The sequence below is a fragment of the Panthera uncia genome, chromosome D1, assembly GCF_023721935.1.
Source record: "Panthera uncia isolate 11264 chromosome D1, Puncia_PCG_1.0, whole genome shotgun sequence".
NCBI classification, from domain to species: domain Eukaryota; kingdom Metazoa; phylum Chordata; class Mammalia; order Carnivora; family Felidae; genus Panthera; species Panthera uncia.
Genome location: NC_064808.1, coordinates 99,782,486 through 99,926,664, shown reverse-complemented (window position 1 = coordinate 99,926,664; position 144,179 = coordinate 99,782,486). Strand labels below are relative to the sequence as shown.

At 44.9% G+C, this 144,179-nt stretch overlaps 4 protein-coding genes and 1 non-coding gene across 10 annotated transcripts in view; 1 reads left to right on the top strand and 4 right to left on the bottom strand.

Annotated features, from left to right (window-relative positions):
• Positions 1-52,106: 52,106 nt before the first annotated feature.
• TMPRSS5 (transmembrane serine protease 5) lies at positions 52,107-67,471 on the bottom strand. Its single transcript, XM_049641202.1, has 16 exons — positions 67,418-67,471; positions 65,956-66,139; positions 65,530-65,628; positions 64,914-65,036; positions 64,421-64,550; positions 63,956-64,069; positions 63,197-63,240; positions 62,332-62,494; positions 60,973-61,151; positions 59,116-59,214; positions 58,535-58,677; positions 58,108-58,260; positions 57,051-57,170; positions 54,825-54,987; positions 52,675-52,737; positions 52,107-52,402 (listed from the first exon to the last, which is right to left on the bottom strand). Exons 1-16 carry the CDS (start codon positions 67,469-67,471, stop codon positions 52,107-52,109), a joined length of 2,127 nt encoding a protein of 708 aa, XP_049497159.1.
• Positions 67,472-85,524: 18,053 nt separating this feature from the next.
• Positions 85,525-120,690, bottom strand: ZW10 (zw10 kinetochore protein). Its single transcript, XM_049613028.1, has 16 exons — positions 120,474-120,690; positions 116,917-117,051; positions 112,638-112,739; positions 112,366-112,443; positions 112,053-112,212; positions 110,335-110,487; positions 109,670-109,861; positions 99,281-99,444; positions 98,524-98,706; positions 94,033-94,271; positions 91,979-92,050; positions 91,224-91,393; positions 90,244-90,374; positions 89,409-89,540; positions 88,406-88,608; positions 85,525-86,131 (listed from the first exon to the last, which is right to left on the bottom strand). Exons 1-16 carry the CDS (start codon positions 120,576-120,578, stop codon positions 86,011-86,013), a joined length of 2,340 nt encoding a protein of 779 aa, XP_049468985.1. The 5' UTR covers positions 120,579-120,690; the 3' UTR covers positions 85,525-86,010.
• A 4,676-nt stretch (positions 120,691-125,366) lies between these two features.
• On the top strand, positions 125,367-126,156 carry CLDN25 (claudin 25). The gene has a single exon (XM_049613092.1). The coding sequence runs from the start codon at positions 125,367-125,369 to the stop codon at positions 126,051-126,053; it is 687 nt and encodes a 228-aa protein (XP_049469049.1). The 3' UTR covers positions 126,054-126,156.
• A 10,466-nt stretch (positions 126,157-136,622) lies between these two features.
• On the bottom strand, positions 136,623-136,726 carry LOC125917276 (U6 spliceosomal RNA). Its single transcript, XR_007456134.1, has one exon. It is a non-coding gene; the product is annotated as a U6 spliceosomal RNA (small nuclear RNA).
• Positions 136,727-140,023: 3,297 nt separating this feature from the next.
• Positions 140,024-144,179, bottom strand: part of USP28 (ubiquitin specific peptidase 28) — a 64,452-nt gene continuing 60,296 nt past the window's right edge. For all 6 annotated transcript variants that reach the window (XM_049613014.1, XM_049612971.1, XM_049613006.1 and 3 more), the window contains 2 exons: positions 142,874-143,069; positions 140,024-141,262 (listed from right to left, as the gene is read on the bottom strand). In XM_049613014.1, coding sequence (XP_049468971.1) covers positions 141,087-141,262; positions 142,874-143,069 — 372 coding nt within the window. In that variant the 3' untranslated portion in view covers positions 140,024-141,086. The remainder of the gene's footprint in view (positions 141,263-142,873; positions 143,070-144,179) is intronic.

Below are 144,179 nucleotides of genomic sequence, written 5' to 3'. Positions count from 1 at the left end.
TATGGTGTAGTATTGGTTTCAGGAGTAAAATTTAGTTATTAATCACTTACATATGACACCCAGTGCTCTAAGGAGCTAAGGTTTTAACTCAAGAATTTAGGGAATGAACAATAGAACAAATATAAAAAAAAAGAAGAAGAAGAAAGAGAAAAAGTAAGGGCAGAATTCAATAAACAACTGGACCAAAGCAGCAGCAACTACAAAGTAAGTAAAAACCAAGCCAGAATCTGGACTTTTGGAAAGATTGCTAAGATGTACTAACCTCCATCAAGAACCGATAAACGTGAAAAAAGATGCAGATATACAAAATTCAGAATCAAAAAAGGGAAAATACTTATAGACACCAAAGAGATCAAAATAATCATATAAAAGAGCATTCCAGATAGCTATTCACTAGTAAAATAAAAGCAAAGATAAAATATATTTAAAACATTAAAATATTTAAAATTTATAGAAAAAGTATAAAATATAAAACTGACCCAAGAAAAATTAGGAAATTTGAACAAATTGGCAACCAATAAAGAAATTGAAATGATTGGGGCGCCTGGGTGGCTCAGTCAGTTAGGTGTCTTCGGCTCAGGTCATGATCTCACAGCTTGTGAGTTCAAGCCCCGCATCAGGCTCTGTGCTGACAGCTCAGAGCCTGGGGCCTGCTTCGGATTGTGTGTCTCCCTCTCTCTCTCTGCCCCACCCCTGCTTGCTCTCTGTCTTTTAAATCTGAATAAACATTAAAAAAAAAAAAAAAAGAAAAGAAAAGAAACTGAAATGATTAATAACAACAAAAAAGGGACACATACCCCTATCACAAGGGGGAAACATGGCCTCAGGCAGTTGGTTTTACAGATGAGAGCTCAAAAAACATCTGGAACAATTTGCTTCAGAAAGTAGAGAAAAAGAAAAAGCTACCCAGCTCGTTCTATGAGACTAGTATTAGATTAATTCCAAACCCTAATAAAAAAGGAAGAAATAAAGAGAATGGCTCTTTTTCACTTACAGATCCCCCAGATCTTAAATAAAATATAAGCCAACCAAAGTCAACAAAATATAAAAAAGTAATAAGTCATCATTAAATTAGGTTTATCCCAATAATGTAAAGATCATTTGACACCAGAAATCACTGGATATGATCCATATCCTAGACTAAAGGAAAAACACTAAATGATTTCAAAATTTTTAATTTTATTAGAATTCCACATATACTTATGATAGAAACCCTCAGAATAAATAAAAGGGAATTCCCTTAACTTAATAAAGGACTTATGCCCCAAATATACAGCACATATCATACTGAATAGAGAAGATTAGATTAGACATGGTGTTCATTATCACCATTTCTGGATATCCTGGCCAAGACTTGTCATACTAATAACAACAGCACAACAACAAGAAGTTGTAAGAATTCAGGGGTGCCTGAGTGACTCAGTCGGTTACGTGTCTGACTTTGGCTCAGGTCATGATCTCACAGTTTGTGAGTTCGAGAGCTGCATCAGGCTCTGTGCTAACAGCTCAAAGACTGGAGCCTGCTTCGGATTCTGTGTCTCCCTCCCTCTCTGTCTCTCTCCCTCTCTCAAAAATAAATAAACATGAAAATTTTTTTAATTAAAAAAAAGAAGTTGTAAGAACCCAATGGGAAGTGATGAAACTGCTATCATTTGCAAATTATATGCTCATCTATGAGGAATGCCAAACTGTAAAATTCAGCAAGGAGGCTGGATACAAAAACAGTCTCCAAAGATCAGAAGCATTTCTGCGGATCTATAATAACTATCTAGAAATAGAAACAAAAAAAGACATGATTCACAACAGTGACAAAATCGATAACATAATCAGGAAATAAGCTAATAAAGAATGCACATTCTTCTAAAGGCATAAATTTAAAATATTATTAGTGTTTAAAGCTTGTTTAAAAGATATAAAGAAGACAACTAAATGGAGAGCTCTTTTTTCCCCCAAATTAATCTATAAAATCAATGCAATCCAATTAGAATGTAAGCTGAATTTTTGGAGGAACTTGACAAATACTTCTACAATTTATTTGGAAAAATAAGGATGTCAACTAGCAAAAATCAACTTAAAAATACAGTACTCCAAACCACTGGTCATTAGGGGAGAGCAAACAAAACCACAAAGAGATGTCACTTGTCACCTACTAGGATGTCTATCATAAAAACACCAGAAAACAAGGTGTGTGGGCAGGAATGTGGAGAACTGGAGCCCTGATGCATTGCTGTTGGAAATGTAAAATGGTGCAGCCACTGTGGAAAACATTTTGGCACTTCTTCAAAAAGTAAAATATAGTATTACCATCTGATCCAACCATTCCACTTCTAGGTATTTACCCAAGAGAACTGAGCGAACAGATACTTGTACACCCATGTTTACTGCAGAATTATTCACAACAGTCAAGAGGTAGAAACAATCACATGTTCCTGGGTGGTTCAGTCGGTCGAGTGTCTGACTCTTGATTTTGGCTCAAGTCATGATCTCACAGTCGCGGCTTCGAGCCCTGCATTGGGATCTTTACTGACAGTGCAGAGCCTGCTTAGGATTCTCCCTCTCTCCCTCTCCCTCTGCCCCTCCCCTGCTTATGTTCTCTTTCTATCTCAAAATAAATAAATAAGCTTTAAAAAAAAAAAAAAGGTAGAAACAACCCAAACATATATCACAAACGATTAAATCAATATGATACATACATACAATGGAATATTGCTCAGTCATAAAATGGAAGGAAATCCTGAAACATGCTACAGCATGGATGAATCCTGAAGGCATTATGCTTAAATGAAATAAGTCAGTCACAAAACGACAAATACTGTACGATTCCACTCATAGGAGGTTCCTGAAATAGGCAAACAGAGAGAGAAAGTAGACTAGAGGTTACCAGGGGTGAGGGGGAGGAGGGGTTGGGGAATTACTGTTTAACGGGTACACAGTGCCTGTTTGGGATGATGAAAAGTTTCTGGAAATGGACAGTGGCGATGATTACACAGCCTTACGAATGGACTTCACACCACCGAATTGTACACTTAAAAATTGTTAAAATGGTAAATTTTACATTATGTATATTTTACTACCATAAAAAATACAGCAGAAAAAATAACCAGTACACAACAGTAAAAGAAAATATAAAATCCCTAGGATTAGACAAATAAAAATTCAGCTGGTCTACATGATGATAAGTGTACAACATGGCTGGAAGATGTTAAAGAAGACCATACCATTTTCCTGAATGTGGAAGTTCGCTATGGCAAATATGTCCATTTTTGCCAAGTAAATCTATAAATTTATCGAAGTTCAAAAATTGTGCTGTTTCTCGAGAAGCACTCATATATACCTGTACTTACACATCACATGCACCTTTGAATCTAGGTGTGCACCGAAACTCTAGAGAACAAAGGGAAAAGATACTCTGGCTCAGTCTGTCATTTTTTAAATTTTTTATAATGTTTATTTTTGAGAGAGAGAGTCAGAGCATGAGCATGAGCAGGGAGGGGCAGAAAGAGACGGAGACACAGAATCTGGAGCAGGCTCCTGCTTCAGAGCTGTCAGCACAGAGTCCAACCCGGGGCTCAAACTCAAGGACCGTGAGCTCATGACCTGAGTTGAAGTCGGACGCTTAACCAACTGAGCCACCCAGGCTCCCCTCTATCATCTTAATCCAATCTGTCAAAAGCCTCTTCTGGTTTGGGGGGAAGGAGTTAAAAAAGAAACAAACAAAAGGCTAACTAGATGAATAGAAACCATTTCACCATGCATCTCTTCTCTGGAGAAAGAAGCCTCTTTCTTTTACCCAAAAGAAATGTTCTCGAGATACCAAAGTGGGCAGATCCTTCTTTGGTTCCACAGATACCCGCTGAGTCTGTAGACAGACAGATGCTCTCAGAACAGACTGAAGTGGTAAGAAATGGAACAGAGACTTTGCTAAGCTTATTGGAAAGGCAAGAGGGACCTCTTTCCAGATGTCTGTATGGTGGAGGGTCCATTCTCAAACCTGAAGGGACCCAGTCTCCCCTGCCACCCTGATAAACAGAATCTTGGGGAAAGAGAAGCCCTGTACTGAGAGGAACCACTCTGTGCTGAATGACGGCTCCAGCCTGAGCAAAATTAGGAAGAGGAGGAAACTCAACTGTGTTATATCTCCCAGTACCCTTTTTCCTTCTTGCCCTTTTTGGTCTTTCCTTGCTGTGCCCTTTCCTCACTCATTCACTCACACAACAAATACTTCTTGAGCTCTTCCTACGTGCCAGGCACAATGTCTGGCATCCAGGACTCTGAGGAAAGCAAGGATTTAGGCACCAACCCAAAGACCTGGAGATGTAAAATGCTCCTTCTGCCAACTTCTCTCATGAGGATTTGTGTCTTAAGAGCCCTCAGAGAGAAGGCAATGCTTAACCCAAAGGTTATCACTTCTCTAATAGAGGGTTTTAAGATATTGCTATCTATTGGGGAAGAGAAAATACTTTGGCCAGCAAAAACGTTTCCATTATTCCTCATAATGCCAACAATAGCTGGCATTACAGCTCAAAACAAAGTCTCCCTAGAACATTTCCTCATTCCACTATGTAGTGACTTTCCCCATGCAGCTGTGATTTCCACCATGGGATATGCCAGAAGATCTATGAAGTATGAGAAAAGAATACGAGACCTTCTCATTCTTCACAACTTTCTCAGCCTATAAATTTCCCATAGGCTTTATAACATATACATTAGTGCAAATGTACAGGTAGAGAACTTATGAATAAATACATAAGCAAAAACTGGAGTGTGTGCTCAAAGGAAAACATGATCAAAAATTGTGGATCCCTGATGTAACAAGAAGTGTGATCTATTAGACTTAAAACCAGTCTTGGTAGGAACAGTCTTGGCAGGTGCCTGGGATTTTAAGGTGTGTGTCCCCACACTAAGGTGCAGCTCAGTTAACTCTGGGTCATTTCATCCCAGTCCCACAGACAGAAGGAAATTCTAGTAAAACAATAAGGGAAATGAGGGAGTCAGAAACATAGACTGGAGGGAGAATTGGCTCTTCCAGGTCACTGGCTCATTCATGGGCAACATCCCAGGATCTAAAAATAGAAGAACCATCTGCAGTTTGCCTCCTGGAGCTGGGGCTTGGATGAGCCCCAGGATAGACCCTTACAGACTGGTGGCCGTGATGACAGCACTGGCCTCTCAGGTGACCTCAGCAGATCATGGCCAGGAGCCAAAGCAAGATGCTTCCAAAGCCAGGATCCTCACAGTAAAATTAGAGTAGCAGGAATAAACAGAGACATTAGGTCTATACCAGAAAGCTGGCTCTTGTTTCTTAGTCCAGAAACTGGCAACAGTGTAGGGAAAGGAAAGAAGTCTAGAAAAGAAGTTCAAAAATCAGATGGAGTCTCCATTCTCAAGGTTACATACTGTGTGATTCCAACTATATGACGTTCTGGAAAAGACAAAACTATGGATATGGTTAAAAAAAAAACAAAACACTGGTACCCAGAAGTTGGGATGGGGACAGAGTGCAGAAGACTTTTCAGGGCAGTGAAAATGCTCCACGTGATACTATAATAATGGATATATGTCATCATACATTTGTCCACATCCACAGAAGGTACAACACCAATTTTGATATATCACTGTAGGTTAATCAACTATAACAAAGTGACTCTCTGGTCAGGGATATTGATAATGGGGGAGGCTATGCATGTGTGGGGTAAGTGGTATATGGGAAATCTCTACACCTTGCCCTCAATTTTGCTGTGAACCTAAAACTGCTCTAAAAAAACAAAACAAAACAAAACAAAAACAACGAAGTCTTAAAAAGATTAAAACTCCTGCAGTCCTGAATTTGCACTGGAAGTATCAATATTAACTAATGATATGTTTTTTTTTATATGTATTTTCTAGCTTTGACCATTGAAAAGACCAAAAGCAATGGCTAAACCTAGAGCAATGAGCAAATCCTAGCACTAGACTATGACCTTTATAGTCATTTCCCCCTAAAATGAACCAGGGCTCTAAGGAGAAATGGCTGATTCTAGGTCTTAGACAGGAAATTTTCAATAGGAGCTTAGAAGATCTTATCTTACCAGAGACCTATCAAAGACAACCAGGGCCATGTCTAGGATATGCAGGAGCCAACTTGAAGAGGCTCCTATGGGCGAAAGAGGGAACACTTTGAGCATCAGTAAGAATAAATACAATTATTTAAACACATCAAATATGTTTAAATCCATGAGTTTGTAATGTTACATTTTTTAAAAAACTTCATTGGACGGTTATCTTTGGAGAATTCTAGGGAACCATTACCTGAAAACTGGCAAATAACAACAACAAAAAAATCAAGATCTATCTTGCCCCTTTTTTTGTGAACTATCTCAAGAAAAGCAAATAATTGATGAGAGTAACTTTCTTTTTCAGCTGTCTGGCAGCTAAAAAATGAAGGCAGCATGCTAGAATTAGAATTATCATGAATATGCATCCTCCAGTGGAGAACGGATCCAGCCCATAGTAGTTCTGTCCAGTAGGGTAGCCAGTAGCCACATGTGGCTACCGAGCACTTGAAATGTGGCAAGTTCGAATTGAGATGTGCTTTAAGTGTAAGATCCACACTGAATTTCAAAGACTTCATTTTAAAAAAAGAATGTAAAATAATCCATTAGTAATGTTTCTATTGATTTCATGTTGAAATGATAATATTTGAAACATATTAGACTAAATATAATATATTATTAAGATTAATATTACCTGTTTCTTTTTACTTTTTCTAAATATAACTACTAGAAAATTTTAAATTACTTATATGGCTTGAATTATGCTTCTATTTTGTAGGACAGATTGAAGCAATACCCACCAATACAATAAGCACTAACAATACAACAGCTAACCAATGTTATATGCCTCTCGATAAAAGTATACAACATTGCCTAGGATGGATTTTTTTCTTAAAATATCAACACTGGGGGCACATGGCTGGCTCAGTCAGTAGATCATGGGACTCTTGATCTCAGGGTCATGAGTTCAAGCCCCACAGTGGGTGTGGAACCTACTTTAAAATATGTGTGTGTGTGTGTGTGTGTGTGTGTGTGTATACATATATATAATCTGATACTTTATTTTTTTTAACGTTTATTTATTTTTGAGACAGAGAGAGACAGAGCATGAACAGGGGAGGGGCAGAGAGAGAGGGAGACACAGAATCCGAAACAGGCTCCAGGCTCTGAGCAGTCAGCACAGAGCCCTATGCGGGGCTCGAAATCACATACCACGAGATCGTGACCGGAGCCGAAGTCGGACGCCCAACCGACTGAGCCACCCAGGCGCCCCTATAATCTGATACTTTATATTTAGCTACTAAATTCAGTAGATACAGGTGGAAGAGATGAGGTAAATGATACCATGAGCACACAATGAGCAAAATCTTGAAAATAGGAAACTAATTCCACAAACAAATCACCCTGTTAGTACAACAGATAAATTGCAAAGAAGGGACAAACAGGAAGAAGAAAGCTAGCAATGAAGAGAGATTTAAAAACATCAACTAGTTGTGAGGTATGGACCTTATTTGGATCTTGATTTGAAAGAACCATAAAAATAAATAAATAAATTAGGATACAATAGGATTGATTTGAACACTAACTGGATACCTGGTCATATTAAGGAATTATTCATAATTTAGGTAATGGTATTACAGCTATTTTTATAGGTCGCTCATCATTTAAAGATGCAAACAGAATATTTATGAATAACATGGTAGGATCTCTAGGATTTGCCTGGAAACAACGTAAGGATGGAGAGATAAGAGTGGGGATGGTATGAAACGAGATGGGCTGTAAGTAAATTGTTGGTAAAGCAGGATGATGAGGACGTGGCTACGTGTTACACTCTTGCACTTTTGTACGTGTTTGAAATTTCCCATAGTAAATGTAAATGGAATGCGTTATATGTAATAGTATTCATTATTAAAAGTGGAAAATCACAGGGGCACCTGGGTGGCTCAGTTAGTTAAGTGTCCGACTCTTGATTTCAGCTCAGGTCACGATCTCACAGTTCATGAGAACGAGCTCTGCGTTGGCTTCTATGCTGACAGAGTGGAGCCTACTTGGGATTCTCTCTCTCCCCCCTCTCTCTCTACCCTTCTCCTGCTCATGCTCTCTCTAAAAATAAATAAGTAAACTAAAAAAAATTAAATAGGGGCACCTGGACAGCTCAATTGGTTAAGTGTCCGACTTCAACTCAGGTCATGGTGTTGTGGTTTGTGGGCTGGAGCCCCAGGTCAGGCTCTGTGCTGACAGCTCGGAGCCTGGAGCCTGCTTCAGATTCTGTGTCTCCCTCTCTCTCTGCCCCTCCCCTGCTCACACTCTGTCTCTGTCTCAAAAATAAACACTAAAAAAATATTTCAATAAAAAATGAAATAAATAAAAATTTTAAAATGACTTTTTAAAAAGTTGGACAAGTAGATTATAAACCCACAGGGTTAGCATGTGGAATCTGGCAAACAAAGCAGTAAGCTTATTTCATGTGGTCCCAGAGACTGGGGACTCCAGTGACTGTGCCCAGAGACACAGAGGTCAGTCAAGTACAGTGCATGAAAGATAAATGTGACTCCCAGACTGAAAGAGACAAAGCACAAAGGTTCTGGATGCTTCAACTGAAATCAGTCCCAGAACTCAAGACAGAATCCTGGGTTCTGGTGATGGGAGAAGTCGAGTCAGTTGCCTAAGTCTGAAAGGACCAGGCCACACCGGGCTCGGCAACGTAATGGGTTTTTATTTTTTAATCTAGGGCCAGGACCAGAAATTCTTCTGCAAGCCAGCCACATGATTCCTTCGCTGATACCAAAAGGGAGGGGAGAGTAATAACCTCCTCTCATTCACTGCCAGCTCTGTGCCAGAGACTCACCCAAGACTTCCTTTAAACCTCGCATCACTGGATGCAGGTATTGTTCACGGCTCTTCATAGAGGAGGAATCAAAGACTTGGAGCCTTCAATCATTCACTCAAGTTCACAAAGCCAACAGATGACAGTGGCAGGATTCGCACCCATGTCTTACTAACTCCAGAGCACTTATTTTCATATGTTAGGTTATGTTGTATCTGTTAGCACACACATACGGACTAATATTGAACATGACACAAAAGTGAGTCGGGATAATGCCCTGTTTTATGTGCTACTTCGGTGCCTCACTGCTCAGGGTTCCCCTCAGACCAGCACCATGGGCACGACCTAGAAGCTTGCTAAAAACACAGGATCTCAACCTGACTAAATTGGGATCCACACTTGGACAAGGTACACAGGTAAGTCTTACGCACACTGAAGTTGGAGAACAGCTTCAGTGCGTTTAAACCTGAAGAGATCAAAATGACATAACTGATTCAGTCAACTGTAAACAACTAAATGGAAATTTATTAATTGATCCAAGCCTCTTAGCATAAATGTTTGCCCTACGGTTCTTCCCATTCTTCCTGTTCATGAGTTTTGCATTAGGTAATTAAAATGTTTTTAAGTTTGCAAAAACCTACAGGTAGACCTCATCTGGGACCATGGGCTGCAGACCAAGAGAGGCAATTCAGGGTTCCTGACTCCTATTTGAATCTCCAGGGAGTTCTATATTCTAATGAAGACTCAGAAAGTGAAACCTTCCCACCCTAGTTCCCAAGACATCCAGATTCTATGAGGGTGAATGTAGCAGCCCCATTTTTATTTTTTTCACATTTTTAAAAATTTAAATCCAAGTTAACATATAGTGTGATAATGATTTCAGGAATAGAATTTAGTGATTCATCACTTAAATATAACACCCAGTGCTCATCCCAACAAGCGTCCTCCTTAATGCCCATCACCCATTTAGCCCAACCCATAACCCCTCCAGCAGCCTCTGTATTTAACAGTCTCTTATGGTTTGTCTCCCTGTTTTCATCTTATTTTTGCTTCCCTTCCCCTATGCTCATCTGTTTTGTATCTTAAGTTCCACATATGAGTGAAATCATGTGATATTTGTCTTTCTCCGATAAGAGAATGGCAAGGTTTCTTTCTTTTTAATTGCTGAGTAATATTCCACTGTATATATGTACCACATCTTCTTTATCATCAGTTGATGGACACTTGGGTTCTTTCCATACTTTAGCTACTGTTGATAGTGTGTGGCAGCCCCATTTTAGAAGCTGGTGGACCTCACCCAAATCTGTGTGTGCCTCACCACTTCCCAGACCCCTTGTCATAGACTGGCCAAGTGATGGAGTTCTGGTCAATAGGGTGCGGGAGAAAGTGATGTGTGCCACTTCCAGGCCCCCAGCAAATCCCACACCAAATTCCATCGGAGAGCCTGGCAGAACCACAAAAGAGAAGGAGCCTGGCTGGGCCCCTGAGTCACCACTTGGAAGGAGACATCCGACAGCATAACCCAACCCCATCAGCATAAAATTTTATGTTGATGGGCCACTGATATTTGAGGGTTGATATAATGGCTAGCGTTACTTACGGTGGCTAGAGAGTGCTACTAACCTATCACGCCATCTGGGATCCAGCCCAAGAAGCCAAAAAGGCGAGATTTTCCGAACGTCTGAGACAAGAGTAAGTAAAAGTAATTGCTTATATATTAGTCAGGGTTACTCTAACACACAGAATGGCCTTTTGCCAGAAAATAATATTTAAAGTTGTACTGTGTGTATAAACTAGTGTCACTACTGGCAAATTAAAGTTCTGAATTATAGTGGAGATGAAAATCACATCTAAATTTACAGAATTGTCAATGTAACACAAGTTATTATTTGCGACGGTTGGGGGGAGGGTAGTAATATTCTTCCTGAAACAGCCAAAGATTCTTTTTTTCCTAAAAGCTGATTATACATTTGTTGCTAGAATTAATGGGCCTATTTTATATACTTAACTGGAGATGATTGTGCTAAGTTAGAAATCTTATCTCAAGTGGAATATAAAGTAAAAAGCAACCATTTTCGAAATTGCAGAAAGCGCATATAAAAGGATACTTTTGAGAGTTGGATATTGAACATTACAAAAATCATAATTATGTAGAAAGAAATTTATTTCTAAGAAAGGAAACTAAATAAATATTAGAAATGTTCATTTTATATGAAATTAGAGCAAGTGTTTGTGTCCAAATTCACTTGATTTTTATCAACACTGACATTATGTTGAAGGCAATCTGTTAATGTTTCAGTAAGAGTAAAATTAAGTGGATGTCAAAATTGTGTAGCTGTTTGTACAATAATTAAAAAAATTTTTTTTAATGTTTATTTAGTTTTGAGAGGGGGAGAGAGAGAGCACGAGCAGGGGAGGGTCAGAGAGAGAGGGAGTCACAGAATCTGAAGCAGGCTCCAGGCTCCAAGCTGCCAGCACAGAGCCTGATGCGGGGCTCAAACTCACGGACCACTGGATCATGACCTGAGCCGAAGTCAGACGCTTAACCAACTGAGCCGCCCAGGCGCCCCTGTTTGTACAGTAATTGTAAAACAAAAACAGGTTTGTTATCATTTGTGATTTTTTAATAAACGTGCAGACTCAGTCGAGCCCCCTTCACGAGGGCCTGGGATGAGCAGTTTGGGCTGGATGCATTTTAGGATCAGGAGTCATCCAGCAGCCTCCCAGAGCCACCTCATTACAGCAAAAGATGTTCCTATTTCTCTTATCACATAGGAATTTACATGGTTTGGGGGGCTCTATATCAGGAACCAGAGGCAGAGATGAACATGTATATTTTCTATGATCTTACAGTAGATAGCATGGAAAAGAAACTAGAGGTGTCACTAAAGCCACTTTCAGAGATGTACAAGGTTTCAGACAGCATGAGAACAAGTACAATAGCTGTGGAATTAAAGAAAGACAGGCAAGAAATATGTTGGAAGAAAGAGACAGGAAGTGATAGCTGGAGAGAGGTAAACAAGGAGACAAAATATTAAAGTCTCAAACCTGGGTTCCAGGGAGAAGGACAGAGTATTGCAAGGGGCCGCAGAAGAGGAAGGAAGGTGTCGATGGTGAGATGCTTTGTTCATAAAGGGTAGGGCAGCAGAGAGGTCGTTTTGGGTTGGGAAGCTACGTTTCCACTGGTGGAGAAGCGGGAACGTGAGGGGCTTGTCTGTTAGACGAGTGCCTAGGCCAGGCTGAGAGAAGCTTCCTGAAGACAACTGGAAAGTGTTCAGGAAAGAGCCCAGCACCTGGCATCAGGCAGATCGGCCTCTGAATCCTAGCTCAGCCCTTGTGAGCTGTGTGAGCTTAGGCAATTTACTTAACCTTTCTAGACTTGAGTTTCCTCCTCCATAAAATGAGATAAACAATAGGTGGCTAAACAGAAGCCATTCTTTTTCCTTGACCTGTAAGACTACTTCCCAAACTCATCTCAGATATAGCAATTCCTGGGATCACAGGGGAAATCGTTTCTTCATCCCCTGTCCATTGGCCCAGGGAAAATATTGTTTACAACTGTGGTTCTTGAATGCTGTGTATGCACCAAAATCATCTATGGAATATTTTTAAAATACAGATTCCTGAGCTCTCATCCAAGAGCTTCCGTCTCAGTACTTCTAGGCTGGGATCCATCAATATCTTTCTGCTCAAGAACCACTAATCCATAATAAAAGCTGCAGTGGCAATTGAGCAGAATGATGGTTACCAACCCCACGCAGCCCAGGTCCTGGAATCCAGTGTTTGCTTAAAAAGTGGCTCTGGTTGTGATGGTGAGATGGTGATGTAGGTGGGAGGGGAGTGGGGGTGGGGGGGTGATGGGTGATGGTGAGAGAGAGTGGGTGGTGGCCCTGGAAGAGGGGAGTGATGGCAGTGGCTGGTGAGTGGTGGGAGCCAGGTCCTTGGAGGTCCCTAATTCAGCAAGAAGATTCAGATGATCTCAGGTAGAGCCTGAGGAGGCAGAAAATGGGAAGCTTCCATTGGGAACATGTATCCCTTCTAGCATCAGGGATCTCCTCCTGGACTGAATCAAAGAAGTAGCAGCTCTTAAGAAATCATATTCTCCTGTCTTCAGAGGGCAAAAATAAAACTGAATCCATGAATAGCAAAACTGTACTAGAATTTGCAAAAGAGATCAATTGTATGAAACCACGCTTTGCTATACAACCTAAGATCAAAATAATGTAACACCAGCTCCTACACACCCATGGGCTCCATGATGAAAATGATTTAACAGTAATTCCATATGAACTCAGGTTCTAGAGACAAGACCACTGACCATTCACCTGTTTGCAAATTCTGACCAATCCTTGTCCAGACCTCACTTACTAACTTCTCCCCTAAAACTACCCTATCACAAGAGCTCAGGAACTTCCCCCTTTTCAGCTACTACTGAGATGCTGCCAACATGATAATCCCCTTTCTCAGCATGTTGAATAAGCTCCATTTTGCAAAATCACTGCATTTCCCAGCGGTCGCTGTAAGGGGGCTTCGACAAGGAAGGTAGGGACCCGTGGGCCTTTGCTCTTAGGATGCCAGCTCGTTTTACTGAAACAGCCATCCAGCATCTGGACCCACTGAATATGGAAAACGGCTCAAACACTTTGAAGAATTCAGTGAGTCACTCCCTGTCAGAATCAAAATTTTGGCATGTTAAAATGAAACCTTAAAGTTAAATTTATTAGTCTTTTTACATTCATTTTGAAAAGGGATCTGGGGCCTGGAGGAGCCATCAACAGGTACTTACCTTCCCACACTCGGAGCTCTCTGAGCACTTCTTGGAGAGAAAAAGACCAGCGGAAAAGCAGAGGCAACTTAATTATACCCGCAAAGGCCATTTTTCCAACTAAGGTCAAACTCACAGGTTCCAGGGATTAGGACATGGATGTATTTGGTGGGAGGGGGGCACCATTCGACCGCCTAAGCCTCCTCACATACATTATGAAAATAAGAGATGCCCCTTCTGTCATCTGTATAAACCTAGCTCTAAATGTATCCCTTTGAGCCCATCTTGAGAAGTCATTTTATTCTTCCCTGCAAAGTTCCTTAACTTTCCACGTTACTACCAGCAGAAAGGCGTCTTTATCGTTTCTAGAGAACCTCAGAACTTAAGAAGCTCGGATATTGACAGGAAGCAACACACTTCCTCATCCTGAAAGCTTTACTCCCCTCCACCTGCCTGGCCGTTCTCCCCCAAACCCATGCTACTCTTTGAGGCTTCCTTGAAACCACCCCTCATCCACCCCTCTCACAACCAGGCAGAGATTCGGTCAGCTTCCTGTTGCCCTTCACTACATAGCTGCATGACTTCCTGCTTCTCACTTCCACTCTCCAGTCCCGTTTTCTCCTCGGTATGAAGGGGGCAAAGGCAGACAGTTTGATCTTGAAGGTCTCTACATTCGAACCACAGAGTTGAAGTTGTTCAGCCCAGAAACCACCGTCTCTCTTGCAAGACCCCCATTCGGCCTCACTGTCCTGCTCAGGGACATCTCAGCTTCTCCTCTCACCCCAAGCCCACTCGTCCTGTTCTCCTGCCCTGAAAGGACCCTCGAAAGGCTAGGCTTACGTCCACCCCTGAGTTCTCCTCTCCCCTCTGAAGGAATCAGAGCAGAATTCTCAACTCCTTAATCCAGCTCCTATTTCCTCACCAGTAAGTAACCTTCTGATCGTTTCACGAAGGCACACAGAATACTGCAGTATTCTTAGCAAAGCCCCACAAAAGCCTGCAAATGTTGTTATTTACCCATCACATCCCATTACCAGCCAGAAAGTGAGTATGATGAGAAAGAAATTTCTGTGGGTTTCTATGCCTTCCCTGTTAGAGGTGGCAGATGGTTCCCAACCAAAAATAAATACTTAATCATGCTTGATTAAAATATATATATATATATACGTACAGTGTGCACACCAAACCGAAAGGACAGAGACAGAGGGCAAATCAACAGCCTTCACTACTATAGCTTATATTTTTCATTCAAAGGCACTGGTTCGTGTGCATTCAAATCACATCATGCCACAATAAAATCCATAATGGATTTGAAAAAAACAAAAGAGAGACAGAGAGACAGAGAGAGAGAGACAGGGAGAGAGAGAGAGAGAGAGAGAGAGAGAGAGAGAAACCTGAGTGCGGTATTTTTTCCAGCAGACATCAAGCTCAAACACTAGACGGTTTAGTTCAAAACCAAGCACACGGTAATCCCACTGCCTGAAGGGACCTGGGGCCAAAACAGAGCCAGTGTGATACCCTCAAGAACAAGTCCAGGGGCAAGGCCAGCACTGTGGATTCCAGGGATCAATTGCTTTAAATAGCTGTCATCCTATGACTACCTTCCCTACCTCCCTCTTGGGCTGGCTTTGAAATTTTATCACCTTAGCCTTCACCAGAGCATCAACAGAGTTTTATCTTCCAGCCGTGCTCAGGGGAGTGGGTGACCCACCCCTTCTCATCCAGGCCTGTGAGCTGCAGAGGCAGCCCAGAGTCATCCTCCCTGCTCAAAACCCGGCCAAAAGGGCAACCCTGGGGAGGCCCCGGGCCACTCTACCGCAAGAGCTAGCAGCTAGAATTCAAAAGGTTTCACCAACTGTAGGAAGCAGAAAAATATCAAATAAGGGGGGGGGGGGAAATCCAGTGAGTTGTTCTGTGATAAGCCTGCCCTGAGGAGTCTCTACAAGCCATTATTCTGAAGCCTAGAGGCAATGCCTTCCCCAGGGGTGCCCTGCTCTCACAGATACTGAGAGGCCAGACAAAAACAGTTTCAGAGCTTCGAGGAACCCCTGATGAGGCTGGGGGCCCCCTGCAGCCGCATGGTGGTTCTGTGCATGAGGAGAGGTCTGAGGCCACTGGCAGAAGCAAGGGATGTGAAATGTAGGAACCACCCCAGGGGAAGGAGAGATGTCAGTAGACATCACTGTTTGTGTCTCTCAAAAACCCAGATAGCTCCAGACTGGACAGGTTGCCACTCATTCATTCGTTCATTCATTCATTCATTCATTCACTAAGGACCTAACAAGTGTTAGGGGTCACAGCAGTCCTTGTCCTACTAGAACTGTTTTCACGCGGGGCGCCCAGGTGGTACAGTCGGTTAAGCAGCAACTTCAGCTCAGATCATGATCTCGTGGTTTGTGAGTTCGGGCCCCGCGTCGGGCTTGCTGCTGTCAGCAAGTCAATGCAGAGCCCGCTTCAGATCCTCTGTCTCCCTCTCTCTGCCCTTCCCCCACTTGTGCTCGCCCAATAAATAAATATTTTTTAAAAATCTTTAAAAAAAAAAAAAGAACTGTTTCCATGGGAAGAGAAAATAGTATTTGCGATTATAAAACATCTAATCTGTTTTCTCGGAGGCATGCAAATTGAGGTGTTGAGGGGCACAGAGGAGGAAAGTCTAAAGCCCAAGGCAGGAGGGAGTCCTAGAGGAAGTCATGTCTAACCTGAGGACTTTACAAGGAGGAAGGGGAGACAAGTTGCTGCGGACAGAGAGAGCAGCCAAATCTTATGCCTTGAAAGATCAGTGTAGCTGGAGCAGAAAGGAAGGGGGAGGCTCGTTGGTGGGAGGGGAGCCTGGGTAGTGGATTATAGGCGCTTTAAGGACTCTGGACATTGTCCTAAGCGTATCTGGATAGTCTTAAGTGAGTAGGGGAGAGGGACAGCATGCAGATGGGGAGCAAATGACATAATTAGATCTGCAATTTAGAATCGTTTCTCTTAGAAGCAGCACCTTGACCTTGGGCTCTTTGTTATCTTTGACATGCTCAGCACTGGTGTCACAGCAATTGGTAAAAAAAAATAAAAGTTAAAAAAAAAAAGGCAGAAGATAGGAGACAGAAGATGGGAGGAGTCCCTTAATAATCCCCTTACAGAACCAGCATAAGCCTGCAAGGTCCAAGGCTCTCTTGAACCCACATCTGAAGGGAATGCCCCAGGTCCCTCCAATGCCCGGGACAGGACAGGCGCCCCAGCCTTCCCTGCACACAGACAGGGCCTTCGGTAAGCTCTCCATTGCCTTTTAGCCAACTGCGCCCCATCACATCAGGCTGAGTCTGTGTTTCCAAAAGATGCCCAGAGACCCCCTCCACACTCACACTCAGATGCTTCTGAGGCCATCACCACAACCCCAAGAGACCAGCCCCTCTCTCCTGCCCAAAGTCAGCACATTTCCGGAGTGAGGCTGCTGGGGGTGCTCTAGGACATCCCTGGGGAGCAAGTGGCCTGAACACTGAGTGGCTGTCAGCGCAGTGGATGCCTTTCCCGAGGGGCCTGCCTGCTGCTGGCTCTGCTAACCGGGGAAGGCAGAGTCCTGCCTCTGAGCCCAGAGGGGTTTCTACCCTGAGGCTGACTATAAGTGGACACTGTGAGAATGCCACTCCAGGACAGGACCTTCTGGGCAACCTGCACCAGCTCTCAGTTCTGGCAGGGTTTCCCACTCTCATGGAGAGAACCTGGAAGTGAGGGGTTTGGGATTGTGTAGACCGAAGGAGAGACAGAAGAGTTTGGAGGTGCATACGGTAATGAGGGAAGAGTAAACAGTGGATTAAAACTCTTCCAACGAAGGCAAATGGGTCCCTTACTTAGAAACAACCTGTTGTCAGGCGCCAAGGAGGATCCAGGAGCGACCAGAGATCCGTGACCCCATCAGGGCAACAGTGTTTTCTTGTGCAACTCAGAGATGCTAGCAGACGACAGCTTTAAGAGGTGCCTTATTTTAGGTGCAATGGATGCTCAGTACAGTCCCTGAGACACACGTATAGATGCAGTGAGAACTCACATTTGTAATAGAGCTTTAGAGTTTGCAAAATTCTACCACCATCATATTGGATCTTTCTCACAAATCAGATGAAGTAGAAAAGGAAGGTATATTCACCACTTGACAGATGAGGATGCTGCGAGGAGGTGAAGCGAAACAGGCGTGGCAGAAAGGACGTGAGCTCTGGGCCTGAAAAATCGGGAGCCAAGCCCTGCCTCTCCACCAACCAAAGCTGCAATAATAACTGTGTTTGTGGATTAACTCTTACAAAAATGGCTGCATTTCTCTTATTTCCATGTTCCTGGGGAGGGGACGGGCACCTCACTGCTGCCCCCATGCATGGCCAACACAGCTCACATTCTCTCCATGGCTCCCAACAGATTACTGCTCTCTCAGTTAATGTGCGCCAAGTGCTTTGAGGAGAGCCTGGTCTGCAGCAAGTCGTATAGGTATGTTAGCTGCTATCGTTTATCTCTCTGTCCCCAACTGCCAGCACAGGGTCTGACACGTGCCGAACACTCCATAAAGGCTGAGGGCATGAATGAAAGGCCTTCATCGTCCAGTGAAGGAGACAGACATATATACACACGATGGCAAATGCACTGATGAGTGCCATGGAAGGCATGATGAGCGTGTGGTGGCGGGGAGTGCGAGACAGAGCTGCTGGCTGTGGGCAGAAGGGTGAGGGATGGTGCCCTGAGGAGGTGACCCACGAGGTAGGGTTTCAAGGAAGAGGGAGAAGAACAAACAATTCGGTATGACTGGAAGGTAGAGTGTGAGGGAAATCATGGTAGAAGATGTTGGTAGAGCCAAGGATCAGAGCCAGACACGAAGAGCTTCGAATGCCAGGCTAAGGAATTTGGATCTTGTTGTCAAGCAATAATGGAGAGCCAGTGAAGGCTCCTCTTTGAAGCCAACAAGTGAATGTTTGTATTACAGAAAGGCTGCTCTAGGGATCGTAGGAAGGATGGACTTGAAAGGCATGAGACCAGAAGCAGAGGGGACTAGTCAGGAAAACTCCCTTCACACTCCAGGAAAAAGAGAAGAAGGGTCTCAACTAAGGTTGGATCCCAACATCAGGTTGGATCCCTTGGATGCACCAGGGAAGAAGAAGGAGGAGGCAGCGATGGTGGTGACGTTTCAAACTTGAGTGACTGAGTAAATCGAGGCACCACTCACTGAGTTAGAGGACACCGGCCTGAGAGCACAGGAGGGTTTCCCATCTAGATGCTCGCTCAGTGTGTACAGAGCTGTGCAGTGGGTGCCCAGAACCAGAAGAGTCTGTGAAGAGTCTGCAGGAAAGTCCACCCTGGAGCTGTAGGCTTGGGGTTGTCAGTGGACAGGCAACGGCTCAGCCATGGGAGAGGAGGTAACCTGCACTGGCCATGCCTGGGAGCCACGGCCACACGCTCGTTCTGCCTAAGAACTTGGAGATGAGGAAATACAGACACTCTTCTAAGAATGAAACAGTAATAAACAGCGGATGTGAGGAGCTAACGGTGGGAGTCAACCAAGATGTCTGTAGCCAAGGGCCCCATGAATTGAAAAGGGCTAAAACACCAATCAGAACAGCCTGGTGTAACCTCCTTTGCTTGGACCTCATTTATAGCTGTGAGGCCTGGGCTCAGTGCAGGGTACCAGCCTGAAGAAAGGTAGGTGTGCCAAGAGCATCTCAAAGAAAGCGAGCATGAGCCATGTTTGAACCATGCTCCACGCCTGGCCTTTATCAGTTACATGATCCAACCAATCTCTTTTACTGCTTTTGGCTTATTTGAATTGTGTTTCCTGATACTTTCGGTTAAAAGCATCCTAAGCTCAGGGCACCTGGGTGACTCAGTCAGTTAAGTGTCTGACTTCAGCTCAGGTCATGATTTCACAGTTCATGAGTTTGAGTACTGAGTCAGGCTCTCTGCGGTCTGCACAGAGCCTGCTTCAGATCCTCTGTCCCCACCTCTCTCTGCCCCTCCCCTGCCCTCTCTCTCTCTCTCTCTCTCTCTCTCTCTCAAAAATAAATTAAAAAAAAAAGCATCCCAAGCTGGTATCCCCAGTGAGCCTGGAAGCATGGCAAGAGGAGGTAATGAATGAGTCCCAGTAGGACACAGCTGTCTGGGAACCAGGGGACTCAAGTCTAAGGGACGGACCAGGCTTCCCAGGATCACTGCTTGCATGGGGTCTGGATCTTGGCTCCCTGTTTTCAGAACTCCAGAGTCATCAGGGATACAATTTCTGTGGCTCTTTCTTAAAACAAAATTTGTTTAACGCTTATTCATTTTTGAGACAGAGAGAGACAGAGCACAAGCGGGGGAGGGGAAGAGAGAGAGAGAGAGACACAGAATCCGAAGCAGGCTCCAGGCACCAAACGGTCGGCACAGAGCCTGATGCAGGGCTCAAACTCACAGACCGCAAGATCATGTCCTGAGCTGACGTCAGACGCTCAGCCGACTGAGCCACCCAGGCACCCCTCTGTGGCTCTTAAGAGTGAAGAATCATCTGGGAATGCAAGCTGGTGCAGCCACTCTGGAAAACAGTATGGAGGTTCCTCAAAAAACTAAAAATAGAACTACCCTACGACCCAGCAATTGCACTACTAGGCATTTATCCAAGGGATACAGGTGTGCTGTTTCGAAGGGACACGTGCACCCCCATGTTTATAGCAGCACTATCCACAATAGTCAAAGTATGGAAAGAGTCCAAATGTCCATCGATGGATGAATGGATAAAGAAGATGTGATATATAGATACAATGGAGTATTACTCAGCAATCAAAAAGAATGAAATCTTGCCATTTGCAACTACATGGATGGAACTACAGGGTATTATGCTAAGTAAAATTAGTCAGAGAAAGACAAATATCATATGACTTCACTCATGTGAGGACTTAAGAGACAAAACAGATGAACCTAAGGGAAGGGAAACAAAAATAATATAAAAACAGGGAGGAGGACAAAACAGAAGAGACTAATAAATATGGAGAACAAACAGAAGGTTACTAGAAGGGTTGTGGGAGGGGGGATGGCCTAAATGAGTGACGGGCACTAAGGAATCTACTCTTGAAATCATTGTTGCACTACATGCTTACTAATTTGGATATAAATTTTTAAAAATAAAAAAAAATTTTAAAAAAGAAAACTAGAACCTACTAGAAATTTAAAAAAGGAGTTTATATGGGTTTGCAGTGATGAAGCAAAAAAAAAGTTCACAACTTTAATTACCAATTTTAAATTGCCAATAGTTTCCTTTGTGATTTTTTGTATTTTGTCTAAAAACTACTTTTTACACCAAGGTAATAAAGTATTCTCTATATGGTTTTCTAATTAAAAAAAAAAAAAGAGTGAAGAAGGATCTTTCCAAACAGACCCCAGTAAACCTGGCCCCCCGCCTCACTGGACCAAGTGGGTCACAACCTTTCCTGAAAGAATCCTGAGGCCATGACTGATTCACAGCGGCCTGGATCCCTAATGCCAAGAAAATGTAGTTATTCTTAAGCCCAACAGGCCAAACCTTGGAGCTGAGGGTGGGGGCGGACAAGGGCAGGGGACCTGAACAAAACTGAGATAGGTGCCACAGGTAAGGGAAATGGGTTTCAGGGAGGGGCCTGAGACATCCGCTAGACTAACCAACTTCACCAACACTGAATACAAGCTGGCTTCCCATTCAGACCTACCTGAGGAGAGAATAAAAACACTGCCCGTGCAAATATCCGGGCCCAAGCTGTATTTCATATTAGTAAGGTTGTTTTCATTTTCAAGCCATTTCGCTTTCAACAGATAAACCCAGAGATCTCAATGTTTCCATATAGTAAAAGTTTCTCTTCCTTTTTAAAAAATTTTTTAATGTTTATTTATTTTTGAGAGACAGACAGAGCATGAACAGAGGAGGGGCAGAGAGAGAGGGAGACACAGAATCCAAAGCAGGCTCCAGGCTCTGAGCTGTCAGCACAGAGCCCGACATGAGGCTCAAACTCACAAATGGTGAGATCATGACCTGAGCTGAAGTCAGATGCTTAACTGACTGAGCTACCCAGGCATCCAAGTAAAAGTTTTTCTTGTCCAAACTCTAATTAGTGGCAACAATGATAGGAGTGCTCTGCTCTAGAGATGGCGGGGTCCCTGCCTCCTTCAAAGGGGCTTCGAAGGTAATCCTGGACATCAGCATTCAGCCAGAAAACGGTGGAAGAGAAGTAAAGGATCAAGAGGGAAGTTCTATGGGCCACGCCTGGAAGTGAGGTACCTTACCCCCATCCACGGTTACATGCCACACACACACAACATAACTTCAGGGAAGTCTGGGGAAGATGTTCCAACCACACGCCCCAGAGGGAGGGGAAATGCGTGTGTAAACAGTAGCCAGTCTGTGCCACAGAGGCTTCTTAGCATTCCCTGGCTACGTTCCCTGCTCCCATCCAACCTTCCCCCAGCTGCTCCCCTCACCCCATTGCAATTGCCAAAGAGACAGAAAGGAACAGAAGATGGGACAGAACACTGGAGGAAAAGAACATGTCATCTGTGAGCCAAGTAGAAAAAGAAGCAAATGAAGAAAACTAAGAATGGAAATCCAAGGACTGAAGACAAAAACCAGAAATGTGGACACACTGAGCTCAAAGAAAGGCATCCCAACAAGGGAAATGAGAACACTTAACCTGTCTTTTTTCCTCATCAGATGGTGTGGAGGGTTGAATGAGCTGGGGAAATGAAGTGCTTTGAAAATGGTGTGCTGTGCAGTCGGTTGAGCGGCCGGCTTCGGCTCAGGTCATGATCTCACGTCCGTGAGTTCGAGCCCCGCGTCGGGCTCTGTGCTGACAGCTCAGAGCCTGCAGCCTGTTTCAGATTCTGTGTCTCCCTCTCTCTGATCCTCCCCCATTCATGCTCTGTCTCTCTCTGTCTCAAAAATAAATAAACGTTAAAAAAAAATTAAAAAAAAAAAAAAGAAAATGGTGAGCTGTGGCAGCCATGGAAGATGTCACTTCGGATACCCTATCGGTTTCCTACCACCATCAGGAGCCCAGCCGGCCTGCAACATTCCCAGCAGTCCCAGCCTGCTCCCTGACTTTCTGCACTCCCAGCAGATGGAATAGCCAGGAAGGTTTGGACAACTACTCCCTACGACACCCCCAAAAAATGCCCGCATGATTCCAAAACCTCAGGTAGAGCTTCCAAAGTCAAGAGATGCCTCGAAACCCCCAAGAGGTCATGAGGGCTTACATCCCCAAGTTACAGTGTCCCTGGACCCTTTGTTCACACTAGACTGGACTGCGCTTGTACTAGAAGAAGAAAAAGAGAGAAAGAATAAATACAAGAAATCTCTTGTACAGGCGGCGGGATGGGAGGGTAGGAGGAGTGTTTCAAAAGCTTTTCTAAATTTAATTATATGTCATTTTCTAATTGTACTTCGTAATTGTGTGATTATCCCCAAGTATTTTTTCTTTAAGTAATAGAACTCATAATTACATGCTAATTGAAATCTGTAATCTCATCATTAGGATATGTAAATACATAATAGTGTGAAGATAGGTAATTAAAATTCCAGGGATGACTCTGCCATAAAAACCTGTACATGGTGCTGCTTCTTTCCCAGGAGTCTCTGTTGCAATGGGCTTTGAAATTCCACCTGGACGGGAGAGATAAGCCCCAGGACCCAGGAAACACGTAATGAGACAGTACATTTACCAACAAACATGGGCCATTGAGCAGTGAGGTTGCCTCCCTCCACACAATCATAAATACCCCAAATTCCTCTCTGGGATTTCCCATTTTCACACTCTTCCCCAGCGGGGAAGACTAGACTTTCAGAACATCTAAATATGCGCTCTCTGACAACTCTCCCTCCCCTGGCTGAATGCAGAGCTCAGAGAGGGCTAGATTGGCCATGATACTAGTCCCTAGAAATGCACAAAAGTTAGAATATATATCCCCCCTCCCCCATATTAGTCAGTGTTCTCCAGAGGAACAGTACCAGTAGAATCTACAGAGACATATTTAAGAGGAGGTTTATTCTAGGAATTAGTTAATGTGGTTACAGAGACCCTGAAGTCCCACAGTCTCCTACAAACTGGAGAAGCAGGAAAGCCAATGGTGTCATTCAGGGCAGATCTGAAGGCCTGTGCATCAGGAGCTGAAAGTTAAAGTCCTGGTCTGAGTCTGAAAGCCTGAGAACCAGGAGCCCTGATGTCCAAGGGCAGGAGAAGATTCATGTCTTAGTTCAAGTAAAGAGAGTGAATCTACCCTTCCTCCACCTTTTATGTTCTATTCGAGCCCTCAACAGATGGGATGATGTCCACCCACATGGGTGAGGGTAATTTTCCTCGCTCAGTCTACCAATTCAAATGCTAATCTCTCCGGTAGGCATCCTCACAGACACACCCAGAAAAAAATGTTTTACCAGCTGTCTGGGCATTCCTTAGCCCAGTCAAGTTGACATATAAAATGAATCATCACACATCCTCTAACCCCTGACCTCCTAACCCCTGTGATGCCCCAAACCAACCACAGATCAATTATGTGAGATTTCATTCATGGGTAGAAACTGCCCCTTTAGGGAGATCCACTAACCAGGATGACTCTGGGAGAGATTTCAGCCACCTGGACGGCCCCAAGAGGGAGGCAGAGAACCAGACTGAGCCACAGCCACCAGGGGCACAGACCATGAACAACCCAGCCAAGGCGAGAGGACACTCATGTCTTCCCCTATAGGGTGACAGGTGTCCTCATGGAGTAAATTCAAAAGCTAAAGAAGCACAGATAAGGAGCACCAACAGGCAATGGGGAGGATGTGAGAACAGGCTTCCTGGAGGAAATGACATCTCAGTTCAAGCCTGAAGGCTGAGTGGAAGATGAACCCGGTAGAGGAGTCAGAGTAGACAGGGTGTAATGTAGGGGAGACAACATGCACCACAGCTGGGAGGTGAGAGTGTGGCCATTTCAGCGGGGTGTAGAGCATGAAGGAGAGGGTCAAGAGAGAAAGGATGGAGAGGAGACAGGCTGGGCTGAAGAGCCTTGGAACCTTCATTAAAGTTTGGACCCTCCTGAAGATAATGTTTCTGACTAATTTGGCCGGAAGGATGAAAAGATGGACAAATGGATGGACGGATGGAGTGATGGCAGATGGGAAGATCTTGGATATCACAGCCAAGCCTAAAGCACAGCTGGGCTCCATCAAGGCTGAGGTGTTTCATTCTTCTTCTGGTTGCCTAATCCTACAAGGCCAGTGGCAAAGCAAAGGCTACACCATTAGGCCCAGTGCTCTCTCCCCTCTGTGTGCTCATCTTGACGACATAGAGAAGGTTGTGTCATCCATCCAATACTCCTCACCTGCTCTAGTCACTTCATGTAAACACACACACACACACACACACACACTCCAAGTGCCCCCACCCAACAGCACTAAAGTCCCTTGACCTCCAAGTCCCAGAGGAAGGACCCTTCCGAGCCGACATTCTTTTTTTTTTTTTTTAAATGTTTGTTTATTTTTGAGAGAGACAGAGACAGAATATGAATGGGTTAGGGGCAGAGAGAGAGGGAGACAGAGAATCCAAAGCAGGCTCCAGGCCCCGAGCTGTCAGCACAGAGCCTGGTGCGGGGCTCAAACTCACAAGCTGTGAGATGATGACCCGAGCCGAAGTCGGACGCTTGACCGACTGAGCCATCCAGGTGCCCCTGAGCCGACATTCTTAAACAGAGAACTTAATACCAGATACACAGATTGATTTTTTTTGTCATCATATTAAAAAAAATGAGAATTTCAAGCAAGTTGCTATGAGGTTCAGTGGATGATCCTCAGAAATCTCAGAGGTGCCTGGCTCTACAGCCAGATGGACAAGGCAGACACTTTCCTAGGAAGTGGATCACACACTCGTCTCCAGAGTGCAGGGCCTGTTGAAGTGTGGCTTGAGTGACAGAGAGGAGGAGGGAGGGTGGCTCTCTGCAGGGAACCTAGTGGAACCCCTTGGTGACAGCTTTGGTGTAGGAGGGAAGAGGAGGGGAGATTAATGTCAGAAACTGGAAAGAAGGTAAGTGGAGCCCCTACTTGTGTGTATTTTAAGCACTTTCTCCGTATACCAGTTAGATGAGGGTTGAATTGTGACTTGACTCAGTGTCCCCAGATGCCAGCAATCTGTTACAAGACCCACTCTAATCACTGAAACTGAAGAATACTTCTTAAAAGTCCTTTTTTTCTGTCTTCTGAGATGTCTTTTTATTAACATGAAGAATTCAGCCCATGGGCACACAGAAATCCCCAAGCTGATGTTGGTGGCCTTCTTCCACCATGCTGTGCTGAAAGGCTGGGGATAAAGCATGAGAACAGAGGGATCGCCCAGCACAGATTCCAGTGCTACTCTTGAGGGGATAATAAGGACCTTCTTCCTTACATTTTCTTGGAAGCCTGGAATCTCAACTACAGTGAGGCCTCAAATGCCAGTCCTAGACAGATGGCTTAAATCTCATCCCATTTGTTCAGAAAAGTAACAGTTGCCTTGGCTTAGACATATTCTTTATCAAAGTTTCTATAATTGGCTGCCTCAGAGACACACACAATGGGACTTACATTAGTAACAATACAGCAGTGTATTAAGTTAAATTACATTTTGAAAGCCATTATCTACTTCAGAAGTCTTTCCCAATAGGTCTGGAAGAGGAAGCTGGACAGCTCCCAGCTGAGTCATTACCCAGGGCCTCTCTGGTGAAATTGGCAGGGGGGGGGGGGGGAAAGGGGGGGGGTAGGAGCCGATGGGACAGAGGGAATCACAAGCAACCTGAAAACAGAGCTGAGATCCTTGGACATAGCTTGTGGCCTGAGACCCTGTCATCTAGTTGTGGTCCTCTGCCTTGGGTTATTCATCTCAGCACCCGTAACTCAGAGGCCATGGCTGTGGCAGATAGGGCTTGGACTCCCGAGTCACACAGATGTGTGTGAATTCAAGCCCTGGCTTTGCCACTGAAAGTAGAGGGACATAGAGAATTTAACTTTATCTCCCTGAAATTTAGTTTATTTCAATAAAATAAAAATAGATGCACAAAGCATAAGACTATTGGGAAGATTAAATCAGATAGTGTCTTTAAGTACCTGGCACAGAATAGTTATGCAATAATGGTCTTTCCTGGGGTCCCTGTGACATAAAATATAATATACCCTGCCCTCGGGGCTCCTTCCTTGCCCTAGAAATTATCTCTGTCTAGCTGGCTAGCTCATCTCCCTCCTACTCACACTAATAAGAAAATGGCTCGTATTTATTGAGCAATTACTAACAAAGAATCCATAAATGGTGAGTGATAAAACTGGAGGGATGGGGGGAGTGATCAGGGAATGATGTCCTAGAATCTCATAAATGAAGCCATTCATCATCTCATAGAGAATGAGATACAAGGGTTGAGTGATGGGGTGAGTGAGATTATGGAGTACAAGAGATCAAAGATTCCAAAAGCCATGCTATTTCATACCGCCTGTCTTTAAAAGTTTAGAGACAACTGGAGAAAGAAAACATGCAAATACAAACCAGGTGCAGCCACAAGATTATGAGGTTATTATCAGCTGGGGGACCATAGAGGACTGTGTGTAGCAAATACTAGTTCAGATGGGCAATATTTAGCAATGCAAAGACTGGAGGAAACAAGTTTGAGGAAAATATATGAGGACTCAGTTATTGCGAAGATCTTCTATCTTGGTTCTGGTTCTCCCAAGAAGCTTAAATTGGACTCAGAAATGTGGATTTTAAGCCCAGCTACTCTGCTTAAAAGTTGGTGACATTGGACACATCACAACCTTCCTGAACCGTAGTTTTCTCAACTGTAAAATATGGATAAGAATATTGGTTTGGGTTCTAAGATTAAAGGAAAAAGCGATTGGTAAACAGCATACAGGTCAATGATTCCCAGGCCTACCTGAGTACTAAAATTACCTACAATAAAGGCTAAAAATACAGTTTCTGGAGGGACACAGCTCTGACTAGCAAGGGCAGAGCAGGGAACATGTTTCTTGACAGGTTGGAGGTACTTCCAGGGCTCTTGTTGACTGAATCTTGCCAGAAGCTGGCCATCATGGAGGGTGGGTAAGGCAGCTTGTGGGAGTCTTTCTCCTAGCACATACAAACAAGGGTACAAACACAGAATAATTCACACTCTCCCCTTCTCAAAACCTTCAGTGGCTGCCTACTCCCTACTAAACTAAGCCTAATCTCCCTAACTGAACACGCCAGTCCCTTCATACCTACAGAAAGAGTCTGGAAAGACTCTTCTTCCACTCACCGCTCACATACTTGAGTCTGAAATGAAAATCAGCCAGCACCACTTGTTTTCTAGCCCATCTTCTCAAGCCAGTCCACCTGCTGGAATGTTCTGCCCAGCCCCGTTTTAGGAGATTCCACTCAGCCTTAATTTAGAGTGGGTCTTGAGCTCTGTCCCTTCCATCATGATATCTCTGATCACCTCCAGCTGAAAGGATTCTTCTTTCCTTCTATTACTACGAATTTCATTTGTGCCTTTTGTATGATTCAGCACATCCTACACCTACACCTGTCATCCATCCTCACTATTCCTTGTAGTGAAGTTATCTGTGTCTACCACTTCCCCTGTTTGATTAAAAGCTCCTGGAGGGGCGCCTGGGTGGCTCAGTCGGTTGGGCATCCGACTTCAGCTCAGGTCACGATCTCACGGTCCGTGAGTTCGAGCCCCGCGTCGGGCTCTGGGCTGATGGCTCAGAGCCTGGAGCCTGCTTCCGATTCTGTGTCTCCCTCTCTCTCTGCCCCTCCCCTGTTCATGCTCTGTCTCTCTCTGTCCCAAAAATAAATAAACGTTAAAAAAAAATTTAAAAAAAAAAAAAAGCTCCTGGAGGGTAGAAACCATATCTTGTATGCCTACATTCCCTCATTCTCAACATTATCCTGCTCAAGGTGTCTCTCCTTCCTTCCCCTAGCTCACAGGCTCCTATGCCTTCTTTAAGGTACCATTAAATGCTAATCCCACATATCCTCTGTGCACTGTATACTTGGCCCCCTACCCCACCTAGGGAGACAACACCATAGTTAGGAGCACACACTTTCAAATCTGAGTTCAAACCCCAAAACTCTATCAACTCAAAAACCGTGTAACACTGAGGAATTTATTTAACCTCTCTATGCCTGTTTCTTCACAGCACCTTTCATAGCAAATGAGTTAATATATGTAAAGCACTGATTTAGCACATTGCTGGACATATATATTCAGTGCTGAATAAATTTTAGCTTAATATCATTACTTCACTCTGAGCCCCTTGAACACAGGACTTGTGTCTTGATCTTTGTTTCCCTAGTGTCTATACAATGCCTGGTATATAGTGGGTGCTCAATATGTTTGTGAGCTGCATGAATGAATATGCCTTTATTATTCAATAAATACTGAATTAATTTATTGATTGCTTGTTGGTTGTTAGTTGGTGGGTTGGTTGGTTGGTTGGTTGGTTGGATGGATGGATGGATGGAGGGATGGGTGGTCAAAGAGTAGGCACTTTGTTACTGATTGGTTGCATGAGTAAGTAATTCAGTAGCTATTCAATACATGTTGGCTGGTTAGTTCACTGCTTAAAACAAATGAATGAACAAGGAAATGAATGAATAATAGGTATTTAATAAGAAGGTTGGCTGTTTGCATGGTTGAATTAACAAACAGATTTTCCACAAATAGCAGATGTTCCATAAATGTTGGCTGGTTGAGTGAATGAACAAATATCCCTAAAATATAACAACAGCCTCGAGCCAAAGCCAGAGAGGCCACAGCTAGAACATTGGAGGGGGAGAGGGGTGATAGAGGCTGCCCCCCACTAACTGCCTCAGAGATTGTTCCCTTGTGCCTGCCATCTCTGAAGCTCTCCCCCATCCCATAGCTACTTGTATATATTGCCTAGGGCTGCAGTGTGTTGCTATGGGAACCTGGGGCTGGGGAGATGACAAGAGATGGGCCACCCCAACCTTCTCCCCACTCAGCCCCAGAGGCCCCAGGGTTGGCCTCCCTGCCCCACCCCTAGTAAGGGGTGGGGGCTGCACCTTCAAGCACAGTAGAAGCAAATTCTCCATTACCTCAGTTCCCGAGGGCAGGGATGTCAGCTAATTAGTTCACACATCCTTGGCCCCATTCCTTGGCCCTGCTTTTCCCCTGAGGCAGCCCCAACAGCTCACATCTCTAGTTAATGAATTATTTTGCAACACATCTGGAGATGCATGAACTAGAAATCTTACACAAGTTGGAAGATTTTGCCATTTCCATTAAATATGCCATTCATTTGGTGGATAATTAAATGTGCAATAATGGGCTCTAATTTCCATCTTAAATGACGTCCTAGAAGCAGCAGAAAGGGAAATGCAGGGTGTAATTTTCTGGGAAAGCCTTCGCACCCCCACCCCTAAGGCTTCTTAGCACATAGAGGAAGGGGGAATTCAGTAAAATAAAGTTGGTTTTGATCCTGTTCCACAGGTGAGTCATCTGCAATTACCCACCTTGGGGAAAGATACAAGAGCCTACAACACAATAACAAACCCCCACCCCAAAGCCCCAGGGCAGCCTGGGGACAGCCTGAAGTGGGGCAGGTGTGGTGGGGAGGAAGCATCTCTGCAGACCCCAGACCTTCCTCCTCCTGTCCATGCTTCCTACAATGTACATGTATGCTGTACATGAGCACATACATACACACGCGCACACACAGCATAGGATTCACCTTCTAACCCTAGAAGCACCAGTCTGAGCCAGCTGCAGGAAGCTGCCAGGAAGCAGGAGGGAAACCATGGAGTCCACATTAGGAATGGAGCCAGGTGAGAAGCACCCAGGGATGAGCAGCATGGGCTTTGAAATCAGACACATCTGGGTTCAAATTCAAGCTCCACCACTTGCTGTGAGAATATAGTTGAATTATTTTACCTTCCTGAGCCTCAGCTTCCTCATCTGTAAGATGGGAGTAGTCAAACCCAACTCAGAAGATAATTGTAATAGTCAAAGGAACCATGTATGGAGGTCCCCGTTCAGCCCTGGACATGGTAGCAAGCTCTCAACAAATCACATTCCCTCTTGCCCTTCTCCCCTCAGTTGGCAATGAAGGCCAGGCCTGCGGGGTCAACTCACAATTATAGAGGTCCAGGAGGCACTCACCCTCTGAGAGGTGCCCTGATTCCTCACTGCTCTCCAGCTTGCACTGGGCCCATTCCTGCCCTTCCCATTGATGAGGGAGCATAGGGCAAGCTGATAGCCAGCAAATACAGCCCCCCTGCCTCCCACCAGGTGGGACTTGTGTGACATCCCTCAGGCACTCCTGTCGGAACAAGAACAAAGGAAAGGAAAGAAAACAAATGGTTAACTGATAGAGATCAAAGTCCTGCAGGACAGGAGTCTCTGTCAGTTTACAAATATCTTAGTAAATTATAAGAAAAAGGCAATCTTGGGGCCCCTGGGTGGCTCAGTCGGTTAAGCGGCTGACTTCGGCTCAGGTCATGATCTCGCGGTCCGTGAGTTCGAGCCCCGCATCGGGCTCTGTGCTGACCGCTCAGAGCCTGGAGCCTGTTTCACATTCTGTGTCTCCCTCTCTCTGACCCTCCCCCGTTCATGCTCTGTCTCTCTCTGCCTCAAAAATAAATAAACGTTAAAAAAAATTAAAAAAAAGAAAAAGAAAAAGGCAATCTTGTCCACAGCCTAATCTCCAGAAACCCATAGACTCAGTTTCCTGGAGCCCCAACATCATCCCTCAATAGTGATAAGGGAAACAAAGGCGAGAAGGAAATGGCAGGTAAAATTAAATTTCCTTATAACCTGCAGCCCATTGACAAATACTTGAGGCAAATACAGAGTATAACAGGTCTCCAGGAACCCCCTGCTGTCCTAATATTAATGCCTTACTAGAGGGAAAACAGCCTTAGCTTGACAATAGCAAGGCCCCTGGCATCTTATGAGTCCTCTTTAGCACATGAAAATCCTTCTGGAGGCCTCCCTTTTGCCTTTACCTCCCCCAACTCCACAGTACAGAACCAGTCACTCTTCACAACCCCAGTGCAGCTCTTTCTGCCCATGCATCCTATCGCTGTGCTTCAACAAAATCACCGTTTTGCTCCAAAGACATCTCAAGAATTCTTTCTTGGCCGACAGCTCTGGACCCCCACAATTCCAAAACCCATCACCATCTCTAGGACAGCCTCAGCATTTCAGGGGGAATGGGTCTTTCAGCCTTTCTTGAGGCAGGGCTGAGATTGCAGAGAGGCTGAGGAGGGTGGAAGAAACTGGGCTCCCGATGTGAACACAAAGGTAGCACAAGGCAGCCTTTCTTGAAGCAGGGCTGTGCAGACCAGGACCAGGCCCTCGATTTTCTAGCATGGTCTGTGGTGAGTTCACAGACTTCCTGATCAGCCCTCAGAGGCATGCCCCCCTCATTAAATCTTCAGAGGCTGATGCCTGGAGGCATCTAACCAGGCTTCTCCCTTCCTCATGAATTTGGAGGACTCAATGGCAGAGCTGTCCCTGGCTGGAGCCTCCCAGTTCCTGGGTCTCTCCTTAGCTTGGCAGAGCCTCTGAGTGTGGATGAGGGTGCCAGGTTGGGGCTGAGGGCAATAAATCAGGCTGTCCCCTGCTCCTCTGACTGGTCTCCACTCTGGGCATCTGGAAAGGAGATAAGTGAACAACTCTGAGGACACATCCCAGGGTATCTCAGAATCTGAGTCCAGAAAATGGATGCATAATAGCCTACCTGGAAGTAGGCTTGGGGAAGAGGTAGAGTGAAGACAAAACGAAACCAAAAAAACAAACAAAGAAACACAAAAAAACCCGATTGACTCAAAGCAGACGCTTCACTCAAAAAAGTAGATACGGGTGAATGTGTGCTGGGCATTTATGAGGTGAGAGCAGAGACTAGAATGGAAAGGACCCCAGAAGACAGTTCCCAACTACAGGATCTGGGGCCTATTCAGTGAGGTGAAGGAGGTGGCCTGTGACTCCCTGAAGCCCCTCAGGGACTACCCCAAAGTCTTTCCATTTATTTATTCTTTCAAGTTCTCACTCTTTGCTTACTCAATTACTCAACTAATATTTCTGGACTGTCAACTTTACACAGAGCAGACTATTCATATGATAAATGTCACAGGTTTTAGGGACAGACAGACCTCGGTTGAGTCCCTGTTCTGTCGTTACTGGCTTTAAGACACTGGTAAGTTACTGAAGTCCCTGGGCCTCAGTTCCTACATCTCTAGAACAGGATTGTTGTGAAGGTTAATGAGGCAGTACCCACAAAGTGCTTAACGTGACGGCAGGCACATAGTTTTGTGTGAACTTAAAAAATTAGTCATTGCTGTTATTATGAAGGCAATATGCTAACACCCTGAGATGTTCAACACATGATTATCTCCTTGGAAAATCAGTGCATAAAATACACTATATAAAATTACGTCCCTAAGGAAAAGAGTATTCTGTCCTTTTCATTGCCTACGGCATGCCTGATAAGGTTTTGCACATCATAGGAATTCAGAAGCTATTTGATAAATGGAGTTAAATTCCTTAATGACCAAGGATGAACCATTTCGCGGCTTGTCATAGAGAATATTATTACCTCATATAGGACCATTGGGCTGGAGAGGTGGCCATTTAAGTTGGGGCAATGACACAGACCCAAATTTAGACCAGTCATGAAATCTAGGCCTGAACAGTCTCCAGAGTTTGCCTTCATGATGTTTCATTTGAATTTTTCTTACAGAAATAGGACATAAAACATTACATATAGGCTGCCAGGAATTAGCATTACAACATTCATCTCTTATGTTTTGTGTAATATTTAACCCTTCCTCCCATCAGTGATGCTAATGTGCAAAGCAATTTTAGTTTGTGAAGAGGGAGAGAGAGGTTTGAGGGGGTCTAGGAAGAATTCATAAAATCATAGGGCATGACACAAATCTGGACACTCCTCCCATAATACAAGACCAAGAGGGCAGAAGGAACTTAAGAAATCACCCTCATTCTTCCTGCTCATCTGACAGATGGTCCCAGGTGGCTCCAAGAGTTGGCCAAGGCCACTGGCCAGCTAGTGACAGGCCTGGGACAAAGTGTAGTCTCCTGACTCCACTTCGATGATCTTCCCACTACACCTGTCTGTCATGTTCCCTGAACAAGAAATCATCAGAGACAAGCAGATGACTGCTTTCCTTCCCAAGCAGGCCAGAGGGACCACAAGAGCATCACTTAGCAAGAGAGCCAAACACAGTTCTTGATAAGAAAGAAGGCAATGTGGTGATGTAGCCATGTTCAAACGGATCCTGGTTCTTCTTTGCCCCCCAACCACCACCCTCTACCCTGCTTTTGAAGAGACGGATGTTGGTAAGCAAGTTTACATCTGCTACTAAGCCAGCTGTTCAGGGGACTTCATCCTAGACCCAATTAGAACGGACACCTGCTTTTAATAACGAAAACAATCTGAGGATATTTAAGTTAGTCACAGTTCAGTTGTCACATTTGGGGGGAGAAAAAGCAGGATGAGCCTGAGGGATGGCCCTAAGGAAGGGATAATGGCTGCTGGGCCAGGCTCTTCAAAGGCCCTCTTCCACATGAAACCAAACTCAGGAAAATCCGCGGAGACCCCATCTGCCCTCTCTTCCCAGCCCTGGTCCACCAGGAAGACACAGGAGAGCAATGTGCATCAGTGGAAGTGGACAGGCTGGGGGCCAGGGAGAAAAGGACATTGAAGGGCCTGGGAGCTACCTGTGGACCCAGCCCCTGCCTGCCCACCCACTCAGGGTCCCGTTCCCTCCCCCTGCCCTCACACACAGTCCACTCCTTCTTCACTCTGCCTCGTTCTCCCTGATAACCATTGCAAAGTCTCAAGTGACAAGTGAGGGACCCTCATCATTTTATATCCAGAGCCTGATACAGGTCCTGGTGTGCAGTAAGCACGTATTAAATAAGTGTTAAATAACCGATAACCTTCAAGCATCGGCATTCGTTTCCTTACAACATTATAGTTTAATTCTATCATATCCGTCCTTCACTTAGGTATTTATTACCTTTCAGATGTAGGTGGCTATGAGCACCATTTCACAGATGGAAAACTGGAGTTTGAGCCAGTGAGGAGGACCTGCCCAGGATTACCAGGTAGCCAGAGAAGCCGGGAAGCCAGTAGGCCTTATGCCCTGTACTCTTTCTGCCACGTGAGGAGCCTCGTCTGCCCAGAGTCGTTCCACAGGTATTAGCATTTAAAAGAGAACCCCCGCCCACAGCCCAGGACCTACCTTGGGGCCATGCACATTGTCAGAGCTCATTAGCTAAAACAAACCAAACTTGGAGGCTATTCTCCAAGCAGGAGCCTGCTTGGGGGGCCCGGGGGAGGTGACCTAAGCCTAGTGGTGGAGGTAGGCGCTGCCACATAGGTGGTGGTGATAGGAAGCGGCAAGAACACAGAATAATAAAGCAATCTCAGATAGTCACAAGAGCTGCAAAGATGGTCACAAATGGGGGATTTTAGGGGAAAAATACAGGACCAAATGCATCAGTGGACTCAAGGACTGGGCTGTATGAGTCACATGCTAAGTGCTCAGAGACTCAGGGAAGGGAGAAACTAGGGTAAACAGTGTCTGAGACGCTTCATGGAAGTGGAGGGCCTTAAGAAAGCTTAGAATCTGCTTAAGTGAAGGGTGCAGGAGCTGGGTCTTCCCAGTGTGAAATCCAGGACAGGGAAAGGAAAGCAAGGATGCATTTATGGAGCGATTGTTATGTGTCTGGCACCATGCCAGATGCTGTCACATCCATTAACAGCTCATTCCACAGAAGAGAGAGTAAGCACAACACGAGGGAACGAGGGAACGGGGATGGGAAGAGACCAGACTACAGCAGAGGGCCCAAGTAGGAGGGGAATGAATAAGGAATGAGAGGTGGGGGCAGAGGAGCTCAGGTTAAGGAGGACCTGGCATGCTGGGCTGGGAACACATCCCTGACTTCCCATGGCCTTGCTACAACACTGCGTCATGATTGTTCAGTAACGTCAGCTAAGCCATGAGCAGCTTAAGAGCAGAGAAGGTTTCATATCTCACTGCAGTGGTTCCCAGACTGTAGCATGCATCTGAGGCACCGGGAGGGGTTATGCAAACAAGTTCCCAGTCTCACAAATGGCCCTCCTGATGCTTGCTTCCTGGTCAATCCCCTGTGGGCTTTCCTCCCACACTGAGTAGATCTGACTTGTGGGACCAAGGGGCTATTGTGGGAGTGAAGGTGTGTGGCTTCTGAGATGAGATTACAAAAGAAATTGCAGCTTGTCGCTTTTTCTCTTAGGCTGCTCCAGCCACCATGTTGTGAGGACACTCGAGCAACCTGAGGAGAGGTGCACAGGGGTTGGAACTGAAGCCTCCAGCCAGCAACCAACACCAATGTGCCAGCGATGTGAATGGGCCACCTCGGAGGCAGGCCCTCCAGTCCTACTTCAGGCCTCCTGACTGCACTCCCAGCAGCTCCATGATAGATCCTAAGCCAGAAGCTCCAGAAACTAGGAGGGATAAGAGATGGTTATTATTGATTTAGGCCACTAAGTTTTGGAATCATTTGTTAGGCATCCATAGGTAACTAACACACCAGATGGTGCGGATGTGGCTGGCCCAGAGACCACACTTAAAGAATGGCTGTGCTATTTTAACCTTTGTACCTAGCATGTGCCTGGCACACAGGATGCACTTAATAAATGTGTTTTTTTTTTATGTTTATTTATTTTTGAGCAAGAGAGAGAATGCAAGTAGGATACAGGGTGGGGTGGGGTGGGGGGAACAGAGGATCTAAAGGGGCTCTGTGCCAACAGCAATGAGCCCAATGCAGGGCGCAAACTCACGAACTGTGAGATCATAACCTGAGCCAGTCCAATGCTCAACTGACTGATCCATCCAGGTGCCCCAATAAATATTTTTTAATTGATTAATTAATGAGTAAGTATCATATGAATGGATAAAGGTGAGAGACCTACAGCTATGAGTACTGGGGGGCCATACGGTTGGTGAATGTTAGGACATGGGAAATATTTGGGGATGTTTGCTGAGAAAGGTCTGTAGAACCGTGGTTTGCTGAAGGGCCCTGCTGGCAAAATTGCCATCTTAGTGTGCAATCTCCACTCTAGTTTCTAATGCCTCTGACCAGGGGCTTGGCAGGCAAGGGAGCCTAGGCCTGGAAACTGGTCTCTCTACTTCTCCTTCCAGCCAACAGAAGACCTGCCAATCCACCCCTGCATTTTTACCTCCATCAGGGATCTTCCAGCCCTCTCCCTGCTCTCCTTTGTCAGCCCTCATGCTCCCATTCTGCCAGCCCCCACCTTTTTTCTTCCAACAGCTTCACCTTCCTCTATAAGCCCACTGGGGAAATTCCAGCCTCCTCTGCTGCTGGCCCCATGATGACTGTTTTATCCCATTTACATTATTCCTACAAAGCAATTCACAGTACAATGCCCCAAGTATTTACCAAGCACCAGCTGTCTGTGCTGGCCAGCACTAGACTGAATATACAAAGACAAATAAAACCTATTTACAAGTGAAAGATTTCCATTAAAGATTTCGGAGCACCCAGGACCAGCATCTCTGTTTCAGCTAAAATCCCTCCATGCCAAACTCCAATCTCCCCACCCGCCTCCACATTCACCACAGCCACCTCTGTGGGACTAGTGTGGGTATGGGGGTTGTGACCACCAGCCTACGCTATGCATCACCTCCTTAGTGGCAGAAACATGTAGAAAAGTGCTAAACATGAGCATCTCTATCAGAGGGGACCTTTCACCACAACCCTAGCCCAGGACAAATCCTCTGCTCCTCCAGATATTTGATTACTGCATTTGTAACTAGCCTGGAGTCTCTGGAAGAAAACTGGCTTTGCTTTGATGTTTTTCCAGCTCTCTCCCTCTTGCTCCATTGGTTTCAGTCACTCCGCAAGGTCTTCAGACTTGTTTGTCTTCCCTTGCATTTTGGCTCAAAGTGTTTGTGCAGCAATACTCAGGATTCAGTTGGGATTTCTGGAAAACACAGTATCTGATATGCTATAGAAGACTGGGGCTGTCTAGCCCACTTCTAGGCAGAGCTTGAGATACTGAGCCATTTATTTTTAGCATTGTTATGGTCAGGGTTAAGTGGGCCCATCCAAACCCCCTTCTCCCCTTTGGGTCTCAGAGGTCGCTTCCCAGGATGCCTAGAGCCTTCAAGACAAGTGTAGTAAGCTTAAGGGGAGGGAGTTGAGCCCAGCCTCAAGTGCCACCCTCTCCTAAGCCTTTGCCATAGGAGCTCTACAGTTGTTCGATGATACAAGTAAACTTCTAGAGAAACTCTCAGTCCACGTGAGGAAGTGGGCCACATGCTCCCACAAAGGATACAGACCACCAGTGTCAACTCAGGCAATGTCCACCCCAGAGCCCTACCTATTGGGGCTCTCAGAGTCTGACTTCCAGCCCCTTCCCTGAGGCAGCTTTCTATAATGAAAGCACCTCATACCTAGCAAGCCGGAATCAGAATGTTTGATCTTCCCCTCTATCTGTACACATTCATTAATATCACCACCAGTATCAGAAAGTCTTGAAGAAGTGGGAAGCTATCCAGATCCTGGTGGGCACAAGCTTTCCAAAACCCTACTGTTCGCTTGAAACTTCAAATGCCATCGTTGTCAACCCATCAGTTGTTTTCCTTGAACTGGCAGATTCCCTCTGTTCATTTTTAAATGTCTGCAAAATATCAAATCTGAATAATCATAGTTTTTCTATCAATATATCTCACAAGTAAAATGACATTCTAGGGAAAAAGTGGCTAGTTCAGCTTGCAACTCGGTCATATGAGTGCTTTTCCTAAAGACATCCTCTGTATTTCAGTATGCAGCAGAAGGGCTGTAGGGGGGCTCCACGCAGACCTAAAAAAGACATACATGTCTTGTCTCAAAAGCCAAGATTTAATAAAACTAGTACTCTATTGCTTCATCAAATATACGCTTCAGTGAAACTGGATTTTTTAAAATGTCTGTGGTAGTGAAAAATATGGTGGAAAACCACTAGAACAGTTTGGTGGCATTGCCTTCATCTGTGCCAAGGCACCAGCAGTTTTGCCCACCATCATTTTCGCAGTGTCAACACTAAGGAAGGGGCAAATGAAATCTTAGTATTATCATGAAAAGAGTTTTAACCATACAGATAGCCTGAAGGAGTCTCAGACCCCAGGGGTCCTCAGACAATACCCTGAGTACTACTGGCCTAGAGCAAAACTGATCAGCTAGGGAATCAGATTCCCTCTCAGAAATTTTCTAAACCAAGAAACACTTAACCAACAAGGTGGCTCGTAGGGAAAAGTGAACTTGAGAAGGTAGCACCTTAGATCAGAACCAGCAGGGCCCCTGTCCTGGATTGGCCTCCCACCTCAGGGGAGGCTAGTACTTTCTCTCTGATGCCTAGTAGCATCAGACTAAGGAGACTATCAGTATCATCTAGAAGGGGCACCCCAAGCCTGGATGAGGACCTGCAAAGGCCCTGTTTTATTTCTTTCCTTTGGGGAGCTCACAGACCCTCTACCTCATATGTGGGATTAACCAGATTCCCTGAGAGCCCTGGGGCTCACAGCAATGTGGTTGTCACAGGCCCTCATAGGTGGGTCCTGATTCTAGGAGGGCAGCTTGGCAAGAGGATTGCTTCTGCTGGCCAATGCAAAGTATTTCTTTCAAGGGATTACACAAGGTCAGGAAACCAGGATGGTATTGTCACATTTCTTTTGGTGACACTCACTCATGTCAGACACAAGATGAATTCAGGACTTTGGGCTACCAAAGGTTCACTATCAATCTTTGGGCTCATGTATCAGGTGTTCATCCATGGTGCTCCCTTCAGTCTACAGCACCCAAGGACAGCGGAGACACCCATGCTCCCCCACCATCTGTAGTACTTCTGCTTTCTGTGGGCTCCATGTCACATGTCAGATGATCCTCTGGGGATGGTCAGACCATCTCCTCCAAGGGCTTTAGAGATCATGGTTCCACAATGCCAATAGGCCCTTATGATCAATGTCTTCTCTTGATTCTGATAGATGTGATGACATCATATTCTTCCAGGTTAGTCTTTTACTGTCTAAAACAAGGGACTTTCCTTCTTCCTCCACCTGTGTGTCCTTCATCTATCCTCCCTGCAGATGGAAGTGTATAGAGTACTACAGTGGAGTCAACATTGAAAGAAATCATATTCTAAAGTGTCCAAAAAAGTCAAAACAAGACTTAATTAGGAATGTCTTAAATTCACCTTCATTTTTTTTTTAAGGATACTTTTGCTGGATATAAACTTCTTGGTTGACAGTCTTTCTATCAGAACTTTGAACATGTAATCCCACTTCCTCCTGGCCTCCATGGGTTCTCATGAGAAGTCAGCTGTTAACCTCGTGGAGGATCCTTTGTATTTTTATTTATTTATTCTTTTTTTTATTGGAGGATCCTTTGTAAATGATGAGTTACTTCTCTCTTGCTGCTTTCAAAATTCTCTGCCTTTGGCTTTTGTTATTTTGACTATAATGTGTCTTGGAGTGAATCTCTTTGAGTTTGTCTTCCTTGGAGTTTGTCAGGCTTTTATATGTATAGATTAGTGTTTTTAATCAAAATTGTTAAGTTTTTAGCCATTATTCCTTCAGATTTTCTCTCTGTCCTTTTCTCTAACTCCTTTCCTTCTGGGACTCCCATTATTTATATGTTGGTAACTTGATGGTGTCCTACATGTCTGAGCTCTGAGTTGGGTTAAACAAAGGCAAGCCTTGAGAATGGCTCTCTTCTAGGGAGCATCCATACAACTCAAATAAAGCTCTTCTCTGAGTATAGGGTTTTTTGGAGAGTCCAAGCCCATTCTTCCCTTTTTGGCAGCTATTAAGCTGCTAATTTTCACATAAACCATAGTTGTGAGGCTGCTCGTTTCCAAGGTTGCTGTGGAGCAAGGGAGAGGGGAATGGGAATAGGGCAAGCTAAAATACTATGAAAACATGATGTTCTTGCTGACATTTGGCCATTTCTTGAGTGAATGATCCTCAAATTGTTGTATATTGTGGTCAAATTCCAGCATTCTAGGAAAGTTGATTTTGACTATTTTTGCCAGTGTTCTCATTGCTTTAATGAAGAAGATTTTTTGAGGACCCTCTTCCACCATTGTTATAAGTGCTTTAAATTGTTTACATACACAAGGGCCCTGAACACCCTCCCAGTAGCCCTATCTGAAAGATTGTCAATGAGGCAGAATTTGAGCCATGGCTCAAGCCAAAGTTATAAGGAAACAGAAACTACATAAGATGAGGAAGAGCAAGCAGAAGCTATAAACTGGATGGAAAAAAAAAACCAAAACATATTGGGGAAGCATATATTAGTTGGAAGAGAGCAGAGTTAAGAGCAGATGCCCAGAGTTGCTGAGTCACTTAGTGGCCAAACATTAGAGGAAATGCACACAAATTTCTGTGGCTGATATCCCTTCAGACACCTTGAAATCAGAACCACCCATCTGTTCCTACTCTTCCTGAGATCTGGTCTGCCTCTCTTGGGATCTTTAAAATAAAGTTCCTATAGAATGAAGTAATTCGAGAGAGTACCTGTTCCTTCGAACCAAAAGAGGCAAATAAAACAGGCAGACAGAGAGAAAGGAAGGAAATTCCGGGCTCAGAACTCAGCATATGTGATGGCACAGCCAAGTCATAAAACAGCCTGGAATGTTTGAAAAGATGAAAATGAGAGCCAGAAAAGAGGAAAAGGCTGAGAAGCAGGAGAAAAGAAACAGTCAGGAGGACAAGGATTGCATTTTGTGGTGGTTAAAGTTGATGCTAAAGGAACCTGGAAAATGTCTGCTACAGTTTCTATGAGGAGAGGGCAGTGCACAGCTTTATATCTTGGATTTCCAGGAGTATTCCAGGGTTTGGTTCTCCCTAAGTTGGGTTAACACCCAGAGAATCCAGACCAAAAAGGGCCTGTCCTTTCAAGCAGAAATTCTCAAAACGTGCTGCCAGGACCAGCAGCATCAGCACCACGCAGGAATTTTCTAGAAATACAAGTTCTCAAGCCCCACCCTAATCCTACAGAATCAGAAACTCTGGTGGTGGGGCCTAACAGTCTGCATTTAACAATCCCTCCAGGTGATTTGGATACATGCTAAAGAACTACAGGTCTGTGAGCTGAGAGAGGTCTATGGACCCAGGAAAGAGAAGCCCAAGTAAAATTAGAGAAACACATGTACACGGAACTCGATGAAGAGAAACATTCACGCTTCATGAGCCCTGTATGTGGCCAGGACTGAGGAGGCCTCACTTCTGGTCACAGGAATCTGCATCCCCATCACTGGTTTGGGGTGGAAATGTGGAGGAAGGAGATAGAGGGGAGTACTGCATGTGCTAAGGGCAGTAAACTTGAGCCACTTCAGTGACTGGAGGAATCCAGAATATCCTAGATCCAGACTTATCTTAGCATTATTTTAGGTTCCCACTTTAGTTTTCCAGCTGATTAGAGCTACATTGTGCTGACTTCAACATAAACTCAATATTGTAGAAGTAGAAGAGTGATCGTCCTCCCCCAGGTTATGTCTCTTATCCCCTTAATCTGGGACTAGAATGTTCAGGACTGACTTGGTCAATTCTGAGATGGTTCTACCTCTACTCCTACCTCAATGGTAGGCCTTGGTGCAAAGCCAGCTCATTCCTCAGCCTTCAGCAGCTTTGACCACAGGGTTTATTGATCCTCAACATTAGAATCAATAAGAGAACTTTCAAAAAAATTTTAAGTCTGACCCTGAGCCTGGGAGCAACTGAATCAGAATTTCTGGAATGGGTTGGTATTTTGAGGGTGATTGCCACGGCAACTCTAACACACATCCAGTGTGGAGAACCAGTGATGACTGCAGTTTCCTTGTGAATCCCATCCTCCTGCCCCATAGAAGGAGCACCCTGGGGTGCTGGGAATCTCAAAGGGTCAAGAGATGGAGTGAGGGAAGAAGGTGGACCTGCATTCTGCTAGAGGGTGTGTGTGCCCGACCCAGGGGTTCCGACACCATCCTGAGGATGCCGGACAGCTGCAGACAGACCTGAGATGGCACCGTGTACGTCTGGAAAAGTCACAGTGTGGTGGTGATGCAGTGGGAGGACCAGGTGTGGAGGACTGGAGCCGAAAGCCTGAGGGGAGATGCTGAGAGTGTGAAGGAAGGGGCCACGAAGGAGGAGGAAGAGGAAGATGATGTGAAGGAGGCCGGGTTCACGGAACTCTGCGGATTGATGAGGGAGGATCAGGGATAACCCCGGGTTTCTGGCTTAGGCGCTGGCTGCAGGATGATTCCATTCACTGAGCTGGGTATACGGGCTGCCCTAGCTGCCTGGCACCCAACCCAGGGGTGATTAGTGGCCCCCTGAGAGCCCAATAAAGCAGGTGGCCGGGAGTCTGGGCTCTGGATTGGTTGGTCTACATATGGAAGGTGCCCTTGCAGGGGAGTCCTTTACTCTCCATAAGAATTAGCGAGCCCTGGGAGGGCCAGTCCCTCCAGAGTCACTGAGGCCTAAGGCATCAAAGCATCAGAAAATAAAAAGGTATGATTAGCACAAGTGCCAATTCATGTAGCCCGCTCCCATGTGCCTGGCACACAGCAGATGTTCAGTGGATGCTCACAGAAGAGACAAAGAAGCAGCACAGGAGAAGCATTTCTGTCTCTGAAGGCACCCAAGGTGGGTGTGGGAGGGCCTGATCAGATGGTGTCCTATCCCTGACAGGCAGTGAGGAACAGGCCTGAGAGACAGGTGGCAGGAGAGGGATGTTCTAAGGATGCATGAGGGCTCTTCAGAGCAGGAAGTGTTTGAAGAGAGGGGCAATGTCAGCGGGGTCCTGCGAGGAGGACAGAAATGGGACAGCTGGGGAGCCAGGGCCCCAAAACCACCCGGCCTCCATTGCAGGGCTAAGCCGAGCCCCGCAGACCTTCCCGGAAGTGCCCTCTTGCATTTACCAGCACTGCCCTTCTGCTCCCACCCAAGTCTTAAAGACCTGAAGCGCCTGGGGTTCTGGCAGGAGCCACCATCCTCATCCCAGGTAACGACTCCGGGCCTGCCCTCCCCTCCGGCCTGGGCATCTTCCACCCTTCCCTGGACTTGGCTGGCTACCCAGGCCTCGAATCAAAAGATGACTTACTTCCTTTCTGGTGCCAGCACAAAAGAAAGTTTTACCTTTAGATGGATTTTCCCCCCATTCTGCCCCACAGTGACCAGACCCCGAGAGGAATTATAAATGACTTCTTGGCTGAACAGTGAGATCTTCATCCGTTCAAGCCCAGAATGTTTGGAGAACAGTGCTATGCCAGAGATCCCCAGGGGTACATAATGGGGAAGAGGAGAGTGAACTCACTGGATACTTCAGTGCTGATTGTTCTGTCACCAAATGTGTCCTTGACTGTGACGATGGCTTCTGCGTACTTGCTTTCATCTATCTCACAACCCTCCAAGGGGAAGGGGAGCATATTATTTCTGTCGTACCCGAGTTGGACACTGAGGCTCAAAAAAGTGAAATAACTTGCCCAAGGGCAAAAGCTGAGAGCCTGCGAGTCCCATGGGGAACATTTTGGCTCGAGCCCTGCCGGGAGACACCATGGCGGCCACTCCTGGGCGCCACTGAAAGCGGTGAGTTTCTTGTCTTTTGCTCAGGAGGCAGGGCTAGTGCAAAGACTACAGATTTTTGGAACCCAAAAAAATGTGTAGTTGAACCCCATCCCCACCTTCTCCAGGTGTGTGAACTTGTGTGTGTTAACATAGCTGAGCCTCAGTTTTGTTTACACAAAGAACAGGCTACCTCCTCGAAGCAGTTTTGTACAGATTCTGTGAACCAAGGTACTTAGCACGGCTCAGTACTTGATACAAAGGCAGTGTCCCACAAGCAACGGTTCCCTCCCTGCTCTTTTCAGCCAGGAGCAGTGGTTTGGCCACGTGGAAAGAGACCACACGCTCATTCTCAGAGCTGTGGTTGCGTTGGAACCAGCTCCCTGCTCACGGAGAGAACTGAGCTCGGTGTGATCCCCAGGAGTTGACACCCTGAGGTTTGTGGGCTGTGAGAAGGGCTGTGAGATCTCTGAGCACGGTGCTCAGACTAACCCGGGGGTGGGGACAGCCCACGGATACCTGAGCAGAGGCCCTCGAAGGTCAGGTGGCAATCATGGCTTGTGTTCACTTGGCTGCACGGTGCCACCAGGAGCCCGGGGAGGCTGAACTTCCCGGTGGCCATTCCACAAGGTCAAGCAGCTTCCCTGAACCTCTCTATACCCCTCCCCAGGCCTTCTGCTCTGCACACTCCAAGAACTCAATAAATCCTTCCTTGATGGTATATCCATTCCCTGGTGCTCACACCACAGATTACAAGCTCTCCCAACAGGAGATTCCTTTTGTTGATGCTGAAATAAACTCTTTCCAACTTCAACTTTGAGATCCGGCAAACAGGTCAGAGGCCACCCTGACCATGACCTGACTCTAGAGGGTGCTGCTCCTGCCCATCCGTGCAGCCCTGACTGATGTGCCTTCATTTATTCAGTCTGCTCAGCTCAGCATTTATTCTGGAGAAAAAGCCATCCTGGCCTCTTGGGACCTTCTCTTAATAGACTGGTTTTGCGATGGCTGATCCCACCCTGCTGTTTCCTATCAATTTAGCTGCTTTGCCAACTTACTCTCATTACAGTCTCCTCTTAAGCTTTTCAACCTCCTACATTCAGTGCAGGCTTAACTGGCTGCTTCTCTTCACTTGGAAGGACCAATGCCAGAAAAGGGTGGATCTGAGGCAGACCTGGGAGCCGGGAACACAGGTCACCCCAAGCCTCAGCTTCCCACCACCCTCTCTGTACTGGGTCTGTCCCACCCTCTTGGTACCTTGGATCCTGCAGTTGACAGAGAAACAGAGGCTGTGTGGCTCACAGACCCCCTAGGATTATTTCCTGACTTCATGATACCTGATGCTTCATAATAGCATCATGAATCCAGACCATGGAGGGCCCAAGCCCACCTCCAAAGAATACTTTTCCAAAAAGTTCACATGTGTGTGAAGTCCCTTTCACTGCCCATTGCACAATTTCCACTGAAAGCCCATCCTCAACATCAGCAGAAGAACCTACGTGCTATGACCAGCACTGAGGATATTCCTGGGGAAAATTAAGGGACAAATATAATGCTCATTCCAATGAAAAGATATGTGACCTCAGAGGTCTAATGTAAATTCTTACCTTGAAGAGGCACAAGACAGCATAGTGATTAGGTACACAGGCTCCAGACTATGGATTCAAATCCCAGCTCTGTCACTTCCTAGCTGTGTGATCTTGGGCAAGACGCTTAACCTCTTTGTGCCTCAATTTCCTCGTCTTTAAAATGGAGAAAATAAGAGCAATCATCTCATAGGACTGCTGCAAAGGTTAACAGTGTTGGGACATATAAACTGCATAAAACAGTGCGCAGCACATAGCAGGTGTTCAGTAAAAGGATTTGTTATCAGTTTCCTCTTGGAGGGTAGAGGGGGGTGCTTTTGTACTTGGTGAGTTCCCTGAGCATACACAGGTAGAAGTTTGCAAACGAATATAAGGTCTCTCGATATCCTGATGTTTGGCTTGGGTTCTCCCAACTCCCACAAATCATAGGTCACAAAGGTACCAAGATTATAGAAGTGCCACACGCTGTCTATAGGGAAGATGAACCCAATGTAGCTACCCCACTGCACTGCTCCTGCCAGTTTTGAGAGAAGTCCCCATCAACATCCAACTGAAGAAGCATGTATTAACGTAACCCTAACTGTCCAACTTCGGCCATGGCAGGACCAACACAAACAAACCACATAATACCCTTCACTCATGTCTTCACCTTCTGCAAGTGGCATGGGGTTCTCAAATATTTGATTTACATTTCATTTAAAACATATTTTAGCCATCTAGACCATTACGAAAATGTGTAACATGCCCAATTTTGGTACTTGGAGACCACCACCCCATTAACTTAGGATACGAGATTAACTCATTTTTATACAGACCTCTGAATGAAGTTTTCCTCTTTTAATTAAAGCATGCCCTGAGACTAAAAGTCAAGCTGTGCAAACCCCATTGCTATTAGCAACGACTTAACTGTGTTAAGTCAGGATTCCTTGGTGCAATGCAACTGAAACCAAAATCTGGAATTAAGCTGGGTCGTGAAATGAATATAACTCTGTAATTTGATGCATGGTTCCTGACTTCAACTGCTGATGCTCATCAAAATGGCATCACTGTTCACACTGACTGATTTTATCCTACATAGGTATTGGCAATGTGGAATTATAAAATGAATGCATGCTAATAAAACACTGCTTTGTCTCAAATATTTAAGGGCTCCAAAATAAAGATTTTATCTTTAAAAGGAGTTTGAGACCCTACACTAACAGTTATATTAGTATGCCGCAGTTTCCCTCAAAGCCCACCTGCATATCTCCTCCAGGGTAATCTCTCCATTATACATGACTGTGACTCTCTCCTGCTTTAACGGTCTCAGAAGCTCCCCCCACACTTCTCATTAGACAAAGGAGGACTTCTTGGCTTGGCTGCCACTTATTCACAGGTGTCAGACCCTGTTCTAGGTCCACAATCACAAAACTACTTGCTTCCCAGGAAATGTCAGGTGTTTCATGCTGTTCCCTTGGTCCCAAATGGCCTTGTTCCCTCTTCCCCTCCCGGCCATATCCACGCCCCTGCCCCAGCTCATTGCTGACATTCATCAGTCAAGGCCCAGCTCAAGCAGTCTCCTTACCCAGCCACATACCTTATTCACGCTCCGGAATGAAGCACCTTGCACCTGGCCCTTATTGAAATGATTGGTGCACATCTCTAATCTCCCCCACATGATTATGAGTTTCTGCTGAAATAGTGAGATACTTATCTCCACATTCTGGTACATGACAAGCATTCAATAAAAATGAAGGAAATGAGTATGGAGGGGAAAGGGAGGGAAGGAGGAAAGAGGAGACAGGAAAAGGGAGGACAGAGGGAGGGAGGAAGGGATGGTCAGACGTTAGCAGGACAGATTGGGGAGGACCCGATCCTCCACAGTGATCATCCTCACAGAACTAAACACGGCTTCTCATGCCACACTGCTCACCTCCTAGGAACATAAAAGACCTTCCAGATTAAGCTATGGCTGGACTACCTATGTGACTACTCTGTTACTTGCTCTTTCAAGATACTAGTACCTTTGGTGTAATTTCAGTTTCATGACAATAAAAGTAATGAGACAGAATCACTCCTCCTATACAGACAAGGAAACTGAGACCCAGACAGGTAAAGTGATAGGCCAGGGTTAGAACCCAGGATTCCACAGAGAGCCTGATCTGATCCCTCTAAGGGCCCCAGTTTACCTCCCATTGTGTGCTTGCACGTATGTGTACGGGAGCACAGACAATTTGGCAAGGCACTGTGGGGGCTGGGGGCTTAGTCTTTTCTACTAAAAACACGATTCAACTAAGGCTCGCCTTATTGTGAATCAGAGGCAGCATTTTGTTTTGGGCTTTTTATTCTGCACAAATACGTTGGTATGGAAACCACATTTCTGAGGTTACGATCGAAACACCATTTGCCTCCATTGGTTTTCTTAAAACCTTACATGCTGATAGTAGGTGGGAAATTTCTACATTTGCCACATCAGTTCTTTCTTGGCAACAAGCAACTATCTGTAAATGGTTGTACAGTAATTGTAGCAAACTCTTTCAAAATATTTCATATTTGTGCTCTTTCAGCAAATAATAACTATAGCCGTGTTTTAGTGTTTGCCTGCAACTAGCCCATGAACCCCTCGAAGACAGTGCTATTCTTCTATTCAGTTCTGGGTATTCCAGGCTCAAGATGGGGCATGATAGTCAGGAGACATTCAATAAATGGGGTTTGAGTGGATAAACGTGACAAGTGGCAGATGTACCAATACAGATTAGAAGCAATAACCTGTTACATTTGCCTAGCTCCACACAATCTCCAAGGCCTTCTGGTTATTTCATTTGACTTGGTCTCCCCATCTACTCTGTGAGTTATGTAGAACATATGTTATTAGTCCCATTACATAGAGGAGAAAATAGGAACTTCGCAAAGTCCAGAGACAGCTGGGCTCAATCACAAGGGATGAAGGCCAGTTCGGAACCCAAGCTCCAGGGGTCCTGGACCTGGCCTCCCCTAAATGCCTCCCATGCATCATGTGATGGAAACCCAAACCACGGTCTCCAGCATCGGTCTCCAACACCCTGGATGTCCTCTTCTATTTATTCTCCTGTTTTATAGGCATCTTCTACAGTGATTCTATTTTTTTAAGTTTGTTTATTTTGAGAGTGAGGGACAGCACACACGCACATGTGTGCAAGGACAGGAAGGGGCAGAGAGAGAGGGAGAGAGGGAGAGAGAGAGAACCCCAAGCAGGCTCCACACTGCTAGTGCAGAGCCCGTCTTGGGGCTTGATCTCACAATGAGATCGTGACCTGAGCCGAAATCAAGAGTCAGAGGCTTAACCGACTGAGCCACCCAGGCGTCCCTACAGTGATTTAATTTTATATTAATTGCCGTGGGCTGCCCTAACAGAATACTACAGACTGCATGGTTTAAAGAACAGAAATCTATTTCTCACAGTTCTGGAGCCTGGAAGTCCAAGATCAAGGTGCCATCACGGTCAGGTTCTCGTGAGAGCTCCCCTCTTGGTTTGCTGATGACCACCTTCTGACTGTGTCCTCCTATATAGCCTCTTCTCTGTGCTTGTGAGGAAAGAGAGAGAGTGCTGGTGTCTCTTCCTTTTCTTATAAGGACACCAGTGAAGACCTCATTCAACCTTAATTATCTCCCAAAGGTCCTATCTCCAGATACAATCACATTGGGGGTTGGGGTTTCGACACATGCATTTGGGGAAGACATAATTCTGTCCATAACAAGTTCAATCCAGATTTCTCCAAAATGCATACAGATTGTATCCTGGCTCCTCTCCCACAGACCTCCCCTGACCCTACACATCCATTTTTCTAATTAGCTTTGGCTTGCCTTCGTTTTAGCGAATTCTGTCTGTGAGAGAGTTCTGGAATATAGTTCGTTTGTTCACTAGAGTTTTGTTCCTGTGTTTATCTCAGTTAATTTCTGAGGGCCAGTGAGTGGGAATCATGAATCACTCTCTTTTTCCACTGAGCATGAGTCTGGGTACTGCCATGAGGGGCGGGGGAGGGAGGGTGGCTGATGTAAAGTGGAGCCCCCTGAAATGTAGCCAGGGGCACTTTACAGCATCTGGAGGAGTGGGCGGGGGTCTACTTTTGTCATCTCACCTCTGTCTCACATGATGGGCTACAGTAAATATCAGCCCCCACAGAGACCAGAAAGAGAAGCCAGCCTCGTTCTGGGCTGCTTACTTAATAAGACCCTGTCCAATAGGGCCAGGACCAGGATGAGGCAGGAGCCAGCCCACCCTGTGAGATCCTGAGAGCCATGCCTCACTTAACCTCACCCTAGGCCTGACCCTGCTGTCCTGGACCTTTTTGATCGTACCCTCCCTCAAAGGAGAAGCTCGCAGGGCTGAGGTCACATGCCCACCCAGAGCCCATGTGCCCCCTTCTACACCCTGGAATTCAAGTGGCCCTGAGGCTGCACTCGCCTCTTTCCCTGAGGGCAGACCCCACTGGTGGGCACAGCCCTAGGCAGGAGGAATGCCCTCCTGGCTGCCTACGAGTCCCTGTGCAGGAGGGCAGGGATCAGGAGCTGGGAAGAAAAGGTAGCCACACGCCAGTTCTCCCCATCCCGCCATGCCCCAGGAAAGAATCCAAGGATTCTAGGATTCTAAATTTGAACCTGGTATTCCACAGCTTTAAGGAGGTATATTTGTCATGGCAAGACATTTTCAATTGAATGATCTGCTAGTTTGATGTGTTACTTTTAACTCTTTAGACATATGGTATATTCCATCCATGCTCCTGCCCAAGCCCCACAAATGTTCAAGTGGACATGGGGGAAGCAGTCTTGAGAGGCTGACTTAAGATTCAGAAGCTCCCATGGGGACATGACCACACATACGTGCACACACACATGTATGCACACGTGCACATATGCATATATACAAACAAGCTAGTACCAGAGGTCTGTGTTTCTTATATGTGACCACTGTGATTCTTCCTAATTATTTATGATCACATCTGCCAGGGTAAAGTGTTGAGGTGGGGTGTGTGTGTGTGTGTGTGTGTGTGTGTGTGTGTGTGTCATGGGGAGGGAGAAGCTAAAGGTGGGGGGAGCCCTGTACATGGAAACTGGCCAGAGTTCGATCTGCCTCTTCAAGGTTAGGGGAGAAATTCTGTAGAGGCTTATCCCAGACTCCCTTTATGTCTCCTCTTCCCTCCAGACCTTCACGTTTCATAGAATATACATACCAGTATACACACAAATATACACACAGACATGTGCCCAAAAACACACAGAGACCACACACACACAGACACATACACACACACACACACACAGACATATGCAGACACAGACACACAAAGATACACATACACAGGCAGACACACAGATACATAGACACACACACAGTATGGATCCTATCACTTCCCAGAAGCCGCTACCAGTCCCTCAGACTCTCCTCTTTTCTGCTACCTCCCACCACCAGCTTTGACCCATCAGGATTGAGTGTACAAAAAGTGGTCCGTCTTTTGTTGGCCCCAGGACACTACGATGCTGTACTGTCTTGGACGTGCATGCAGAGGTGACACTAGACCCCGTCCAAGGTCACTCTCAGCTGAAAGGTTCCAGGTCCCAGCCCCAGGCCAGGCTAGGCCACGACTAATGTCACTTCTTGATTGTGCCCATTACCAGGGCCATGAATACAAATGAGCGCAGCCTGGGGCCCTATCTTTTGGGGTCCTCATTGGCAGTGCACCCTACCAGGCCCACCACATGCCCCTGGGTTTAAGAGGTTCTTGGACTCAAGCTGTTTGCTACTGGTTCATGTGAGGGACAGAGCAGAAGAGTGGAGGGGACGCTCTGGCCCCTGGGGGGTCACAGAGATGGCCTAAGTAGCTCCCTCACAGCCTCACCTTCCGCTCCGCCCCAGGGTCCCTTCGAAAAGACTGCCTGGAGTCTGGCTTTCTCCCTGAGTCCCAGCCTGGCCTCCACCTGCTCCAGCCCCTCCCAGCCAGGATCCGCTGTGCAAATACAGGGCCACCGCCAAGTGTGGGAACAGTAAATCTTCCCTCGCTCTTTTATTCATGCCCTCACCTCTGCAGACAGTGCCGAGGCAAAATAAACCCCACAAAATCCCTGTGGGCTCCAGCAGTCTGGCAGTCTCTTCTTTGCTCTTCTCTGCTCCCCTCTGGAGGGCAGAGGCTGGAGAAGAGACCCACCCGCCTCCCAGGAGGGCGATAGCCCCCTCTTATCCTCCTCCCAAGGGGGCTCAGTGAGCACCTCATGCCAAGCCCCAGACCAGGATCTGGGGACCAGACATGAGTGAGACCTGGGCAAAGTGGGAAAGCGATGTTCATGGCTTCCGGGAGCAGCGCTACATGTACATCACCTTCCTAGCCTCCCCCAAATTGCAGGAGGGCTTCTGGACCTGGGAGGATCAGGCTGTGTGCCCAGAACATTAGGTGAAGCGAGGTACGGCTGTCCTGGCTTCTGAGGGACCACCGTAGGGAAGAACGGACAGCCAGGTCTGTGGGAGACTTGCTCCGAGGGCCTCAGGGCCAAGGCACTATCTGCTAACCTTGCAGCCTTGACAAAACCATCCAGACCTCGAGAATTCCCGGGAACCTTCTCTTCCTCCAACTCTGGGTCACCAGGGAAGCTTTCTTTTAAGCCCGATTGGACTGGAGGAGAACAAGGGGCACTAGAGTTTACAGAAATGCCTTTTATACAGAAGGGAGGCAGCAGGCTTAGCGTGACCCACTGGTTTGCCCGGATGGTAGTTTCAGTGTTAAAACCAGGTCAATCCTAGGCAAATTGGGAAGATAGGTCACCCTGACTGAAGGGCCATGGGAAAGGATTCTCCCTCTGTGAGGCTGGTAACATGGCCAGGAACGGGGACATCTTGGACCAAAGCTGCCTGTTAATGGTTCTGGTAGTCAAAACTTTTCCTCACTACTCGTCCTCATGCACGGGGAGAGGCTGGGGAGCAGAGGGGGTCCTGTGGCCAGCTCAGGAGCTGTCAAGAGAAAATGGGTGAAAGGAAGGTGTCCGTGGATCTTTGAGGTAAGGAGGAAATTCCCTCAGTGTCTTTAGCAGTCTGCGGCCCATGAGGCCCCACACAGAGCCCAGGGTGTCGGGAAGGAGCTGAGGAGCAGCTGAAACAGTGCCAGTCACCGGGCTCAGCCTGTCCTGGAACCCTTCACCCCTATACAAACGCTGGACAGACGGACATGGGGAAAGACGGCTTTTCAAATTGCCTGGTGCTGTCTCTCCTCCTTCCCCCAGGACCCAGAGGGTGAGCCTCAAGGGAGAGCAGCTGTGAGTGCCTTCCTCTTATGGGCCTGAGGAGCCAGAACAGTCTTGGTCCTTTAGATCCATCCCAGGGAACAGGCAGCTGTCCGTTGTGTCCCAACTACAGGGTGTGGGGCAGATGTCTCCGGGGGTGACAGAGGTTTGGGTGAAAGCTGACAAGGCAGATCCCATGGAGACCACTTGGCCCAGACTCCCTATTTGACAGGTGAGAGCCCAAGTTTGAGGGAGGCTGGGTCGTTAGCTCAGGAAAGCAAACTCCCAAGTGGTTGGAGAACTAGATTGGGACTCTACACCCTCAGAGGCCACAGCCAAAGATTCCTGGGGAGGGAGGAGGCTCAGGAGATGAGCCCGGCCCTGTGAGCCCCCCTGCCTTCCTGCAGCCCTCACCCCACTCTGGGAGAGGCACACAAGGGCGAGACCGGCGCCTTCTGGAGCCAGGACTCCTCTTTCCGTTCCGTCTGAGTCCCCAGCTTGCTCTGCTCCAGCACCAACCCCAGGTATAAACCCTCCAGTGGCTTCCCCTGGGCTGCTCTGACCCAGGGCCTCCAGCGCACGAGAAGTGTGCCGGCCTGCCCCGCGTCTTCCTGTCCAGGTAATGGAATGTGTAAGAAAGATCAGCCTCGGGGCGCCTGAGTGGCTCAGTCGGTTGAGCGTGCGACTTCAGCTCGGGTCATGATCTCACGGTCTGTGAGTTCGAGCCCCGAGTTGGGCTCTGTGCTGACAGCTCAGAGCCTGGAGCCTGTTTCGGATTCTGTGTCTCCCCCTCTCTCTGCCCCTCCCCCACTCGCGCTCTGTCTCTCTCTGTCTCAAAAATAAATAAAAACATTAAAAAAAAAAGAAAGAAAGATCAGCCTCGTCCTCAGGAGTAGGAAGCTACTCCAGGCCTGCTACTAGGAACTCTTCTAGAGGCGATGGTATTCAAGACAGTTTAAACAGCCGTGAGCAATGGGCTCCAATGGGTCAGCAGGAGGCAGAGCCCCAAGGGTGAAGTGTACCCCAAGAGTGCATTCTGATGTGTCTGAGTAGAGGGGTGGGGGGATCCGGACCAGATATGCTGAGAGAGGCTGAATAGTGTAGCTGGGTTCTCTCTTCACTAGCCTGGAGGGTCCTAAGTGCATGGCCAGGAGAGGGCAGAGCACAGAAGGCAATAGAGAGACTGGGGAAAACCATCCCCTGACAGCTGCTGTACCAGCTTTTAGCATTTATAGCATTTCCAGTTTTGTCCTACTGTGGGTGAGCCCAGCACTTCCAAAAATAAAATGTAGGAAAGAGCTTGAGAAATGTTCCTCAGGAATGGCAGGCCTGCCCCCTCATTCACAGCAGCCCTTCTAGGAAAAGCAGGACCCCACGGAAGTTCTAACAAGTAGAGAGAGCCTGCATCCCACTATACCTTCCAGACCCCGAAAGCACAGAAAAGGAGAACGTTTCCACCCTGGGCATGGCAGCCAGGAGCAACCTGCTTACGAATTCTCCTGGGGCTCACAAGCTCTGCCCAGGCAGGTGGCAGAAGGGACAGACAAGTTTCCTGCACAGAAATGCCCTGACTTATTCCACGATAGTCCCCTAGAGCTCCCTTCGCAATTATTGCCTCACCACGCAGCTTTGTGCCTGGCTGGCCACTAATAATTTATTACAAATAAGTCAGTATTACAAATACTGACTCCAATAAGGCAGTCAGTTTCTCAACCTCTGAATTCCCTACAGAGCTTAACACAGCTGGGCACCCAGCTGGTCCTCATTAAAATCCTTCTGGACCTGAATTTTCCCACCCTTCCTTGCCCCCATCCCCACCACTGCACTCCAGCAGCTGGCCCAGGAGAAAGAGCCCAGGCACTCTTTCTCCTCGTTTTCCTAAGAGTTGGATTGGCGGGTGCCAGCCAACAAAGGAAGAGCAGGTGGGAGCCTCTGAGTCTGCAGATCTGACTGGTAGCTTGATGAAAGATCCTGGGATCTTCTGTAGGTAAACAGGGAATCACTTTTAGCAAATTCTCTAATTAGGGTTCTCTTTATCGTCCTCCTGTGGAAGATACTCATTTGTAATGTTTAAGTCAGGCCATCAATCTCACGGAGAACTGGAAATCTGTCAGAATATTGCCTAAGAAGGGTCTCTGGCAGGAGCCACTTAACTTCTTCCCAGGTTTTGGTTGCCTCACCTATAAAAAGCAGGGATGGCGATGCATTTGTATAGGCAGGTGACTCCACTAAGTGATAAAGAACCTTTCACGTCTACACTGCTGTGCAACACTGGACCATCTCGTTCATCCATGTGCCAAACGGTGATGTGGGTGTGGAATAAAAAGATCCAGGGTTCACTGGTGCTTACTAGTGGCTGGTCTTGGGGAGATGCTTCATCTTTCTGAACTAATTTTCTTGCCTATAAAGTGGGCACAATAATAATATCTTCACCGCATAGCTAGTGTGAGATCTCAATGAGGTACACGTGAGCTGTGTTGATAAACTGTAATAGCCCCATGTTACTGATTATTAACCGGCTACAATGACTATGATAAAGGAAAACCTCCCTTTAAATAAGCAAACACTCACAGGGACATGAGAAACACTGAAAAGATTATAGTTGATGGATTTGCAGGTAACTCTTTCCTGCCCAGGGGGATCAGCTGCCCTGAACCTGCCTCTTGAGATGGGGACTCACCAGAGTCAGGTGGTAAATGTTCGAGCTCAGGGAAGAGGCTGGAGATCTAAGAGCCGGGTGGTGGGGGCGGGGGGGTGGGGGGGAATGAGGCTGTCTGTCACCTGCCAGAGTCTCTCCCCCACCACTTCTGCAATGTGAGAGCCAACTCCCAGCAACCCCTCCCAGGTAATACAGCGACAGTAAATCGAGGTCCTTATTTTTTAGTGCACTTCTCCAAAAGTGAGCAGACCCTCCAGGAATGAATATTCATTTGTACTACCCCTCCAAAAAAATGCTGATAAATTCATGAAAAAGTTGTTATTGCTAAACGCTAATTGCATTTCCTTGGGTAAGCACCATAAAAAATTCATTGCACTTTTTAGAAACAAGATGCCAAGTGCATTTTAATTGCTAGAGAGAAGAGAGTCGGGGAGAAGCTTAACCAGGAAAATGCTAACTGGGCATAAACTCAGAAAGAAATCTCCCCGAGACAGAAGGCCCAGTGCTGGAACAGGAGCCAAGGAGACAGAGGTCTCATGAGGAAGCCAGAGCCTTCCAAGACAGCACTGACTTGGGGTGGGGGGAAGGTCCTCAAACCTGTGCATCAGCCCATCTGGACGGCGGGGGCTCTTTGCTGCAGGTTATGACACGTAGATTCAAGAAATGTAAAGAATTGAATAAGTGAATGCCCAGATTCTAGAGAGAGGAGCAGGAGTCAGATCCGGAGATTTAAGAAACATGTATGGGAGGAAAACTGTAATTCTATCCTTTTAGCGTGTATGTGTGTGTGAGAGAGAGAAAGAGAGACAGAGACAAAGAGTGTGTGTGTGAAAGAGAGACCGACAGAGACAGAGACACAGATAGAGAGTGTGTGTGTACGAGAGAAAGAGAGACACAGAGAGCAAGAGAAAATGAGGGACTGAGACCCTGTATCACTTCACTCCAAGACAGCAGTCCTTGAACCAGTTCACAGAACTGTCGTTATAAAAGCAAAGTCCTAACTGAAGGCCAACCAGAGCATTCTTAAATGTCCCCGACCCTGCCCGGTCGGGTCAGCCACAGCCACTTGAGAACATGCAGAGTGGGGAGGATCCTGACTGCATGGGCTTGCCCAGCCTTGACCCCATCTGCCCAGAAGCCTCGGGGCCAGGGGCTCCTCTAAGGAGGCACTTTCCTTGCCTGAGAGACATGGAGAAAGCGGTCCCAGGGCATCCCCGAGCATCCTCCCAAAAGATGCGTGCAGGGAAGGGCAGAGGGGGGGAAGGCAGGTGCCCAGCTGCCGCCAGCAGCATCTTCCTCACCCGCCCCTCCCCCCACTTTTCCAGCCCAGCCCCATCGGCTCTCCTGTTACTGAGGCTCCCTGGTGAGAAAGAGGGACTCAAAACCAGGGCCTGAGAGGAGAGGCCCGGACCCGGAGGCTGGCCTGCGGGCGATGACTGTCTTGTGCGAAAGGAGGTCCGTGCCTTCTGCACCTGGGTCTGCAGCTCCTCCTCCATCTGGCGGGCCTGCCAGAGACCCAGGAAGAAGTGTGAGGCTGCGTGTGGTGCGGTGGAGGAGGAACAGGGCTGGGAGAGGGGGGCCTGGGCTGACGGAGGAAGGAGCCAGACCCATGATGGCCCCAACACCTACCAGCCGAGAAATTTCCATTTGAGGAAACCACCGTTCAGAACCTTGGTTTCCACTTCTATCAAATGCAGCTAAAACTATTTCTCTAGGTTTTCTGTAAGGCTTGAGTGAGAACAGGGGTGTATGTGTCCCCTGAAACTCTAAAATGTACTACCGGCCACCTGCCCCTGTGCCCAACCCTGGGGAGAGATGCTTCTCATCATCACGCCCTGCATCTGTTAAGTACTTTACACAGAGGACCTGTCTTCATGCACATTATCCTCCTGGGCCCTCCCACTGAACGGATGAAGCCAAGTGGCTTGCCTGATGTCACACAAGAATTAATCCCCTGCTGAACCCACAATGCAAAATGCCGAGCTCTCTCCAAAGTGCAGGGAGTGCAGGCACTCACAACTGCCTTAGAAAGAAGGAACGAATGATGGTCAGAAATACGCCCACGAACAACATGAGGACCACCCACCACAAGCCTAGGGCTGCGCGGCTGTGTCGTGGTAATCTTACCTCACTACCTCGTCGCAGGAGCATTCGAGGTAGCCGTGAGCTACTACCAAGAAACTGGGGCTTGCCAAGGTTAGGAACGGGCCGAAGGTCACCCAGTAAATGGCAGATCTGGGCTACAAACTCAGGTCCACTCTTCCCTAGCTAATACTTAAATTGATAGAAATCCAATGCATTCAGTGCTATAAGCATCACTTCCTCCTCCCCATCTAGGGACCATTCTCCAGCCCCAAGCAGCACCCAGACCTAAGAGCTGAGCATCACCCAAGGGTTGGGTCCTTTATAAAGCTGCCCGCCCACCCCTGCCCCCACACTCACCCTCACAGTGTCATGGATCCAGTCCAGGAACTCGGCAACCTTGGCGTAGACGCCAGGGTGATTGGGCTCCGCGCAGCCGCGGCCCCAGCTGACCACCCCCACCAAGTGCCACGTGCCCCCGTCCAGGCACACCAGGGGGCCCCCGCTGTCACCCTGAGGGATCCAGACGTAGAGACACAGAGAAGCGGGCAGTTAGTCCTTCCCGGTGGAGGCACACCAGAACTCCCCAAAGCACGCCCTCTACACTAGGCCCCTTCTGCTTCCAGCACGGATCTCCGCTCACCTCGTCCCTCCATTAATCCTTAGCTGCACTACTTGACTCGCCTAGACACCCATCCTCCTAGAGAGGCTGCTCAGACCAGGGGTCAAGCCCCAGCAGGAAACCCCTCATCCCCGCCCCCGACCACGGTCCCGCTCACTGCTGCACCTGGCACGCGTCGGCCCTCCCGTCCACGTAGCCGGCACACAGCATGCGGGGGGTAAGGGCCCCGCTGTACATGCAGGAGCTGTTGCAGAGCCGGGTGCCCAGCAGGGGCACCACCGTGTCCTGCAGCGTGTCTGAGTTGTGGGCTGCGGGAGGCAGACATGGAGATGGAGGGATACAGAGCCGGGCCGTGGGGCACAAAGCAAGGCCAGGAAGACACAGCAGCTGGAGGGAAGGTGGTTAGAGGCCCCGGAGACACGAGACCCAAAGAGCAGAGTCCAAGGTGGGAGCTGTGGACTCCGGGAAGGAGGCAGGGGTCTGTCAGACTTAAGAGTGAAGAAGGCCAGAAAAAGGGCAGGGGTATAAAAGGCCTGGCTTCAGGGGAAACTCAGGGGGTGTTCTCCCAGGAAGACCCAGGCAGGGGAGACTGAGGCCAACGATGACACCAGAAAAAAAGGGGGTTGGCACTGCCATTTGGCCCGGGGGGGAGGTGGACATGGGAGGTAGAGGTGCGTCACCTGGGGGGAGGATGCTCCCCTACTCCCCCACCCCTTTTGTACCCAGGGCCCTGGGAGCTGACTCACTGTGGCTGGGGTCGGTGTGGCCCCAGCCAGACACCCAGCACTGTGAGCCCCTTGGGAAATCTTGCTTCTCAGCTGGCAGGCACACAGCACCCACGGTGTCTGTAGAGAAGCAGGTGGTTCTGGGCTCCACTCAGGCTCAGCTTCCCTTCCCTACCACCTCACCCTCAGCCTCGGGGAAGAACCAGGCCTGGCAGTTCCTCCTCACCCCCTTCTCAAACAACCCTGGTTCCCGGCCTCCACCAACCAGGCCTCCTGTAAGGTTGTGCAGGTCGTGCACCAGACCACATTGCAAGGGGGGCCACCATTTGCACAGAGGACAATGTATAAACTGCAGTGTGCAGGGTGCCTTCTAGGCTGGGCAGTGCACACCCCCAACCCGGGGACTGAGGGAGAACGAGAATTCCTTCCGAGCATCTGTACTCCTTTGGGACTTCACTTGGGGTGTTGGATCCCTCTTGCGGAATTGTTTCCAAAAGTGTGGCAAGTCCTATGGTTGGGGCCCACACTTGTCAGGTGGCACGTAGACATGCCATTAAATAATCGCTGATGCGTGAGGGGAGGAAGGGTTTTCTTCTGGGTTCTCCTTCAGTCCCTCGAACTACATCATGGAGAAAGATTCCATGGGGTGCCACTCTGTGGCTCTCCCAGTGCCTGTCAACTTCCCCCTAAATACAGAGACAGCAGGCCCAGACGCCAAATTCTGCAGACGACTTGAACCCTGGCTCGTTTTCGCTCTGTGTTTTCATGGTTGTTACCTATTTGCTACAAGTAATGTGGGCTCTCCAGTTAGGCAGTAGCTTGAAGTTCCCCTTTTAAAGGTACTTAAGTCAACTTAGGGGCACCTGGTGGCTCAGTCGATTAAGCATCCGACTTCGGCTCAGGTCATGATCTCACTGCTTGTGGGTTCGAGCCCCGTGTCGAGCTCCGTGCTGACAGCTCCTAGCCTGGAGCCTGCTTCAGATTCTGTGTGTCCCTCTCTCTCTGCCCCTCCCCTGCTCATGCTCTGTGTCTCTCTCCCCCTCTCTCTCAAAAATAAACATTAGGAAAAATAAATGTACTTAAGTCAATTTAGAAATATGAACTGTTGAGCAAAAGTTCAGAGTCACATAGGCCCAAGGGTATGTAGCAACACTGGGATTTGGGAAACCCAAGGCCATGGGTGGAGGTGGGAGAGAGGAGCACTGAGTGTATGTGAGTGTGTGCGTGTGTGTGAGAGAGCATGCACGTGGGTACTTGCGTGAGCACTGGGTGAGTGTGTGCGTGTGTTTCTGTGTGTGTGTGTGTGTGTGTGTGTGTGCGCTGGTGAGCACGCACATGCACATGCATGCTGGGGGGGCTTGCTCTTCGAGGGCAGGTGCTGTGGAGAAGCAGCCCTGGAGCCCGGACACCAGGTTCAGGAAGCATGTGCCGTGTGACCTTGTAGAGCATCCCTCTCCTCACTAAGTGTCACTGTCCTTGTCTGTATATACCTGTCTCATCTACCTGTCAGGGTTGTTATGAGAGTTGAAGGAAAGACATCTGGAAAACCATGTAGCATGTCACGCCGTGGCATGGGGACGGGGGAGGGGCGGTCTGTTGGTAGATAGAGCAGCCCGGAGCTCCGCTGGGGACTTGGAGGCAAGTCCCGCTTGCAGCCCAGCTGCGAAAAGCGCCAGAACCTTTGTCCCCAAAAGCGCCTGCGCAAGCCTGGGTGAAGCTGAGGTCCAGGAGATGGCAGAGCTCATCCGATGAACTGAGTGTGTTAAGGTTTACAGCGCTGGGCGGGAACTCAGAAGGGAGCTCACCTCTCAGGCGTCCCAGGGCCTGCCCCGCTCCCTCCACGGCCCGCAGCCTGTTCGTTCCTGGCCGGTGCCTCACCTGAGAAGTTGAGCGGTGTCCGGAGATGGAGGAGGGCGACGTCGTAGTCGTGATTCTGGGTGCTGTAGAGGGGGTGAGGGATGATCCTCTCCACCACAGCCCCCTGGTGCGGCCTGACGGCACTGTGGCTCACCAGCCCCGTGTACACCCGCCAGCTGGACAGCCGGGACAGCCTAAAACTACACACAGGAGCCGTGCTGAGCCCAGGGAAGGGAGGGGCAGAAGAGCCTGACATAAGCATGCCGGCGGATGGAGGAAGCTGGCCAGAGAAACCATTAATGGAAGCCCCCATCACCAGGCTGGCCACTCGCAGGACCCAGGGGCCAGGCCTCTTAGTATCGTCGCAGCAGCTGGCAAGATACTGGGCACACAGTAGGCGCTTAATAAATGCTGCAGAACGGCCAGAGACATGAGACACTGGGGGTCATCTGCAACCCCCCAGCCCCTCTGTCCTGAATGAGTCCCCTCCACATTTTGCAACGAACATCAAAGGGGCTTGTGTGACCTCCTAACTCTGAGTCAGAAAAAGTTCTGGGAGTCCTGCCTCTCCACTTACTACCTGTGAACATGGGGAAGACACCTCACCTCTCCCAGCCTCAGTTTCCTCATTGTGAAGTGAGGAGTGTGCTACTGCCCTGCCCGCCGCCAAAAGAAGAGGTCCAAAGAGCTCATTTGCTCATCATTCATCCCTTCCTTGCTCCAACCAGTATTTATTACGCACCTATTGTATTTCAGGACTGTTCTAGGCCATGGGGACATGGCCGTGGACAAATCAAGAAAGAGACCCAGGGGTAAACAAGACTGAGAGTCCCTGTTCCTGGGGAGCTTCCAGTCTAAAGGGGAGGAGAGACATTAAGCAAATAATTACCCGGAAGGTGATTTAATGACACTTGTGATAAACATTAAGAAGCACAGAGCGCTGTGAATACGAAAGTATTTTGAAAACTTCAAAACTGAGCCAGCACAGAGAACCAGTCTTTGTCTTACTGCTGCTACTCATGCAAATTGTTCTTGGCACTGAACAGGGAGAGCACTTCGCAATCCGTGCCCCTGAGGATGCACATGGGGAGGCAGACTGTTCGACGTGGACTTTTTTTTTTTAATTTTTATGTTTGTATTTATTTTTGAGAGAGAGAAAGACAGAGTGCGAGTGGGGAGGGGCAGAGAGAGAGGGAGACACAGAATCCGAAGCAGGCTCCGGGCTCCGAGCTGTCAGCACAGAGCCCGACGAGAGGCTCGAACCCAAGAACCGTGAGATCATGACCTGAGCCACCCAGGCGCCCTCGACATGGACATACCAACGGCCAAACGGAAAAGGCAACTGAGGCCGTGTCCTCCCCAGCAGCCCCCGAGACTTGCCTGTGCATGCAGTGTGCGGCCGTCATCACCCAGCGTGGGGCCAGCACAGAGCCCCCACACGTGTGCCGGGAGCCCAGGGCCACACTGGCCTGCCAGGGCCAGCGCCCGGGAGCCACGGTCTGACCGCCAACTATCCGAGAAGCCAGGGGCCTCGTCCCACACTCTGCAAACAGGAAAGCATGAGTGAGATGGTGACTAGGGAAGAGAGGTGGGTGATAGATTGGTCCTAAATCTCGGGGAGCACGGTCCAGTGTGGACGGCTCTGATTTATTTCTCCCGACCCTGAATTGGGGGTATGAGAAGGCAGAAATCAGTCTGCGAGCTCACGGAGGCCCACACTCAGGCCTGCATTGTGTGCAGAGCCCCGACACCTAACCAAATGCCTGTCCCACAGGAGGGGTCAGAATGTTGGTGTGTAGAGGGATGCATGCAACAGGAGAGGTGAAGACACAGACGGATGATTGGGGTCACACGCAAGGAGCTCTGCAGACTGTCTCCCATGCAGCCCCTGGTTTACCACCTTCCTTAGTCTCCTAAAGTTGCTAACCGGTTAACGGCCTATAGTAATCCCCCTAGGGGCTCTCCAGAGGAAAGCGGGAAGGAGCCTCAGAAGTGAAGACAGATAGTGCTAGGAAGAGAAGCAAGATCATCCAACCAGATCGGTGGCTGGTGGGGGACACGACAGAGGAGTGGACGGGGCTCTGTTGAGATGGAACTGTGTCTGCAAGAAGGTGACCGGCAGGCAGAGGGGAAGGTGGGCAAGGAACCCCATCCCACACCCACTCTGTGTGGCTCTCCACACTCAGGACAGTGGGGAGACCCTTTCCTCCCACTGCCACCTTCCTGGACTGGACACATGACTCACCAGAGCATCTGAGGGAAACGATTTGACCAGAAGCGCAGCTGTCCCTGCAAAATGGAGATGGCAGCAAGAAGCTGGACAGGGGCCCACCCGAGGGCATGGAGGCCAGGTGGAGACAGAGGAGGCCTCCGGTGCAGCCCCCCTCTGTTTCCCACCCCCGCCCCAAGCTCCAGGCCCCTCCTCATTCACAGGCCCCCAGGACAGCACTGCTACCCTGGCCCATTGCCCCACCCCGGGGTACCAGCGGAGGTCGTGGCCCTTGAGGGTTGTCCTAGACAGGGCCCCAAGTTACAGACAAGAAAGTCCAACTGTGCCCACTAAGAGCCCCCAAATGGACGTGTTTTCGGTGGATGAGCGGATAAGGGACTGAAGGAAGAACAGGGAGCTTTGTCCCATGCCCCTCCTGGGCTTACTCTCTCTTCTCTATCCCCCGCCCTTTGCTCTCCTCTCCCCCTCCTCCTTCTTAGCAAACCTCCATTCCTGATGGACCAAAGCCCTCTTCTCTCACCTGCTCTTACTGGCCCCAGCAGCCTAATGCCTCGATCGTTCTAGTGTCTCAAACCCACAGCATCCCGGCTCTCCTGGCAGAGTGAATCCCCACTCATGGGAACGGAGTTTGTGATTTCAGACTGGGAAATGTTCCTCTGTGTCCTATATCATACGGCCAATGTCTTTGCTACCAGCCTCCCATGACAGGAAGATTTCTGCCGGACTGTTCACCAGGAAGTAAGGGACCCCACTCAATCTCCTCAGAAGCCCTACCTGGGCTGCCACACCTCCTCCAGGAAGCCTCCCAGACCTGGAGAGAGCTGAGCAAACCCCTGGGAGCTGTTGAGCTGGATGTCAGACAGGTTCACTCCCTTGTAGTGAGTGAGTCTTGGCAGAAGAGGGGAACAGAACGGGAGGAAATCGGTTTACACTGTAGCACAGGAGATGGCAGTTAATCATGACCGGGATATACGTGATATACAATCCACCCAACAGTACCCTCACTGAGCAAGACTTTGACAATGACTTCTGGGATTTATATTTGTTAAAAAGCAGTATTGCTCAAAGGAGAGAAACAGGCTGGGGTACCATCGTGTCCAGAGGCCCGAAGATGGCCAAAGTGACCTCTTGCCAGTTCCTGAGCACTTTGATGGGGACGGGCAGATAGAGGTCTCCAACTCCCCCTTTCCTACCACCAGCCTGCAACCCTCCCCGGGCCCCTAGCCTGGCCCCAGTTACCTGAGATGTCCCAGGCTCTGGCAGATCCGCAGCCCCAGGGCAGAGCTCCAGCCCTCGTGGCAGACCAGGAGCCAGTCTGGCCTCACCTGTACTGCCAGCAAGAAGCCCTCAGGGTTGATTCTGAAAGATACTGAAGGCACAGCATAAAAGTCACATCCTACCTACTGAGGGGTAGAGGGGCAGAGTGGCCAGGGGGAGCTGGACCTGGCCGTGCGGGGACCCAAAGAGGCCTTAATGACCCCTGTCTGTGCCTCGGCTAGAGGTCAAAACAGTCCCCAGGGTGTGCTGGATGCTCCGAACCAGAGATCCACTTTTTGAGGCTGGACCATGCCACTCCCTTCCCACCAGAGGAGGAGACCCGGATGCAGGCAGTGGATTCATGGCCTTCCATTTTGGTCCTCTTTGCCCCTGGCCAGAAGTGGGGAGCCCAGAGCTCTGAAGGGGCTCAGGGCTGAGAAGAGGGCAGTCTTGCTGCCTTGGGGGTGTGGCCCACCTGTTCTGGGAAGCGAAGGGAGCAGGGCTTCCTCACCACTGGCCTCTGAGCAGCTCAAAGGCATCTCCTCATCCTGCAAGTTCCCGGGAGATGGCTGAGAGGCGGCTGGCCACAGATACAGCACTTCAGAGGACAAGGACAGGGAGAGGTCACAGAGAAGAGGCTAGGAGAAGGGAGGGATTCCCAAGGAGAGGGCCAAGGGGCAGAACAAGACCCCTGCAACAGAGGGAGACAAAAGCAGCTGCCTGGGGACTCATGTACCACCCAGCCTTAGGCGGGTCCCCCAACTAACACCCCGAGGAGAGCACACTCTGTCTGTCCCTGTCTCCGTCTCTCTTTGACTGGGAATGATTTCTAGAAAACGTCTGCCCTGGGCCTCCCCGGGTCATCCATTCAAGTACCTTACACTTCTCACTGTAGGACTAAAACATTCTTTACGCGGAGCCTAGATCCCTCCAGCTGCAAATCCATCCCTTCTCCCTCGCTGTCAGCTCTGGGTAGATCAGAAAGACGCTCTTCCTGACTGCCCTTTACACCCGCTTGTGTCTTGCAACAAGGATCCCCCAGATCCTGTTCTCCAGCCCTCCCCAGAGCACCGAAGGGCCCCAGCACTGACCGAGAAGCCATGAGCCGACGCTCACACCAGCCAGCAGCGCCAGGGCGCCCAGCCCCACGCAGCCGCACCGCCTTGAGCACCAGCGCCCCGCCCGAGAGGCTGTGGGAGAGGGCAGAGGAGTCTGGGTGCCCCGCTCCTGCCTGCCAGCCTCACTCTGCCCTGAGGCACCTCCACGGGGCACGGCAGCCACTGGGCTGTGGCGGGAGTTTGCTCCCACTGTCCCTGCCCACCTCCCCCTGCCCCATCACCACAGAGCCCACTCAGTCCCCAAACTGGGAAACGGCCAAAGCGGTTCCGGGAGGAGCAGTGAGGCTGCCTCTCGCCATCGGTAATTTGGGACTGGCCCATGAAGGGTCTGGGGAATGTGGATAGCTTATCCACTCACTGTCTCCACCCTATCATTCCCCATAGCCCAATCTCGCCTACTGGGCTGCTGCTGGGCCTCAGGCCTCCTCAGTGGGTCTCCTGGCTCTGCTCTGAAGATCCCACGTCCTGGACCCTCCTCTGCATACTGAGGCTCCATGTGGGCTTGGCCATCCGGCATCAGGCTCTGGGAAAATAACTGTCGGTCACTCAGGATCCCCACACCACGGTAAGAAGTCACAGCCCACTACGAGCCCCCACTCTCTAACCTCGGCTGTGCACTCACTGCCTTTTCTTCATCTTAGACACTCTCTCTGTCTTCCCACCGATGCCGATGCCCCTCCAGGCCTTCTCCGCTCCCCTGGATCCCCTAACCTCACCCACCTTATTCTTACAAGGCCAGTAAGCATCAGAGCAGGTATTCAAACCCAGACTGGGCTGACTCTGAAACCCAGACTCCTCACCACCCACTCCCCTTGCCTCCCACAGCTATCAAGGGCATCCACTGAGTCTCTCCACATCCCTCCTCAGGCCTCCAGACCCCAGCCTTCTTCTTCCCCTCCTGTGTCAGAGTAGGAAGTGCCCCTGCACAATGCACCATATTTAGCCCAAGTGGATAGGCCACAATGGGGGACACTGTAGGGAATTCAAAATAAACCAACATGGAACACTCCCCAGCTGCCCCCAAAGAATCTGCAGTGGAGTCCTGACAATAGGTCATGGAAAAAAAGCAGAACATGTTAAGTGACAGAAGGGAAGTTCAGTTTCACCACCATTGGCATTCAGAAGCAGAGCTTACTTCTCACCGGGGAGATCAAAAAAGGCTTCCCAGAAAAGGCAGCCTGAGACAGGCCCTCGGAGACGCACGGGGCCTACATGGACATATATGGGCATTGGGTGTTCTAGGCGACTGAAGAGGCAAAAGCATGGGGGTGGAAAAGCACAGAGCAGAGTAAGTTATATGTTTGCCTGAAGTTCATGTGCCGTGAAGAAGAGTAATGGAAAATAAGATCTTAGGGGAAATACTGGAACAGCAGTTCAAAGCTAGGTCTGCAGCCTAACACCTCTCCAAACTTCAGTTTTCTCATTTGTAAAATAAGAGTGATCACCATTACTACCCAACAAGTAATCTCCCTCCTCTAGTTCTTGTCTCCATTCATTCTCCATGTCAGAGCAATCCTAAAATTCAAACATGAGCAAGTTAATCTCATCTTTAAAGGACCCAATGAGAGGCGTCTGAGTGGCTCTGTTGGCTGAACGTCCGACTCTTGATTTCAGCTCAGGTCATGATTCCAGGTCATGGGATCGAGCCCTGCTCAATCATGGGCTCCTCCCTGAGTGTGGAGCCTGCTTAAGATTCTCTCTCTCTCCCTCTGCCCCTCTCCCCCCACCCTCTAAAATAATAATAATACTAATAATAATAATAATAATAATAATAAAGTACCAAATGAATCTCTGTAGTCTGATAAATCCAAAGTCCTAAGACATGGTTCACAAAATCCCCTGTGATCTCACCCTTCCTCACCTCTCCATCCCCAGCTGCCAGCATGACTCCCTCCTCAGTGGAATTCAGGATCATACTAACACACATGCCAGTCCTCCAGGCCTTCACGTGCTCTCACACCACAGAGACTTTGCACTTGCTGTCCTTTCTCCCATGTAGCTGACTCCTAGGACCCTTTAAGACATAGCTAGACATCACTGCTCTAAGAAGTTTCCTTCAACCCATAAGGCACCTGTTTTGGCCCTATATTGTGCTCATTTACCTCTCTCTCTCTGCCTTTCCTCACTGGTCTAGGCATCCCTAGATGCCCTGTGGGAGAGAGAGAGAGAGAGAGAGAGAGAGAGAGAGAGAGAGACACCAGGTCAGGGATAGCACAGATGTAGGTACAGCCTTACCATTTGGGTCAGTGGCACCAATGTAAAGCCTCAGGGTCTGCTAGTCAGGGTTCTGCTCCTGTTCTTGGATCAGCATTGATTAAATAGCCCAGCCAACTTGGTTGGAGGGTGAGGTTTCCCTAGTTCACATAGGGCCCCTCCCTTTATCCTCCCCCCACTACACACACACACACACACACACACACACACACACGTGCGCGCACGCGCGTGCCAAAGAGACAATAAATCTGCTCAGAAACCATGAATAGACCCCTTGTTGCAGGGAAAGGGGCCAAGGGCTGGGCTGGGCTGGGCAGCCTCAGGCCCTCCCATCTGCTAACTAGAAGCTTAGAAACAGAGAAAAAGGTTATAGGGAGGAGGGGAGGCCAGCTACTGTTGCTTAGCAACCAGGTCCCTTGTGCCAAACAGTGTGCCCCGTGCATGCTAGCACATTCCCCCTTCCTGCTGACAGGGCTGTATTGGAAAGACTGATATTAGCATTTGTTGAAATGTTTCTGAGCCCTCTGGATTACATCTCATCTCTGTGTGGGTTGGCTTTCCCAGCAGTGTGGGGCTGTCACCATGTTGGAATTGGGATGATAATGAGGAATCTTAGTCGTTTCTCTCCTCAGGGCTACACCTGTCGCCCCAATGCTGAGGAAATGGGGCCTCTCCCCCCAGCTGCCCTGGGGACCAGTTACTACAGGAGCCCCCAGTGCTATCTTGCTTCAAAGCACAAAGCGGCCCGGCTGAGCTGAGCACGCCTGGGAACCACAGCTCTTCAGAGAGGCAGAACAGGTCCCAAGGAAGAAAAAAGACTTGTGTGGCTTCCCCTGTTCCAAATGCTTCCCACGGACCCCTCAGATAGAACAGTTAGGAATACGGGCTTTCACCTAACCCCAGATCTGCGACTTCCCTTACTGTCTCACCTGTAAAATAAGGAAATAGTACCCACCTCATGGGACTGATGTTTGAAATGAAGGAGATACTGAATGTAAAGCTCCTAGCCTGATATCTAGCATAGAATCTACTCAGTAACTATTAGCTGCTATCACTATTATGATTATTACTGTTGAACCTCATCCACACAGCCTTTATTTTTGCTATTTTCCTCTTACATTCAGTGTGTCAACTCTGAGCTTATGGTAGTCACACACAGCACCCCACACTTCTAATACAATGAAGAGACAGAGGTCAGCTATGAATCACAGAAGGAGGAGGAAAGAACTGGTGGCGAGTGCTGAGAATTCCCTGGCTAGGCTCTGAGATCCCCTAAAACAAATACCCCTCTGCCCACATAGATGAATAGTTACTGTGTGTCTGGAATTAGTTTGGGCATGGAGAATGAATACGTCACAAACTAGGAAACTGCAGGCTGAGGGAAGACACAGGAACAGGTATAAATAACTGTTATTTGTGAAAAGTTTAATAACAGGGGCATCAACATAGATGTATAGGAAGATAAAGAAATAACCCAGTCCTTTGCCCAGAGGACACAGAAAAGGCTTTATAATAGAGGAGACATTTGAGCTGTGTTTTAAGAAATGAGAAGGCAATCACAGAGAAGGGCATTTCAAATATGTTACAGGTGATGTCAGTGAAAATGCCAGAGTAAAGCCCTCTGAAAATTCTCTTCTTCACAAAAGCAAGGAGAAAACTGACAAAAAATTATCAGAATCAACTTCCTCAAAAGTCTGGAAATTAACCAAGGGCTTAATATGGAAAGTGTTTATTCAAGAAAAAGGACACAATCTTGGTAAGAACAGTGAGCCTTTATGGCATTTTAATGTTTATTTACTTTTGAGACAGAGAGACAGAGAGACAGAGAGAGACAGAGTGTGAGCAGGGGAGGGGCAGGGAGAGATGGAGACACAGAATCCAACGCAGGCTCCAGGCTCTGAGTTGTCAGCACGGAGCCCGACGTGGCGTTCGAACCCACAAGACGTGAGATCATGACCTGAGCCAAAGTCGGATGCTTAACCGACTGAGCCGCCCAGGCGCCCTGCTTTATGGCATTTTAATTTGCTCTGATTCCATCACCCTCTCTCCAGCGCTGAAGTAGCCTTAGGAACCAACATCCCATGATCACAGGGAAAATCAGCAGCTTGGTAGTCACAGGTAGAAGAGGGTTGGAGCTCCTTCAAAAAGCCTCATTTCCAGAGAGCAGTCATTATTTGAACTGTCTGGAAGATCCCTTTTGCAAGGCCATCTTACTTTGACTGGACTCTGAGCTTGCCCAGGATGAAGAGCTTTTTCCCTAAGGAGGTCTGTTGAAAACAATCAAAGACAATCGTGGGCCTCTATGGCTGCCTGAGGCAATGGATAACAGTTGGGGCAAACAATAAGCTAATCAAAAACCTTAAAATAAAAAGCTGGGGAATAAGGTGTCCATAAGGGGATTTTGAAATATTCCAGAGAATCTAGAAAGCATGCATATGCATAGGAATGTGCGCATACCCAGGGCCGTGTACTTATTTAGGAAAGACTTCAGGAAGGTCCTAAGCTCTCATCTCTGGCTAACCTTGATGCTCTAAAAAAGTAGGAAGTGAAGGCTAAGGCAGAGTTGTAAACTTCCTGGCTGATTGTTGAAGGCCTGCCCCAACATGCCCCTAGAGCCTCTGCAAAGACTGAGAGACTTATTGGTTCTAGGCATCTAAAGCAAATCTCTGTCCAGTCTTTAGCTGACCACTAAGCTGACTGAGCAGAGACTTCAGTGGCCACACATGACAAAGAATACATAGACATTACAGAATTTGTTCAGAAAAGTCACTAAACAAACAACATCAACAATAAACACCAGGGAAGAGGGAGAATCTGATTTCCAGACTTGATGTGTTATATCATTTAAAATCCAGTTTCCAACAACAAATGGTGAGGCATGCACACACACACACACACACACACACACATACACTAAGAAAGTATGGCCCATATTCAGGGGGTAGGGAAGCAATCAATAAAGGGGTTCTGGTTCAAGATGATGATATACAAAACGCTCCTGAACTCACTTCTTTCCACAGACACAGCAAACCTACAGCTACACACAGAGCAATGGAGCTCATTTCCAAGTTCCTTCCGTGGAAGGCCTGAGCATCTTGTTCACCTTACAACTCATGTAAGTTATAATACGGTGACTGTAGTTTATAACACTTAAACGTATGATTAGATTTTCCTAAGAGTATATAACTTAAATGTTCTCACCAAAAAGTAAGTAAACAAATATGTCTACAAGTAAGTAAACAAATATGTCTAAAACAGGTGATAGATGTGTTAATAAACTAGACGAGAGGAACCCTTTCACAATGCACATAGACATCAACATCATTAAGATGCACACTTTAATTTTACAATCACAAGTTTGTCAATCATAAGCGTCCATAAAACTGAAAAAAAAAGTGTGGGTTTTAGATTACACTGAGACCGGCCTCTTCCTGGCCATCCTTCTCTGCTCTGCTACCTAAGAAGGCTCCCTTCTCTTTCTCTCTGCTACTCCTTCCTTCCCAGATGAGCTATTCTGAGGGCCCTGGCTGTTTCCCTGGTTTGGACAGAATACCACCACCAGGGTAAGGCAGCAGGAGCCTACGGTTCAAAGTGTAAGGAGGTAGTCACTAGCAAGCGGAGTGTTAGTACCTGACTACTCTAAGAGTGATGCCTCCTTAAATTTTGTGCCATAGGGTGAGCCATCTGAAAACCAGCTGAAGCGTGACCCCTCTGCACGAAGGCCCCGGGATCTCTATTTTTACCATGGTGATTCAAATACAGCCTCATCCTAGTTCTGACCCTGCTCCTCTACTTTCTTCCCCCTGACAACTCCCTGACTCCCAGGACCATGTCTATGGATAAGCCTCAACTCATGAACCTTGAAATTTTGCTTTCTCTCCTCCTTCAGTCACTATTCTCAAAAATATCGGCTGTCCTTCAGAGGGGCCCTGGCACTTTCAGACAGAGAAAAAATACCTAAGTTCAAGTTATACAGAATTCTCGGACTTACAAACTTTGTTGAAAGAATCTACCATTGAATCTACCATTACTACTACAGGAAACTGGAGGTGGCCCAAGCCCAGGTCTCCTGACGTCTGGTCCAGGGTTTCCCCCCACTCCTACCACATACATGCCCCACACGTCATGTCTTCACAGAACATGTGGGCTCAGCGAGAAGAAGGTCCCCCTGTGGACCACAGCTCTGGCCAGCGCCTATGGAGTTCTATCCTGCTCCTGATGTCCCCTTCCTGTCTACCGGTGGGTGACAGCTTCAGCTCTTGTTTGTGGATTTAAGCCTGCCTATGATCTTCTGTTCCAGACTGCCTGCCCTACCGATTTCAGACTTGCTGAGATGGCCCCCATAATCACTCTCTTTCTTTCCCAGAGGAAGAAAGTCTGGCGCTCTCAGTGTAGGTCATGAGAGCACACATGGGGGGAAATGCAGGATCAAGATTTCGAGAGGCTCTGTACGTCCCCTTCAGTGTCATCTCATGCCCTTTTGTTGCTTCATCTGTACCAGGAATGCCTCTCTCGCTCTCATCCAGCCTCTATCTGTTCATGATCCATCTGTATCTACAATATCCCCAGATCCCCTCAAACAACTCCCACCCCCTCCCAGTTCAGTTTGGCTCATCCCACTGGGGTTAGTTCAAGCCATCGGACCCTCTAATGCCATCCCACAGTCTAACGAGGCCCAAGGGCATACCTCCTTCCACCCAACCCTCTGCAGAGTAATTTTCTCAATGAAGAAATTAATGATACCTAAATCTAATAAAAGAAAGCTTTAGTGAGTGAAAATTGGGAAAATGTGAGATCCAGTTAACTTATTCTAGACCATTACTGCATATTAATAGGCAGCCAAGAAACCCTGACTGTTGCCATTTTGCTTGCATTGAATACAAAGAAATGGATAAAAGTATATTTAGAAGGAAAAGAATAGCTATGTGATCTCATATAGTAATCGGTTGTTTATTCATTAGCACACTGCTTTCTGAGTACTCTCTTACATCTTGTTACTCTGACCAAAATCTAAAGTAAGGGATGCCTGGGGCACCTGGGTGACTCAGTCTGTTAAACGTCTGATTCTCGATTTTGGCTCAGGTCATGATCTCACAGTTGGTGAGTTCGAGCCCACATTGGGTTCTGCACTGACAGTACAGAGTCTGCTTGGGATTTTCTCTCTCTCTCTCTCTCTCTCTCTCTCTCTCTCTGCTGCTCTCTCTTTCTCTCTCAAAATAAATAAATAAAGTTAAAAGAAAAAGACCTAAGTTAAATGTCCCTCCATCTCCTCCAACAGCCTCCACATTGGATAGCCCCCTCTTGTAGTTCATGCATCACATGCATATGGGACATGGCTGAGGGCTAATTGGTGGTAAGCCCTCAAGACCAGGGACACTGTCTCTTCTTCTTCATCTTTTCAGTTGCACACAGTGACTGGCATGTGGCAAGTGCTCAGTAAAGTCTGTTGACGCAATCAATCAACATGTGCACTTGCCAGTCTGTTTTATTTCCACTCTTCTACCATCCTGTCCAGTCAGGGACGTTTCACCCCCCTGCCTTAGTTCAGACTCCTATCATCTCTTGCTTTCTAAACAATCTCCCTGCCTTTCTTCTCAGCCCCACATAGCACATCCTCCACATGGCTATCAGGATTCCTCCTCTTTTTGGCCTCATGTTTCATTGCATCCTCCCCCTCCGTACACACACCCCGTAAACTATATTCCAACTATAGTCAAATTTCTAGAATATTCCTCAAGTGGATGCCATTTCCACTCTTCACTTAGGCTGTGCTCTCAGGCTAGAATGTCCTTCCCTCATGTTTTCATAATTAGAAAGCTTCTGATGCTTCAAGATATGGCTCAGCTGTCAACCCATCGCAAAACTTCTCACTGCATCCCCTAAATCCAAAATTACTGGCTTCTTTTTGTACAGGCACGCCCTGGAGGCATTGCTGGTTCAGTCCTAGGCCACAGCAATAAAGTAAATATTACAATAAAGTGAGTCAGATGAATCTTTTGGTTTCCTAGGGCATATAAAAGTTATGTTCACACTATACTGTAGTCTAGTAAGTGTGCAATGACAGCATTATGTCTAAAAAGGCAATATACATGCCTTAATTTTAAAATACTGTATTGTGCAGGGCGCCTGGGTGGCTCAGTTGGCTAAACCTCTGACTTCAGCTCAGGTCATGATCTCACTGCTCATGGGTTTGAGCCCCATTTCAGGCTTTGTGCTGATGGCTCGGACCCTGGAGCCTGCTTCAGATTCTGTGTCTCCCTCTCTTTCTGCCCCTCCCCCCCCATTCATGCTCGGTCTCTCCCTCTCTCTCTCTCTCAAATAAATAAACATTTAAAAAATACTGTATTGCTAAAATATGCTAACAATCAACTGAGATTTCAGCAAGCTGCAATCACTGATCACAGGTCCCCCTAACAAATACAATCATAATGAAGAAGTTAGAAATATTGCAAGAATTACCAAAATGTGACATTACAAACATGAAGTGAACAAATGTTGTTAGAAAAATGGTGTCACAGACTTGCTTGATGCAACGTTACCACAAATCTTTAATTTGTAAACAAAACAAAACAAAACAAAACAAAAAACACAGTCTGCAAATCACAATAAAGCGAAGTGCAATAAAACAAGGTATGTCTGTCTGCATAGAGTTATTCCTAGTACTTTGCCCAGTAAGCAGCACATCATAGTTCCCAAATTAGAAAAAAAAAAAAAAAATTTAGCTCTATTCTGTCCTGCCCTGCACTCCTGTTGCATCAGCCACTAAGGCAGCCAAAAAAAGGGACAAAGAAAAAAAAAAAAAAAAAAAAAAAAAAACAACCAAAAAACAAAAACAACTCTCTCGTCCCCACACAGGAGCATGCATTCCTAAGAGGATAGGGAAACAAGGCCTCCCTTGTTCAAATATTCAGACAAAAACTTACCCAAGTTGTATTCTAGGAAATGATTTCTAAGCCTACAAGGAACTATATCCATGGTTTCTGGACGACTTCTCAAGCTCAGGGATAAAATATGAAGTTTATAATTTACATACCATAAATAAAAATACCATCCCAAATTGTTCATTTTGTTAAGCAACTACGTTTTCCTTTTTTAACTTTGTTTAAAAGCTGTTTACTTTGGGCGTGCCTAGGTGGCTCATTCGGGTAAGCATCCAACTTTGGCTCAGACCATGATCCTGTAGTTCACCTGTTCGAGCCCCGCGTCGGGATCTGTGCTGACAGCTCGGAGCCTGGAGCCTGCATCGGACTCTGTCTCCCTCTGTCTCTACCCCTCCCCTGCTTGCGCTCTGTCTGTCTCAAGGAGGAAAAAAAAAAAAAAAAAAAAAAAAAAAAAGGTCAACTTTGGGAGTCATTCAAATTTCTAAAGACAAGTTTGTGGACTACTCAGTCAAACATGGACTATGAGGAGATTTCCCCACATGGTGAATCATTGGTGTCACTATTGGACACAAAGGGCATTTTTCACCTGCTTTAATTAAGACAAAAAGGAGTAGCAAAAGATATCAATCATGTGGTTGATTAAAAATAACTTCCCAAACATCTGCTCTAGTTCAGCAATAGCCACCTGACATTTTAAATCAGTATCTAACAACTGATATGACTGTAAAACCTTTGTGACTCAGAGAAAATCAGTCACTCTCTCCATGTGCAACCTTCTCAGATACCCACTTTGTCATCCACTGGTCTTTCCTTTCTTCTCCAAGACTTGCTCTCATCAGTCACCCAAAGCCCATTCATGCCTGTCAGTATATGGTGCAGGGTCGGGCACTGCACAAGGTGCTCTGCTTTCTGGGAACTCAGTCCAGGTCAGACACACACATGCAGAACACAGAGACCACACCATGACCCCGGTAATACGGCGGATGGTAAAATCAACATAAGCAAAGTGAGAGTTTTGTTTTCACATCAGCTTGTGTAGGGGCAGTGCCTTTGATGTTTATTCTGTCTTCACGACCATCCCAGAAGGTGAGCAACACAGGAATTTCTATCTCTGGTAAGTGACCAGGCATAGAGAGCAGAGGAGGTAACTGTTTTGCCCAAGTTCACACGGCTAGGCCAAGTGACAGGAGCAAGGAGAAAATCATGTCTTCTGATTTTACATCAGCGCTCTCTGCCCACCCCCACCCCTCCAGGGCTACCCCCTGCAGATCTGGGAAGACCAGTGAGAGACTGCCAAGGTCAGTGGTCCCTGGAGCGAGAGGCAAGCCGAAGACTGGGGTTGAGGTTGGGGAGACAGGGAGAGGTTTGAGGAACCATGCCAGCTCGGACAGGTGGGGTGGAAGCAGCTGACAAAACCAGCATTAGCCCGTGAAGTTTCCGTGGCAGCGATTTTCAGAAACCCTCCAAATTATGGGAGAACTGACTTGGTATGTGGCAAGATGAGGAAGGAGGGGCATGAAACCACAAGGGTCTTTCCTTTTATTCTGGTTCCCATTCAGTTTTAAAAGATATACCCAGGCTAGAAAAATGCTAATGCCACTTCAGCTCCCCTCTCTTTTCCTGCCGGAACAGAAGCAAAGTTCCGAGGGCCCTGGGGCCGCATCAGGGATGCCTGGAATCAACAATGAGCTCTGCCAGTCTTGTCTCTGTCCTCTGCCAGTCTGCGAACCAGGGTTACAAAGCAGCTGTCACAGTAACTTGACTAATTAAATTAGAGCCCACTGAATGCTTTATTGACCTGAGACTCACTCCAGTGAGCAGGCCCACTTCAAAGGTGACTATGTTCATGGCTGTTAGTTAACAGATTAAATAAAATAGACAAAGACAATGATGGGCAATAGGAAAAGTCCTGTTCCTGTAAACAAAGCGTCTAAAGCACAGCTGCTAGAGTGTGTGACCTGCTATGGGGAGAGTTGTGTGTTCCCTCTACCCAGATACATATGTTGAAGCCTTAACTCAGAACGTGACCGTATTTATGGGGGTGCCTCGGTGGCTCAGTCGGTTAAGTGTCTGACTCTTGGTTTCGGTTCAGGTCGTGGTCTCACGTTTCATGAGTTCAATCCCCGCATTGGGCTCTGTGCCAACGGTGCAGAGCCTACTTGGGATTCTCTCTCTCTCCCTCTCTCTCTGTACCTCCCTACCTTGTTCTCTCTGTCTCTCTCGAAATGAATAAACTTTAAAAATTTTTTAAAAATAAAATAAAATAAAAGTGATTGTATTTAGAGACAGGGTCTTCATGGAGGTATTCAAGTTCAAAGAAGGTCATTAGGATGGGCCCTAATCCAATATGACTGGTGTCCTTGAAAATAGGGGAAATCTGGACAGAGACGCAGAGAGAAAAGATGATACAAAGAGACAAAGAGAAGACGGCCGTCTACAAGCCAAGGAGACAGGACTGGAACAGACCTGATCTTGGACTTCCAGCCTCCAAAACTGAGACAATACATCTGTGCTGTTGAAGCCTCCCAGTTTGAGGTACTCTGTTTTAGCAGCTCTGGCCAACTAATACCTCTGGACACATATGAGAGGCAGGAAGACCCCTGGGGGAAAGGACTTTTCATGAGAACAGTAAAAACAGCACCAGCTCTGGACTCAAAACAAACCTGGGTTGGGACCCTGACTTTGTATTACCCACTGTGTGTATCTAGGCAAGACAGTTGACCTGTCCGTGCCTTGACGCCTCGTCTGCAAAAGGGACACATATCTTCTTCAAAGGAGCGGTTTTAGGAGTAAATGTGGAAACACACTCTTTGGCTTATCCAGGTCCAGGCTGCACAGATCCAGCCCCTCAACAAGTAGGCAGAGCCGCCAGTGGAACTTCTGACCACCCAGCGAATACTGACGGTGATGATCACAAGGCGCTTTTGTAAAGTACCTGCAAAGTGCACATTCACCTGATTATTACCACACCATCTGTGGGATTCTGTCAACATTATGATGAATGTTTCCCTTCACTCGGTTCCTTCTGCCCCACTGAATTTATTGCACACTTGCTCTTTGTCTCTCCAACCGGGGACTTCAGCTCTCTGCTTAAAAGTCCCCTCCTGCATGGGGTGCCTGGGTGGCTCAGTCGGTTGGGCGTCCGACTTCGGTTCAGGTCAAGATTTCACGGTCCGTGAGTTCGAGCCCAGCGTCGGGCTCTGTGCTGACAGCTCAGAGCCTGGAGCCTGCTTCGGATTCTGTGTCTCCCTCTCTCTCTGACCCTCTCCCATTCATGCTCTGTCTCTCTCTGTCTCAAAAATAAATAAACATTAAAAAAAAAAATTAAAAAAAAAAAAAAAGTCCCCTCCTGCATTTCTGGTGGCAGCCTTGGAACAGAAGGGGAGTGTATTCAGCCCCCAAGGCCTCCCTCTCTCTTATCGCCTCCCTCTCATGCTCACTCCTGGAGACAGCCATATAGATTTCGGGGGGAAAAAAAAAAAGCTTCTTACTTAAATCATCCCACCTCCACCCAAAAATAATCATCATAACAAAACCAAATGGAAAACCACTTCCAGTAGCATTTCATATAATAAAGCCCTATCTGTACAGAATTATTGGCAAATTGGCTGTTTTGGTTAACTGCCTCTGCTATTTAAAAGCCACCCCATGAAGAATTAGATGTCAATCATGTATGCTAAACTCCAAGTGCATTGGGATGGTTTGATCCTCACCAGTTTGAAAATCTTACAGAATGTGGCAGTGTTTCAGGGACTCTGTCAGGGCTATAGTTGGTGCTGAAGACTCTTGATAACAAGAACTGAAGACAATTTGTGTCTCTAGGTTATATAAATTGTAAACATGTTTTAAACATATACATAAATACAAATATCCACACATAGCCAAGGGAAGAAGTTCCCCTGGGTCCCCAGATCAATTCCTTCCCATGTTAGAGGCCTCACAGGTTACTTACAAGGACACTCCAGTGGGTGTCTGGGTGGCTCAGTTGGTTAAGCATCCTGACTTTGGCTCAGGTCATGATCTCTCAGTTTGTGGGAGCAAGCCCCATGTTGGACTCTGCTGATAGCTTGGAGCATAGAACCTTCTTTGGATTCTGTGTCTCCCTCTCTCTGCCCCTCTTTCGTTTGTTCCTTCTCTCTCTCTCTCAAAAATAAGTAAAATAAAAACTTTAAAGAAAAAAAAATGACACTCCAGCTCACACAGCAAAGGTGCCTCCCCACCCCGCCCTCCCCTGCTACTCTTTTTAGGTGGCTTACAATGTCACACATCGTGTGGGGCTAACTTCAAACCACTGCGTGAATATTCAGCCTTACTCTGCCCAGCTCCACATCAAGAAAAGCATTAGACACCATTCCTGCCCTCAAAGGAGTTCCAGTTTAGTTGGGGAACTGCCTACAAAATTAAATCCTAAATTGGGTGCATTGAGTTCGAAGCACTGAACACTGGAATTAACAGGTCTGTGATCACTATTCGGGGCCAGGTCCTGTGCTGTGTACTTTGCATAGATTAAGTCACTTCATCTTTTTCGCAAGCTCGTGAGCTCAGTCACACGATTGTCCCCACTTTACAAATTCTGAGTCAGAGAAAATACATAATTCGTGCAAGGTCACAGAGCTGAGAAAGTGCAGCCCTGGGTCCCTGTGACCCCGCAGCCTGTGCTAGCCCTCCACCCTCCAACCAGGCCCCTTCCACCCTTCCTTCCTCCCAAGGCCAGCCGGCCCAGCTGGCCACCGAGAAGATCTTCCAAAGGACCAGAATGGAGTCCCTTTCAGTCTTTCTTCCCTGCCCTTTTTGTCCCCATAGCTCCTGCTAGTCTTTCCCAAGATAAGATGATGAAACCAAAAACCAGAAATCTCAGCCTGGAGGCTTTCTCAGGAGCCCCTTTCTTTTGCTCTAAAGCAAACTCCAAGGCAAAACACACTTGAATACAAATTTTCAAAGGTGTTTACTTGTCTTCGCTTCGTGTTAGAATAGCATTGCTTTCCTAATGAGACTGTGGCTTTGCCTTTATGAAAAGAAAGCTGTCATATAGGTCTGCTTCTCCTCTAACTGAACTATTCTTTCCTTCTTACTGTTTTGCTGGCAGAAATTGGTAAGAGACAAACAACAGCCAAAAGTTAAGATTCTGTGGAGTTCTCAGGGACCCCAAGTTAAATTATCATAGGTTGATAAAGTGAACGTTAAGCAACGAGGCACGTGAGGTAAAGGGAAGCAGAAAAAGAATAAGTAACATTGCTGCCCCCCAGCCAGATGGAAGAGGTGGCTGGTATTCTTCTAAAATGAACAAGAAGCTGACACAGGGCGGTAGGGGATTTCAACTCTCCCGTAAGACTCCCAGAAGCCCCACTCTGCTAAAACCCAGAATGCCCAGTGTTTTGTTTTTTTTTTTTAACTATTAGCCTTGCTAATAATTGCTTTTCAGAAAGTCAAAGAAGCAAACAGGCACTTTTTATCCAAAACGTCAGAAAGAGGACAATTGCAAATTTCACAACAGGCAAGGAAGAAACGATGTGGTCTAGGCATGGGCCCTGGCTTTAGGGAAGCGTATTTCAGAGATCACAGACAGTTGCCAGAAATGATCTCACGGCCAAAGACTTTAAAAGAAAGACATCACACTATGGATGAAAGGGGAGGGGGAGGGAGTTCGAAAGTGAAAATCTGACAATATAATAAAATATGATGATATCACAAAAAAAAGCAGCAGTTTGGCTGCAAATGGAAACCAGCAATGAGTTCTACAAAACAACAACAAACAGGGGCGCTGGGGTGGCTCAGTCGGTTGAGTGTCCGACTTCGGCTCAGGTCATGATCTCGCGGTTCGTGAGTTCGAGCCCTGCATCAGGGTCTGTGCTGACAGCTCAGAGCCTGGAGCCTGCTTCGGATTCTGTGTCTTCCTCTCTCTCTGCCCCTCCCCCACTCATGCTCTGTCCCTGTCTCAGAAATAAACAAACATTAAAAATTTAAAAACAACAACAAACAGGCCCTTCATAAGCAAAAGTATCAGAATGGCCTGGACACAGAAAAACAGCTTCAGAAAGATCAAAGCCCAGAATGTGCTGAAGTTTATAAGAAACATTATTTCAAGGAGCTTGGGGTGGGGGGGGGCGGGGAGGAAGTATAGTCCTTGAAAGGAAAGAACCGAAAGAGCTCAGCTCCACTGGGAGCTGATGGTGTGATGTTGAAAACCAAGAGAACGCTGAACTATTCCAACACTGTTATGTTTCCATATTCCCTATCAAGGAGAATGATCTTTGGCCTGGAAAGGATAGAACAGACATCGTTGAAAGGAAAATGAAGCCAAAGACAGGTGAGAAGACAGAAAAAGCAAAGCTGGGTTTCCAATGAGCTCATAATTTCAGACTCGGATGAATTCTACCCCCACGGGACTTAAAAATGAAAGTGCACATGTAATCCCAAACCCATGCTATTATTTGTGAGCAACAGCAAGGGCCCCAACTTTGAAAAAGGAGGCAAAAGATCTACTGCTACTTTGGACCAATGCCATCGAAGTTAATTTTACAAAAGATCCCAGGACACCTTACTAGATAGTTGGTGAGCAAGAAGTCCTAATTTTTTCATTTCAAGTAATAATAATGCAGATACAGATGTGGCAAACGATTTAGGCTTTACATTTAGGAACACAGCTTGGTGTTGAAATGAAATTAAATTTATAACAAAGTTAATCTGACATACTTAATGTCATGCATCATTTTTATCATCTTCCATGTTAATCAAGCATAAATGGAGCCCTTCGTGCAAACGAAAACAATTACTATTCTTTTAAAGTCAGAGAACGGGAATGGGAGACAGAAACCTGGCAGTGGCCACTCTACACCCCACACTCCACCAGGCAGACCTTAGGGAAGAGGGTTGCCCTGCCTTAAACCAAACCAGTTGCAGACTCCAGCCAATACCCCGTCCTTGGACCCAATAGCTGGAGCTACGTCACCATGTCTGTGAAGACAATCTCTGTGGAAGAAACCCAGGAAAATCTGGTTCTAAGAGGGTTCTAAAATCTGGTTCATCAGAGGATATCCTCTCTGATGAAACAATCAACAAGTGGAAGGTCTTTGCTGGGCACCCTTAGAACCCAGAAACTACAGGATTAGGTTAGCTGCAGCAAGCGGCCAGGGCAGAGAGGAGGCTCAAAAGGGAAGTGATGGCATGAGTCAGCCGTCAGGCGCAGTTAGGTGTTCATCTCACAGCCAGTGTTCAGGGAACAGGAGGAGCCTGAGTGGAGAAGTAAGGTTGGGGAAGCAGGGAGGGTGGCAGGCAGGTGCGGGATCCGCCTGCCGGCAGAGGAGAGGGGGAATGAGGAGAGGCGAAGGATGCAAACAAGAAAAAGCTTCAAAGGAAACAAGAGTCAGACTTTACATAGAAATGAGCCCTGGGTTTGAAATGAGAGGCTGCCTGGCATTTGCTTCCACATTCAGTGTGTTTGTGGGAGCAGGGAGGACGGAGGGGTACAGATGATCAGAGCTGTTGCGTTGCCTGGGTGATCACAATTGTTGAAGATGGGTGATGGGTACCTAGGGGTGTAATATTTTCTATACTTTTATAATTTGTTCCCCCCTATCTTTTTTTTTTTTTTTTGAAGCTACTAAAACTTTTCCATTTACTAAGTTAAAAAGGGGGAGGGGAACCACCCAAATCCTTATAATAATGGCCAACACAATCTTACCTTCTCCTGTTACTTTGCTAACCTCCCCGCCTCCTACTCTCTCCCCCCTCTGCTATTCCTTGAGTTCACCAGGCACGCTTCTCCCACCTTAGGGCTCTGCAAGGGCTGCTCTCTCTGCTTAGAACTACCTGCATCTTGTAGCCACACAGCTTACTTACCGTCTCAAGGAGACGTGCTCTGACCACTCTATTTGGAATGGCAGCTCACTCCCCTTTCCCCCCTTCTCTGGATCTCCAGTGGAGTTTACATTTTTCACTCTACGTGTATTCTTTACACAGCACTTAAAATCTTCAGACATATTGCCTAATTTACTTTGTTTCTTACCCGTCTTTGTCACTAGAATTTAAATCGCCAGAGGGACAGGGCATTTTTGTTTGGTGGGGGGAGGCTGTTCAGTGACTAGGGCAATGCTTGACACCCAATAAATGTATGAGTTTTAGAACTGCACAGAGGGCTGAGACCAGGGAGGGGGCAGGTGTCTCTCTCTGGTCTTGGTACCAGTCCCCCATGGTGCTCTTCCCCACCAAACAAGAAATCTAGTGCACCCGATTTCTGAGGAGGAGTGAAGAACTCATACATAGCTCATCAGGTTTATTGCCCTCCTCCCAACCTCCAGGCAGATGTTTCATAACTTGGTTTCTAAGGCTATTCCCGGGTTGTATCACGTGCCATCGCAAAATTCTTAACCAAACTCCTCATGACAAAGTGAGGAATTCGGTCTAAACCGTATGATCATTGAACAACTCAAAATTGGGGCTTTGTAGCTTTCAGGAGATTTTAGGCTGTTAGCACAATGAGTATTTTTAGGAGGGAGTCATCACAAAACAAATGTTCAAAAATCAAGTCTATGATTAGGAAGAATGTGGGCACCAAAACCCAATTTTAAAGGAAGAGTGCTTTGATAATCTCCAATAGCTTTATCCACATCCGGCATGTAGAACTATCTCCCTTTACAAGGCAGTTACTCCTATACACAGCTTCACATATCCATGGCACAAAGTAGCTGTGGAGCTGGGACAAACATCTTTGGGCTGGTTTTCTTATGACAAAACTATGGTGTGTGTGTGTGTGTACACGTCATAACTTTCAGTGGACAGAATCTTGGGAAATCAAATAAGCAACACAATGAAACCCCAAAAAAGGCTGGGAATCATGGCCTTAAGTGACAGCGTAAGTATCCACCAGCATGAGAAGTCAATTATCCACATCTTCCTTAACAATGGTATTGATCAAAGAAAATACCGTTTGATCTATTCATGAGTGATCGCTTGGCGACATTTTGCAGCTTACAGGACAGATGCTGTTCACAGTCTGGATGACCTTCGTGGGCTAACCCAGGCCAGGATACAAGCGCAGGGCAAAATTTCCACAGACCAGACCTAGCTGCCTTGTGATGCTCGCAGGCATGAGGTGACAGTGCCATCTGGAGGATCTCCCTTTGAAAGAGAAACCCTTGTGCAAAACTGACATGGAGCAAGTCCCCAACAATTCAGGATCCAAGTGGGGACAGAAGCCACGATCAAGTGGATTCAAGCTGTCTGCAGTCTTGCCTTTTTAACAAAAACTTTCCTTTTTCCTAAAAGCCTGGGGACCATTTTATGAGTTTCATTCTTAGGAGTCATTTGTATAGTTCTGATTGTTATGTGGGAAGAGGTTCCTTCTGGGTGGCCCACGGAGCCCATTAAACGAGTCCTCAAGTTCCCTTCCTCCCATCACCTGCGTGCTCTCTCCAAAAGAAGGTTCTACTCACTTCCAGCTCAGGTTCCCAATCAGAACAGGTACCTTCAAGGTCCCTGCAAGAGCTGCCAGACAACCCCAGCTCCCACGTGCCTGATCAAATGGCTCAGCTCTCACCAAAATGGACATGCACTTCATCATCCACCAACCCCAGCCCTGGCCAGGGAGGAAGATGGACTGTGCCTGCTCTGTGTGCCACGGTCTTCAAACTATTCATGAGGGGACACGGTCCTGACACCGTCTACACAGCCTCAGGAGAACTATAATGCGATTTTCTGTGTTATTGAGGAGAGGGAAAGAGTGAGAAGTGCTTTTCAGTTACAAGAGATCCCACCCCCAAATTGCAGTACCTGTCAAGCGACCGTAATAGCTTCTACGAACAAAAGAAATCTGCTATTCTGTGTAATAGTCCTGGGATGCATTTATTTCAGTTCTGTCCTTAGTTCCCCATTCTCTCGACTGTGGAGAAAAAAGACTGCTCCCTGAAATTGTACGAAGTTTCCAAAGCAGGTATTTTTTTCACCTGTGAAAATGGCTCCCTCCTCTCTCAGGAGAGACAACTCCTTTGTTCTCAAAAAACTAACATGGGTTCAGGCCATTCCTTTTTCTGTGAGCTCTCATAGTAGGACCTGCTCAGCATAGACAAACAGCTTATCACTAACCAGCCGATTTCTCTTATTAAGAACAGAAACAGGCTTCTTTCTTATTCATTATCCTGTGACTCTTCTAGTAGGTAAAAGAAACACTACGCAACCAGAATGACGAGGAGCTGAACCAGAAGTGAGGGGGTGAAGGCAGAACACTTGAAGACAGGAGGAAAAACTAATTGTTCTTGTGTGCCAGGGATCAAGGGCTTAAGGCCTCAGGAACCATGCCCAATGGACTGAAAACTTCTTCCAGGCAGCATCTGCTTCAGCAGCACCTAAAAATCACACCCTTCACCCTCTTTTCATAAGAGGAAACAGTATTTCAGTATGAATAGCAAGGACTGCAGAGGCCGAGGATAACTTTGATACGATACCTCCGTCCGATGGCTGAAAAGAGTTAGAAACAGATGAAGCCGAACTGAAGAATTACCTATGTCCAGCAAATAAAGGGCTGGGCTCCAGAGCCCAGAGTTAGATCTCAGGGCATATATACATGCCGAAGGAACATTATCAATTGAAAACCTCTGTCATTTGGTAGGGTACAGAAACAGTGGAGCTTAAGAAGGTGGGGGAAAAAAAAATCCAACCAAGAAAATAGAATTCAGTTGAAATAGCAGAAAGGGTCAAAAACTTATACTGAAAGGAAGTCCTAGGATTTCTACGCCTTCCAAGAAAGAAGCAAGAAGATGATACATCAGGGAGTCCTCTGTGAGGATCATAAATGTCAATAAAAAGAATGGTGTGGAAGACAAAAAAACTTGTTGGTGTCTTTTGTCAAAGCTCACCATGTTATTAAAGACACTCATCCTGAACTCTGAAAAGCATTATTTATTGGAAAGAACTATTAAAGGAAGTCTCCTTAATTCCTCCAAGGACAAACACAGTTCCCGTCTCCCAAAACATACGTACCATTTGCTCACGAGTTCTTTACCCTGACTCATGGAATCCCCTGGATTCTCTGATCCAAGACCAGGCCTTACATTCACAACAGACACAGTCCCCAGAAGGCCCAGAAGCAACATGGATTAGTGCTACCCTACAGCGTCTTATCAAAGGAGGATGGCTAGGAAGCCAACAAGTTGAGGTGCTTCACTTGACAGCTTATCTTAACATCCAGTTCTTCAACAAAGCCTCATACAAGCCAGGAGGTAAGGCGTTCTTAGGTGAAATCAGACTTCCACGATATACTTGGTTCACCAAAACTAACAGATGATTCCAAGAAGTCTTTAAAGGAGTCATTATGCCAAGAGAGGAATCCAAATACTCAAAACACGGCTTTCTTGGGAAGATACAGCTATTTAATCTTAGCAAGGGCAGCTGCTCTTCTTTCTGTGTTCTGGAACAAGGCACGGATTAAAGCTTTTACTTCAGTGGAAGAGAATGCAGCTGCCAGGGGCCCCTTTCCATCTGCCCACCTGCAAAATAAAAGATAAAATTCTATTTCCTGTTATGTCTCTGGATAAGCAAGATTTTAAAACTGCTTACTGGATCCCAAATGCTAGCTGGTTTTAAATGGAAGTAAAACAAATGCTGGCATCCTTCCCCTTCTTTCTGGATCCTCCACTCAATCTCTTTAACTCCTGCTTCTTGGCTGCATTTTGCTATCAGCACAGTCAGATGAAGAGACCAAGTTAGGAAGGTAAGACTCTTCCCCATTATTCTATACTAAGTCCTGTTTGAACTTGAGAATTATGGCCACATCCTCACATGGTTACATGGAGTCTGGGGATCTGTGACTATTTTAAAAAATGAGCCACAGGCAACAAATTTTAACCAACAAAGGATTGGTGTAAAAAATACACAGTGAACTCCCATGAGTCAATAATGAAATCACAAACAACCTCGTAGAATAAAGGGCGAAATGTGAACAGGTCATTTGCGACAACAAAAGAAAAACAAATGATCCATAAAAAGATGCTCAACATCATTAGAATTTAGGGAAATGTAAGTTACAGTGACAATGAACTACCATTTCACACTAACTACAGTAGCAAAACTTCTGAAGTCTGACGATACCAAATACTGGTGAAACCATGAAGCGGCAGGACTCAATAATGAGATATCTGTAAAACAGAACACGCTACAGCTCTGAAGACAAACATGCACGCAGCCCTGTACACAGTCATGAGTCAACTTCAAAAAAAACCCAATATTGACCGAAAGAAGCAACTTACAGACGCTTCCGTTTACAGAAAGTTCAAACACGAGCAAGCCTAAACTTTATACTGTTCAGAGACACATGCAAAAGCGGCAAAACTATGAAGGAAAGCAAAGGAAATAAGGAAGGAACACAAAATTCGAGACAGTGGCTGCCTGCGGGGACAAACATTTGGAGGGGAAACACAGGAGTCTTCGCAGGATCGGTAATATTTTTCTTATATTAGGTAACAGGTACATGAACATTTTAGTTGTTTTCTTTTAAGTGTAAATACGTCACATACTGTATTCCTTTGTATGTTTGTTTTATGATTTTAAAGCATTTAAACTACACAATCGGAGGTACATTCTTCAGTAAAAAATGTTCCCAATTAACTACTATCCTCATGTTTACTGAAACCTCTAGGAGAAAAATTCTTCCTAGGCAGAAAAAAAAGAAGATACACCAGTATTGTGACTGTTTTCAACACAAAGAATTCTTATTAGGCTGCGGCAGCAGAAAGAAACTTTCTTATCTGCTGCCCTCTGGAGTCTTACCTAAAGACATCTTATTACCCACTAAGGACTTGTAAATAACAAATACATTAAATCTTGTATTAATGAGGTTGGAAGTATTTTGATGTGACTTTTTTCAGGTGGAAATGTCACTTTCTTTGTTTTAGAATGAACAATATATGCTGAGAAAAACTCAGACACATCTGGAGTGACTGGTCTAATACAACAGGGCACCTGTAATACACTAAAGAACCAGGCTAAAACAGGCAGACAAGTAGCTATAAGGATGGGGAGAGACCTTGAGGCCTATTCAGGGATTCCCTATGCAAGGTATGCATACTCTGATTATTAATATCTACCAAGACAATAATAAAAGCATCCATGAATGTGTAACTAACCTGTGTCTATCCTTTTTTGTGCAGCATCAATGACCTCTGCATACTAAATATGATACAATAAAGCATACAGTTACCCCACACAGCAATGTTAACTAATGGTGTTTGGTGTCAGGGGGTGGGAAAAACATCATCTGCTACATTTAAGACAAGATGAATCCTCTCTATGTGTATGATGCTTAATCTCTAAAACCACTGTACTCCCTGCAGAAAAACTGCTGGTCCATCAAACAGTGGTTGATGTGGAATATTCCATACAAATAAAAGTCAATTTCTGTTAGCGAATCAAAGCCAATCGTAAAATGTATCCACTGTGGGTTAAAACAGGCAACACTTCCCATCCAGGTATCAGAAGGTTGTACTTCTTACAAATGAAAGACCATCTGTACAGCATGCCAAACAACATGCTGAAGACTAAAATAGTATGAAACAAGAAGTCTTTATGTTATCAAACAGGAGAAGGTGGTAATGGGGAGCCACACGATTAGAGACCATGGCAAGGCTCCAACTACTGTTACTCAACATGAAACTCTTTCCTGAGCAACTGGTTAAGAAACAGAGAAAAGCACTGCTCTCAGTGGCACTCGCACTCTGTAGCTATCTTTGGAGAGACACATGCCTCTGTAAAAGGGTAATACCTACCGATCCCCAATTTCTTGCAGGCTGGCTTGTAACATCATCATCAATTCCTTGAATGGCATCCATTTGGGCACATAGACTGGAACCTCTTCTTGGTATTTCTTGTTCTTGCTTTCTTCAGAGAGAGGTGCAAACACTTGGGGTCCCTCGTCCACCACCGTTTTGCATAAGGAATACAATCTATCACCATCTTCAGTAGAGATGTCCTGGTTTTGCACAGAGGGAACACAAAATAGAATTGGGCCACCTTAGTAGTAAGGAAAGGGCAAATCTTTAGTGCATGCTGTTTAAGCGGTCAGCTGCAGCAAGGTGTTTTCCAAGCAATTTAGCACACCTTATTAGACATGAGATTTCATCAGCTCTGACAATACTCCTGAAGCTAGAATGACACAAAGTATGTTTCAACACATTGTCAATAATTTAGTGTGCCTGCATGAAAGAGCCCATTTATCCAGAAGAATGTTGTACCGCTTGCTGAAAAGCAGGGGATATTTTTATAAACAAGGATTCAGTCAATCAATGCTTTGGAGACATCAGCTGGCAGAGCCTGGGCCCCTTGCCTGTAAACTCACGTATATAATCTCTACTACCACAGTGCGCTGGAAAAGGGGCTCCTGCGGAAGGCTGCGTTTCTCTTTACTAAGTTACTGAGCTCACTTGCAAATTAAATAAATACATAACTTCATACTTTACAATACATCTAAGGGCTACCCAGTTTCCGGCCTCTTCGTTCATAATCTACACAGATGCTACGTGGAGAAGCAGGATCGTCCTACTCTTAGGTACACGTAAAGGAGAGACATTAGCTAGTCACCGGCAAAACAGAATGAAGGCAAAACTAAAAAAAAAAAATAACCCTAGAATGAGTTAGACAGGAAACATGAACAATTTCTTCTACCATCTATGTTGACTGAAAATGAGATACCAACATCATTTGCTTAGAAGAGCAATAATCGGAGACAGGAATTGCCATCCCAGGCCTGGTGAGGCATCTAACGGTCCTTACCTCGAGAGCAGTGATTCTGCCAATGATCTCAGAAACTGCTGTATTGAGTAAAGTCCCCATAGCCTTACAATATATATTCACTGGCAGGACATCCTGCCACACAATTCCAAGTCTCTTCAGCTGGTGTAGAACCTGTCAGGAGGATACAGCTGTTGACACGAAAAAGAGACTGTCGCAACTCCTATTTTCTACATTCACGTGTATCATTTGTGTGTGTTTGGGAGAAGAGGCATTATGAGAAGCGGAGGTAAAGTGATCACAAATATCAGCTTCTTGACTATTAAACCCTAGTGGATATCCCTGCTCGATGAAAAGCAGAACTTAAGCTGAGGATGGGAAAACCACTGTGAGAAGCTAAACCAGGAGCACGGAGAAATGTACAAAATTGTGGAATTATAATATATTGTACACCTGAAACTGATATAACACTGCATGTTCATTTTTACTTCAATAAATAAAATAAATACATAAAAACCATTTGCTCATTTAAAAAAAAGGATAAATCATGTAGGAGAGAGGGGCACTGAGGTAAAAGCTAATGTTTCAAATTTCCCAAACTCAAGTTCACGGGTCAAAACCTTGCCATGACAGACTTATTAATAACTAGTCACCTTACTGGGTGGATGGAAAGAAAGCCAGCCTGCTGCTGGCTTGGTGGGGCAAGGAAAGGGCAAGTCTGTAAACATTCCTGTTGAAGGTATCCATATTTTCCACTGGGGGGGGCGTGGGGATTAATAGAGCTAACTGCTACATGTTCTTTGGTTGTGGGGGAGCAGGGATGGGGGGCTCATGTACAAAAGGAGTACAAATCACAGCGCCAGGAGCAGCTGCCCACCTGCCGGACTGCTTTACTTGCTGCAGAGTAATTCTCTTCATCGTCCATGTTGGAAAAGTTTCTAGCACTAGATAATCTTTCCAGAAGTTCTCCTTTCTGTGCCCGCATCTGGGCCAGGAAACACTCTGTCCCTGGGGTGGAAAAACAGAATAGAGAATTGCCACTGTTGTCCAGTTACACAGTACAAAGCCAGGGTGGAAGGAGAGAGGCAAGCATGAATCACGCATCAGCCTGCTCATTTGAAAACAACTGCTTGCAAGATAACATCATAAAGCTGCTGTGAGGTCACCAGAAATGATAGCTTCTAATACATCAGCCAGTCCCGGCAAACCCAATCTCAGGATAATGTCTTTCCCCATAGTCTGTCCAGGGTCAGATAAGAAACGTCACTTACTCAAGAGCAGCAGCTACTTATTTTTTGACTACATCAACACCACCTAAGGGGAAAGTCAGGAAGTAAAAAACTAAGTGAATCATATGGGTCCTCTGCTTTTCTTAGGCTGTCATTATGGTAAACATATTGACTTCTTCCACATTTCATTTCTTTTCATTTTTAATAACCCCAAGTAAAGCTAGGTGGAAGAGCAGGGAGCTATCTTGAGGTTTTGCAAAAGAACAGGCACTTACATTAGTAAGCTCTTACCGACAATGCTAACAGAATTATCACAATACAAATCTTATTATGTGTCACTCTACTGACATGACTCTGATTTGGCAAATTCACCGCACACCAGCAATGCAGTTTGGAACTCTGACGAACCATGAAGTCATGTCATGGAAAAGTAACACTTCCACAAAGACTGCATTCACTTTAGCAAATTAAGTGACGGGGAACAACTGCTAACGAAATGCTCTCCCACTTTCCAATACAGCTCAGGACCACCACCTAATTTCTAGCTGCCTTGTTCATGAATTACAAAGATACTAGGCCGAGGGACTGCATAATCAATACAATTTCCTGAAGTTAAGGATTCCGTTACCAAGCCTCCTGAAGCCAGGGACCAGATCCACGAAAGTGGTAGTGCCATCACAAAGAATGGGGGCGAGACGCAGTCTGAACTGATGTCCGAGGGTCAGCAGGTGGTGAGCAATGTACATACAGTTGTTGTGGTGAATGGCGGCCAACTGGGGCAGTTTTTGAAGGTTCTCCCTATGCCAGGAGGAGGGGTAGAAAAAGAGAGAAATCACAAGTTACTGGGATCGAGGTGGAGGAAATGTTACTTCTCTTTTAAGGTACTTCTAGGCTTTAATAACTGTCTCCTGTACAACTGCATAACAAGATGCGGCCTCATCACCCTGACTCTGTTCAGAGTGACAGCGTCCCGCCTGAGTGCAGCCTGATCCAGTAAGACTATCCCAGGGAGTAACAAAAAAGAGCGGGCCAGGGAATCCAGTGTTGACCTGTGTCGACTCTGGATGTAAACCTAGCACAGATGTATATAATAATTCCCTTGAAGGACTCACCTGCCCTTCCTCCAAATTCCTTTTTCATCTATGTAATGAAGCACTAAACTCTTTTCTAATGCTCTAGTTTTCAAATTGGCTACAGTTTAGAGTCACCTGGGAAATTTTTAAATATATAGATGTTTAGACTTTTATTAACAAATGACCAATATTCTTTAAACATTTTTTTTTTTAATGGCTTACTGCATTTAATTGTGAATTTTAGTAACCAAAATATTTTTGGTGGAAATATAAAATGACTGGTTTTAGTCCAACTTACGGGGGCACTTACTTGTGATATGTTGGCACGACATCATGGAACAAATGGAAGATATTCCTCACTGAGTAGAAAAGCTGAACAGCACTAATAAAAAACAGTTCCAACAGAAATGCATAAGGATAGTGGCAATGAGAAAAGAAAATTCAGGTCAAGTGCACATTAGTCATCACCTAAACACCTGCCTTGGTCACTGCTGAACACACCATTAATCTAGATGCAAATATATTCTCAACCAGTGTTTACTAACTAGATTGCAGTTGTAAAAACCTTGATCTGCTAATAATTTCAAGAAGAACAGCATTAACCCAAAGCCTCTTTCCCATTATCAATCTGCCGGTACCCAGACCATCCCTTCAGTAACAAATGGAGCTAAGCCTCAAGCAAATGTCACCTACTCACGGACGCACTCTGCAAAGGGCAAGGTGTCCATAAAGGCATTCACTTGTTCTCTTAGAATCAGTCTGACTGTCAGCTTTCACCTTTTCTCCTTCTTACTCCAATGCAAGGAGATGAATCAACATTTCTAGGACAGAATCCAACCTCAAATTTTTTTTGCCCTTTAAATCTGGCCTTAGAATACCTAAAGATTATTATTAAAATGCACTTGAGCAAATATAAAGTCTGTACGGCTTACGTCCACATAAGAATATCTTAAACTATGTACCTTGAATACAAAGGAATTCCACAAATATTTAGAAAAACAAGTCATGGTTCCTACACCCCAAAACACGGTTACTACTCGATTACTACAATGACCTGATGAAGTTATGTCATTTCATTTTTGCCCCACGTGTTGCTATTCAAGGTCTGGTAATGGGGAAGTGAGTTGTAATGGAGTTGTGTTTCTGTATGTCCTGTTTAAAACCATTTCTTTTAGAGGAAGCAGTGAGTACACACTCATTGTTTATAGTGTTCTGTATTATCAAAAAACTTAGGAAACACTGCCTTGCAGCTCTAACTTCTGTTTAGTATATTTCATTCATGTGACAGCCATGTGACAAAATAGTTACTTCAAAATTCATTTTGCCAAAAGAGTATGTACTTTTCGTTTGTATTTTTCTTCCTACTTATATTTAGAACCAGATGGACCTGTGAACATCACAATTCATTGAAGTCATGGAAATATCTTAGTCAACATGTTCTTTCTAGAGCAGAATAAAATCAAAGGGTCTGTTTGCACGTGGAGATAAGAAGGAAAACTCTGGAAGCCCACCTGAGATACGGTGTGGCTGAGGCAGGCCCTAACCAGGACTGTTCTCTCCCGTGAGGAGGAGATAAGGCGCCACTACCCACAGACAAACTAGGAGGCTTCTGCCAGTCTGCTCCGCAGCTCGGGCTCCAGCATGCCACGTCCTCCTCCATTTAGTAAGAGAGGAGCTCGCGGAGCAGAAAGAGTTCGGTATGAGATGCGGACTCGAGGGTGAGGCACCCCGAATATGGTGTAGGTTAAGAGAAATCACCTACAAAGGGTGAAATGAGATCTTCGAACATTCCATGCTTTTCCTTCTACCTTGGCCTTCCAACAAACTACTACTGCGCTAAAAACAAACATTTAAAGTGTAAATTAATTATAATTAGGACCTGGATTTCACAAAAGGCAAAACGAATGTTCAGCTAAAAGGCCAGGGCAGGCTGGAGCAGATGGCATAACTACCACTGCTACCACCACCGTCGGTAATAACAGACGTTTGAGTATTGATGATTTTTCAGATAGTATTCGAAGTTCCCTGCAAGTGCTTCCTCACGTAACATCATTCAACGCAAATAAAAAGTAACAAATTAAACAGAAGTTAAAGAGTTTTTTGTAAAAAAGTGATTAACAACTTTAATGCCAAAGAAACTCCATTCGTCCATCCATGCACACGCTTCCATTTCCTAGATATGCTATAAGAAGCATGAGTCATTACAAATAAAAGTTAATTATCGATATAGGTCTCTGTGTTACACTGTTTTTCCAGGAAAAAAAAAACGCTAATGGGATAGGAAAACCCAAAGATAATTTTCTTAATAAACGTCTAGTTTAGATACGCATTTAACCAAGTCACTGCCATTTTCAGAACTCTTACCACTGATCACTGCTGGTTGTGGCCTCTAGTAAAGTCTGATAGGCGAGTTCCATTAACTGCTTCACAGACTCACTGATGCGGCACGTGGGCAAAGAAAAGGAATGTTGGTCCAATGTATTTTCAGGCTCTAAATTCACCACCTCGTTGTACTGAGTTGTGGACATTTTCTGTACTGCTGACTTGTCATCCTTCTGAGGACTGGGTAAGTCTGGCACACTTATCTTAGAATCAGCAGTAATCTAAGATTGAAACATAAAACACAGAAAAAGCACTGTCCTCAGACAATTTCAAACGAAAGCATCAGAGAAGGGCAACGTGGTTGCTTGCACGATGATAGAGTTGTAGCTCTACAGGGGCTCCCGGGTGGCTCAGTCGGTTAAGCATCCAATGTTGGTTTCCGCTCAGGTCATGATCTCAAGGTTTGTGGGATCAATCCCCGCATCAGGCTCTATGCTGACAGTGCAGAGCCTACTTGGGATGATCTCTCTCCTTCTCTCTCTGCCCCTCCCGTTTGTGTACTCTCTCTTTCTCTCAAAATAAATAAATAAACATTTTTAAAAATAATAATAATAAAGCTGTGGCTCTACAGTAATCAAAGGATTTGAGGAAATACAGCAGTATTTTAATGACTACTCAATCTTGGGTGAGAGCATGTCATAAGAAATAAAGAATCTCCTTTCCTGTGCAATTCTTCCATTTCTTCTGTGTATTCTTAATCTTGGTGGAAAGAGCAAAGCTCTGAAACTGGCCCAAGATTTCAGGTAAATGAAAGGACCTTAAAAAATCATCTTTCTCAGGGGCACCTGGGTAGCTCAGTCTGTTGGGCATCTGACTTTGGCTCAGGCTGTGATCTCACAGTCCATGAGTTCGGGCCCCGCATTCAGCTCTGTGCTGATAGCTCAGAGCCTGCAGCTTGCTTCGGATTCTGTCTCTCTTTCTCTCTGCCCCTCCCCTGCTCATGCTCTGTCTCTCTCTGTCACAAAAATAAGAAAAAACATTTAAAAAAAATTTTTTTAAGTCATCTTTCTCAGAGGCACCGGGGTGGCTCAGTCTGTTAAGTATCCGACCCGGCTCAGGTCATGATTTTGCAGTTCATCAGTTTGAGCTCCGCATCAGGCTCACTGCTGTCAGCACAGAGCCTGCTTTGGATCCTCTGTCCCCCTCTCTCTTGCCCCTCCCTCACTCTTGCTCTCTCTCTCTCTCTCTCCCCCAAAAATAAAAATAAATATTTTTTTTTAAAAAATCATCTTTCTCAGACTAAACTCTTAGATTATTGCAGACCTGTATAATTTTGTGTTCCGTTGTCTTAAATTATTTCCACCAAGAACACGTGTTGGCTTAGTCAAAGAAATAACCGATTCAGGCTAGCATATCCTCCGGTAAACAAAACAAAACAACATTTATACAGAATGAAAACTCCTAGTCTCATCAAGACTAAATGAAAGAGCACTAGGCTGCTAGTCTGGAAACATCAGTAACATTTTTTTACCCTAACTTTTAACAAAGTCATTTAACCTCTCTGGACCTCAATTTTCTCATTGTAAAATGAAGGAATTATACTACAATAATGGTCTTCAAACCCTGCTTCCCAAAGATGCCACAGGGGCCAAAACATAATGAAGTTCCACGGCAAGAGCAGCGGTCCTGCTCCACACACACTCGGTTTCCACACCGCACTGCTCACAGGAAAAGCTCTGAGTCTCATACAAACGTTTAAACACCAATTGTGCCCTCCTAATCTATACACCGGTATATAATATTATCTACCTCAGAGGGCGATAATGAAGTTTAAACGAGAATACAAATGTCAGGGAACTCGCAGTCAAATTTATGACTAAGATCAGAAAGTAGAAGAAAAATATAAAGATGATTTAAAAATGCTGATGTTTGTCTGAAAAATAATGGGCCCAAAATACACAGGACTCAAAAAAACATTGATTTCTTGAGGAGAGTGAGAGAACCCCAGACGGAAGTATGGAAGATCTAATCTGGTAAACGGTCAGGTCAAAATGTTCAAACAGAACCAACGTCAGCAACAAAATGCATCTTTGGGGAAAATAGTGGGTACACACAAGCAGTTGTCTAGAGACAATTTAGATGAAGCCCATGAAAGGCAATTAAGCTGAAAATGGTTTTTAGAAAAAGAAAGAGGATCTTTTTAAAGTTGGGCAGTTTAGAAGATCTAATCCCACGGCCTAGATGCCCAGGGAAAGAACCAGGACAGAGTCTAGACCAGTGGTTCACAGGTAGGGACAATTTTGCCCTCGGGGGAACATCCGGCAATGTCTGGAGACATTTTTCGAGTCACAACGGGAAGACAGGCATCTAGTGGGCAGAGGCTACTACTAAGCATCCTACAAAAGAGCCCCCCACAGCAAAGAATGACCTGGTCCCAAATGTCAACAGTGCCACTACTGAGAAACCCTGACCTAGAGGAAGCCACCACTAGGATTTGAGTTCCTGAAGATAATGCAGTCTTTTTAAAATTTTTTAAATGTTTATTTATTTTTGAGAGAGAGAGAGAGATTCAGAGTATGAGTGGGGGAGGGGCAGAGAGAGAGAAGGAGGCACAGAATCCGAAGCAGGCTCCAGGCTCTGAGCTGTCAGTAGAGAGACCGACGCGGGGCTCAAGCTCACAAACCGTGAGATACCTGAGCCGAAGTTGGCTGCTTAACCAACTAAGCCACCCAGGCGCCCTGAAGATAATGCAGTCTTACAGGATGTCAGAACGAGCTGAGTAGGGAGCTCAGAGATCAGCTGGTTCAATTCTGTCACATGACAGAAGAGGAAAATGAGGTCCAACAAGGTTAAAAGATTTAGCCTGGAGTCACAGAGCAATCCACTGACAATCCTATTTACATCAAGGAGTTAGGAGACAGGAAAGTGGGACACATATTAACGCATTTGCCAAATATTTACTGAGCACTAAGTACACAGTACCATGTGCGGGTATCTTCTTGATGTTGGAGATACAGCAGTAGTCAGAAGAGGGGGGAGGGGAAAAAAAAGTCCACATGGAGCTAATTTTTTAGAGAGAAAAAAATAAATAATTCATACGGAATGTTTGTTGATAATAATACGAAGAAAAATAAAGAAGGAAAGGGTGAAGGAATAGGAGGAAGTTACAATTTTAATAAGACTTGCCAGGAAACGCAACAAGTCATGTAGGTATCTATGGTAAAAATGTTCCCAGGGGTATCTGGGTGGCTCAGTCGGTTAAGTGATCGTAAGTCGGTTAAGCTCAGGTCGTGATCTCGCAGTCCGTGAGTTCGAGCCCCGCGTCAGGCTCTGTGCTGACAGCTCAGAGCCTAGAGCCTGCTTCTGTCTCCTTCTCTCTCTATTTCTCTCAAAAATAAACATAAAAAAAAAAAAAAAAAAAAAAAGATTTAAAAAATGTCCCCAGCAGAGGGAACAAGAGATTCAAAGGCTCTGCCACAAGGAGACGGGGAGAGAAGGCAATGTCAGAGCAAACCCTGCATGATCTTGGAGGCGGCTGTGAGACTATAGGGTCTCATTCTATAGGAGATGGGAAGCCACTTGGTTTGGGGCAGGAGTTACATAGTTACATAATCAAGTGATATTTATGTAAAAAAGTAAATAAGACCCCACAGCACAGTTCCTGGGACCGAGTGAATTGCAGCTCCTTAACAATCCAAAATACCTCAAACTGTGTTAAAATCTGTGCACCTCTAATGGTTAATTAACTGTTTTTTTCAGTGGACACACTGAGTGGACTACCCCCAAGGAAAAGGGAGGATGGTAAAAGGAGAAACAGAGGGAGGGAGAGCCTAATCCCTACCACTGTGACAGGAGAAAACTGGCTGAGGAATTTTCCATCAAGGGACTACTTTCATTTACGTTTTACTTTAATCTAAGTAATACCTTCCAATTACCAAATATTATTTTATATGTGTAAAATATGAAAAAAAAGAAAAGAAAAGAAAATACACAAAATTATCTAAGGTCAAAGGGGTAAATTACCCCTTTATGCAAATTAAAGAGTCCACTGACTGCGGATAATTGTCGATGCCCTAAAAAGATTCTTTCTTGTTTGTTTTATTATCTTGACTTCAAAACTAGGGCCGCTGGTAGCCTCACAGATGAAGTCAACATGTTCACAGCAGGGTATAATCTCTGGACATAATGAAGCCCAGTTACATGTGTCACAAAATTGTGTACTAAAATCTCAAGTAATAAAGTTAAGAAAAATCTACATGGGTTGATATACTATCTGATTTCAACAAAGGTAATTAATCTACACGGGCTTTTCCATGTATACAATGCTTTCGGGTGCACTACTTATTTGGGCCTCACAGCATTCCATGAGAGGGGCAGAGAGCAGGACCACTTGAAAGATGAGAACTAATGTCAGAAGATGAGTAACTTCTCCCAGGGAGCTCAGCAACTGTCGTGCTCTGTTCCACTCTGCCAAATTTCTCTCAAAAATGAGCGGCTTCCTAAATACAATGTAATACAAGATAGCCCCAGTACCTTCACAGTGTTGTGAATTTCAGAGGTCATTAGATTTCTAGCTGCCACGATCACATCCTGACATTTCTTGTTAGCAAAATGAGAATTGATGTTACGGGCATATTTCAGCAAATCAGTAGTATCTCCTTTCAAAAACCTCATCTCCTTTAGGGCATTTTCAAATTCTTCAGTGGACTGTATGATCTGAGAAAGAGAGACATGGGGGAAAAAAGAATTATATACACATATTCCATTCCAATATTAAAATTTCAAATCCAATGTACAAAAAGTAACAAGGACAGGCTGGTCATTTAAGTTTTAGAGCAGACCAGCACTTAGCAGGTATACATATATCATATATTTTTCCAGCCTTAAATTCACTAAGAATAGTACCTTCAATATAAATTTCTTACTCTACTTAGTAAAAGAGCAAAGATCTCTAAAACAAATACACTTATTTTAGTGTTCACGGAAACACTAAAAAGAAGCAAAAAGGTACAGTGTCACATAAGAGCTACTAGAGCTGATCCAAGTATAAAAGAACAATTGTTTTTCAAAAGTATCTCACTAAGAAAATATACCTAAAAAGAAAACCCACTTCCCAGTCGAAAGGTAGAAAGCCCGGAGAGAAATGAAGTAACAAGAAAAGCTGCTTCCACCTCCTATTATAATTTCCTTAAAGATGTCTCTGAAGAGCAAAAAGTCTCTAAGGAATTACGAAAGACACCGACAGGCACCTACAGTCTCTGAAAACCTTGTGTGACGTCTCTGTACTTACCTCCTCGTACTGCTGTAACTTGCTGCTATTAGTTGGGATAGAATAAACCAAACAGTTTTTAATGAGGCACTCAGACAAGTCTTCCCAGATCATGTCACCGAGCAGCTCAGCCAATATGATCTCAGATGGTTTTTCATTTTCTAGATCAGTATCAAGAGGTAAATCTGCATCATAAGAAAAAGTTTTAAACAAGAAGCCACTCACAGTCCAGATTATTCTCAAGTTCCCTCGTTTTCTAGAATTCTTTCATTTTAGGATGAGGGGGAAGAAAACAGCACAGATAATCCTACAGCCATCTCAACTGCCTACGTGGGACACAGCATGGCATACAATTATTACTTTACTTTCACTGCTCAACTGGACAGTCTGCACCGTATTACTGCCTGTACTCCACAACAGTAAAGTATTCAGCCATCTACATTATACAGTAACCATCTACTGCTAATCTACTGATCTGATTACATGACAAGCACTCAGAAGTTCTGCATATCAAAGTTGAAACTCATTTAGAATAAAATCCCAGGCCCTTAATAATGAATAAACATCCTCTGTCATCTCTGCCTAGGATCTGCGTGTTTGTCCTAAGTAAAATATCAGCAAATGCCTTATATTACAGCGTAATATCTAGCCTAGCAAACAGAATACCTCAATACCTCTCTGAAGTGTATCGTGGGGGTTTTAATGGGGTTGTATTTAAAATAAACAATTAATTAATTAAATAATAGTGAAGAATCAGGAACCAATGTAGAGAGAAGAGGAACCAGAAAAGAGACCAGCTATTTTTAACCTAGTTCTGATTCACCAAGGAAGACCTTAGGGGATAAGAACCTTAAAAGAAAGTGAGCATATTATCTTAGAGCCTTGAGAACCTTACAATGTCTAAAGTCTAGGCCTGTACTGCCCAATATGATAGCCACCAGCCACACTTTGCTGCTGAGCACTTGAATGGTGGTGTGACTGAGGAAATAATTTTTTTTTTAATTGATTTCAATTTCAGCTTAAAAATGGAAGCAAGGGTGTGTCATTATAAAGGGGTCACCCAGAGCAGCCTGTGGCAAAAGCAGAGTGCCGTATCTTGATTGTGGGGGTGGCTACGTGGATCCACGTAGACTGCACAGAACTATACACACATACAAATGACTACAGGTAAAACCGGTGAAATGTGAATCAGCTCTGTGAATCGGACCACAGTCAATTTGCTGGTTTTGATATTGTACTACAGGTATACAAGATGTTAACACCGGGGAAGATGGCGGAAGGGGACATGGGACCTCTGAACGTTGTTTGAACAAAAATTTTAAAGTTAAAAAAAAAAGTGTAGTTTTCTATTAAACACAACTTCGCTGTTTTGCTAAGACTTCATTTCACTTTAACCATTGCGCCGCGTCAGCTATTGTCACACTTGCTGTGTCTGTGGCGGGCACACGGATCCCCTCCAGCACCGCACACACACATGACCAATCCACTTGGTGTAAACAGATTCATTCCATTCCAATTATTTGTTGACTATGCACCAATGTGACACCGTAATGTTTATCTGAATATTTATGCATACAGCACAAGTTGCAATGATACCTATATAAATTGTAAAGGGCAATTAAGTCAAAATAACTATTTTAATTATGACATAATTATTTCTCTAAGTTTAAAGGAGATAACTATGGACAAGGTATACTACCGATGCAGGATTAAGTGAAGATGCAAAAGCCAATAGAATCATTGGAACAGTAAAGGGAAAACAAAGAGAGACTGGAGAAAATACGTCACAAATTTCACAATAAATGGTAACTGCAATTCACTAACACAAAGCAAAACAAACGAACCTGCTTTTTTTTGAAGATAATAAAACAGACAAGAGACATTTTCAGCAAATATCATAAATATTTCACCACACTATTAAAAAGTACTCTATTCTTATTTTACTTAGTTTTTTATTAAGAAAGGGTACTGAATTTTGTCATAATATTTTCCATATCTAATGATATAATCCCTTTTAATATGCTGATATAATAAACTGGTTGATAGGTTTCTTATGCTAAACTACCTTTGCACTCCTAGAATAAACAATGTGTCCTTTTTAACAGTACTGTTGGCTTTAACTTACTATATTTTGTAAATGTTTGCATTTATAAGCCAAAAGTAAAATCATTTTATAGTGTTTTCTCTATGTGTAAACTATCACAAAATGTACATTTTCGTATTACGTTTATGCTGGCTTTTAAAAAATTAAGTAGGACATAATCATCTTTTTCTATTGACCAAAAGGGCTTGATTAACACAGGCATTATCTATAATTTGAAGAATCCACAGAATTTTTAGCCATAAACTTTCTGTGCCTGATGGTAGCCTTTTTAGTGGCAAGTCTTTAACAATCTTTCAAATTTCTTCTATAGTTATTTGTATGTTCAGAGTTTCTGCTCCTTGGTAGAAATCTGTAGTTGACATTTTCTAGAAAATCATCACGGCAAAAGCAAAACTTGCTTATTATGACAAGCCCCAAACCACCAAGGTTTATAAAGAAAAAGCCAAATCTTCCCTCTCCATATCCACAAGCTTCTCTCTCCACACCCAAGTGACCAACATTAAGTTTGGTTTGTCTTCTTCCTCCCTCACATTCATACTACATATATTTATATATGAGTTGCCAAATACACACACATATATATGAATCAAACACACACACACACACACGCGCGCACACACACACACACACACACACACACCTGAATTGCCAAATGCACACACACACACTTGAAATGGACTGAATTGTACAGAACTGTATACTCTCCCCGTTGATAATTCATATGTTGAAGCCTTAACCCCCAATGTGACTGGATTTGGAGATAGGGTCTGGCCTTAAAGAGGTAATTAAGGTTAAATGAGGTCATAAGGGAGGGGTCCTCATCCAGTATGACTAGTGGCCTTATAAGAAGAGAAGAAACACCAGGATGCACACTTACACAGGACAGACCGGTAAGAGGCTGTCTGCAAGGTAGGGAGACAGGGCTCAGGAGAAACCAAATCTGCTAATACCTTGATCTTGGAACTTCTGGCCTCCAAAACTGGGAGAAAATTAATTTCTGTTGTTCAAGCCACACAGCCTGTGGCATTGTGTTAGCAAACTAACACAATCCTCATATAAGGGACTGCTTTCTTTTTTATAAATTGGGTTCATGCCAACAACAACAAAAAAGGATTCATGCCATAGATTTTACACTTAACTTTTTTATGACTTCAAAGTAGACCATGGCCATCTCTTAAGTCAACATATCTAGGTCTCCTTCATTTCTTTTTCATGGCTACATAATGCACCATAGTATGGCTCAACCATTCTTCAAACGATGGGTGCACAGTCCAGTCTGCAAGTATATAATACTACTCACACACACAAAGATATAACCGATTGATATCACTTCCGTAAAGAATTAAAAATTGAAATACAGGGGATGCATTTTTTGGATTTTACTATACATATACTATAATAGAGCTTCGTAATATTTTACAAAGTACTCCAAAAAGCAATGAAGGAGACTACTTTTCCACTTTCTTGTCAGACTGTTTTACACAGACCTTTTAATGTCAGCCCTACGGATGAAAGTTCTACCTTGGTGGTGTGATTTCCGTCCCCCCACTAGGGAGATTAAGCAACACATTTTTTTATGTTTATTATCAAATTGCACCTTTTCTTCCATGAATTGCCTATTCATATTTTTTGCCTATTTTTCTATTATTATGTTTTCTTTTTCTCTGGAAAAAAGTCCTTATACTAACACCTTGTCTGCCAAACCTATTGCAAGGACTTTCCCCCAACCCACTACTGTCTTTTGACTTTGTTTATGGTATTGTTTACCACACAGAACTTAACATTTGTATGTAGTCAAATTCATCCATCCTTTCCTTTATGCATTCTGAGCGTCCTCAGACTATTCACATCTCCTAAATTTTCTTCCAATGTTTTTATTGGTTTTGGTTTTTTTCATAAAGGGCTTTAATTCATCTGGAATTTACATCTGTGCGGAGTATGAAGCAGGAATCTAACTTCGTTTTACTGCACAGATAGCCAATTTTGCTAGCACCATTATTAAGTGAACTATCTATAGTCCCACAAAACTGAAACGTGACTTTGATCAAACAGCAAGTTCTCATTTATTCTTGGCTCTACTTCTGGACTCTTTTTTATTCCACTGATTTCCTTGTACCAAGAACACAGTTTTAATTTTAAAATTCTCCCACTAATGTCTTTTAAATCTTTATTGGCAATCCTCCAAACTATTTTTTTTTAATGTTTATTTCTTTTTGAGAGAGAGACAGAAAGAGTGTGCACAAGCAGGGGAGATACAGAGAGAGGGAGACAGAGGATCCGAAGCAGGCTCCATGCTGACAGGAGAGTACCTTGATGTGGGGCTCAAACTCACAAACCATGAGACGGTGACCTGAGCCAAAGTCAGATGCTTAACCGACTGAGCCACCCAGGCGCCCCCAAATCTATTTATTTTTTAATTTTTTTTTAATGTTTATTTATTTTTGAGAAAGAGAAAGAGAGAAAGAGAGCATGAGCAGGGGAAGGGCAGAGAGAGAGGGGGAGACACAGAATCTGAAGCAGGTTCCAGGCTTTGAGCTGTTAGCACAGAGCCCAACGTGGGGCTCGAACTCAAACCATGAGATCTTGACCTGAGCTGAAGTCGGCCGCTTAATCGACTGCGCCACCCAGGCGCCCCCAAATCTATTTTTGATGTAAGCTTTAGAGTTTGTTGAGTTTGAAAACATATAATGGGTATTTGACTGGAAATGTATTAAATTTATACATTATTTGGAATGAACTGACAATTTTATGAGGCTATCTTCTAATCCAAGATAGCCTCCCTTTTATTCAGGTCTTATAATCTTGAAAATTTTATGGTTCTCGGGGCGCCTGGGTGGCGCAGTCGGTTAAGCCTCTGACTTCAGCCAGGTCACGATCTCGCGGTCCGTGAGTTCGAGCCCCGCGTCGGGCTCTGGGCTGATGGCTCAGAGCCTGGAGCCTGTTTCCGATTCTGTGTCTCCCTCTCTCTCTGCCCCTCCCCCGTTCATGCTCTGTCTCTCTCTGTCCCAAAAATAAATAAAAAAAATTAAAAAAAAAAATTAAAAAAAAAAAAAAAAAAAGAAAATTTTATGGTTCTCTTCACATATGTCCTCTCCTTTCTTATTAAGCTTAACTTTAAAAATATTATAGGGGCGCCTGGGTGGCGCAGTCGGTTGGGCGTCCGACTTCAGCCAGGTCACGATCTCGCGGTCTGTGAGTTCGAGCCCCGCGTCAGGCTCTGGGCTGATGGCTCGGAGCCTGGAGCCTGTTTCCGATTCTGTGTCTCCCTCTCTCTCTGCCCCTCCCCCGTTCATGTTCTGTCTCTCTCTGTCCCAAAAATAAATAAAAAACGTTGAAAAAAAAAAAAAAATTTAAAAATATTATAGATTTTGTTAGCATTATAAATTTCCTTATATTTAATTTACAAGTGATTATTACTAGTACAGAGAGAAATTATCAATTTTATATCTTCATACTAGTATCTATACAACTATTAAGTTTCATATTAATTATTAAAGTTTTAGTAGTCTTTTGGTTTCCTAGGTATGAGATTATATCATTTATATGTAAAGATAATTTCTTCTAATATACATACTTATTTTCTCTTCTTTGCATTAGCTACAACCCCTAAAACAATACCAAAGAATATTAATGATAACGTGCATTCCTGACTTACAACTGATTTTAATGGAAATAAAGTTTTTAATCCTTTAATAGAATGCTTGTTGTTAGCTTTTTAGAAGCAATTAGTTTTAAAACCAATCATTACTTTAAAAAAATTCAATACAATAAACCATACCATAATTATGCAAAGTGATCTACTACATAGCTATATAATTTACTTTGTAATTTCCCTATTCTTCAAGATTTCATTACTTTCCAGTATTTCAGTATTATAAGTAACATTATATAATAACCTTATACACAAATATATGGTAATACATACACAAATAGTTTCATATATTTAAAATTATTTCTGCTTCTATTAAGAGGATCATGTAGTTCTTATCCTTTCTTTTATTTACTTAAATATTTTTTTAACATTTATTCATTTTTGAGAGACAGAGAGAGACACAGCATGAGTGGGGAAGGGGCAGAGAGAGAGGGAGACACAGAATCCGAAGCAGACTTCAGGCTGTGAGCTGTTAGCACAGAGGCCGACGTGGGGCTCAAACTCACGAACTGTGAGATCATGACCTGAGCCAAAGTCGGTCGTTTAACCGACTGAGCCACCCAGGCACCCTTTTATCTTTTATTAATGTGATGTATCACACTGATTGATTTGAGGATATTGAACCATCCCTATAGCCCTGAAATAAATCCCACTTGATCATGGTGAATAATTCTTTTAAGGTATTGTTGAATTTGATCTGCTAGTAACTTGTTGAGAATTTTTGCATCCATGTTGGTCAGGGAAATTGGTCTGTAATTCTTTTTAGTGGGGTCTTTGGTTTTGAAGGTAATGCTGGCCTCACAAAATGAGTCTGGAAGTTTTCCTTCCATTTCTATTTTTTGGAACAGCTTCAAAAGAATAGGTATTAACTCTTCTTAAATTTTTTTTTTTTTAATGTTTTTATTTATTTTTGAGACAGGGAGAGACAGAGCATGAACAGGGGAGGGTCAGAGAGAGGGAGACACAGAATCTGCTGACAGCTCAGAGCCCGATGCGGGGCTCGAACTCACGGACCGAGAGATCATGACCTGAGCTGAAGTCGGCCGCCCAACCGACTGAGCCACCCAGGCACCCCAGATATTAACTCTTCTTTAAATGTTTGGCAGAATCCCCCCGGGAAGCCATCTGGCCCTGGATTCTTGTTTGTACTGATTCAATTTCTTTACTGGTTATGGGTCTGTTCAAATTTTCTATTTCTTCCTGTTTCAGTTTTGGTAATTTATATATTTCTAGGAATTTATCCATTTCTTCTGGATTGCCTGATTTGTTGGCACATAATTACTCATAATATTCTCTTATTATGGTTTGTGTTTCTGTGGTGTTGACTGTGATCTGTCCTCTTTCATTCATGACTTTATTTATTTGGGTCCTTTTTCTTTTTGATAAATGGAACAGAACAGAGAACCCCAGAAATAGACCCACAAAAGTATAGCCAACTAATCTTTGACAAAGCAGGAAAGAATATCCAATGGAAAAAAGACAGTCTCTTCAGCAAATGGTGCTGGGAAAACTGGACAGCAACACGCAGAAGAATGTACCTGGACCACTTTCTTACAGCATACACAAAAATAAACTCAAAATGGATGAAAAGACCTAAATACAAGATAGGAAACCATTGAAATCCTAGAGAAGAAAACAAGCAACAACTCTCTGAAATCAGCTGAGCAACTTCTTACTAGACACATCACCAAAGGCAAGGAAAACAAAAGCAAAAATGAACTACTGGGACCTCATCAAAATAAAAAGCTTCTGCACAGCAAAGGAAACAATCAACAAAACTAAAAGGCAACCGATGGAATGGGAGAAGATATTTGCAAGTGACATATCAGATAAAGGGTTAGTATCTAAAATCTATAAGGAACTTATCAAACTCAACACCCAGAAAACGAATAATCCAGTGAAAAAAGGGGCAGAAGACATGAATGGATACTTCTCCAAAGAAGACATCCAGATGGCTAACAGACACATGAAAAGATGCTCAACATCACTCATCATCAGGGAAATACAAACCAAAACCATGATGAGGTACCACCTCACATCTGTCAGAATGGCTAAAATTCATAACTCAGGAAACAAAGATGTTGGCAAGGATGCATAGAAAGGGGAACCCTCTTGCACTGTTGGTGGGAATGCAAACTGGTGTTGCCACCCTGGAAAACAGTATGAAGGTTCCTCAAAAAGTTAAAAATAGAACTACCCTAAGATCCAGCAATTGCACTCCTGGGTATTTACCCAAAGGATACAAAAATACAGATTTCAAGGGATACCTACACCCTGATGTTTATAGGAGCATTATCAGCAACAGTCAAACTATGGAGAGAGCCCAGATTTCCACCCATTGATAAATAAAGATATGGTGTGTGTGTGTATGTATGTGTATATATGTATGTATATATGTATGTATGTGTGTGTGTATATATATACATACACATGTATGTGTATACATATATGTATATGTATACATGCATATATATACACACACACACACAATGGAATATGTGCACACACATACACATACACAATGGAATATTACTCAGAATATTCAAAAAGAATGAAATCTTGCCATCTGCAACAATGTGGATGGAGCTACAGTGTATTATGCTAAGTGAAATAAGTCAGTCAGAGAAAGATAAATATCATATGATTTCACTCATATGTGGAATTTAAGAAACAAAACAGATGAACATATGGTAGGGGGTGGGAAGAGAGGGAAAACAAACCATAAGAGACTAGTAAAAATAGAGAACAATCTGAGGGCTAATGGATGGAGTAGGGTGGGGGATGGGCTAGATGGGTGATGGGTACTAAGGAGGACACTTGTGATGAGCACTGGGTGTTATATGTAAGGGATGAATCAGTGAATTCTACTCCTGAAACTAATATTGCACTGTATGTTCACTAGAATTTAAATAAAATTAATTTCTTAAAAATTAAGAAATAAATGGGGCGCCTGGGTGGCTCAGTCGGTTAAGCGTCCAACTTCGGCTCAGGTCACGATCTCGCGGTCCATGAGTTCAAGCCCCGCGTCAGGCTCTGGGCTGATGGCTCAGAGCCTGGAGCCTGCTTCCGATTGTGTCTCCCTCTCTCTCTGCCCCTCCCCCGTTCATGCTCTGTCTCTCTCTGTCTCAAAAATAAATAAACGTTAAAAAAAAAATTAAGAAATAAAAACAAAAAGGCTATCTTCATAGAAGCATGGAACTGAGAATGAGAGCATGAGTACTGGCAAACTACTCTGAAGTGTTTCACACTATACCTATAATACTTTGTTCTGTTTTGAATACCATACTTTGAATAAGACTATAGAAGAAATGGAATACATTCACAGAAGAGCAATGAAAATAGGAACTTAAAACTATGTGATTCAAAAAACCTAAGGATGTTTATATTGGTGGTAAGATACAGGGGAAATAACAGCTACTGTAAAGAACTTAGAAGTCCATCATGTGTAACAGGAGTTAGACATGTTATATGTAATTCCACACAGTAGAAATGGCATCCATGAAGCAGACATTACAGAGCAATGTATTTTGAACAAATTTGTTAAACGACTACCTTAAAGATGTAATCTGCAAAATGGAGGCTTTGCCAGTAGTATTTACCATAGACATAGAAGATATGATTTTTAAAAAACAAACAAAAACTCCATAAAACTCAAGAGTTTCCCAGAGACAGAACAGAATGCATCAAGAGGAAGTGACCTCGCTCTCACTACCAGTGCTCAGACTGGCTATGTGATCCATGGATGGGAGTGTGAGAGAGGAGACTCAAGCATCAGAGATCTCTGGTTCTTCCCAATCCTTCAATACTTAGTTTACAACTTTGTTTATTGCTATGTATTATCTCCCTAAGTGAAGGAACAAAAGAACTACCTTGGATTTCTGCAGTTTATACAAGTCTTAAGACTTTTCTTCTTCTCTGCTACTGTTAAAACTAGAACCAATTCCTTCCTTGCTTTACACAGAAATTATTTTACATTAATAAACTAAAGGACTGCCAGGAAGGCATTCAAACAACACCAGCATTTTTTTTTATTTTGTCCACATCAAGATTGTTTGATTTGACTATTCAGCCAGACAACTGAAAACAGCATAAAGAAGTCCAATAACTAAAAAACAACAGTATTAATACACCAGAAGAACATGTTATTTTTCACAGTATTACAACTAAAAATAATTATTCAGAGCAATACAGAAAATGGCTATCTCGATCGTGAATATATAAAGATCTACCCAACTGGTTGAGATGGAATGTACTTTATTTCTTAAATCTAGTTTGTTTCTACCAGATGAATGGGATCTTCCCAATGAAATACGTAAAGCAGTACTTGGTTCATCTCTGCTTCGCCCATAATTAAAGCAAGAGTCCCAATATGTGATGCTACAAGCCTAGTGAGAGAAGCATATCCCAGAATTTAAGTAACTATTACAACCCTTGGTGCCCTACTTTCCATATGGGGAGGAAAATGATTGTAAAGCAGAGCAGGAAACAAGAAGGTAATGACTTTACTCCTATGGCATAATTTACTCACCTCCAATCCTCTATACATTCAACTTGGGGGCATGTTTATCTACCTTAAAATACTATTTACTTTAAAAATAATATTGACTTTTTCCCAAACGTAAAAATATGAGAGCACTACCTTGGGGACACATACCTAGAAGGTGTTTCTGGAGCACTTCCAGTACTAGTCTGATCTTTGCAAAAACTTCAGAAGGTGATGGATGTTCCAAGTCAGTCATCACAGATTCAAAACGAATACTAATGATGTTAGGCTGGCTTTCTACCACAGCATAAAGAGATGGGCAAGATGCCAGAGGCCTAAGGATATACTTCAGCAGCATCTGACCTGAAAAATTTTATGAACGTTCATCAGAAATCACTGGAAGAAACTTTTAAAAAGCAAGCATGCCACACCACCCAAAAAAAAAAAAAAAAAAAATCTTTGAACCTAACAATAAAAATACATATAATGTGAATCACACACCACTCATTATGCATGGCAGGTTTTACCACTGAAGTTTCCCAGACTGTCTACAGGTCTTTATTTAAATTATTCAAAACAGTCCAGTAAAATAAATAGCAGTAGCTAGTTTAAAACAAGGAAAAAAGGAAAGACAAGAAAGGATCCAACCCCTTAATAAAAAGGGTTATATTTATGAGAATTCCATTTGATAAATCATGAGGCCAAACCCTACATCTATCATCAATATTATCTAGAGAACAGACTTCTCTAGACTTCTTCTCTAGACTTCTTTGCTATTCCTTAAACACTGAACCTTCTAAGATTTCATGTAAATGAAACAAAGTAGTATGTTTTACCAAATGATTTAAGCTTCATTTGTAGCTCCCCAAGAATAGAAAATGCCAAGAGCACCGAACTGATTGGTGGCCCAGGGGTCTTCTCTTCTTTCTGAGATTGTTCAATGCATAAATGAAGTTCTGTTTGTAGGCAAGATTCCAAGTTGCTGGTATCTAAGAGAAAGGGGAAAAACATCAGCTATCTCAGCAATACAATACATTCCCACTTCTGTTCCTCAGAGCTCATTCACTACTGAGATTCCTCAATATGCGGTTTTATTATAATACACTTCTAATGTAACCAAATTTTATTTTATTTTTTTAATGTTTATTTTTCAGAGAGAGAGAGAGACAGAGCATGAGCAGGGGAGGGGCAGAGAGAGAGGGGACACAGAATCCAAAGCAGGCTCCAGGCTCCATGCTGTCAGCAAAGAGCCTGATGTGGGGCTGGAACTCATGAACCGTGAGATCATGACCTGAGCCGACTTTGGACGCTTAACCGACTGAGCCACCCAGGCGCCCCTGTGACCAAATTTTAATTATGACATACATGTCCTTGGCATCACTTTAAAACAGAAAATGACTGTTTTTGGGATATTCAAAGAATCAAACTAAGTGCAAAAGGAACATGATGTGCCTAATAAGTGCTTATTAAATATGAATGGAGTGAAGGTAAGGAATGAAAAGTGAGGTCCTGGTCTCAAGATATCTTCTTTAATGTTCTTTCTTACCGAGTATAGAGAACAGCCTAATAAGTTTAACAAGAAGGTTGTATTATAACAAAGTATTAACACGCCTGCTATCTTCTCTTAATTTTACATTCTGCTCAGAAATAGAATCCAAAATTTTCTAGATTACTTCCTTCAAAATATGAAATATTTTGTTTGTATAAAATATATATGTGTATGTTTGTGTGTATGTCTATGTACACACATACATATACAGTGAATTTGGAGGCCCCCACGTGGATATGGGCCAGGGGATGGGAGAGACTGTGACCTTTCCCCTGAAACAAACTAAAATTTTCAAGATTCAATACTAGAAAAACATACTAGGGGTAATGGCATGTCGCTTACATCTACTCTCCGAGGTTTTACTTTGTGTAAACAAGACTTCCAAGAAGGCTCACACCTACAAGTGAGCAGAGAGACTGAGAGCCAAACAACATAAATCAAAGCCAGGGCCAAGTAATCCTATTTCTTCATCTTATAAAGCATCCCCTATCGCATGATTTTGCCACTATTTTTTCCCCAAGGACTGAAAAAAATTAAGCCAGACCCCTGTCCCACTGACCCCCTGTCTTCTTTCCTCACCAAGAGAGAAAATGGTAGAACAGCCTTTCAAAGCTTTCTAGTCAAGGTAAACTGTTGGGAGTAGGGCTGCTGGGAATGGGTGTACCTACAATGCAGTGGAAACTCGGTGTGGTTTTAAACCGCTGGGACCTCCTCTACCACACCATCATCACGTGAATCCCACCCACCCAATCATCCTCCTCTTCTGTGCTCCTTCCTCATGATGGGGACAGAGAGAAGGATGTAAGGGAAGTAAAATGAGGACACTTCAGGAATCCAGAGGAGGGAGTCCTAACCAGCATTCTGCTTGACATGAGAATTCAGTGCAGACTCGGAATAATGATAAATGAAACCTCCTCATCCACCAAAATAAAATATTTAGAATATTCAGAGGCCAAACTGGTTCAGGCAGATTAAGCAAAGCAGTCCACCTGAGGTCAGCAGCACCTTTTGATGGCGGGAACTTCCAAACAATCAGCTTCTGCCACTCTTCTCCAAGGTGATAGAGTATGTTCTGTTTCTGTATTGTGAGCTCCATGCTGAGAGATTTCAACATTTTTAAATCAAAGCATTTTCTGGATTTTAGTAACTTCAAGCATTTCTGTGCCTGGCAGTGAAATGGAATCATTGTTAGACATTCCATCTGGACTCAGGGCAATTAGAATCTATTTGTATAATGACAAGGAACACACAGAACACAAAATTTACTGAAAACAAGAAGAGTACTAATTGCTTATACTATGGAGAAAGAGTTTAATACCTCTTCCAGACACCGAGCAGCAGTAACATACTTCTTCTCTGTTAATGCGCAGTTATATTCTTCAATAGCAGAAGAAAACTGAAAAGATAAGCATGGTTATTAGGTATTTCATTTTATACATCCTATTATTTCAAGTCTTTCTGCTTTTGTTTTTAAAATCTGAAAAAAAAAACCCTTAGAACCAGGGGATACACATTTAAAAATGAGACCAACTGAAAACAAATAATTTTCTCGTCCCTGAAACACTGAAGTTTGAGTTGAGTTTTACTGACCTCTTGCAGCTGTTTAAGCAAATTCAGAACTACCGAGTCTCTTTCCAACTGTTGCTTCAAATCTGTAAATTCAGCAGTTGACACATGAAGATCCCGGCGGACCTAAATCACATCAAAGAAAAGTACTTTCAGGCTATACGGTATCTAAGAAACAAGACGTTTGTAGCTAATTCATAAGCTTTTGTAGGCGAACATAATTCACGTTGAAATTTAAATGCTGGTTAAGAGCGGAATAAAAAAAACACAGAATGTATGAGGAAGAGATCTTAAGCATCCACTTAGTCCAAACCATTACCCTCTGCAGCAATACCTATTCCCGGCAACATAATACGCTCAGGTCACCATCTATCCTTAAGTTAAGCAGTATTTTTCATCAGAGAGCTCATCTACCTGGATGACTAGAGCGGTATCCCCATTGCCAAGTGACAACTCATTCCACAGCTGATAGCTCTATTAGAAGGACTTTATGTTAAATCAGAATCCACCTCCCATCCTGTCCTGCCTTTTCAGGGACTTTGCACTATTAATTATTTCCTCTCTTCTGTACCTTTACCTCTTCCTAATTCATTCTTCATTTATAAAATATACACTGATTGAATACCCACTAGAGCAAGGCTCCTTCCTTCAGGTTTAAACATGCTGAAATTTCCCCCCTCTTTGAGAAAAAATTTCCTCTACCTCAGCAACCACGTATATTTCTCAGTAGCTACCTTATTTGTCTCCTCCCTCTCATAAAACCAAGCTTCTTTCAAAAGTGAGCCATACTCACAGTCTAGTTTCTCACCTATCGTTCATTCTGTAACTCGCTGAGATCTGGTTTCCATCAAAACTACTGCAAAATAGTGTCCAAAACACCAATCAACTCCTTGTGGCTAAATCCAAAGCATACGTCATCAGTGTTTATCTATCAGTACAGTTAACTTCTTTCTCTTAATTCCCTGAAATTATTCTCCACTGACTTTCCTCCTAGTTCTCTGGCCATTCATTTTCTTTGGGTCACTTCATTTTCCCTCTGACTACTTCAAACATATTGATATTCCTTTCTCCCTGGCCCTCTTCCTACTCTGAACCAGTGGTTCTCAAAAAATAATCTTTTTTTTATTTTTATTTTTTTTGCCCCACTCCCATTCGAGGACATTTGACAATATCTGGAGACATTTTGGGTTGTAACAAATGAAGGAATTCTACTGGCATCTAGTGAGTAGAGGCAGGGGATACTGCTAAATACCCCACAATGCACAGGATAGCCCACCACAACAAACAACTATCCACCTCCAAATATCAACTGGGCTGAGGTTGAGAAACCGTGCTCTATACACTCTCTCTGGGCAATCTCATCCATTCCCATGGCTTCAATTTCTAAGGACTACTATCTCAAGTCCATATCATTTTCCTAACCTTCAAACATGTATATGGACGGGTGACATGCAAATCCATTTTCCCATTCTCTCACAGTAGGAGCACATGGCTACCCAATGAGACTATACGTTCTAGCTTCTCTCAGTGGAGTGTGACCATGTGTCTAAGATCTCACTACTGAAATCGAAGCAGAAGTGATGTGCACCATTTCCAAGTCTGAGTCAGGAAAACACATGTGCCTCCTCCGTGCCCTCTCTTTGCTCTTAACCTCTGAACAAAATGCTCAACCGGCCCACTGCTCTGAGTAATACACTATCCATCTGCCATCCAAGGAGTCTCATGTCTTCTAACAGCATCCATGAAATCGTGGCAGGCTAACTAGCTAACTTGTGTGTAGATTAAAATCCGAGACCACCTCAAAGTTCTTGACTGTATAGGATCAGCCTGCTAGCCTAAACTACTGCAATGAAAGAGCCATTTGAGCAATTGCATTTCAAGGTCTGTCTGTCTCTCTCTTTTCGTTTCTTTTCGAAGTCTAGCCTTTGTTTTAATACACTCCAACTGTGCAGCTCCGTTGGGATATCCCAAAGGCTCCCCACAAAAACCCACTCCTTCTCTAGACCCTCTACTGCAGTGAATGGCACATCAATGACCTGGTTCTTCACTATCCTTGACCCCTCCATCTTTCACTCCCCACCTAATGTCCCAAAGATCCTACCTGTTAAACGTCACTAGGATTCATCCTCACCCTCTCCTCTATTCTCACTGCCACTGACTTCAGAGCTGGCCACTGTCCTTTCTTCCCTGATTAGTTTAACTGCCTCCTTATGCTTTAACTGCCTTCTCATTTCTCGGTCTCGTTTTCCTCAAGTCCTTTCTTCAAATTGCCAGCAGAATGGGATTTCTAAAATTCAAATCCAATGTCACTACTCTGCTTAAAAGCCATGGAGGCATGGCTTCCACAGGGCCATCAAGATAATTTCCATACCGCTTAACCTGATATACAAGGTCCCTGCTTACCTTTCTAGTCTCATCTTGTGTCCCTTTCCACCACACTCTCTAGACATGAGTCACGTGGAATTGCCACAGCTCTCCAAAAGCAACATCTCTCATTACATCTATGCTTCTGCAATGCTATCTCCTACGTCCATCTGAAACACTCCTTCCTCTTTGTCTAACTACCAAGCACTTCAGGTTTTGGTCTGATACTATTTCCTACAAGAAGCCAAGCTGAGCTGTATTTTCCCTCTCTGACTGAATTATTTCTACTTAATGTGTATCATACTACTTTAGTCATCTACATTAAGCATGAGATTCGCATTGTGAAATAAAAAATTGTCTTGTTCAGCAGCTACCACAGTATTTCACACCTAGCAGATGGCTCAATAAATACACCAAATGGCTAAATAAATCTCTATTAATATCTACCTGTTCAACCTAATTCCGCTTCTCCAGCCATAAATTTGAATCTTACTAAGGCTAAATGTCCTTAGTTTCTTTCACTGTTCCAATGATACAATGTTTAGGCATGGACCTTCTCATTCAGACCAGGCACCTTTCAAAATATAACAACCAGAAATGAATAAATTTCACCAACCATAATCTGGCCAGCAAAAGGTACAGACAGTCCATGACCCTCTTGTTCTAGACACTGTATGTCTAATAGTACAATCTAAGACTGCACCACTGACTTGCTGATCAAACAATCAACTAATTATAAATACACCTTGAAAATATGATTTGAACTGTGACAGAGTTGTAAAGTAATAGATTTATGTTTATTAAAACCTCTAATCATCATGGTCGATGAACTGGCGATCGATTTTCCAGGTAACCTGCAGTTTCCCCATTTGTGAATAAAATTTTCTACAGAACTTTTGAAAAATGCTTCTGCTCATTTTCCTTCTTTAGTAATTATCACATAGAGAAAAGACTTGGGTATCTTTCCTTGAGGACCCTGAAAATGCTTCACCAACTTGATTTGGGGTATCAGTGAGCCCTGCCCAAGAATTTGGCAATAGATGCAGAAGGCCTCGAAGACTACACCTGTTTAAACCTCTAGGGTCAGCTTTCCTTCCCTCAAATGACTATGTTTCCTAAAAGTAAAATACAGGGAAAAAATTCTGGTGAAATAACATAGGTGAAAAAACGTTTTTAAAATTATAAAGTGGCTATTTTTGTTTGCAGACTGGCTGACTTCTTTTTGTGATGGCAGCACTCCGGCAAACGTGATGAGCATTTCTAAACCCACCAGACCATCCAGAAGAAACACAGCAAGCACTGGCCCTACACAGTGACACAGTACAAGATGGGCAAGGATTCTCTCTGCATCCAGAGAGTGGCTTTATGACAGGAACCACAGTGCTTGTAATTGGCAAATCAAGCCTGGGTAGCTCAGTCGGATGACCATCAGACTCTTGATTTCAGGCAGTGTGGAGCCTGCTTGGGATTCTCTTTCTCCCTCTCCTTCTGCCCCTCTCCCCCGCCCACACGTGCGTGCACTCTCTCTCTAAAATTAAAAAAAAATTTTTTTTAATTAAAAAAAAGAGAGACAGAAACATTTTAAACTAAGAGGAGACAAGAGAAAAGGCCAAATGACCCAGTTCTAAGCTTTATCTGTTTTTATTCTGAAGACAATAAAATTCTGAGATTATTTTTTTAATTTATAAAGTGCTATTCGAATGCAAGACATTATTATTATAGCTTTAAATTTTTACTATGAAAATCATTTAAATTATAGTTTTGGACAATATTTCTATTTTAAAATTGGCAGTTACCCTAAAATTATTTAATGCCACTTCCATTTACCAATAAGAAAAGTGAGGTCTTGAAAACTTATACACAGAACTGAATTGTCTTAGGAATCAGGAAGCTGAACTACCAGCCTACAAACCTAACCAATATAACAAACCATTCTTACCTCACTCTCTATCCTAGATTTCAGCAAGTCAATGTCCTCAGACAGCTTATCCACTTGGGTAACCAGGTCCTGTGCACTTTGCATGCTAGGCAGGAATTCACTATACTTCTTACTGATCATGGTGCACACCTCACCCTATAAAATAAGACAGAAGAATTACACTGAGATGAGTCGAGAACTCTATTAAAAATATACAGCTCATCTTCCATAAGGAATCCTCCATGTTGGAGCCTTCTTGCCAGTTACCCACACTTTTCCTCCCAGCCAATGGGTTTCTTTGAAAAACACATTTCTCTTCACAGAGCTAGAACAATAATCCTAAAATTTGTATGGAAACAGAAAAGACCCCAAATAGCCAAACGATCTTGAAAAAGAAAACCAAAGCAGGAGGCATCACAATCCCAGACTTCAAGCTATACTACAAAGCTGTAATCATCAAGACAGTATGGTACTGGCACAAGAACAGACACTCAGATCAATGGAACAGAATGGAGAACCCAGAAATTGACCCACAAACATATGGCCAACTAATCTTTGACAAAGCAGGAAAGAATATCCAGTGGAATAAAGATAGTCTCTTCAGCAAGTCGTGCTGGGAAAACTGGACAGTGACAGGCAGAAGAATGAACCTGGACCACTTTCTTACACTATACACAAAAATAAACTCAGAATGGATGAAAGATCTCAATGTAAGATAGGAAGCCATCAAAATCCTCGAGGAGAAAGCAGGCAAAAACCTCTTTGATCTTGGCTGCAGCAACTTCTTACTCAACACATCTCCGGAGGCAAGGGAAACAAAAGCAAAAATGAACTATTGGAACCTCATCAAAATAAAACGCTTCTGTACAGCAAAGGAAACAATCAGCAAAACTAAAAGGCAACCGACGGAATGGGAGAAGAGATTTGCAAACAACATATCAGATAAAGGATTAGTATCCAAAATCTATAAAGAACTTATCAAACTCAACACCCAAAAAACAAATCATCCAGTGAAGAAATGGGCAAAAGACATGAAGAGACACTTCTCCAAATAAGACATCCAGATGGCCAACTGACACATGAAAACATGCTCAACATCACTCATCATCAGGGAAATACAAACCAAAACCATGATGAGGTACCACCTCACACCTGTCAGAATGGCTAACATGAACAACTCAGGCAACAACAGATGTTGGTGAGGATGCAGAGAAAGAGGATCTCTTTTACACTGCTGGTGGGAATGCAAACCGGTACAGCCACTCTGGAAAACAGGATGGAGGTTCCTCAAAAAACTAAAAACAGAACTACCTTATGACCCAGCAATTGCACTAATAGGCATTTATCCATGGGATATAAGTGTGCTGTTTCGAAGGGACACAGGCACCCCCATGTTTATAGCAGCACTATCCACAACAGCCAAAGTATGGAAAGAGCCCAAATGTCCATCGATGGAGGAGTAGATAAAGAAGATGTGGTATATACATACAATGGAGTATTACTCGGCAATCAAAAAGAATGAAATCTTGCCATTTGCAACTATGTAGATGAAACTGGAAGGTATGCTAAGTGAAATTAGTCAGAGAGACAAAAATCATATGACTTCACTCATATGAGGACTTTAATAGACAAAACAGATGAACATAAGGGAAGGGAAACAAAAATAATATAAAAACAGGGAGGGGAACAAAAGAGAAGAGACTCATAAATATGGAAAACAAACTGAGGGTTACGGAAGGGATTGTGGGAGGGGGGATGGGCTAAATGGGTAAGGGACATTAAGGAATCTACTCCTGAAATCATTGTTGCACTAGATGCTAACTAATTTGGATGTAAATTTTTAAAAATAAAAAATTAAATTAAAAAAAGAAAAAAGAAAAAAAAGAAAAGAAAATCACATTTCTCTCACCCTTAAGGATCCTATAACATTATTAGATCGAAGAAGACAAAAATCACCAAATTCCGCCAGTGCCCAAAAGCTGTACAAATGCTAAAAAACAAAAGAGGGAGCCAGTTTTCATACTGAACTAGATTAGCTCAGACTATAGCCAGCAATTTTAATCATACAGCCAACAGAAAAGCAAATAGACAAATTAAATTCACAATCTGTATACTTCAATTTATGAACTTCTATATTCTTGCTTATAAAACTTTAAGGCCTGATCTTAGAAGTCTAACTTAATTTGAGTTTCATCAATAAACAAATTACTGAATACTTTGCACTGAATGCTTTGGAAGATACCAGGGTAAATTATGCCTGCTTACAAATAACTTATTTTTAAATAGGAAAAATACTATACACTTATGTAACCAGAATACAAAAATGTAATTAAGGAACAAAGTTAATGTCCTCCAGAAACACAAATGAGAAAGAGGTCACTTCTGCTGGAGCAAAATGGGGATATTTTTCATGCAGAAAATTGCATTTGAGATGGAACATAAAAAATGGGTAGAATACTACAAGCAAAGATGGAGAAATGACAACGTAAACAAAATTGGGAACCAAGAAAAATATTGGGTCTGCTTGAAGCACAGAAAGTAATTGTCAGTTGGCTGAGGATTCAAGTTGGTAAAGGAAACCTGGTGAAAGGAGAGTTAGATCCAGAACGGCAGGAGCCTTGAATGCCGTGCTAAGGTAGCTTAATAGTCTTTCCACCATATAAAAAGTGGTGAAAAACGCTACAGCCCTGTAAAAGAAGAGATGCCAGTAACCTGAATGCTTACTGATTTCAGGAAACTATTTTCATAACATCAAGGGTTGTTAGGAAGACCTACTTCTTGTGCCTTTATGATAAGGTGCCAAACTTGCTCCCTTAAATTCAGACTTCATGCGGGTGCACATAATTTTAAATGAATCCAACAGAGATGTGGGTGAATACTGGCAAGGTAAGGACAGCAATACCAAGTGAAAACTGTGAATGGCTACGTGCTTTTTGTGTGTGTATCAATCTCAAGACAGCAGGGTCCACTAAAGTGCTCTTTACAAGTTTTGTAACACTCAGGACAGCCTCAAAGCACTCGGGGGTGAAGAACAGAGTTTAATAAACATGTTGACAGATTTGAACAACAAAAATTTCAGAGAGGAGAAAGGTACCATTCTCCCAAAGCTATTTTATTCATCAACAAATCGTACAAAAAGGAATGGGTGGAGGAAATGCCTTGGGGGTCCTGCCTGCATTTCTATCCCTCTCACAAGCTCCCTCCCTAGACACCTCGGGGCTTGCAGTCCCACCTCTCCTGCTGGTCTCCTCAGTCTTCCTCCAAATCCCCCGACCCCACCCCGACCCCACCCCAACCCTCCCCAACCTAACCCCACTCCCCAGCCACCGTCTCCTTCTCTCCTTCAAGCCTCCCCCCCCTCCCTAGTCCCCAGCCCCTGTCCGGGCTCGCCTCCGAGCCCTCTCCTCAATCCAAATACTTCCAGCCTTCCCACTTCGCATTCTTCTCACTCAGCCTCCCCACCCGACTCTGCGCACACCCACTCTGTCTGCCCTCAGCCCCCATTCCTTTCCCAGTCCCTCCACAAACAGAGCCGGGTTCCTTTTCAGTCGGTCCCCGGGTGCCGGGCCTTCCTTCACCTTAATCTCCTCCACCCGCCGGGTCAGGCGGCTGATCCGAGTGCCCAGATCCTCCTTCTCCAGCCTCCCCGAGTGTGCCAGAACCTCCGTCACGAACGAAGCCATCGCCACGACGGGAACCAACGCTGACGGGGTCACTCTCCCGTGGCCAGCGCGGCAGTCCCAGTCCCGCCGCCGGCGGCGTTGGCGCGCGGCCTGCCGGGAAACTGAGTCTCGCGAGGCTCAGACCGCCGCTGGGAAGGCGAGGCCGCACTACAACTCCCAGCAGGCACCGCGACTGTCCTAGAGTGGAACTTCCACGGTGTCCCGTAGCTGGCAAACCAGGGGAGACGCGTTTCCCTCCCTAGCTATTTTCAAATAGCTTGTCTCTTCCCGCCTGTTTTTCGCTAGACGAAATGAAGTGTTTTTACTTAAAAATCAGTCCTAAATGAACATTTCTCAACTTCAAAACGCTTACCTGTGACACTTAGCGAGCTGGAATACCGGACGAACCCATCTTGATCTTTTTTCGTTGAATATTCACTTTCAAGGGCTGCAGCGGCCATCAGAGTCTATGTGAGTAGTGCCCTCTGGAGTTGTGCAAACGAAGTGGCGTCACCTCATAACTAAAAGTCTGACTAAATTGCACTATATATATATATATATGTATTTATGTATTTATTTTTGACAGAGAGAAAGCGCGTGCGAACAGGGGGAGGGCTAGAGAGAGAGGGAGACAGAATCCGAAGCAGCCTCCAGGCTCTGAACACAGAGACCGTCGAGGGGCTCGAACCCATGAACATGAGATCATGACCTGAGCGGAAGTTAGAGGCTTAACTGACTGAGCCACCCAGGCACCCCTAAACTGCACTCTTTTTATGTTGCACAGTTTACAATGCAATCTATGTACATATATTACATCATATAGATCTTTGTTCATATATTACATATATACTATGTCATGTAGCAAATATGTGTTACATCTATGTAATAATACATTACGTATTTATATTGTTTGTATTATTTATGTTACCTAAGTATAAATAACATTAGTACTGTGTGGACTAGAACAAGATACTTAACACTTTTTTTCTTTAAAGTGTATTTATTTTGAGAGAGGGAGGGGCAGAGAGAGAGAGGGAGAGAGAGAGACTCCCAAGCAGCCTCTGTGCTGTTAGCATGAAGCCCGATGCAGGGCTCAAACTTATGAACCATGAGATCATGACCTGAGCTTAAGTCAGACGCCTAAGGGACAGAGCCACCTAGGCGCCTGTTAACGCTTTCTATCAGAGGTTAATAAATCAACTTGATGAAAAATTTTTAAAAAATTGTTTCGGGGCGCCTGGGTGGCTCAGTCGGTTAAGCAGCCGACTTCGGCTCAGGTCATGATTTCGCGGTCCGTGAGTTCGAGCCCCGCGTCGGGCTCTGTGCTGACAGCTCGGAGCCTCGAGCCTGTTTCAGATTCTGTGTCTCCCTCTCTGCCCCTCCCCCGTTCATGCTCGGTCTCTCTCTGTCTCAAAAATAAATAAACGTTAAAAAAAAAATTAAAAAAAAAATTGTTTCATTATTTACTGTTACGTGCTGAAAGATGTTCACAATATACTATGTACACTATGATTGTTTTTTAAAATAAGTAGATACAGATACATATACCGAGGTAAAGAACATACACCATATTAGTGGCAGACTTATGGGATTTATTCTCTTCTCTATGTTTTCCTGTCTTTCTGTAATAAACATGCACTACTTTAGTTAAAATGTCATCTTTAATTTTTTAAAAAGGTATCTTGTGAGGGTTGACCTCAAGTAGATGCTGATGTTAATTAAGATCCTTGTCAATTTTAAGTGTCTATATTTTAAGTGTCTGTAGGACAACCCGCTTATCCCAGTGAGGCTAGGGCGGCTTCCTGTGACATGAGCAAAGGACAGGAAACTGGGGTTGAGACAGGAAGTACAAAGGACAGCCTAACATACTGGGAAGGCATCTCTCCCTAGAAAACCAGATCAGCTTCTGTTCAGTAGACCTGTCAGCCTCACTTTGAATTCCAAATGCTGTTACTAGAAAGGTCCAGTGAGAAAGAAGGACCTGCAGATGACCTTCCTGAAAACTTGTATTATATATTTATTGAACAACTACTGTATGACAGACAATGGACTAGGCTGGGAATCCAAAATCCCAGGAAATATTATCATTGCTATCTTGAGGGTAAATGAGAGATTGATCCAGATTTTGTGGGGCCTAAATCTTATCAGTTGCTGGGAGGGGGAGGGCCCTTTAAGGAAAAGAATATAAAATAAATACAAAATTCGGTACAGGCCTTAGAAGGGGCATGGGCAAGTAACAGGCCCTGAAGCTAAGGTACAGAGGGCAGAGGAAATGTTGGAGGAGGAGCACCCAGGCTCTAATTGAACCGGAAAAGTTTCACAGTAAGGAGGAATCTGAACTGAGAATGGAAGGAGGGGCCACTTGGAGGTTGAGCTTCTGAGATCTTCTCCGGTTAACTAATCCATGGGTCATACCCACAAATGCCACTGCAGGGCTCCACCTGTATCTGGCAGAGAGACCACTGGATTAGTGGCACAGTGTTCCTCAAGTTTTCTGGGAAGACCCAGAGTTAGGTTGAGGAAGGAGAAGAAAGAACATAGGGGATGGAGTGGGATTGCTACACACAGTCCGTGCATGTGGGCATGAATGAATATTTGAATAAGTAAAAAGAAATCAATAACATGAATGGGTTCTGTTTTCCCTCACCAACCTGACCTCCTACCTGGTTCACACTTATCATGGTTTACATGTCTTCCAACTCACAGATGGCCACAAATGGTCAAGAAAGGGCTCTGAAAAAAAGGCAAGGAAATAAGGAGCAGTATCTGAGAGAATCCGTCCTGAGCTCATACACATGTGACATGCCTGTTTTCAAGAGTCAAAACATCAGACACCAATCTGGATGAACATAGCACAAGCAGGCAGCATTTCCAGGGATCCATAATATTTTGCCATTGTGTTGGTTAGAACACGTGGTTGTTATAAAAGCACCCCGTTTGCTTCAAAATAGTGTGAAGGGAGGGATGTGAATGGTGGATGCAGGTATGGATAAAATAAGATTGGCATGTGGGGATCATTTCTGACGCTGGGTGGTAGGACATGAAATTTCTTTACCCATTTGCTCTACTTGTGTATGTGTTTGAAATTTTCTATAATAAAACACGAAAGAAAAAGAGAGCCTTCAAGAGCCTTCACCTCCCTCCGCCCCCACACCACTGGTAATCCGCCCCAATAAATACACTTTTAAAAAAGTCCCAGTTTTCTTCTGTGTGTTGCCATAAAGATCAACCCCCTACCCCACATGTTGTGTCACCAGTGTGCGTGCACATTGCGGGAGGTTTCACCGTTGTAGCCTGGAGACAGAAACATGAAGTGTCACAGTCTGAGTCCCCTGGCTCAGGAGCTGGATCTGTTGTTTACCAGCTGGGGGACCTTGGCAAGTTACCCACCATGTATCTCGCAGTGGCGGTGTGAAAATTAAATACGGATAAAGTATCTAGTCAGAAGTCTGGCATGTAGCCATTCTCAGTAAATGCAAATTATCTCCTTTCCTGTCCAAACCTGCCTCTTTGCAGCAGCAAATAGGAGTATGGAAGCTGGTATGACCATCAGTCATTATAGCTGCTGTCCTTCAGCAGTAGGAGAATGGGGAGAGAGCGCTTCCCTCCTGGTATATTCTGGGTCTGGATAGGTTCATTGAATGGGGCATTTTCTATTTTTTTCTGCTTACAAAAATATTAAATGGTAAACTTATCAAATGTATAAAGTACAGGGGCGCCTGGGTGGCTCAGTCGGTTAAGCGTCCGACTTCGGCTCAGGTCATGATCTCACGGTCCGTGGGTTCGAGCCCCGCGTCGGGCTCTGTGCTGACGGCTCAGAGCCTGGAGCCTGTTTCCGATTCTGTGTCTCCTTCTCTCTGTGACCCTCCCCCGTTCATGCTCTGTCTCTCTCTGTCTCAAAAATAAATAAACGTTAAAAAAATTTTTTTTAAATGTATAAAGTACATAGACAAGCACAAATAGGGAAATAAAAACTGGTCACTTGCTGGTCTCACTTAGCGAATCAAAAATATTTTTTGTGTCATTGAAGTTTCTTCTACATCACTTTCAAATGGCTACCTAGTACTAACCAAAGTGTGCAATCATTAATAATATTTCAATGGACATTTTCATAAATCTTTGTATATATTCGCAATAAATTGGGGTAAGTTCCTGGAGGTAAGGTGCTGCGTCAAAGTATGTGTGTATTTAAAAGTATGAAATTTGGGGAGCCCGGGTGGCTCATTCTTTAAGCATCTGACTTCACCTCAGGTCATGATCTCATGGTTCACAGTCTCATGGTTCATGAGTGAGCCTTGCTTCTCTGTCTCTCTGTCTCTGTGTGTGTGTGTCTCTCTCTCCATCTCTCTTTCTGTCTCTTTCACTCTGCCCCTTCTCTCACTTGTGCTCTCTCTCGCTCTCAAAAAAAAAAAAAAAAGTATGGAATGTGAAGTCATGTTTCCCTCCAGAAAGATCTTATCATTGTATATTCCCCAAACACCATTCTCATCCTCTCGGAACTGGGGAGTGATTTTAACTTCAGGTTTATGAATTTACTCATCAAATCGATACTGATGGCTTACTCTCTAGCTTTTCTTTGCCTCTCATGGGACCCTCCCCCAGAACCCCCGCCCACATCCCATCTTGGACACACCCCTAAACCCAGTGTTGCCAAGCTCCTGGCACCTGCCTCAGCTGCTGCCTAAAAACTGAAACAAGAGCCCTCTCCGAATGTGAAAGACCTTCCACTGGGTCTCCCCCAAAGTGCTGCCTGCTCACCGGTCACCCAGCCGCCTGTCCTCACTTTCTAGCTCCGTGGTGGGAGCAACCATGGCCTGGAGTTTCCACGGGAAAGCCCAGCTTGGGGGACTGCTCCTCTCCCTCTTCGGCTGGGTCTGCTCATGTGTCACCACCATCCTGCCCCAGTGGAAGACTCTCAATCTGGAACTGAACGAAATGGAGACCTGGATCATGGGGCTTTGGGAGGTCTGCGTGAATCAGGAGGAAGTTGCCGTGTGCAAGGCCTTTGAGTCCTTCTTGTCTCTGCCCCAGGAGCTCCAGGTATCCCGAATCCTCATGGTAGCCTCCCACGGGCTGGGGCTACTGGGGCTCCTGCTCTCTGGCTGTGGGTCCGAATGCTTCCAGTTTCACAGGATCAGATGGGTATTTAAGAGGCGGCTTTGCCTCCTGGGAGGGACTTTGGAAACATCTGCTTCAGCCACTACCCTCTTTCCAGTCTCCTGGGTAGCCTACGCCACGATCCAAGACTTCCGGGATAACAGCATCCCTGAGATTGTGCCTCGCTGGGAGTTTGGAGATGCCCTCTACCTGGGCTGGGCTGCTGGTATTTTCCTGGCCCTTGGTGGGTTACTCCTCATCTTCTCAGCCTGTCTGGGAAAAGAAGACGTGTCCTCTCTCCAGATGGCTGGCCCTAGAGCCCCGCCGTTCTGTGCCCCAGCAAATGAGTCCAATGACTCCTTCTATCTGACACCAAGACCTAGGAACCTGTTCATCTAGGACCTGCTTCTGCCAAGGAATCTCCGGAATAAAGGAATGTCAGTAGAACCCTTTCCCTTCCTTATTCTTTACCACCTTCTATATATTTTCCTCATTTGGGGGTGGTAGTCGCTGTCCCAACTTGATAAGGATTTGACTATCATGGTGATATAGTGATCCTAATTTGAGAATGAAAAATCAAGGCATAGTTTTCTAGCAAACATGTTTCTGACTTAGATTTTACTTGTATAATACGCTTTTAAACTCATAACATTATGTACTTGATTCATTACTAAGGAAAATATATTGCAAAATTGGCTCCATCATAGAAAATCTAGTGTGAATAGCCACTGCAGATATAAATAGAAATGCTAGAGAATATGCCTTGGCAAATGAAAATGAATTATTGGCCCAGGATAGCCTCTTAAGATAGGAAGCTTCCTTGTTTGTGTTCATTTTCTGCCTCTGGCACACAATTTGAAGGGGAGCTTCACAATATATCTTCGTGATTTTGTAGATTCCTTTTTTTTTTTTTTAAGTTTATTTCTTTTGAAGGAGAGAGAGTGCACGAGCTAGGGAGGGGCAGAGAGAATCCTAAGCAGGCTCCAGATTGTCAGTGCAGAGCCCGATGAGGGGCTGGAACCCACAAAACATGAGATTGTTATGCCCAGAATTCGTGATCCCCAAAGACCACCAGGGAGCCGAGTCCGATGCAAAAGCAAAGAGCCTTTATTCGAGATAGGTCGAGCTCAATCCCCTACCTGCACTGACGCAGTGGTGAGATACTGGAGAGAGAGAGAGCGGGTTTCAAAAGCACAAAGGTTTTATAGGGATCATGGCCTTAGCCGATTGGCTGGGGAAGGGTCGTGGCCTCAGCCGATTGGCTGCCAAAGTGTGGTCCCAGGTCAGCAATTATCAGCATCACCTGGAACTTGTTAAAAATGCAAATGTTGGGGCGCCTGGGTGGCGCAGTCGGTTGAGCGTCCGACTTCAGCCAGGTCACGATCTCGCGGTCTGTGAGTTCGAGCCCCGCGTCAGGCTCTGGGCTGATGGCTCGGAGCCTGGAGCCTGTTTCCGATTCTGTGTCTCCCTCTCTCTCTGCCCCTCCCCCATTCATGCTCTGTCTCTCTCTGTCCCAAAAATAAATAAAAAACGTTAAAATAAAAAATAAAAAATAAAAAATAAAAAAAAAAATGCAAATGTTGGGCCTGGTGGTCACAGACCCACTGAATCAGAAACTCTGGGGGTGGGGCTCAGCAATCTGTGTTTGAATAAGTCTTCCAGGAGATTCTGATGCACCTGAAGTTTAAGAACCACTGTGTCTGAGGTTAACATGTTTGGCCTCAGTGTATACAGAACGTTTCTCACTGGTCACCTATTAACCATTGGCTGTCAGCCTTGCTGTGCTATATAAATACCTAGCACCAAACACCATCCCCAGAGACTCTGATTTAATTGGTTTGGGGAGGGGTCAGTTATTAAAATGCTCTCAGGTCATTCTAAGCCTGGACAAGGTTGAGGGCTCCTGCCTCTGGCCTCTGAGAGAAGCCCTCCCTCTTCTACTCACACTTTCCATGCCTCTCACACTCCCCTTCCTCCCACCTCAGACTTCGGAAGAATGCATCAATCGGTAGCCTGCTTTCTTAGAAAACATAAGTTACTCAAGGGGGGGATGCGTGGTCTGAGGTTTGAGCGGGAACTTCTTTCTGCCGCCATGTCGGGGACATAGTCACTAGTCAGCCAGCCTGGGTCTGCTCTTTCAAGATCGTGACCTGAGCTGAAGTCGGACGCTTAACCGACTGAGCCACCCAGGTGCCCCAGTTTTGAGGATTCTTAATATCCCAGAGGAAGACATACTCTTGTTTCTGCTACGTTATGGGGCTGTGAGCGGTCAGCTCTGTCTTCTCAGTGTGAAGTTAAGAAATAGTGTGAATGAGTAGTTGGGTGAACAACTATTCTGGTTTGCCCGGGACTGGGCACTTTCAGTGCTAAAGCTAGGAGAGTCCCAGGCAAACCAGGGCAAATTGATTACCCCAGAGTGGCTGTGCCTAAAATCTACCCAATGTGGGCATGTACGTGGACGGAATTATCAGCTTCTCAGCAATGTCTTCCACTTCCACCATATGCAAAATCACGTTATAAATCCTTCAAAACGGAACCCAAATGTCAGCCGAGCTACCCAAGTTGTGGTTACAAATAAAGTCCCCTTCACAACGACCTGGGTGCCTTTGCTTGTCCCACCTCCACTGGCAGGCCCTCAGCCTCATTACCCACCTCAGGTCTTCCTCAGGCATTCGTGCAAGTCCTCAAGGAAGAGCCTCAAGCTTACCCATAAACCTGTCTGTCGGCTGAAAGCACCCTGCACCTGTTCCTCTCACTGCCATCTACAGCCCCCACCCCCGCTCCCCTACTCAGTCTAAAGAGTCCACGATTCCTGCAGAAGAATAACCAAAGGTGCTCACTCCCAGTGTCCGCAAAGAGGTCACTTCCCCAAGCTCAGAGGCATGCGGGATTGCTTGCAAAACTGAGACCCCGCTCCCCAGCGCTGGTGCTGCACTTTGCCTGCTCAGCTCTGGGGCTGCTTGTGCTCAGACGCCTCCCATTCTGGACAAAATGGCCCTGGCTTCTTGATAGCCGCTGCTCAAGCAAGAACACACACACACACACACACACACACACACACACCCCAACACAAGTATAAACAAGTTTGCTGGCATAGCCCAGCACAGTTCCCTCCTCAGAAAAATAACACGGGGTTTGTCGGTTTGTTTTCCTGAGGACATGAGTCAGCCCAGGTGCAACGTCATCTCCAGCAACTTCTTTTTTTTTTTTTTTAATTTATTTTCTTTTTTAATTTTTTTTTTTATTAACGTTTATTTATTTTTGAGACAGAGAGAGACAGAGCGTGAACAGGGGAGGGGCAGAGAGAGAGGGAGACACAGAATCTGAAACAGGCTCCAGGCTCTGAGCTGTCAGCACAGAGCCCGACGCGGGGCTCGAACTCACGGACCACGAGATCATGACCTGAGCCGAAGTCAGACGCTTAACCGACTGAGCCACCCAGGCTCCCCTAATTTATTTTCAAGTTAGTTACCATACGGTGTAGTCTTGGCTTCAGGAGTAGAACCCAGTGATTCATCTCTTACATATGACACCCAGTGCTCATCCCAAAAAGGGCCCCCTTAATGCCCGTCAACGTTTACCTTCTTACCCAGAGTGGGGTGTTCTCTGGGAGTCATGGTTTCTCCAGAAAGCTCCTTTCCCTTTTATACGTGTCCTTTTGTGAATGTCCAGTCGATGTACACAAATCCAAATGACTCCTAGGTAAATACATTTCTGAGCATAAAAGGGCAGTTTGCACCAGTTATATTCTGGCTTTGTATGGTTCCAATACCAATTTCACCAACCTGAGGTGGGGTATCAGGTTGAGGGCCTGCCAGTGCAGGTGGGAGAAGCAAAGGCACCCAGATCATTGTTGTTAAGGGGACTTTATTTTAGCCACAGCCTGGGTAGCTCAGCTGACATTTGGGTTCCATTTTGAAGGATTTATAACGTGATTTTGCATATGGTGGAAGTGAAAGACATTGCTGAGAAGCTGATAATTCCGTCCACGTACATGCCCACATTGGGTAGATCTTTGGCACAGCCACTCTGGGGTAATCAATTTGCCCTGGTTTGCCTGGGACTCTCCTAGCTTTAGCACTGAAAGTGCCCAGTCCTGGGCAAAGTTGTTCACCCAACTACTCATTCACACTATTTCTTAACTTCATGCTGGGAAGACAGAGCTGACCACTCAGGGGTGAGGCTCAAATATCCACGAGTTATCCTTGGATCTTTACAGGATGTACAAGATGCATCCATCTCTTCATTCATCCATCTGGTCATTTATTCAGTCATTTAACAGATATGCACGGAGCACCTACCATATCCTTGGCATTGTGCTAGGAACCAGGAATAAAAAAGGTAAAAGACAAAATTTATCCCTGCCCCTCGTATAGGCAAATAGGGGAGACAAATACTAATATGAAATCACTTAAAGGGAAATGGTAACCACAACAACCCTTACAAATTTGGAAAGGCATGTGCTTCTATAAGATCACGCAACAGGAGAAATTGTAGCCTAGCCGGGGAGTCCCGCATGGATACCCTAAAGAAGCAATAATTGGGTAAAAGCTGAAGGATGGACAGCAGTTCTGGTTGGAGAAGGAAAAATGTAGAAGGCAAGGCAAGTGAGGTAGGAAGCAGCCAGACTTGCAGAGCCTACAGGTCATATTATGGGACACTGTCTCTACCTTCAGGACCACAGGAAGCCACGCATGTGGCCAAGAGTTGGAACTCAGCCCCCAGGTGACCACAGCTGTACCTGCTCCCTCTCCTCTAACACCTCACCCCCACACAGTTTCCCTGATCACACGATTGTGTAGGGAGTAAGAGTTTACAAAACACTTCCACGTATCTTGGTAGTATTATTAAACACATCTTGAGAGGTTTTTTGGAGGTTGGGAGAGCAGATATTATTTGGTTTGCTAATGAGGAAACTGAGATCCAGAAAATTTAGGCAACATGCCCATGGCGAGTAATTAGCTGGTCAGGACTTGAACCCAGGGCTTCAACATCAGGGCAGTCTTTCTTCACCCCATCCTGTTGCTTCTTAAAGTTGGATTGCTGAGATAACCCACCAGACCAAGGGAAAAATTAGCAATGAAGCAGAAGGAAAAACCACAGAACTACAAAGAAAAATCTTGTCCTTTGTGCTTTTGTTGAGGCCTAAACATAGGGCTTTTACTGCCAGGTGGCTCACCTGTTCCTTCTGGTGGCTCCCAGCCTTTGTCCCAATCCCATGTTTGCAGGTGCTAATGGGATATTTGTCACCAGCGTGTGATCATGTCCTCCAACGGAAACACACACACACACACACACACACACACACACACACACACACACCACACACGCTAAATATTTTTTAAGAAAATATTTTGTCTTCCTAACTTTCCCTATAAAGGACACAGCAGCATTTTTTAAATGGGGATGAGAATTGTTGATTGATTCCCAAATAATCAACAGCATGTCATTCCCAGACAGGGATGTGAATCCACTTTTAGAGGAAGAAGATGCTTTTCACTTAAAACTGCCACTGTTTTCATCTACCTACTTTGTAGGGAAAATAATGAGAGATAAAAATAGAACTAATTAAGTCTTGGCTTCAACTCAGCCTTTTCTCATGAAGCCTTGCAGCAAATTATTCTAACATGAAAAACACTTCTTTATTGTAGCTACACATGGAGAGGTGTGTTGTCATGTGTATTAGAAACAGCAAAGGACACCAGTCAATCGGAATTTCAAGTCACAAGCTTTTATTATGTGCACACACCGTAAGAAAGAAACTCAGGGACTCACCAGATTTGATGCCTCAGTGCCATCCTCCCCATCAGCCTGCCTTTGGGTCTGAAAACCTCGCCATCAGCAGACAAGGCATTCCAGAAGGTCCCTATTAAAATACTCATCTGGGGCTCAGTCAGTTAAGCATCTGACTTTAGCTCAGGTCATGATCTCACAGCTCGTGGGTTTGAGCCCCACAGCAGGCTCTGTGCTGACAGCTCAGAGCCTGGAGCCTACTTCGGATTCTGTGTCTCCCTCCCCTCTGCCCCTCCCCTGCTCACACACTCTCTCTCTCTCTCCTTCAAAAAAAATAAACGTTAAAAAAAAATATTTTTTAATACCCATCTGTTACCCTTCTGGGCCTCCAAGACTCCAAGACTCTAGAGGAAGAAGTCCTAAGGGAAGCCAACGTGGGTTAGACACATTTAGGGATGGGAGAGAAGTCAGAAGTAGTTTCATGAGTTTCTGGACAGGAGATGTGTCTTAGCAGCCAGGATGAGAACAAAGGACACTCAGAGTTAGGAAAATGTTTGTAGTCACTGGCCTCAAACATAGAACCAAAGAAGCTGGAGGTCACTTTCCACTCTACTGATTGATGGACTTATTTTTTAAGCCATTCTTGCTATTTCATCCACATTTATTTTTTTATTTTTTTTATTTTTATTTTTATTTTTTTTAATTTTTTTTTCAACGTTTTTATTTATTTATTTATTTTTGGGACAGAGAGAGACAGAGCATGAACGGGGGAGGGGCAGAGAGAGAGGGAGACACAGAATCGGAAACAGGCTCCAGGCTCCGAGCCATCAGCCCAGAGCCTGACGCGGGGCTCGAACTCACGGACCGCGAGATTGTGACCTGGCTGAAGTCGGACGCTTAACCGACTGCGCCACCCAGGCTCCCCTCATCCACATTTATAGAATGTAGATTAGACTTCTCTGTTGCTCAGAATTTTTAACAAAGCCTCAAAGTCAAGTCCCATGGGTGCTACATGCCCCCAATTCTAAAGACAGGGGCTAAAACACTGCTTCCAAGAAAGGGCCAAGCTGGCCAGCGCCAGACCCAACAGCCTATATAAATGAAGCACACAGATTCATTAGGTGGATTCCTGGAAGGGAATTCTTAACAGTTGGTGGGGGGCGGGTATGGTGATGTTCTCAACCCTTCCATGTGAGAACAGGGTGGAGATGGACCTCGAGAGAACCATGCAGAGATGGGAGTTGTTTCTAGCAGGGCAGACAGTACCTGAAACACACCCACCCCACCCCTGCTGAGCTGCGGAAGCTGTATAGGCCCATGCCTGCTGCCCTCAGGATGGTGCCCAAGAAAGTTGAGAAAACCTGACCTGTGTTGCAGAGGCACAGAGAAGGGTGCCTGGTACCCAGTGAGGGCAGTCTGAATCAGGAGGCTGGCCGGAGCGGGGCATGACGGCAGCACCTGCACTTGGCCTCTGTGGGGCGGGTGGTGAGCTTTCCACAGCCCAAGTGGATGCAGGGGAGCCAGTCTGGGTGACACTGTCCCAGAGCACTGCTGGGAGGGGCGAATGACTTAACCAAGAGCTTAGAAGGTCTGTAAGTCAGCCAGGAAGTCCAAAAGCCACATCAAAGGACAGTGCGGAGGTTTCTACAGGGTTGTCTGGAGAACACATAAAATACCTCACACAAGAGCTAGTAATTGCATTCCTGACCTAACAAAGGACATTTGAGAACCAGTAGAATATTACTGTTTTTTGTTTGTTTTTTAAAGTAGACAACATCCCTTGCCTTCTCCTATAAAGCCTCCTCCCTCAGGCTCTAGGGGAGCCAGGAGTTGGGGGTGAGGAGAGGCACAGAGCAGGGGGGAGAGGAACAACATCCTGTGGCCCCTTCCTTACTGCTAGCTCCTGACCATCAGGCCAAGGCCTGGACTAAGGTGAGGGGAGAAGTGCCCAAAAAACGAATGACCGAACTGGTCTAGATGGGTCTAGACTCTGCAATACATGCAAATCTTTGTTTTAAGGCTCCCACATGACAGTACAGCTATGCAATCTTCCTGAGATGCTGTCAGGGGCAGGGAAACGGGATCCATAGGATCATAATGGAAGGTGGCAATGGAACCAAAAAGAAAACTATTGACTCCCTGTACTTTACCAGGCTCAAGCTTTTCCATAGCACAATTAAAGAAAAAAAATGTATCTAAAACAGGAGAAGAATCAGGCAGAAGACGCTGTAATGTTTCTAACCAGCATGAGGTCCGATCCCTTCAACATTTCTCTCTGCCAGTCCGATTGGCCAATATGAACACTTCCACTTGCCAGAGACCCATAACCCTCTGGATATCTACGTACGCCCCAATTATTTAGAACCGACCTGTGAGCCCTGCACAGGTCTGGCCAGCCCTTAAAATTCTCATCCTGTGACAAGTTTCCCCATGAGAACTGCATCCAGGGCTCTGCTCACACTGAGTCACTGCTACATCTATTTTGTCCTTGACTCTTAAAACATTAACTACGAGGTAAGTATTTTCCTGTTTCACAGACCAGGAAAACACGTTCAGCCAGTATTTGAGCTCAGGTGTGTCAGATTCCAGTGTCAATATTCTTTCCATGAAACATCTTCTTAGAAGAGACACCGATTCTGCCGTGATTTGTGAGTCAGGAAAGCTGGAAACCTGTGCAACTCGTGGAGGAAATCCGGGTATTACTTATGCAGGGATAGTCAGGGTGACTTAGTGAACGACGATGCTACTTTCTGGCCATCACTGGGAATTCTGTTCTTGCTATTAAAACCTGCATGCCACCTTCAGAAGACCGTCTTTGGCATGCAAGGACACATCTAGCCCACCATCAGGACTCTAGACAGAAAACGGGCCACCCTTCCATGTCTGCTTTAGCACTGGGACCAACATACATTCAGTTTTGAAGAATGACTACTGTTGGTTCCTGGGCACCACTTTCGTGCCGACCTATCAATTCCAAGTCGCCTACATTCTATGGAAGGTCTAGCCTCTATTCCTACTCAAAGTTAATATTCCTGTTCGTTGCTTATCATCACAGTTTCTGGTCCACCTGATGTAACAGGAGCAATCAGGCTTATTATCTTATTTTTGACAAGGGGAGACACCAGGTCTCTGTCCTGTAGTACCCATTCACCTGCCTATAAATGGTCCACAGGAGGTCGAGAGGTCATCATAACCTTTGAACAGCCTGATGGGCAGTGTAGCAAGCCACAGTGTTGAAAGGAGGAAGACATGGAAACGGTCCTGAAAATCTCTTAAGCCAGTTCTACTCTTCCTTGCAGTAGATTAATAGTTCAGTTTATTGTCCAACAACTTAGGAAGAATGCGGGAAATTTTTTTTTCAAGGTTCAGAAAAAAGTACTGTAATGACCAAATAGCTGAGAAGCTGAGCCTACGAGCAAACTTTAGGGAACTGATGTGTTTATGGGAATTAAAAGGAAGGTGAATTACAAGAACTATATTTTCAATATCTCTATCAGAGTCGAGTTCAACATGAGGAGTGCCAAAACACATTCATCCAGAAAACATGAAAGCCTGTAAACTCTCACTGAAGGAGGTTCTAGAGCTTTTTTTGTAAGACCAAAGAATTCGGGGTGTGGGCGACAATGTAAAAGCCACTTCCTTAGCAGGCACAGATGTTCTTTGAAGGAGTGGCTCTCAGCTGTGCCTGTACATCAGAATCACCTGTGATGCCCTTCTAAGCACAAGTAACGGGGTCCCAGCCCAAATCTAACAAGTCAGGATCTGCAGGGTTGAAGGCCAGCTGCTGTTGTTTTACTGTGACACGGCTGATCCTGGACTGGCAGCCAAGGTTAAGAACCACTGCTGAAGAGCTTTCCATTAAAAAAGCAGACCCCCCTCGGGGCGCCTGGGTGGCTCAGTCGGTTAAGCCTCCGACTTCAGCTCAGGTCACGATCTCACGGATCTCACGGTCCGGGAGTTCGAGCCCCGAGTTGGGCTCTGGGCTGATGGCTCAGAGCCTGGAGCCTGCTTCCGATTCTGTGTCTCCCTCTCTCTCTGCCCCTCCCCCATTCATGCTCTGTCTCTCTGTCTCAAAAATAAATAAACGTTAAAAAAAAAAAATTAAAAAAAAAAGCAGACCTCCCCTCACCAGAAACCGAAACAAAAAAGAAATGTAAACAAAAGCAAAATATAGTTCCTTGAAAAGACCTAATAAACCCCTGAAAATAGTGACCAGAAAAAAAATACACATCACCCAGTTTCAGCATCACTAGAACATCATAGATCCCAGGAAGGGAGGAAGGAAGGAAAGAAGGGAAGGAAGGAAGGAAAGGAAGGAAGGAAAGAAAGAAAAAGAAAGAGAGGAAAGTGGAGGAAGGAAGGAAAATCATGAGGTATTATGAACTTTCTGCCAGTAAAATAGAAAATTTTAGATGAAACAGGACAAATTTCTAACAATTTTCCAAAATTCACACAAGAAGAAGTAACCCAAAAAATCCAAAAATGCTGTAGGTATCAAAAACACTGCTTTACCATAATGAAAAGCACGCCTACAAAAACATGTAATTCTAAGCTCAGACGATCTCAGATGAGAGAGCATTTCCCAATTCATTCAATAAGGCCAGAATAATCTTGATACTAAAACCCTGACAAGAATGTAATAAGAAAAGTAAAGGCCAGTTTTTCTCATGAACATACATGCAAAAATCCTTAACAAAATATGAAAAATTCCATGTACATATGAAAATATGATCAGTGTCTTCTGGCAACACATGGTTTAACACTTCAAGTAAATAAACATAATTCACACATGAACAGAATAAAGGAAAAGACCCACGTAATCATTCCAATAGATCTAGAAAAAAACATTTGATAAATTTCAACAGCCATTCATAATTTTTTAAAAAACTCTTTGCAAAACAGGAATAGAAGGAATCTTTCTTTACCTAGTAAATGGAATTTACAAAAAGCCTACAGCATACTTAATGATGAAATATTGAAAACTTTCCCCCCTGATATTAGGGGACAAAGATGCCCAGTATCACCACTTCTATTCAGGATTGTACCAGAGGTCTTAGTAAGTGTGATCAGGCAAGAAAAATAAATGTTGCAAGGACCTGAAATAAAGAAATAAAAGCCATCATTCACAGACAATATAACTGTTCACAGAAAAAAAAATCTTTACAAAAAATTACTGATCAACTATTAGAATCAGCAACTGAACTTATCAATGTCATTAGACACAGAGTAGATATAAAAATATCAATTTCTTTCTCAAATTTGGGTGTCATCCTTGTGCAGAGGCCGTGCTAATTTCGGTATTGTTCTAATTTTAGTATATGTGCTGCTGAAGCAAGCACAAAAACATCGATTTGTTTTTAGATGCCAGCAACAAAACAATTAAAAATGTAATTCCAAAAATGACAACACTTACAATACCTTGAAAAACATCAAAGATCTAGGAATCAATTTATGGAAAATACGAAAGAACTTTATACAGAAATTAAAGAAAACCTACATAAGCAGGATAAACAATGTTCATAGATTAGAAGATGTCAATTCCAAATTATCTATAGTCACTGTAAACCTAATCAAAATCCCTGGAAATCTGCATGTGTGAAACTGACAAACTGATTCTAAAATGTATATGGCAATACAAAAGATTAAGAATAAACAAGATGATCTTAGGACGTTCAAAACTGGATGATTTATTGTACTGGAAATCAAGATTCATAAAGCTACACTAATTAAGACAGTGTGATATTGCTACGAGTAGACAAACGTACCAATGGAACAGGTAAAAGAGCCCAGAAACAGAACCCTACATAGACCCGTGGTTTATGACAAAGGCACAGTACTGGGAAAAACACAGTGAAAGCTACTGGGGTCAGTCAGCTAACTGGGAAAGGTCAAACAGCAAAACTTCTGGGAGATAACACAGAATGTCTTCATGACATAATGATTTCCTCAACAGGGCACAATACCGTTAACTAATCGTGAAGGGAAAGACTAGTAAATTGGACAATGTTAACAGTATAAAAATTTGTTTTCATCAAGCCATCAGGAGCGAAAAACCAGAGTGGCAGAAGATATATGCAATGCATATAAAAAGTTTCCATAACTGGGTATCTTTTTTTACAGTTCTTACACATCAATACGTTAGCAAGACAGTAAATCCAACAAAACAAGGAGGCAAGAGACTTAACTAGGTATTGCACAAAATAGCCAAAGGCCAATAAGCATGTAAAGAGATGCTCAACATCGTTAGTGTGCAAAGGGCAAATTAAAACAGTATCGCACATCTACCATGAAGGCTATAATTAAAAATACTAACAAAACCAAATCTTGACAAGGATACAGGGTAACAGGAGCTCACCAACTACCACGGGAGTTTCAGTTGGCATAATGGCTTTGGGAACTTGTGGGACAGTGCCTAATAAAGACGTAGCCATCTATCCCTGTGACCCTTTGTGACCCACATGCCCTGTGGCCCAGTAATTCCACTCACAGTCCATACCAACAGAATTGCATTCGTGCGTGCATGGAAATACATGCCCATGCATGCTCCTGGCAGTGTTAGATAGTAGCCAAAACCTGGAAACCAAAACGACAACTAGCAGAATAAACTGCAAGATAGGGTCATGCAAAGAAATACAGTAAACCAAGCAATGAAAATGGATAAACTACTGCTACAATGCATCATTCCTTCTATCCCATCTCTGCTCTACCCCAGCCCTTCATTCAGTCCTTGCCTCTGGTTCATTCATTACTTCAAGTATTCTATGTACGTACTTCACGCTTCTCTCTTGAAGCAGGTAGGATAAAAATGAGTTCATACACCTTGGAGTTCTGAAAGGAGCTAACAAATGCGAGCAGAGGAGGGCTGCAATTCCAGCTAGCCAAAGAAAGCCTAAACCCAGTCTCAAGGGAATTTAAGCTGAGGTCAAGTGCCCTGACCAAACCCTTAAATCGTTTTGGGTAAGGGTCAAATACATTTCTTCCCTCTCTCCTCCCACCACCTTCCTGGCCCTCGTCCTGCTTTTTCACAATCCTTTAAACATGTGAAAACCATTCTTGGCCTGAGGCAGTTTGTGGACCCCTTAAGAAACCAGGCTGTACCCAAAGCACCCAGTGAAAGTGAATTAAAAGACATTACTCCTCAGCACTCCACTGGGTGGTTTGGGTGGCTCCAAATGACAGAAAGTACCCCACACCAAACATACAAATGTCCATCTGTTCCTGTCTTGGTCGATTATAGATTCCCAAGAACTGACCAGAAGGTAGCACATGTGGAAAGGTACAAACCAAAAGATTTTTACAAGACCGCCAAGGACAGTTGAATGGTTGTTCAAAGCACAGGCTATGCAGTGAGACTGCCAAAGGTTCGTGTCCTGGCTCCAGTGCCTAAAACATCTATGACCTTAGACAGACCAGTCCCTGTCATCATCCCAGGGCCGTTACAGAAAGTGAAATAATACAACTGGGCACAGGGCTCAATGATGACAGAGATTAAAAAGTGAACAGCAGGGGCGCCTGGGTGGCTCAGTCGGTTGAGCGTCCGACTCCGGCTCAGGTCACGATCTCACAGTCCGTGAGTTCGAGCCCCACGTCAGGCTCTGGGCTGATGGCTCAGAGCCTGGAGCCTGCTTCCCAATTCTGTGTCTCCCTCTCTCTCTGCCCCTCCCCCATTCACGCTGTCTCTCTCTGTCTCAAAAATAAACATTAAAAAAAAAATTAAAAAAAAAGTGAACAGCAAACGGTGGCCCCCAGAATTTTAAACAGTGAAGCAAATTAAAGGGTAAGAAGACGGATCAATTTCCCATGAAACCACGATCCTCGCATTGAGCTCTGAAACACAAACACAGCTCTGAAATTCTGTAAAGGACTGCCTACTGTTAATTTAGTCAAAATGTAAGAAGGTCGGTTTTAAACGAATTTTTTTTTAAATGTCTTTTTTTTTAATTTTTTTTTTTTAACTTTTATTTATTTTTGAGACAGAGAGAGACAGAGCATGAACTGGGGAGGAGCAGAGAGAGAGGGAGACATAGAATCTGAAACAGGCTCCAGGCTCTGAGCTGTCAGCACAGAGCCCGACGCGGGGCTCGAACTCACAGACGGTGAGATCATGACCCAAGCCGAAGTTGGACGCCCAACCGACCGAGCCACCCAGGCACCCCTAAGTGAATAATTTTTTTGCCTTCTAAATTACAAAGTAGATACACTTTGTGCAGTGCTAGCAAAGGGGGTGTGGGACACCAGCCACCACTAGGGGCTGCTCAAGAATCCGCAAGATTCTCAACCCTTTCATCTGCTTTTTTTTTCTTTTAAAGAAGAAAAAAATGAAGCACCTGGGTGGCTCAGTCGGTTAAGCGTCCAACTTCGGCTCAGGCTGTGATCTCACGGTTGACGAGTTCAAGCCCCGCTTTGGGTTCTGTGCTGACAGCTCGGAGCCTGGAGCCTCCTTCAGATTCTGTGCCTCCCTCTCTCTCTGTCCCTCCCCAGATCCTGCTCTGTCTCTGCCTCAAAAATAAAATACAAACATTAAAAAGAACCTTTTTTTTTTAAAGAAGAAAAACTGGAACGTGACAAATGCTTACTGAGTTCACGGACTTCCAGAAAATGTGTGCTTAAATGAAGGCCATCCTGGACACCAAAGGTACAACAGATACTTTTATTGCACATTTATAAAATCTGCATAGTTGTATCGAGTGTTCTTCCCGCCCACTATTCCCTCATTAACGTTAAAATTTGGTTAAAACACAATATCCAATCTGGAGCCTTTTAAAAACGGTCAACAGGGGATAGTTCTCTCTCTACATATACATATATATATTCTTTTTTTTTCTTTTTACAAACCCTCATCCTTTATTTTTTTTTTGGAGCACAAAAGGGGAGGGGCATCCAAACGTTCTTTGGGGCCAGCAGCGGCCTCAGACACCTGCTGTTGACAGTTTTCGGATGCCAGAAGCTTTTACTGAAATCCCAATGCTCTCCTGTCTTAGTGACGGTTCACAACGCCGTTCAGTCTAAGGTCCTTACTGCTTTCCTTTCTTTCACTCGGGACTGAGTATGAGGTTTTCTGGTTTATTTAAAAAATATAAAATGAGAGAGAGAGAGAGAAGAAAGGAAAGGCAGCTTTCTTTTGACTTTGCAGCCCTTGCTGCCACGTGCCCTTAGGTTTCTACCCACACGTGAAGGGCGGTAGTTCATTAGCAATGCATTTTGTCTTCTCCCATCAAGAGACGGGCGAGGCTCAGAGCTCTCATCTCTTGCCATTTAGAACTTTGAAATGTCATCTGTATTTGATAAAATAACTAGTAGCTGTTCATCTGGTTCAGGTTCTGATGGATCACCCTTCTATTCCACTGTCAAAAATATTTATGCCTGCAGGATAATTTTAAAAGTGGCAAGAGAGTTACAAAAAAGCTCGAGCATTCGAACACGCGTGTAGGTACGAGAGGCATTTCAGGTCTTGTGACGTAATTCGGTACCTTAATACAATGGTTCTTGTCTTTTGTGATGAAATTGCTTTTATGATTCTGTACCTAAAAAGTGCAATTTTATTTTCAATCCTTCTTTACACGCAGAGCATGGTTGGGGGCTGGATCTGAATCTTACTTTCCCACCTAATTCCTTCCCCAGGGCAAACACTGTGATGACAGACTTCTGTGCAACAGGCAGGCAGCCACGGACCAAAGTGGGCCTTGAACATGTGGGGGCTTACTTCACTGTCACAGTTGACACCCCCTGAATTGACTCCATGACAGCTGCAAATCGGCTACAAAGGTCATAGGGAGAATTGGGTCGAATAGTTGGAGGCTCCTTCAAGACAATGATTTCCGCAGAAGGATCGAGAAGCCTGGGTAGGAACTCCCCTAAGCACAGCTGTAGATTTTCTGTGGAGGGAAAGCAGATGGTTACATATACAGCTAAACAGATCGCTGAGTAAAAACTAGTTAAGTCTGCAACTATATGGGAAGGTCTTCCACAGAGCCCATCCATCACCCAGCCTCGAAGGTCACTGCATTGTGCTGGCCAGCTAACAACAAATAACAATTCCTTTAAGCCAAGCCAGGAGCAAAGACTACTTGCCAGATAAACCAAAGAGTTAGGTCACTGCTTTAGGCCATATGATGTGTGCCAGGATAACACTACCTATTCATTTCCCTGGCAGGCCTTCTTATCTACCATCCTTTTAAAATTTGAAAAACTGGATAGGATACTCTCTACCATAAATAGAATGGTGTATTTTCTTTCGATGATTAAAGCATACCAATGTGCACACATGGCATTAAGTAAAGGTATATATCACACACACACACACACACACACACACACACACACACATATAGACATAGTCTAAAGAAAAACCCAAGACATTAAAAGGAAATTCATATTAATACTGTAAATGTAAACACTTTAATAAGTCAATAGAATATCTTTACATCAGTGAGAAACTAACCAAGAGGCTTCATATTAGAATACATACCAACTTGCTTTCTTTTTTTTTTTTTTTTTTAAACGTTTATTCATTTTTGAGACAGAGAGAGACAGAGCATGAATGGGGGAGGGTCAGAGAGAGAGGGAGACACAGAATCCGAAACAGGCTCCAGGCTCTGAGCAGTCAGCACAGAGACTGACGCGGGGCTTGAACTCACGGACCGCGAGATCACGACCTGAGCCGAAGTCGGACGCCCAACCGACTGAGCCACCCAGGCGCCCCCATACCAACTTTCTAAGTCTACCAAACTCACCTAAAAATGACTAGTTTTAAGCTCCCCTCTCCAAAATGCTTTGGACAAGCAAGACTATTTCATTTGCTATCCTACTAATCTCAAGGGCATCACAGTTAATAGTGGGTGTTCTGTCTTACAACTTCTAGTCACAGGAAAATTGAGTTACGGCACCATCAGGTAATCAAAGTGCATAAACATTTTGATTTTTAAACTATAAAATTAGACTTCAGATTTTGACAGATGAAGAAGTAATGGAAGTCTGACATCCCTGGAGAGGAGAAAATTTTTTAACAGGACTTCTGGGCTGTTTGTGAAGTCTTCAGCAGCCACAGAGGAGGTGAAGGAAGGTTAAGAGGGACAGAGGCCTAGGATCCTGTCCCTTGTTTCAGTAGAGCAGAGCCACTTCCAACCAACTTCGATGTTTTAATAATCCTTTAAAAAGGTTTGATAACCAGTGCTATTGAGTAAAAGCACTGTAATTTCTAAAAGTCTCAAGAGCCTTAGAAATTATTGCAAGTGAGGGGGCGCTTGGGTGGCTCAGTCAGTGAGTGTCCGACTCTTGATCTGGGCTCAGGTCATGATCTCACAGTTGTGGGAGTTCAAGCCCTGCATGGGGCTCTATACTGACAGCAAGAAGCCTGCTTGAGACTCTCCCTCTCTCTCTGCCCTGCCCTGTTTGCACTCTCTCTGTCTCTCTCAAAATAAATAAATAAACTTTAAAAAAAAAAAAAAAGAAGAAATAATTTATTCCAAGTGCTAACAACAACATACCCGCAATATCTTGTCCAAGGTAAGAGCACCAATGGTTTCTCATGATCTCAATGGCATGTAGGTCATCCTTGGAGATGTCATTATTAATGATAAGGTGAATGCAGGGAATGATCAGCTCATTCATCACATTAATGCCCTCTGTTACAGAGTGGTCGTCATTTGTTTCAAAGAGAGAAGCTGCCTTGGCATTCAGCTCCTATAGATAAAAGGCAGAGTGGGGGAGGGGTGTCTGAAAAGGATAAATACCTATTTTAGAAGAGCCTAAACAAATGATTCCCAAACTTTACTGCATATTGGAATTTCCCGGGAATTTTAAAAACTACTGATGCCCCATCCTAGATACGCTGATTTGACTGGTATGCAGGTGACTGGGGCACTGGGATTTTTAAAAGCTCCCAAGGCGATTCTAATGTAGCAAAGTCTGTGACCCACTTACCTAAACTTACAAGTCCAGGTCTTGCTTAACACATGCTTCGACTAAAAGGCCTATTCAATGGCTCTCGATCTCCACTGAGCACCACAATCACCTGCAGAAGACATGCTGATGCCCTGGGCCCCTCCCCAGAGCCTCTGGTTTGACAGTCCAAGGAGGGAACGCTCCCTATGTCATTGTGATGCCTGCTGAATGCTGAGGGCCAGTGATGGAAAGAACCCAACTCACTGTTACCACCCACCTGCAGAAGCTGAGTAGGACATGCAAACTGTATTTGGTGATTTCAAACATAAAAGCATGGCTCTAATAAAATTCAGATCCATCAAATCTAGAAGGCCCTTCTTTTAGCTTCAAAATGCCCTGCCACAACCTATAACTGATACAGAAATCAAGGTATAAATCAGAAAATGAAAATCTTGAGATGAATACACATCATGACTGAATCTCCTCCATCTGGTAGTAACAAGGCAGTGGCAGGAATGCTGGCCCAGCTCTTCCCGGGAAGGGCAATCCTGCTGGGTGTCAGGAAGACAAATGCAAGCTCACAATCAGAAGGCAAGCCACCCCTCTACAGATCTCTGAAGGACGAGCACTATATAAACCCTTGGATAGGCAGAGGGGATATGGGTCTGCCATTCCCCATGACTGCCAAATGCAAAACAGGCCAGGTTAGATCTTCAGTGTTGTATGACAGTGATATTAACAGAACAGCAGGACTAATTTTTTTTTTTTTTTAAGTAGACTTCGTGCCCAGCACAGAGCCCAACATGGGGCTTGAACTCACAACCCTGAGATCAAGAGTCAAACAGTTAACTGACTGAGCCACCCAGGTGCCCCAGCAGGACCAATTCTTATAATTTGTATCTTTAAAAA

Coding starts and splice junctions, on each gene's coding strand:
- TMPRSS5 (XM_049641202.1), bottom strand. CDS start 67,471: ATGATCCTGAATTCCACTGAGGAGGGAGTCATGCTGGCAGCTGGGGAT. Junction 64,070..64,420: donor CAGAGCCTGGGACATCTCAG/GTAACTGGGGCC, acceptor TCTTCTGCCAAG/ACTCACTCACTACAAGGGAG. Junction 62,495..63,196: donor CGTTTCCCTCAGATGCTCTG/GTGAGTCATGTG, acceptor TCCTGTTTGCAG/AGTGTGGGACGAGGCCCCTG.
- ZW10 (XM_049613028.1), bottom strand. CDS start 120,578: ATGGCTTCGTTCGTGACGGAGGTTCTGGCACACTCGGGGAGGCTGGAG. Junction 112,444..112,637: donor TGCTTAAACAGCTGCAAGAG/GTCAGTAAAACT, acceptor TTATCTTTTCAG/TTTTCTTCTGCTATTGAAGA. Junction 98,707..99,280: donor AGTTACAGCAGTACGAGGAG/GTAAGTACAGAG, acceptor TCTCTTTCTCAG/ATCATACAGTCCACTGAAGA.
- CLDN25 (XM_049613092.1), top strand. CDS start 125,367: ATGGCCTGGAGTTTCCACGGGAAAGCCCAGCTTGGGGGACTGCTCCTC.